The sequence below is a fragment of the Podarcis filfolensis genome (assembly GCF_964270895.1).
Source record: "Podarcis filfolensis genome assembly, chromosome: 1".
NCBI lineage: Eukaryota > Metazoa > Chordata > Lepidosauria > Squamata > Lacertidae > Podarcis > Podarcis filfolensis.
This window is the reverse complement of record NC_139604.1, coordinates 19,893,023-20,032,570: the sequence shown is the minus strand read 5'-3', so window position 1 is coordinate 20,032,570 and position 139,548 is coordinate 19,893,023. Positions and strand designations below refer to the sequence as shown.

The 139,548-nt window shown below is 43.3% G+C and overlaps 3 protein-coding genes across 13 annotated transcripts in view; 1 reads left to right on the top strand and 2 right to left on the bottom strand.

The window, feature by feature from the left end:
* Positions 1-887: 887 nt before the first annotated feature.
* Positions 888-30,673, bottom strand: HAT1 (histone acetyltransferase 1). Its single transcript, XM_083571304.1, has 11 exons — positions 30,488-30,673; positions 23,574-23,645; positions 21,730-21,805; positions 20,620-20,740; positions 12,470-12,649; positions 12,104-12,225; positions 11,496-11,600; positions 10,849-10,955; positions 6,336-6,487; positions 4,773-4,889; positions 888-1,276 (listed from the first exon to the last, which is right to left on the bottom strand). The coding sequence occupies exons 1-11, from the start codon at positions 30,492-30,494 to the stop codon at positions 1,109-1,111; spliced, it is 1,227 nt and encodes a 408-aa protein (XP_083427430.1). The 5' UTR covers positions 30,495-30,673; the 3' UTR covers positions 888-1,108.
* Positions 30,674-38,547: 7,874 nt separating this feature from the next.
* On the top strand, positions 38,548-103,614 carry SLC25A12 (solute carrier family 25 member 12). Of its 4 annotated transcripts, none has more exons than XM_083629114.1 (18): positions 38,548-38,816; positions 41,157-41,210; positions 47,767-47,909; positions 51,661-51,776; positions 58,106-58,245; positions 65,941-66,087; positions 66,402-66,540; positions 67,842-67,935; positions 69,563-69,647; positions 75,068-75,152; positions 76,980-77,138; positions 81,299-81,351; positions 81,975-82,055; positions 96,299-96,439; positions 99,463-99,601; positions 100,879-101,037; positions 101,150-101,240; positions 103,032-103,614. In XM_083629114.1, exons 1-18 carry the CDS (start codon positions 38,805-38,807, stop codon positions 103,222-103,224), a joined length of 2,031 nt encoding a protein of 676 aa, XP_083485240.1. In that variant the 5' UTR covers positions 38,548-38,804; the 3' UTR covers positions 103,225-103,614. The 4 variants fall into 4 exon arrangements, with proteins under 4 accessions (XP_083485240.1, XP_083485242.1, XP_083485241.1 ...); XM_083629116.1 differs by having other exon boundaries at positions 38,616-38,873; XM_083629115.1 differs by lacking the exon at positions 38,548-38,816 and adding an exon at positions 40,784-40,901.
* A 2,353-nt stretch (positions 103,615-105,967) lies between these two features.
* DYNC1I2 (dynein cytoplasmic 1 intermediate chain 2) overlaps positions 105,968-139,548 on the bottom strand; it is a 37,344-nt gene continuing 3,763 nt past the window's right edge. For 2 of the 8 annotated variants that reach the window (XM_083629288.1, XM_083629287.1), the window contains exons 2-17: positions 139,123-139,240; positions 136,665-136,779; positions 132,007-132,151; positions 128,279-128,338; positions 126,571-126,686; positions 116,834-116,923; positions 116,430-116,592; positions 116,239-116,338; positions 115,694-115,819; positions 114,927-115,073; positions 113,854-113,967; positions 112,906-113,039; positions 111,166-111,310; positions 109,072-109,212; positions 107,970-108,095; positions 105,968-106,744 (exon numbers count right to left, since the gene is read on the bottom strand). In XM_083629288.1, the coding sequence (XP_083485414.1) occupies positions 106,631-106,744; positions 107,970-108,095; positions 109,072-109,212; positions 111,166-111,310; positions 112,906-113,039; positions 113,854-113,967; positions 114,927-115,073; positions 115,694-115,819; positions 116,239-116,338; positions 116,430-116,592; positions 116,834-116,923; positions 126,571-126,686; positions 128,279-128,338; positions 132,007-132,151; positions 136,665-136,779; positions 139,123-139,230 (1,944 nt within the window). In that variant the 5' untranslated portion in view covers positions 139,231-139,240 and the 3' untranslated portion in view covers positions 105,968-106,630. Of the gene's footprint in view, positions 106,745-107,969; positions 108,096-109,071; positions 109,213-111,165; positions 111,311-112,905; positions 113,040-113,853; positions 113,968-114,926; positions 115,074-115,693; positions 115,820-116,238; positions 116,339-116,429; positions 116,593-116,833; positions 116,924-126,570; positions 126,687-128,278; positions 130,024-130,285; positions 132,152-136,664; positions 136,780-139,122; positions 139,241-139,548 lie in introns of all 8 variants that reach the window. The other 6 variants (XM_083629289.1, XM_083629290.1, XM_083629292.1 and 3 more) reach the window with 4 other exon arrangements.

The window sequence follows — 139,548 nt, the reverse complement described above, 5'->3', positions numbered from 1 at the left end:
CACAATTTTTGCAGAGATGCCCTTTTGTGGTGTTTTCTTCAAGGAGAAGTCAGCAAGGCAAAGTGTTGTAGCATAATTTCCATCTAGGCCCGAGCATTCCTGCTCCTCATAGAGGGCAGGAGAACTTAATCCTGTGAGCAAGAGAAGAGGACAGCAAAACAAGTCATCATCTTTAAAGGTGTGCCAAACAGATGTGGGGTTTTTTTTAGACCATGCACACACACATACACAATTTACTTTTCTAGTGATTTCTCACGGTTTTCATTGATCTTGTATAAGCCTCTCTGGGAGACTTGTTGGCTGAAAGGCAGGATAAAAATCGTTTAACTAAATGGTCATTCATGGCGTATTGATAGCTGGAGTTGTTGCATTCTTAGTACTATAAAATGACATTTGTAAGTGAAAGATAAAGTCACTACCAGAATAAAGTTATGAACTCTGCTTTGCAATGCTTGTTTATATATAGCAGATACAATACAATGCTAGAGCTCAAAACAGATTTGGGATGTTACAGAAAGGTAGCCGTGTTGGTCTGCCATAGTCAAAACAAAAACGAAGTGTGCATGCACACGAAAGCTCATACCAAGAACTAACTTAGTTGGTCTTTAAGGTGCTACTGGAAAGAAAAATTTTTTTTTAGATTTGGGATGTGTCAGACTTCCCATCTAATTTGGGTTAGGAGGAAAACTTATTTTCATCATTTTGTATCCACAAAAATATATATTCAAGTTATGCTTTATTTCCCCCACCTTTCAACCAAATATCTTTATATTCTTTTTCAGCATGCACTGATGTTTATGCAATTGTACTTTGAGATGGTACTGCTTCACCTTAATTAGTAAGCTTAACATTTCAAGTACGATAGAAAAACTCAGACCACACTGCAATTAGTGCATCTCAATCTACTTTATTTCAGCAAAGTGCCCCAAAATCTAAGTACAGCTTTTTAAAATCTACAACACAAAAATAGAAAATATTGAAAACGCACAGAAAACCAGTCATCTTGGAAGTGATTAGGATGTCACGAGAAATTTTGCAGTGAAGCAGTGATCATGATGTATTTCACAACACAATGTACGGAAATCTGCACGCTTCCTGTAGAGAATCATCAGGCCTGAGCAAGCCGTTCTAGGACCCTTCGATAATCCGAAACAAGCTGCTGGAAGGTTTCTTCTAACTGTTTGTGTTGCAAATTTATGTCTATTTGGTTCAACTGATTGGTCAACTCTTCTGGTCTCAAACATCTTCTCATCTTAGCAATCTCTCTCTGCTTTTTCTACAAAAGAACCATGCAAAAAGAAATTTACCCACACAATAATAATAATAATAATAATTTTTATTTATACCCCGCCCTCCCCAGCCAAGGCCGGGCTCAGGGCGGCTAACAAGCAATAATAAAAACAAGTTGAATGAATACAACTTAAAAACAAGATTAAAATACCACATTAAAATATTGAAACATTAAAATATTAAAATTCAGCCTCATCACAGGAGGAGAAAGGAAAAAGAAAAAAGAAAGAGAGGGAGGGAGGGAGGGAATCAAATTGGCTCCAAGCCAAAGGCCAGGCGGAACAACTCTGTCTTACAGGCCCTGTGGAAAGAAATCAGATCCTGCAGGGCCCTGGTCTCATGAGGCAGAGCGTTCCACCAGGCCAGAGCAGAGTTGAAAAGGCCCTGGCTCTGGTTGAAGCCAATCTAACTTCCTTAGGGCCCGAGACCACTAAGGTGTTGCTATTTATGGACCTTGAGGCTCTCCGTGGGACATACCGGGAGAGGCGGTCCTGTAGGTACAAGGGTCCTAGGCCATGAGCAGCAATTGCTACACGCTGCTCCTTATAAGGCTAAATTGCTATTTAAAAGTAACCAGAAAAACATTCCGGGTTAAACAAGGTCTCAGGAAAAGATCCTTCAGAAAACCCTGTTGTGTTCATATGCTCCTTGAAATTAAGACTTGCCCAGAAATTTCAAATGACTGGTAAACTCCTTCCATTTTTATGTTTTTACTGTACGTTGACTGTATAGGGCAGTGATGGCCAAACTTGGCCCCCCAGATGTTTTTTTGGGACTACAATTCCCATCATCCCTGACCACTGGTCCTGTTAGCTAGGGATGATGGGAGTTGTAGTCCCAAAACAGCTGGAGGGCCAAGTTTGGCCATTACTGGTATAGGGTAAAAGCCCCAGCTTTTCATCTGCAAAAGGTAGAATCAGAAAACAGGCAGATATGAGCACATCCAATTCCTTTGCTTTCAATGGGATTTAATCATGGCTATGGTTTGGTTCAGCTCCTACAAAAGATGTAACACAACTTTTCTGTGTTGAACCAGTGATGCATCAAATCTAGAGATCACAGATCAAAATGGTTAAAGAGCCGAGTGGTAGCACAGGATGCTAACAGATTTCCCCGCCTCTTTTGTCTTTCCCTCTCGGTCTCCTTGAATGTTACATTTCATCGGGTGCTCTTTTCTAGTTTAATTATTTGATCATTTTAAACCACATGCTGTGTCTTTTTTTAAAACGTTGAAGGTACTCTTTACTTACAGAGGCCCTACGTTGTATCCCTGTAATATAAAGGAACATTTGACAACGCGGAATCTCTCTCAAAATATCAGGAGTATAAAATTAGGGCCACACTGACCAGAAAACTGACCAAGCGATGGATGTGAGGCTTTTTAACACAACCTTGTAAATAAGCCTACAAAAGTTACTAGCCTGTTTACCACCTCTGGCAGCCATTTTAGTTTATGTACGGGGCACAAAGCACTCAACCTCTCCTTCACCACCCCACTCATCCACCTGCATGAAATTACTTGGTCTCCCATGGCTACAAGGCTATATTAACCCTTTCCCTTCCTCAAGGTGCTGTCTCATTCATGGAAGATAAAATAGTTCCATATTCTCCCACAAGGGGAGAAAAAGGCGATTTGGAAGGATCTACCGTCATTCATCCACAAACCGAAAAGCTCTTTCAGCTTTTTGGTTTAAAAGAGACAGTTCATATTATGTGGTTATTATGAATGGATTAGTAACTGTTAAGTGAGATTTTTGGGAACAGAAGGTTGGAAATGATTTTTACCTACATGGAAATTAGTATTATTATTATTATTAATAATTTATTATTTCCACCCCACCCGTCTGGCTGGGTTTATATAACTGGCTTATTTCAAAGTGCAATGGTTCTAAGCCATACTGCAAAACATGCAGTATAATCCTCTAGTTTCTGACCGCCCCCACGTAATTAGTTATTGTAGAAATCTATCCAATATTATGACAAACAATGCTTCTCGTTTTCAGTGAAACAACTTGCTCAGAGGACTGATGCTGAGCATTCAAAGATATTCAAAGACAGCCTATTAGTACTGTTTCCTACAAAAAGCCCACTTAACTGTTGCTAGTCAAGATGCAAAATCACTGCAGCTTCCACACATGCAGAGGGGCTTTTCAGCTTTCCCCTTCTAGCAACTCTACTTCTCAAACTCTCCTGAAGACTGGGGTGCCCATTGGAGCTGTAAGGCGTTTTAAGGGACTGCTGCTAGGAAAAGCCAGCCACAAACATCCCATGTGCAGCATCTCAAATGCTTTGTGCATGAGCCTCTAAATACTGGCCACTGACTGATTTTTTGTTTTTTGTTTTGCTTTTGTCTAGTTTATTCCTTTTACTTGGGAAATCTGTTTAGAACTTTTATCCACATACTCTCTGAAAGGGATGCTACCTTTACAGTGGTACCTTGGTGGTCCGCTTGACTCCCGAAACCATTCTAAAACCAAGGCTGTAGGAGCTTCCGATTGGCTGCAGGAACTTCCTGCACTCAATCGGAAGCCGCATCGGATGTTCAGCTTCCGAAAAACGTTTGCAAACCGGAACACTCACTTCCAGGTTTGCGGCGTTTGGGAGCCGATTTGTTTGGGAGCCAAGCTGTTCGACTACCAAGGTACCACTGTATTTAAATGTATTTGGTATATGCTACTGTTACCATTAAAAGGGACGCGGGTGGCGCTGTGGGTTAAACCACAGAGCCTTGGACTTGCCGATCAGAAGGTTGGCGGTTCGAATCCCCACGACGGGGTGAGCTCCCGTTGCTCGGTCCCTGCTCCTGCCAACCTAGCAGTTCGAAAGCACGCTAGTGCAAGTAGATAAATAGGTACCGCTCTGGCGGGAAGGTAAATGGCGTTTCCGTGCGCTGCTCTGGTTCGCCAGAAGCGGTTTAGTCGTGCTGGCCACATGACCCGGAAGCTGTACGCCGGCTCCCACAGCCAATAAAGCGAGATGAGCGCCACAACCCCAGAGTCGGTCACGACTGGACCTAATGGTCAGGGGTCCCTTTACCTTTACTGTTACCATTACATGTCTAATGTTGCAAGAGGCAATAGATCAGAAATCAAACTCAAAGGGCTGCATTTTTCTAATGAGCCCCACCAGTGTACCCACCTATCCTCCTCAATTTTCCTTCAGAAGGTTGGGAGGACCCTTATAACATATTTAGGGAGTGTGCGGGGGGGGGGGGAGAAAACGGGGAAGAACGTCCCATTGTGCAAGCAGAAATACTTGCACTGACAAAACAATTATCTTAGCACTGCGTTTTATTGAGACTATGTAAAGTGCTCTGCGCCTTCGTATCTGTAGTAATATTGTTTGGCTGTCGCTTTAACAAAAGTACTGAGACAAAGCTTTAAAGAGGTGCATTAAAGGAAAGATAATTATGCACGGAAGTTTTGGCATAAACAGTTTACAATGAAAACAACTTTAAAATATCCATGTAAGTTAAAAGCCACCTTGTAAGGGCCCATCAGTCTTCTTTTTACATCCAATCTGTAGCTTCTGGATTGTTCTGCATTACCCATGTCTGTCGCATGCAGCCGGAGAATTTCATACACCCGTCTTGTATGTTGCTTAAAAACAAGGGGAATGGCATATGAATCAAGACCAAGAAATGCCACTATACAAGGTTTAGAGAAACGATTTCAAGGTTGTGTAGCCTATCCTCTATCTTTAAACCCTGACACATGTAACTCCTAATTACTCCTCTGAGTAATATGCTTTAAACTGTATTTTAAAAACATTTATCCATTGTCTCACCTGGAGACCTTCAAATGTTGTAGCTTTGAATCTGACACCCTACTCCTTTCCATTCGTTTATAAACACCCATTCATATAAACTTTGCTGACTTGGAGGAAAGCTATATATCCATCCTTGGTTTCTTCTTTATAAGGATCCGGTTCTTGTAAATGTTTCTCACTGGTCAGAAATTCTAATTACCTCTCAGTTCACACTTGGCTATCAACATCATTCTTTTGTGCTCAACCAAAGAACCAAATAGTATCAAACATGTGGGAAATGCTTGCTTCATTCTTTGGCACATACTGTGATTGTATCTTGCTGTTATTTGTCCATAATATTACCCCAATCCTGTTTTATAACTCCTACTGCTTTTACCAGATTTTTTAAAAAATCAAGTTTAATAATACTTTTTCGTTTCAAGGCGGAAACTGAGTTGTTCCAAAGGCAATCCATGAACACACCAAGGTTTTTATCCAACTAAGTCATTGCACACATGGAATGACTTCTGCAAGGGCAATGGAACTCTCCCTCTATGTGCCCCCTGTACTACCCTCAAATAGTTCTAAGACTTTTATCTCCTAAATTCCCCCAATACAGTACTGAACTTTACCACCAGTAGTGCCTTGTTGCAATGGATCAAATACACTGGGTTCCCTCCAATGCTAGTTCTACTCAGTACAGAACCATTGGAATTAATGGACCTAAGAGTAGGGCTCACAATGGATACAACCCACTGGCTGTACAAAACTTCATTTAGTCAACAGAAGCCAGAGCTCAACGACAGACTGAAGTTTGTTCCTGGCAGTCAAAATATGATGGTGTGACTTATGCAAGCCATGCGATATCTTCTAGAAACGGTGGCTGGGATTCAAAAACCTACCTAAGTCTACTGGTTCTTTGGGAACTCAGGCACTAAAAGGAGATTTGTTTCACTTACAATTGTTCTGAACATTAAGGCACTAGATGTAGGATTGAACATTGAGTACAATGCTGCCCTTTCATGAAGGAGTCCACCAATGAAGAGGTGGGGAGCAGTTTTCAACAGCATTCTCCTCTTGTAGCCTCCCTCCCACCTGCTCTTCTGCAGCAGATTTTTTTGGGGGGTGGGGGCACAGTGGACTGCCAGGGCGAATCAGGAAAAATGCCCTCTCCCATTAATGCAGCCTCTATTAGGTCAAGAACCTGTCTTTGAACAGAAGGACTCATCTTGTTTGTGGAAAGACAATGCCCACAGGGATGATCATCACATCAATACAATATTTTAAGCACTGTGTACCTTATTCACTTTCAGCTTTTGTTGAGCTTCTGTTACCATATCTTGACTGAAGCCCTGCTTGAGCTTCTCTGGAGAAAAGCAAGGTAAATCCTGACACAGTTTGACCAATACAAAATCTCGTAGTTTCACATAATTTTCAGACGGATCTTCAGCTAAAAGAACAAAGGAAAAGTGTTTTGTAATTTGCTTTTCCTGTCCATAAATCTCTGTCATTTTGGCATGGTAATACCACAAATTTTATGTTCTGTTTTTTTAGTATAACTGAATCCTTTGTTTATTAGGGGCTACCCCCACATTTTCTTCAAAAAATTGCTTTGCACACGTAACTACCGTAAAGTTATCACAATTTTCCGAAAGTCCATGGTTTAGCTTTTGTAAAATAGGGGGTTCTCAGTAATTGGCTAATTGGGAACCACTGGGCTAGGGAATTAGAAGAGGGAGCACTGAATGCCCCCAGCTCTAAACAGTGTTTAAGATCTTTGCAAATTTATGTGAACTAGGCTTACCAAATTATCAAGTTTCTGTCATATGAAATAATTAAAGGGTCTAATTCACCAAGTAGCAAATTCATGAAAAGCACATCAGTGGGCTAACTATTTCAATCTCACCTTAAAGCAACTACTATTTTGTAAATCTGACTACCTTGTAAATCCACTCAGCTTGCTGCCCCCTTCGCATAGCCGCCGTATAACTCTGAATGCCATCTCACTTTCATAATTTCCTGTCCCGCTCCTGACTGTCCAACCCAATTTCCCCTTAACAGCAGCAACGCTAAATGGATGAAAAAGAGAAATTCATCTCTCCATACCTTTCAAGCTCCCTGTCGAAAAGAGCATGCACCCTAGCAAATTATTCCACAGGGCAATTTAAAGTCTGCTTCAGAGCAGTTTTACTGGAGAAAAAAGACACACCATGTTCCATGCATTGATGCAGAAGCCTGCTGTCTGCCATCGTATGGCCTACTTTCATTTCTATGCACTGTCAAGGATGAGAAGCTGTAAATACATCTCTGGCTCAAAGATTCAGATAGAATATTCCATTTACGTATGTGCACAATTAAAATAACATTTTGTCCTTCGTCACCAATTGGTACAGTCGTACCTTGTTTTGCAACCGGGATCCGTTCTGGAGCCCCAAGCCGAAAAGGACGCAGGGCAATGCGCCGCATCTGCGCATGCACACAGTACGGTTTGTGCTTCTGCGCATGCACGAAGTGCGATTTAGAGCTTCTGCACATGCACAAGCAGCAAACCCTGAAATAACCTGTTCTGGTACTTCCGGGTTTGCCGCAGACATTGGCCAGAATGGACACTAGACAAGGCGGATGTTTGCGGAGGTATTACTGTACTTTATAATGCTTTTATAGATGATGGGAAGTATGTGGAATTTCTGTGGGGCTTTAATTATAAACAAGACTGAAATTCAAGATTTAGAGGTATATCTAGCATACAGGTACATGCCAAAACAAACTGCATTACTCGGCTCTACGCATGACTGGGGATTTTCTACTCCTGTCAAGAATCCGACTGCAAGGAGTTTTTGAAATCTGGAGGATTCACAAAATCAGTTTGTGGCAAAACATGTTGCTGTTAAAAGAAAATAGTTCTATTCCCACTGAACATAAAAAATGACGTTTCAGTACATAAAGGATCTCTAGGCTGTGGCCAAAGGGTTAATTTAGTATTAACTTAGTAGTGAGGTTTAAAAACAAACATACCGTATTTTTCGGCCCATAGGGCGCACCTAGTTTTTTGGGGGGGGAAATCGAGGAATTTTTTTTTATTTCCCCCCCGAAGCCATCCCCAAGCTAGAAGAGGGAGACGGAGCACTCCGTCTCCCTCTTCTGCCTTCAGGGACAGCCTTCCTAGCCTCCGTGGGGCAGCGGCTTGCCCCGTTGTCCCCCGAGCTTATGGGGCTGGCGATGGGGAGAAGCAAGCTTCTCCCCACCGCCAGGCTCTAAACCAGGTCGGGGAATAGCGGGATGGCGGCGCTCCGCCTCCCCGCTGTCCCCCGAGCTTGTGGGGCTGCCCGATATCTGCCCGAAGTGCGCTCCGGAGCGTGCACCGTGCTTCGGGCTGCTGCCCGCAAGCCTTGTGAGCCCGCGGGAACTCCCGCCGGGCTTGCAAGGCTTGCGGATAGCTTCCTGAAGCCTGGAGAGCGAGAGAGGTTGGTGCGCACCGACGCCTCTCGCTCTCCAGGCTTCAGCAAAAGCCTGCATTCGCCCCATAGGATGCACACACATTTCCCCTTCATTTTTGGAGGGGAAAAAGTGCGTCCTATAGGGGGAAAATATGGTACATACACACACACTGGTAGCATAGTACAGTGGTACCTCGGTTTTCGAACGTAATCCGTCCCGGAAGACCATTCGACTTCTGAAACGTTCAAAAACCGAGGCGCAAAGGGCGGCCTGCAAATTCAATAGAGAAAATTGAAAAGAAAAAAAAAACCAGCAGAAGCCGTTCGACTTCCGAGGTGCATTTGAAAACGGAAGCATTTACTTCCAGGTTTTTGGCATTCGAAAACTGAAACGTTCGACTTCTGAGACGTTCGAAAACCAAGGTACCACTGTGCTGAAGTCTTCCTTTCTCCACTAGCTCAGGCTGTATTTACACAAAATACATTTCTGATGGTGTAATAAGAAAATTAGCTAGCGGATACATTCAAGAAAACGCCTGAAACACCTCTGAATGGAACTATACCTCATATGGCCGTGACTCAAACAACTGCATAACTAGTTCCAGAAGCCCCACAGGCTTTCAAAGTGCACCAACTTTCAAAAGCAGTTTGTGATAGGGCATGTGGGTGATATACAAGGTCATGTTTATATTTTAAAATGCAAAATTCCTACTGTGCGGCTAAAGTAGCTGGCTCATCCCCCCACCCCACCCCCAGTATATTCAAATCCAAGCAAAAATGGACTGGTAAATATAATTCCTGAGAAGTTCAACGAAGGGTTATATCCAAGGCATCCTAACAAAGCAGAACAGGGCTTTTTTTTCCCCCTCCCCCTTCCTATTAGTTTACTGATAGTTGAAGGAGCTGCCAAAGAAACATGGAATACAACAGAGAAGCTGCAGCAATAGAGGAGAATCAGGAAAAAAACCAACCACCACCCCATGGGGGGGGGGGAGGAGGAGGAATCTTACTGCAAGCAGAAGTCACCTATCCAAACAAATGAATTTTCTTTGCAGGGATATTCTTAACAGCCCACAATGAACTGTCATAGGATAAACATCCAGAAGCTACCCTCTTTTCTTTAGTCAGTTATTGAGTCACTTTCTTTAACAGATCTCAGGGCAATATAGAGCAAAAGATAAATAAAATATATCAAAAATTAACAACTTTGTGTGTGTGTAATTAAAATAGGGATGCGGGTGGCGCTGTGGGTTAAACCACAGGGCCTAGGACTTGCCGATCAGAAGGTCGACGGTTCAAATCCCTGTGACGTTGTCCCTGCTCCTGCCAACCTAGCAGTTCGAAAGTGCAAGTAGATAAATAGGTACCACTCCGGCGGGAAGGTAAACGGCGTTTCCGTGCGCTGCTCTGGTTCGCCAGAAGCGGCTTAGTCATGCTGGCTACATGACCCGGAAGCTGTACGCCGGCTCCCTCGGCCAATAAAGCGAGATGAGCGCCGCAACCCCAGAGTCGGTCACGACTGGACCTCATGGTCAGGGGTCCCTTTACCTTTAATTAAAATACAAATCTGCACATTGCTGTTTGGGGTGAAATGATACCATATCAAACTGGAAAGATCTGGATACAAAGAAGTGTTTTTAGCCAAGGTCTAAACCTCAACGAGGAAGACAAATGTAGCTGCAGGAGAGATCATTTCAAAAATAAGAGGCCCCACTACAGAGAAGGCCCTTCTGTGCATTCCCAGTTGCATCAAGAAACAGAATCTTGTGCCATGTATTGTGGCATCTTGCAAAGTAGACTAGTCCATGGAAGCTTATGCTGTGATACCACAGCATAGGATGCCACAGGGCAGTTTCTGTTCCACATTGCCTCAAAAGTTCATTCCAATATCCTTTTCTTTAATTTTCTCCTTCTCCAAGTTCATATTCTTTTGACGTTTGTACATTTGCTCTCTGGGGTCCTAAGAATGGAGTGTACCGTTGTAGTGATTAGTAAACCAATGTCTCTCACTGATTTAGTGTTTTGCCTGAAGGAAGAAAGCTCTGCAAGGAGTTCCAGAAGCCTAAATCTCTTGTCAAGTCAGCTGCGTACTTTGCAATAAAAATGGCTAATTAACTGGTAATCCTTTCATGCTAGGGAATGGATTTCCATGGTGCACTGTTCCCAGGAAGGAAAGGATTTGAAGAATTACATTATACACAGTTCTTTCTGTGAGGAAGGGTAGCATTAACCTTGACCTCTGCTTAAGTTAATCTTTGAAAGATCATTTAATTTTGACAGATGAATTCAGAAAGTTATGGCACCGACTGTCAGGGAAGCAGTGTTCAGCATTTCATATAAATTAATTCTTATCTCCAGCAAAAGACTCACGTACCTGTTATATCAAGCACTGCAGGGGATGACATATAGTACCTATGAACTGTTTCTAAAAGCTGAGCCCCGTGACCTTCTCCTTGGAATGGAGGCAATATCAGCATTTGGCTACACATAGAACAAGAAAAAAAAATACTTAGCAAAAAAATAAGAACTACAGTCATACCTTGGTTTTTGAACAGAATGCTTTCAACCCGTTTGAAAACCAAGGTGCAGCTTCCGATTGGCTGCAGGAACGTCCTGCAGCCAATTGGAAACGACAAAAGCTGCACCAGACGTTCAGCTTCCGAAAATCGTTCAAAAACTGAAAAAACCACTTCCGGGTTTTGATCACTGAGATAGATAGTATACTCAGCCCCCAGAAAATTTATTTACATATTTATTCACAGTGAATTGCAATCTTTCTATACATAAGGCTTTACATACAAAAACCTTATAGACTCCGAACATAATTGCACTAAGAGTTTTGAGATTCCACCCCATTTCAGATGAAGACAATGAAATAAATAAATGCAAAGCCAGGCGAGAGTTTTAAAATTTCTTTTTTAAAAGCCCACAAAATTAACACAATTATAAACAAGTATTGGGAACTTCAACAGTACTCTCTTCTGAAATAAAAGGCAAGGCACGTGCTATGCTGCCAATTACCTTACACGTGGCCGGGTTTTGTCTGGGTACACATAGTAATTATAGACTGTCATATAGCCTACGGTCGCAAAGAGTGTAGCTCCATCCTTATTATACTTCTCAAATCTGCAGATAAAACAGAAAGCCAAGCAGGTCAATTACAGTCGCGCTCCCATGCAGTGTCCATTTTCTTTTCCATTCTCTGACTGAATTTCCAGTGTCAGCAAGCTACTCTGTGAGGGCCCAATGGGTACACCTGCTATGTTCTGAATGTACAATTCACTTAATTGGTGTGCAGCAACTTGGATAAATCAGACCTCTTTACAGCACTTCAGCGCACTTGCCTATTATAAAGATGAATAGGTGGCAAGTAAAAGAAAACACAGGCAAAGCTCATTTTACTGTTTAAGCCCTACATTCAGGGCTCCAACAGACAACAGTATTTAATTTGGCTCTATTCTCAAGGTCTCGCAAAGCATAATGGACACAAACTCCAGCCTGATAAACAATAGTTTTCTCTTTCCTGGGAAAAATATCATTATACTGTCCCCAATAATTGGCCAGCCACAATTAAAATGCAGCCTTTGTGGAGGTAATAAGGTCCACTGTTGCTTTAGAACTGTACTTACACTAGAAAGTAGTTCCATCTTTCATCATCCACGTCAATAAAGCTAGCTGTTTCAATAAACCACATCAAGAAGGTCTGAAGCCTTTCATGATACTCTCGAAAGCCTGGGCATGTGATGTCAGCCTAGGGAAAAAGCCAGGAGAAGTCAGGTGAAACTCTTCACCAAAGGGAAGAGAGCACATCACAGAGCCTTATAAAGTACCTCTGTGGGAAACTGTTTTATTAGCACACTGAAAGTGATCTTGGAGAAATAGCAACGTTTTACATATCACAAGCAATTATTTGAGGGTCACTTAAAAGTTGCCATGAAAGCTCTATCGGAAGGCTCTATTCTCCCCACCACCACCACCAAACACACACTTTTTACCTTGTATATTTGATACTTTACGTCTTCGCCAGCTTCTTCGTTATGCACGGAATATGTATGTAACAATGTCCCAAACGGCTTGAAATTGACCTCTTTTTCCAGCAGAGATACAAAGTCATCTGTACTTGTGCTAAAGCCTGGTGGAACAATTTCTCTAATTTTACTTTCCACATCATCTGCCTGAAAACAAGAGGTGGGGAGAGAGAGAGAGATGCACTGAGAATAAGGAATTGACTATTTCTAGAATTCACATAGGGTGGCGTGCTTATGCCCTGTGATTGTTGAAGCGCTATTTAAAGCACCCAATGTGGTTTCCTAAAATTTTGCACAGGTCTTTGTCCCAGACACAACAAAATGGTACACATGGGACCTTGCCACTAGGTGCCCCCTTGTGGCCCTTAGTTTACAAAGCTCAGAGCATTCATACACATCCCCTAGTCCAGGGGTCTGCAACCCGCGGCTCCGGAGCCGCATGTGGCTCTTTTACACCTTTGCCGCGGCTCCGGGGCGGATACTAGCGAGGGGAGGAGGCGCATTGTGCGCCCCGACACTCCCCACTGTGGCGGGCGCTGTACTGGCTGTGACGTCGCATGGGGGCGGTGCGTGCGTTAGTCACGCACCATCCCAATGTCACCTTCCCGCCCGCCCGCTACATTGTAAGGGGCATGTACGCTGGTCACTGCATTGAAAGGGGGCATGTACACTGGTCACTGTTTTGAAGGGGAGTGAAGAACACACACACACAAAAAGGTAACTTGTTAATTTAACGTTTATTTCTATGAGGAGGAGTAATTCTGAGGGGTCAAACAAAGAAATAATAAAAAAAGTGACAAAAACGTGATTTTTATAATGACGAGTTTTGCGGCTCCCAGTTTTTTTTTCTTCGGAAACGGGTCCAAGTGGCTCTTTTTGTCTTAAAGGTTGCAGGCCCCTGCCCTAGTCCGTTATCACATTGTTCAAATCTACTCTTTCAAGGGATCCACCAGTAATATGTTATACTGCAGCATTTCCGGTTTAAGCTGTGCTCAGGGAAACTGCCTGTCCCTTACTGGAGGCAAAAAACCAGCCTGATCCCTCAGACCGTTTCTCATGGGCACAAGGGTGGACACAGATACACAATAATGTTGTGGCCTGCTCTTCAGTCGCCTTCCTTTTGAGGTAAGGCAGGGCAGGAGGTTAAAACATACAAGGTCAAGCAGGATCTTGAATGTTATCAGCACTGGAATAAAAAGTGTGCATGTTAAGTAAACTTAATTGCTGAGTCGGGAAGACAACATTCCTGATGAGTCATTGTGCTTTGGGTAATATACTCATGGTAAGATACTTCAGTTTAATAGCAGGTTAAACTGAAGCATCTTACTTCAGAAAACAGCTTTTCCACGAACACAAGATTCAGATTCTGCCTTTCTTTTAAAAAACAACAACCTGGAGCACTGGCATTTCATTACAGTAATAAAGAAGCTGGTAACCTTTTACCATAAGGGTCTAAGAAAAGGGAAATTTTAAGACAGTGTACCACTCCCCACCCCAGTAATGGTCAATACCACTAGCTCATTAAACTTTAGATAAGCTAAAAGGAAGAAAAAACGGAGAATCTAGTTTAGATTCTTGACTCTCAAGAGTTTCTTCCTTCTTGCCTGCTGCTAAGTCCTGACTAGGGACCTCAGTGCACTTATTAAATGCAGTCAGTGCAACTTTGGTCTGCTGATATGCCAGTTGGGCAGGCCCACTGTATCTGCTTCTTGCAGACGTCTACCATTCAATATGGAATTCTTAAGTGAACAGTCTTTGATCACTCTTTCGGAGTAACACGTGTGCAATACAATCCCACACCCTCAAGGTTGCTCAAAAGCAACCCAAACAAATTAGAGTATTTAAGAAACTAACTGGCAGCAACAGGACAAACTCTTTTCCAGCCTGAATTCTGGTTTACACATACAAGGAAAAAGCCCAAACACTCAAGTGTCAAGAAAATACAGACTTGGGAGCACGGTGGCAAGCCAATATAATTTATGCGCTAAAGACTCAAGGGGGGGGGGAAGGAACTTCTTTTGCCCAAAGAATTTTTTTAATGCAATTTAACCAAAAGGGTGGGGAGGTTTTACAAGCAAAACTGAATTAAGATTAGCCTTGTTAAACAGCCAAATTGAATGTTACAGACTATCAGCTGAGCAGACATCATAATCCCTTTCAGGCCCCCAAAAGACCACTTGATTGAATACATTTACTACTTCTCCTTAACCATGAATATTTGATGAAGTTTCACAATAACGTATTGCCGCTTCTCACCAGGCAATAAAACTTAATGAATTGGTCTCAACTTAACAAAACCCTAACCCCCTCAATGCAACCCCTAAAAGCCTGACATTACATTCAACAAAATGAGCTTACATTCTATTCAAACCCGGCTCCCAACAATGAGTCCAGGTTTTTACTTAATGGAGTTTGCCGTGAGTTCAGCTGTAATGTTTGTATTGTATCTATTTCCATAAGGGCTGACACAAGAACACTTTGTGTTAACTTACTAAGCAGCTCTTTCACACCGTTTACATGCATGATAAGTATTAATTCTGAACCAAGACCATTGCTACTTAGCATTCAAAACAGGGAAATTAAGACGCTTAGGACAAAATACACTACAAAAGGCTAATACAACACACTACTAATTCCTGTTCTTTCAACTGGAGTCCCCCTAAGTAGAAGCAATGCACCTGCAAATGAATAATACTTTACTATCAGCTATATCGGGGGGATGTAGAATATGGGCAGAGTTCAGTCTACACACACTCCATTATTAATGCTTTGGTGCCACCAACTTTCATATTTAATCAGCCTTATCTTCCTAAAGAGCCATTATGTGCGGCATGTATGGTAGCTCTACGACACTTGATTTTGTCATGTGCTACTGATTAGACACCTTCAAATAAAAATTAAGAACATTTTCCTATATTAAATTTATTTAGTAAAAGTGCAGCAAGAGCGTGCCTGCGGCTAAATTAGGAATACCAAATGAGTTTCTAAAGAGTACTTTTTTAAAAAACAAACTATTCAGGAGTGCTAGAACGGCAAATTTTTAAATGTACGTTTTAACAGGGAAGAGAGGTGGATGAAAGTCATAGCTAATTCCCATTCCCCCATATAGAACCCCTTTGTTACTATTTCTCAATATTTTACAAATATAACACACTACATACTATGCTATGTATCATATCATGCACCTAATGTAAAGAAACACCTTTTGGGTAGATTTTACCTAGTCTGAAGTACTGCTAAGGACTTCTTATTGTGTTCTACTCCCTATTGCATGGGTTGGGTACCTGTGACATTCAGGATGTTATTTTATTTATTGGTTCAATTGATATCCCACCCTTCCTCAGTTTGTTTGATCCCAGACAGGTTGCCACCCAGCAGTAAAGCTGCTCATATCAACCCAGTCAGCGTGACCAACTGTAGGTGACGATGGAGTTACAGTTCAGCAAAATCTTGATGGCCACAGGTTCCCTATTCCCGATCTACTGAAAGGCAGTTTGTTCCATGCAGGGATATAAAATCTTTTGCAACAGTTAGAAGCAAGAGTACGCAAAGCGAAAGTTGGCCGGGAGATGGATATCCGAGTATTCAAGAGAAAAGAGGGTTCCCGTTCTTCCTGGCACATTCTAGTATGTTATTCTCCCACAAAACATCTCAGCCTTCCTTTTAGACAATAAACAGTGGTGAAGAAGTGCCAATTATGATAAAGGTTCAAGTTCACCTAGAAGTTACAGCCTCTGATTTACAAGGCCTTCCTTCAAATGACCACAGAAGTGGAGCATAAGCGCTCTGCATAACCTCACAGCTATATATGTAAAGGTAAAGGGACCCCTGACCATTAGGTTCAGTCGTGGCCGACTCTGGGGTTGCGGCACTCGTCTCGCTTTATTGGCTGAGGGAGCCGCCGTACAGCTTCTGGGTCATGTGGCCAGCATGACTAAGCCGGTTCTGGCGAACCAGAGCAGCGCACGGAAATGCCGTTTACCTTCCCGCTGGAGTGGTACCTATTTATCTACTTGCACTTTGACGTGCTTTCGAACTGCTAGGTTGGCAGGAGCAGGGACCGAGCAACGGGAGCTCACCCCGTCGCAGGGATTTGAACTGCCGACCTTCTGATCAGCAAGTGCTAGGCTCTGTGGTTTAACCCACAGTGCCACCCGTGTGTGTGTGTGTGTGTGTGTGTGTGTGTGTGTATATATATATATATATATATATATATATATATATATATATATTCCCAAGTTGAGCTGCATCCAAAGCAGAGGTTCTGAAGAGGCACCTGAGGCAGCCTTTACTCAAATTTGGCCCTGCTTCTTGGAAAGGCATTTGGAGGAGGGGGGAGTGTGAATATACAGTAAGAAAGAAGGGGCCAAGAAGACTAAAATAGAGAGTGAGAAAAAAAACATGTAGATAAGGGGAGAAAGAGAATAGAAAGAAAAAGAGTATACAAAAAAGGCTGCATTAAAAACAACAAAAATGTGTTAAAGAACAATTAAAGATGGTAAAGTGGTGGTGGTGGGAGAAAGATGATAGTCCACACCACATTTCTTTACATTTGGCTTTTCCCTCTAATATGTATAAGTTTCAGATTTCTAAGATTGTGGACTGGCTAGATTTAAAAACAAGAAATGCAGCACTAAATACACACGCAGCTATACGGCCTGCTCCTATTGGAAAGGAAGAACAGTGGTCAAGATTAGGGTTATTCTGCAATGCATACGGCCTTGGTAAACAACTGTGTGGCGTTATAACGTCTATCTAAGAAAATCTTAAATCAGAGATGTGCTGTATTACTGAACCTGCTGATATTAACACATTCAGGCCGTAACCACGAGTGTGGAACATGGGGTCTTCCAGATGCTCTAGGGACTCCCAATTCCCACCACTCCAGATCACTGGACTACATCTGGAGGATCACAGGTTCTCCATCACTGCTAAAGACACTAATTTGGTAGGAAGTCCTATTGAACTCAGTGGGATTTATGCTTGGAATAGGCATCGTTAAGAAAAACAACCAGTTTGGGTATACCCCCGAAAAGAAGCTGTAAGGAAAAAAACCGTAAGCCTCAAAAATATCTAGGGCTGACATTTTTTATGCAGTAAACGTCTTTACCAATCTCTTGCTGAACGGTTCTTTGATTTTGAAACAGGATGGAAGTCTGACGAGGGAAATGTATTGCTAAACCTGGTGAATACCCTTGTTTGTGTTTATTAATGTGGTGTGCAAGGCAGCTAGCTCCTAACACCTGCCCCTTAATGTGGCTTTGCTGCCCCTTCCCCCAATACACGTCCTCAATACATGTGCCTTAATATTCCACAATTGTGTTTAATTCAGTGAGGCCAAATGCAGAAGATGGGGAGGGGTAATCTGTATCAGATACATCATAGAATGTAAGAAGGCCCCTTTCCCCACGACATTCCACTTGACATGTGCAAGTATTCATTCTGCCGAACAAGAAGCCTTACATTCAGGCAGACACTTGAGATGATTTAGGGATCTAAAACTTACTTTAGAATTAGGACATTTAGCGTAACTAGAATGGTAAATGCGGGACATGGCTGCACAGAAGGAATTTCACCAAATAATTTAAACACAAATAAAAAATATACCAAATTTTGCACTCATACAACTTCTATGTCTATGCCCCATGAAAACAGCCAACTTCTTGATGGAGACCAGGGTGGCAGATGTTACTTCTCTTTGTACAGTTTTGTGAAGAACTACACAATGCTTCAGATGTATATACTGAAGAGGTGCCTTTGCAAAGCAATTCCAGAAAGTATACATTAGGGATGAATGAATTAGTCGCTTTCTAATCAGTGTCAGTTTCACATTTTTTTTACCTGTTAATGATCACATTAATTAGTAACTTTTCCCAAAATAAAAATAAAAATTCAAAACTCATGTTAATGCTCAGTTTGAATTTGCGAGTTTTCATGCTTCTCCAAATATTGCCATGAAGTTCTCATCAGTTTAAATGCATTTAAACTGATGAGAATTTCACTGCAACATTTGGAGAAGCGTGAAATCTAGCAAATTCAAACTGAGAATTAGTCCACAATGTGTTGAGCAGGTCACCTTATGTAGGAATTCACAACAGTGATGTTATTTGAGCACCCCCGCTATACATTTAGTTAAGACCAGCTTTGAGTAACCAATCACAGAAATGCTAGTCCAGAAATCCAATCTCTGAAAAAGAGTTTAAAAAAAACACAATGGAGGATCAAAAAGTCTGGGTTAAAAGTCAAGCTGAAAGCTAGTTGAGAGATGGTGTAGTGCAAGGGTTGCCAAACCTTTTTGAGCCTGTGGCCACACTTAAAAACCAGAGAAGTTGCTGTGAGCACCACACACTGAAATCCAGGCTATTGGTTACAACAGAATGCTTGCTTCAGACCATATTTCAGTGGGAGGAGGAGGCTGATGGAAAGCAGCCTTTTGTGTGCTGCTTTCCATCAGACCCTCCCTCCACGCAGATGCAGGTAGCGCTGTGGGTTAAACCACAGAGCCTAGGACTTGCCGATCAGAAGGTCAGCGGTTCGAATCCCTGCGACAGGTTGAGCTCCCGTTGCCCGGTCCCTGCTCCTGCCAACCTAGCAGTTCGAAAGCACGTCAAGTGCAAGTAGATAAATAGGTACCGCTCCGGCGGGAAGGTAAACGGCGTTTCCGTGCGCTGCTCTGGTTCGCCAGAAGCGGCTTAGTCATGCTGGCCACATGACCCAGAAGGTGTACGTCGGCTCCTTCGGCCAATAAAGCGCCGCAACCCCAGAGTCGGTCACAACTGGACCTAATGGTCCCTTTACCTTTATCTTTCCATTAGACCCAGACCCTCCCTCCAGCCTGCAATATGAGGGCTAATGATACCAACTTAACTTACAGAGTTGTTACAACCATTTCACTCATAAATAATGAGATTCTGTATGAAGGGATGTAATGATACTGGTGCCGCAGATAATTAGTCACAACAACTGTGATTTTCAGGGAGTACATTTCTCTGTGATTTTGAGGAGGTACATTTCTCTGAAACAGCCATCTGCTTTAGCTAGAATCAATGGGTGACCAACTCCTTTGTGGCAATTTATGAATTGCGGCCTCTGGTGAGCTTGTCTTTAAAATATAAAAATAAAAACTCTGCAGCATATATGCAAATTAAGACTCCTTCAGTTTTAAATGAGTAAACAACGCTTCTGTGCTGCACGAGGCTTATGTTTTTTAACAGTTGTTGCTCCTAATTAATGCACCACTCACACTGATAAATTTCTGTACAGATCACATCTTAAGGAGAAACAAACCTGTTTTTATACGGTGCTATTGTTTTCCCTCAGTGTGTACCAAACTGGATTTTCAATGCTACTCTTAAAAGCGGCAAAAATATACCCGAACTGCAAATTTATTCCAAATGTTTTTATATATGTTTTAAGGAACTAGTGTTCATTCCAAGTACTTTAAAGATGTTTAGTCACTTGGGTGCTGCTATATCGCTCTTCCTGAAATTTATTTAGGCCTTACACCAGGCATAGGCAAACTCGGCCCTCCAGATGTTTTGGGACTACAACTCCCATCATCCCTAGCTAACAGGACCAGTGGTCAGGGATGATGGGTGTTGTAGTCCCAAAACATCTGGAGGGCCGAGTTTGCCTATGCCTGCTTTACACAGAACACAGAAGTGACGTAGTGTTCCAGTCCACAACCTGGAGTGCTTATGAACACAAGGAGACAGACAGAGTGGATGAATTTGTATGATGAGCTTTAAACAATGCAGAAAAGGCTTTGGCCAAGAAGCAGATCTTAAGAGCAGCAATTTGAAGGAAGAGAAGTTTTCCTTTTGGATAAGAAAACTACCGTTGGTTCTGTGAGAAAGGATTGCCATTTAACAAAGTTGGATACTGCTTTGAGTGTTGTTGAAATGGAAAAATACAATAGAATTATGTAAAAAAGGGGGGATCTGAATGATCAAAACCACCATCTGTATAATTTCCACTGATTTAAGTGATAAGTGCAATGGTGCAGGATTTTGGGAACAAGCGTGAGGTCGTAAAAAGCTTGAGAAGAGTAAAATGAAGGGTTCAGCTACAATGGCAAACTTATTTATCTAAGGTGACATCTGAACGTTTGACTTTACCTCCACACAGTCAAAGTTCTCATTAACTTTGGATGTATAATCAATGCGAAACAGTGTTGACAAGTTACCAGCAATGTAGTACAAAAGAATCTTCAGTCCCTTGTAACCAAAGGCAACCTCACTGCAGAAGAAAGAAAAATTAGGTTATAGCTGAATGCTAATCAACTCCACTAAGAAAATTAACTTCTCCTATACAGATAGATGTCATTACTGTTAAAAATTTTGAAGGATTTACCACTTTTAAAAACAGAGCCTTCAGTGTTGCCTTTAAAAATTCCTTCAATTCACCCAAACATACCGCTAGTCATTTCTCTAAATGTGTCTCATGAAACAAATTAGCCCAATTTACAAGTTTGTCAGTGATAGGTACAGCAGGTATTTCACCTTACACATGTATGGCTACATTTACAGTGGACGCTCGGGTTGCAAACGTGATCCATGTGGGAAGGACGTTTGCAACCCGCAGCACTCGCAACCCGCAGCGCCATGTGATTTGGTGCTTCTGGGCATCGTGCGATTTAGCACTTCTGCACATGCGCAAGTGCCAAAACCCAGAAGTAACCTGTTCTGGTACTTCCGGGTTCGGCACAGTGCGCAACCCAAAATCACGCAACCTGAGGTGTCTGTAACCCAAGATATGACTGGATATACTTTGTAGCATTGGCAGAGTTTGTGTTATTTTTGTCAGTGTCAGCTAAGGTTGGGTGATATATTGATATATCGTCCAAAACTGGTTTGAAGTCCACATTGTGTTATCAGTTTCATAATTTTTGACCTGGCAATATATCGTGAATCATTGTTTTTGTGTATGTGCTATGCAGAAATCATTATACGGCAAAAAACCATGAAGCCAGCCAATGCCTCTACATAGCTCCATCCTTATTTCAGACATCGTGATATATCAGTATATCATGATGTGTAGCGGGTGAAATATCATGATGTTGAAAACCATATATCGCCCAGCCCTAGCGGGTAGGGCTTGCAACCTTGCAACTACAGAAAATTATAGAGCCATACAAAAATGCTCACTAGAACAGCTGCACTAGTACAAATATGTAATATTAATATCAACTTATTAACTTATTTCTGACACTTTCTTGCATCACTTACTCATCCCCAAAAACTTGGTGGCTGAACTCTGGATGAAATGTTGTATTGTCATCTTCCAAATCCTCCTGAAAACGGACTGATGAGAAAAAGGACTGATTATAAGCTTTGCCAACATGTTTTACTTAATTCACAGAAGTCCAGATCAGTTACTACTTCCTTGCCTTTTTCTGCTTCGAAGGCCTGCCAGAGTCAGGCTTTCCTCAGTTATAATATTTCATAGTTTTACTTTCTAAACATTAAATATAAATATTATCCCATTACAAAAACTATCTTATGTTAATTTAGCTGGTGGACAGAAGTGCGGATTCTCTTCTTCAGAACTTGGCGGGGGGGGGGGGGAGCTGTTTTTCCAGAATTCCCTAGAGAAGGTGAATGCATGCTTCCTTAACCCTTATTTCTTGATTTGTCATTAAATTTTAGGGCTGCTTCACAGAACGTGTCCAAAGGTGGCCTAGTAATATTTTTTAAAATAAGAATAAAAAACTAAATATTCTCTACACTTTCAGTTTAAGTCCATCAGTGAAAGTCAAAATGCAGACAAAAATCAATTCAATGCGTAGCTAACAGCCTTAAGGTGTGGTAAGGTAAAGGTAAAGGGACCCCTGACCATTAGGTCCAGTCGTGACCGACTCTGGGGTTGCGCGCTCATCTCGCTCTATAGGCCGAGGGAGCCGGCATTCGTCCGCAGACAGCTTCCGGGTCATGTGGCCAGCATGACTAAGCCGCTTCTGGCAAACCAGAGCAGCACACGGAAACGCCGTTTACCTTCCCGCCGGAGCGATACCTATTGATCTACTTGCACTTTGATGTGCTTTTGAACTGCTAGGTGGGCAGGAGCAGGGACCGAGCAACGGGAGCTCACCCCGTCGCGGGGATTCGAACCGCCAACCTTCTGATTGGCAAGTCCTAGGCTCTGTGGTTTAACCCACAGCACCACCCGCGTCCCTTAACGTGTGGTACTCTTTGTCAATTCCTAGATGTAGGAGACTGGTGTTAGCAAATTGCCGCACAATAGTTGTTGTTTCCCCAATATAAACAATTTGACTGTAACCTGCAGGTTGCAATTTGGTGACAATTACGTTACAGTGGTGCCTCGCAAGACGAAAAGAATCCGTTCCGCGAGTCTCTTCGTCTTGCGGTTTTTTCGTCTTGCGAAGCAAGCCCATTAGCGGCTTAGCGCTATTAGCGGCTTAGCTGTTAAGCGGCTTAGCGGCTTGGGAAAAAGGGGGGGAGGAAAAAAAACCCGCAGGAACTCGCAAGACATTTTCGTCTTGCGAAGCAAGCCCATAGGAAATTCGTTTTGTGAAGCACCTCCAAAACGGAAAACCCTTTCGTCTAGCGAGTTTTCCGTCTTGCGAGGCACCACTGTATTGGTTTATGCTGTCCTCCACTCTGCAAGCAGCACACACTTAACATTTAACAGATGAGGAGCGGGAAAAGTACTTGCCCTAAGACCAGCTAATTCAAAGTTGAACAGGTATTTAAAGCTGGGTCTAACACACTATTTGATGAACCCCACCTGCCTCTACCTTTCACAAGTTCAGCGCTGATAGTAATGGTAATTACATGGTAATTTCAATCAGACAACTTTCAGACATATTCACTACATGGCTAGTTGTGAGGATGGAAAGTGTGCACTATGAACTGCCATCAATGTTGTTTCTGTTCACTCCTTTCTGCAATAGTAATTAGGCAGTGATGCACCCATACACAGGAACAGAAGAGAGTGAACAAACTAAGTTCTCTGGTGCTCTGCTAACTCTAACACTCCAAAATGGAGGCTCAAAGCAACACCTAAAACATTGCCAAGCTTAAGTATCAAAGCTATAATTTCAAAACCTTACCTAATTTTAGGTGAATTGCTTCATTTGTATTACACTTATACTCGGCCAATTTCTTTTCCATAGCAGAAAGCCCTAGGAAAACACACTTAAATAAGTTCTCACCGCAATTCAAACAATTTTCAAATAACGTTATCATTTTGGCTTATCCAACATAAAACTGTACAGAAATAAACGGGAATTAGGTAGTGCTTTGAAGCATGAGTTGTTGTGTTAATACAAAACAAGGAAACCTGTAAGCCTGAGATGCTATATAAGAGGCCCACAAGATCCTGCTGTAGGTTCTCAGTACTTTTAGAATTCAGGCAAATAGTTACTTGCCTGATGCAAGTAAAAATTATTCCCAGGCGATCAAGCAAAGGTGCTTTACACATTGGCTCTCAATGTAAGCATGCATGGGGTATGTGGGCTAGTATCATAGAATTGTAGAGTTGAAAGGGACGAGGGCCATTTGGTTCACCCCCTGCAATCCAGGAATCTCACTGTCCAAAGTGGAGCTCGACCCATGACCCTGAGATTAAGAGTCTCATGCTCTATTGATTGAGCTAGGCTAATACTTTAAGCATATTGCCCTTTGCCAGAGGGCAATGCCACACTTGCCATGCCGCCATGCAGAACCGTGGAATGCTGCTTATTTGCAAGACAAAAATGTGACCTCTTTCATCCTGTGCCTCAGACAGCAAGATTTCGTTCACATCTCCTAGCCCTGCCATGACAGCCATTAACACGCAAGATCTTGCATGTTTGAGATTTATATTGGTTCAGACAAAACAGTCACAGATCTCCTGCACAACCCTGCAGTGTTATTTTTCTCCCACACCGGAAGAGGGCATTTTCAGTGGCAAATAAAACGCTACTGCCAAATGGGGCTTCAAAATAAATAAATAAATAAATCTAGCTGTCTGGGTTTTGTTTTTTTCCCCCAATGGTTTTGCTAAAATTATTTCATTAACGCCACAGAAAAAAATAAGAGGAATTATAAATATGGTTTAAGTCAGAACTTGGCTGAGGAACACATAATAAAAATGTTTGTTACATTTAGCACTACTACAGTGTTAAGTAAGGGGCCAATAATAATGGAACCACATACAGCCTCTAACAGTGCATTACAACAGACAGAGAAATCATAAAGTGGTCCTCCAAGACCCTCAGGAATTGTCAAGTGGTCTCCAGGGAGGAAATGCTTTGTCATGAGTTAAAGGAGTGTGTGCCTACCATTTTTGGTCTATAAATGAGCCAGGTGGACTGTCAAGGCACCGGTACATAAGATACCACTACGTGAAATGAAGTTCCAGAAAGGGAATTATAAAATTAGCCATGATACCAATTCCAGGCAAAATATTTTTTATTATTGTGTGTTATTGTCCATGACAACATTTGGTACATATAAAAATATGATCAGTGACCACACCGCAGAGCTCGGAAGTTGAAGTTCAGTCCACTGATCTGTTAACCTCTGCATGCTGCTTAGGGTTACATTTTCAGTTCATGGTAAACACCAAGGGTTGGCAAGGCTTGCCGGGCCGGCACAGCACGATGCCAGAAATTGCATCTGCACAGGTCTGCGGTGCCGGAAATCGCTTCTGTGCATGCCCAGACACCAAAAATCACACCTGCGCAGAAGCAATTTTTGGCATCTGGGCAAGCGCAGAAACAATTTCCGGTGCCACGAACATGCGCAGACGTGATTTCTGGAGTCTGGGCATGCGCAGAATCAATATCCTGAGCCGCGGAAGAGAGTCCCCACGCCATGCTGGTTTAGCGCAGCACAGGGGGACTCACCAAATGGGCGGCTAGTTTCCGGGGCGGTTCGTGGGCTGCTTAAATGGCCTCTGTGGGCCGCAGGTTGGGGACCCCTGGTAAACACCATTTTGTTGTTTTTACACTTGCACTGACATGTTGCACATCCTTTCTTCTATCTACAAAAAAACTTATCTGTAGGATACAGAGATGCATCAACTGTAGTCAGCACATGTTTCAGTTCTCCATTTTCAAGTGTCCATCCCAAGTCTTCAAGACCTGGATTGACAGCAATCTGTATATGCTGTATCACCATGCTCTGACAGCAAACTCTTTTCAGTTATTTCAGTAATGTTCCACTAACTTCTTGTTGCTTGGTAGTGTGGAGGAAGTTTAATATGCTTGGGAGTCAGCTTCTTATCTCCACTCAAAATTTTGAGCAATACTTATAATTCTGCTCAGCTGACCAGCAGGTTCACTGTTGTCACCACTCTCCAAGATTTCTTCTGCTCCAAGCAAAATTCATAAATGCAGCAGCTAGACTGGTGACTGGGAGTGGCCGCCGAGACTGTATAACGCTGGTCCTGAAAGACGTACATTGGCTCTCAGTATGTTTCCAAACACAATTCAAAGTATTGGTGCTGACCTTTAAAGCCCTAAATGGTCTTGGCCCTTGAACCAGACAGAGGGCCTTCTTGGTAGTGGCACCCACCCTGTGGAACGCCCTCCCATCAGATGTCAAGGAAATATCTGACTTTTAGAAGACATCTGAAGGCAGCCCTGTATCAGGAAACTGTTAATGTCTGATGTTTTACAATTTTTTATATGGGTGGGGAATAATAGTAATAATAATAATAATAATAATAATATTACATAAACAGGCTATTAGTTACAATATTAAAGCAGTGACATAATCAATACCAAGCATTTTGAAGACCAGAATGAACCCTGACATCGTTATGAATCTTCAGTGTAGGGTATACTAGAGGAAGACGCCAAGCATCTGTGAGTTTGCGTACAGGCATTCGAGCAAGATCATAAAGTTTAAGGTAGTCATCTAGAGTTTTGGCTGTGGATAACTCTCTTAGCTGGAACAATAAGGTATGAAGTTGTATCAAAATCGTCTCTTCCATTTGCCACATATATTACTGTGTCCCCAAGTAGCAACCATGTTTTTTAAAGAAGGTTAATTTATCACTTATGTTACTGGCAGGGATAGCCAAAGATGAGCATTCTTCTATCGATACCGTACATGCCATTCCCATACATTATTTAGCTTGGAGCTTTCCAAACTGTGTGTTGCGACACTTTCGTGTGTTGACTGCAGTGCGTGAACACTCCCCATGCTCCTCCTGGAACTGGAAAGCAGTTAGTATAACATCTGGATGCTTCTTTTAACTAACTGATTTTTCCCTTGTGTTTGTAGTCAGAGTAGGAAGTATCATAACACACCACACATTTGTTTTCACCTGTTCATAACAATTAAACTTTTGAATTATATATCAATGCACATTCTCTTCAAACTTGATTCTCTGGAATCTTGCACCTTTGCAAGTCCTTGCTCAATTACATGTCTCACACAATCATGTATCAATTCTTGACAAAATCTGCAGATCTTTGCACTGCAGGTATCTCCTCAAAGAACTGACAGGATCAATTGCTATTTACATGCAGAGCAATGTAAAAAGAGGTTGACTGAGGCCTTGTAAGTATGACCAGTGAAGCCAAGGATAGAAAGTGAACAGGGATCTGGGATGCAGATCAAACGGCCCAGACAAACACTAGAATAAATGAACAATGTTCTTAATATCTGCCTTTTCCCAACACCCTCTCCTCCCTCCTAACAACCATTGCCTAGCATCTGTTACCATGACACCCTCTCTAATGTTCCATCTTCCTGACCACTGTGACCTGGGGACTATATACCACATGAGCCCCTTTCTCAAGTCCTCTTTCCCAAATTCCACCTCCTTGGGCAAAAAAATTGCAGCCAACCTATGGCCTGTAGACCAGCACTTCTTTAACTTTCTGTGTCCTCCTACCTAGCATGCTCCCCAAGAACATAAAAGATAGGACACATGCTGTTCTTATAAGTTAGAGGATGGCAGTTGCTTGCTTTCCATTGAGGGCAACAGTCCCATCTCTCCCCAACTCATTTTACCAAAAATGGCATTCACACTCTCATTTAACTTAGGACACAGCAATTTATTACATTACACAAATTCAACATGGAGATAAAACACCCTCAACTTCCAAGCTTTGAATTTTAAGAATCTGTAAAGTGGTGGCATGTAAAAATTGTCATAATTATGAACAGATGTTAAAAAAATAAACTTCACAATAAACCTTGTGAAGATGGTTAGGGGGGAAAATAAACTTGATAAGTTTGATAAGATGGTACACAGTAAACAAAAACATGAAAATTGTTTGACCACCTTGCAAGATGGCAGTCAAGCTAATAAAAATCTTTTTCTGGCAACCTAGATTTTAAAATTTAGCATATTACTGTTTCAGAAAAACACTCATATGCTCTTAACCCCCACCCTTAAAAAAAAAAAAAAGCCTGCATCCTTAATTTTAGGGAAGTGGTCTAGTTTACTGTGTGGAGACACCTTCAAATAATTAACACACTAAGGGCGTGTTAAGTGCTTTCAAAATCTGGATACACCAGCAGATCAAAAGTTAGCGCAATAGCAGCCCAACATTTCAACAAATGTACCATGTCCAACATGTCAGAGCACCATTCCAATACAACTGCAATTACATATTGCAGTACACACATTTCTTCCCAACCTCCACCCATATGACCTGATGTGGTTTTGACACTAGCCTAATGAGCTAGAGAGAAGCCAGAACAGTATAGGAATCTAATATGCCATAGCCAGGCCTAGGGGACAAACTAAGTCCAGGATCTTCATGACTGCATGCATGCCCCAGGTTGGTTAGCTATGTTTTTGGGATATTCCTCATTCCCTCAGGATTAATCTGTTGGGAGGCTGCTGCTGGCAGTCCGCAAAGACAAACATAGGCAGCGTCAGAAACAAAAGTGTTCTGGATTAACTAATTCAGAAGAAATAGTGCTTTGCTTCAATTTTCATGATACCTCAGATTAGAATTCCCAATCCTAATTTACATAGAAGTAAGCCGCAACGGGTTTAATGGGGTTATTCATAAGTACACGTAGAAATTTCTTTTAGTACATCAGATCAGTACAGCTACTGTTCTGAAAAGCAAGTAAAAGGAATTCCTTTATAACTTTCAGTGTGTCATATACATACACACTAAGGAAAAACCAACCAATTTATTCTCAGGCAGCTAGGGTGGGGGACTTATTTTAGCGAAGTAACCAGGAAAAGTGTTTATTTTTTAAAACAACAACACTGCCCCCTCCAATTGTTCTGAAACTATAAATGAGGGAAAGACTTCAAAAACAAGGAGGAAATGAACAGGAAGGAAGGAACTCAGGTGGGATGGAAGAAAGGGGCAGCTTCAGAAAGTGATGGAGGGCACCTAAACTGAAGGTTGCCCACCTGCACTGCAATTTAGAGTATTTCACTGTAAAATATATACTTAATTTATAAACAGACTAATCTTATACATGTCTATTCAAAAGCAAGTCCCATCAACTTCAATGGGACTCACTTCCAAGTAAACTAAGCAGCCAAACATGATACATGTTTACTTAAAAGTAAATCCTGCTGAGGGTAACTCAACCAACCGGTCCATCTGGGCAAGGATTGCAGCTTGCCAGATGGAACAATCTTCCCTCTCTTCCCCTATGCGCTGTTTGGGGGGTGGGTGTTCTCCAGATTCACCCCAAGCCAATTTCAGGGGGGGGCTGGGGGGAAAGCTCCATTGGGTAAGCAGAAGTCTTGTGTGAGGCTTCCACTGGGCTTCACCTAATTCACAGGTTAGGTGAATCCCATTCACTGTGTTCAAATGGGCTTACTATTAAGTATGCAAAGGATGTCCATCTCAGTAATTTCAGATGATCATGGCAGCCCCAGAAATATTATGTTCTGTGGGGGATACATAGTGTTAGTCATACTAGATAAGTGGACTTAACTAACCTAAGTCCACCAATTTAACCGACCTATTCAGAGTATGATTTAGTTGCATATTAACCTATGCACTTAACGCAATAATAATATTTTTGAGCTAGTCACAGATAAAATGGCATACCAAGGACATTGGTGGTTCAGTGGTAGAATTCTGGCCTGCCATGCAGGAGGCCCAGGTTCGATTCCTGGCCAATGCAACTTGCCTTTAATGCCTACCTCTGGGATAGCTCAGTCAGTAAAGCATGAGACTCTTAATCTTAGGGTCGTGGGTTCAAGTCCATGGTGGGCAAAAGATTCCTGCATTGCAGGGGGTTGAACTCGTGGTCTTTTTCCAACCCTACAATTCTATGATTCTACCCTAAGGCTCCAAAAATCAAGCAGTATATAGAAAGCCTCTGTCTTTAAACCAGCATGGGTACAACCACTTTGCCGATTCAGAAAGGAAAAATAAGACGTGCCCAAAGTTAGAATAAAACTGCTAGCTGCACAAGTAAGGGGTCGGGGGGCTGCAGCACTTCAGAACAGAAGCAATCTCATAGCAAGGCATGGGGCTGCGCATCTCTGCCCTTCAAATATTTTATTTTTTTCCAAGGGGGAGGAAGGGGCGCTTAATTCTGGCACAGCGGCAGGGGACCCGTTTTAGGAACGGGTCCAGACCCACCTGTCGAAACGCAAGCGAACAGCAGGGCCCATGCTTCGCCCTTTACTTTCCTGGCAGGCCGTCAGTGCCTGACAGGGTGGGGATGGGGGGCTGCTCTGCCCCCCACCCCACGTCACACCCCATGGCAGTTCCCCCCACCCACCTACCCTATAGGTCCTATAAGTTCCCCGCCCACCAATGGCAACGGGTCCCGAGCGAACTTCGAGGCGGCCGCGAATTTCAGGGCCGGGTTCGGAGGCAGCCCCAAGGCGGAGGCGTTTTTCCCAGTCAGAGGGGGAGAAACCAGCCCACCCGGGTAACCGGCAGCCGTTTTCCCGCGCAGCAGAGACCGCAGCTTCCCGGGACTGCTTGGACGGGACGGGGCGGGGGCCACTTCCAGCTCACGCCTTGCCTCAGGGAGGCCTAACCCAAGCAGCCGGCCAGCCTGTCTTTCTCTCCCGCCATGACCCGCTTACCCGCCATTTCCGAAGCGGCGGCGGCGGCAGCGGCGGCCTCGGGCGCCAAGCGAAGCCCTCCGAGCCAGCCCAACTGAGCGAATCAAGCCGCGCGCCCACACGCCGGAAACGGCGTCGCGAAGGAGGGACGCACACGCACGCACTTCCGTTCTCTCTAGGCTCCAGGCTGGAGAGGAGAGACGCGGGCAAAACGTTAGGAGCGCCGGCGCATGCGCGGCGTTCTGGGAAGCGCCCTTCCTCCACGGTCGGGCGCTGACCTTCGCGCAGAACTCCGTTCCCAAGGGCTTATTTGCATAGCTCCGCCCAGCTCCCTTCCAACGCTCCGCCCTCTCGGGCTGAACGCCGGGTTCGCTGGCCTATGCAAGATAGAGAGCGGTCTTCAAAAATGCGATGGGCTTTGGAAATAGCTGCTCTTCTTCACACCAGTAGGGATGGGAGAAATTCGCTTTAGTTCGCATTTAAACCGAATTTATCAAATGTATCTGCAAACCCATGTTCAGCAACAACAAAATGAATCCGTTGACATCCGTCTGTCATAGGAGACCATGGACCAGAACCTGCAAGGGAAACTTTCTTTATTCTTAATACCGCTCTTTTGTGCGAATGCATGTCTGTGCAAAAGAGATGTTTTAATTGAAAAAAAATAGAAATACCGTAAATGTGCCTTCAGCAGCTGCTTGTGGGAAAAGGCAGACTGCAAGCCTTTCCTTTGGGCTGATGGAAACAAAATGGAAATAAGGGGCACAGAGGGAGACAGCACCCTGCCAAACATCACCACAGGCAGAGGATTTCTTCAGCCAGAACTCACAGAAACTCCATTCCATCACCTCTCAGGTGGGCACCATTGCCAAGGTGTTTTGTGATGATTTCCGGCACATCTTTTCCTAGAAAAATAGCACTGACCACAGGTATATATACAAACAAACTCCATCACCCACAAACAGGAAATATCCCAATCAAACAGGTCTCCTCATAGGAGCAGCGTGAGTGGGGTCTCGGCGCACCACATAGGAAACCCCAGGCATAGTAATAGGGGCAATCTCATCCTTTATTTCCACCCTGTGGCTCCAGTCCAAATCATCTGTCAGGAGGGCTGTTCCCAGGATGCAGGCCTGGCCAGGACGGCTGAGGCAGCTACTTCACAGGTGGGCTGGCCTTGCTTTCTTATATCCGGTTCTGTTGCTGTGAGGGATAATCGAAGATCACCTCTGTTATGTTAAGGCGATTCTACATTAGGCTGAGTCACCCTTTCATGCACCTGAATACCTCCTTTCACAATAATACTTACACGAAGAAACAGCACCCCACACATTAACACTGCTGCAGCCACACACCTTGCCCGTGACAAACAAGATTCGGACAGTTTGGTGCACACAGTGACAGAGTGCAGAAGTGGAAGGGAGAAGGAAGCAGAAGTGACATTGCCGCAGAGTGTATGTGGCTCTCCATCCACTGGGAAGCGCGGTAATTTCTCTGTTCACTCTACTTCTCTGTTTTCTGTTTTCTTTTCTCGGTCACTTCTCTGTTTTCTTCACTTTTCATTTCCCTCTGTGGCCCCCTAGTCTTGTGTGACGTGGACCCCCATTTATGCAATTTTCACATGTGGCCCCCTAGCAATATACGGGGGGGGGGGAGAGAATATGGCCCCCGGGTGGGGAAAACTACTATAAAGCACTTTGCATACAGTGGTACCTCGGGATGCGAACGGGATCCGTTCCGGAGCCCCGTTCACATCCTGAACAGAACGTAAGACACAACTGCGCATGCGCGGGTTGTGTTTTGCTGCTTCTGCACATGCGCGTGACGTCATTTTGACCGTCTGCGCATGCACGAGCGGCAAAACCCACTCCGTTACTTCTGGGTCGCCGTGGAGCGCAACCTGAAAATACATATCCTGAAGCTTATTTATCCCGAGGTATGATTGTATTATGTTGCCAGAAGGGCGCTGTCCAACATACAAGGAGGCTGGAGGTTTGCAGAATTATAAAAGTCTCTCAACCTACTGCAAACCCCCAGGTTACAAACTGTAAGAAAAAAGAGGTCACAAACGGACTGGAATTCTCCATCGATAGAGATTTGCGGTTCCCTATAGCAATTATACCCCTCTATATTCAAAAACAGCACATTAGGCCAAAGCAAATCAGATTCAGAAGATCTCATATTTTTCTGCTTGTCTAGTTTGCCTATTTTGGCTCTTTAAAGAGTTAATCACATGTCTGGAAGCAGTTTGATAAAGCTGAAGTTAGTGTTTAATGTGTATGCTAAACAGTCAAAGCTATTTTAAACATCAGCTCCATTCAGAACTACCAATCTAGTGTAATAACACACTTGATACTACAGGATAATATCCCAATCACAGGTAACAGAATTAAATAACAAGTAACAAATGAGGGAAATAATGAATGCTGAATATTTCAGTAACAAAACTGTTAACATGGAATGCATAGCTTTTAAAAGCGAAAAATGAGCTGGGGACGATAACGGTGTAAATCAAGAAACACACAGTTTCCAAGTGGTTGGTTGTTTTGGGGGGGTTTTTTTGTAACTAATGTTTTTATTATTTAAATTTTGTTAGTGTATAAAATCTCCCCTAACGTGACTAAAATCTAGAATGTGATGTTAATTGTGCATACAGGACAGTCCTAAACATCACCAAGCTTGCTATCCAGTCAGCAACAAAAATAAGATAAAGACCATGGGGCATTTGCCTTGCCCCAGATGCCACACAAAACCCAAGACCCAGTCACACCCAGACTGTCTGAAGAGTCCAAAAACTAGACCTGTGGGATAGGACAAGGTTCATAGGCAGGCAGGCAGGTAGTCACAGGCTCAGACTCTGGATTTTATAGGTACCAACTCCTAGGGTCTGTGGGGGCTTTGGCACCCACAATAAAATATTTGAGGGGGCCGGGCCCACACAAAATTGATGGGCATTCCCATTCAAACAGTGAGTGTACATTGCATCATGTGATTGATTATGTGGGGCTGGGCTTAACTGTGCTCCCACAACATTTTATTCAAGTTGGCACCCCTGCTATATGTGGCAGCCCACTAGAAAAGGCTGTGCCTACATCAGGGGCATCTCCAGATGGTGTTTGATTAGTTTAGCCTCAGTCAGCATGGCTAGCGCAGAGGAGCGATGGGAGTTGTAGTACACATCATCTGGGGTGCACCGTGTTGGCTACCCCTCCCTGACCTACAGCGTGAGGCCACTCACTTGGCCCTCACATTAGCCATGTTGTTTTGCATCGCCTAGTCCTCTGCCATCCTATCTACACACGCAACCCCGCCATCATTAACTTGACTGTCTGGGGTCTGCTTTTCATACCCGCCTCTATGCCTGACTTCCTGGTTCATCACAGCAACAGGTGACTGCTACTTTAGTTATGCATAGCCAGGCTGTGGTCCTACATTGCAAAAGGAACCATGCGTGTTCAACCACAAACAGCAGCGGTGGGCCTTATTTTTTATTCATTTACTCAATCTATATTATAGCCCACCCATCCTCCCAAAGGAGCTCTGGGTGGCATTCGGGTGAGATCTTTCTACACAGAGCATTCGTGAACCTTTGTTTCCCTTGTGTGGAGACCCTGCTACCGTTTGCTGAGGGAGAGAGGAAGGAAGGTCTAGTTAGCCAATCCAGAGTTAGGCAATGCACTTTGTGTTGTTTAATGCAGCAGGGCGGAGACATGGAGGAGGAGGGTGGGTTATTGGTTTGTTTTTGTTCTTATGTTTTTTATGGGTTTTTTAATCTTGTGTTTTAATGTTGTTGTCAGATGCTGTTGTGGTTGCTCGAGAGTAACCAGGCAAGACTCCAACCTGCCTTTTACAGGCTTTATTCTTGGTGCAAACTATTTACAGCGAAGAGCGTCGTAAGTTCATGTCCGGCTCAGTCGCTAGCAGAATCCGGGAGTGGTCGGTTTTTGTACCTCCCCCAGCATATAAGTTGAGTCACCCCCAGCCTTTTCCGCTACTCCCTGCGCCGAAGACTACTGCGCAGAATGGGCGCTGGCAGAGGCGTGCTTCCTGCCTCTCCGGCTTGCTCAGGCTCAGTGTTAAGGCTCTCCCTAGCATGGTCTGGCCCTTGTACTTCTTCTCAACTGGAGGTGGGGCTTTCCTCCTCTTCGGAAGAGGAATTGCTTTACAAGATTTTCGGAGGCTCCCTATAACATCGCTGCCCTTCCATCTCTCGCCTCTGAGCTGATGGCAGTTTCCTGACAGGTGTGAACCACCCTGAGATGTACGGTTGAAAGGCAGCATACAAATAATAATAATAATAAAATAATAATAATAATAATAATAATAATAATAATAATACACAGTCATCTTACTTGAAAGAGAAGATTCTCCCCTCTTTTGTGTTCCTGTCTGGGGTGCATTCCCCCCATAGAGACCAACTCCTAGGGGCCAATGTCCCTTCAGCCCCCCCAATAAAATATTTGAGGGGGCTTGGTGCCCCCACAGTTGATGAGCATTGCCATTCAAACGGCATGCATGTTCCACGTCTTGTGATCGATTATGCTGGGTGGGACTTACTGCCCCACCCAATATTTTATTCAAGTTGGCACCCCTGATTCCCCAGCTGGAAGAATTAAAGATCAGGATGTTGTTGGGCCCTCTGTGAATGTAGCCTTGAGGCAGATTCTAAATAAGAGAAGTACCAGCAATCAGCTCTTCCAATATTTTTTCAGAGGCCACACACTTTGTGCAATGTGCCTTTAACCTTAGTGCCCCCTTGCACTGTTCTAAGTGTGCACAATGTAAGACAGTGGTACCTTGGTTCTCAAATGGCTTGGTTCCCAAACGCCGAAAACCCGGAAATAAGTGTTCCGGTTTTTGAACGTTTTTCGGAAGCTGAACAGGGTATAAATAGTAAATAATAATAATAATAATAATAATAATAATAATAATAATAATAATTTTCCTACAGCATGTTGCAGCTGTGTGGGTGAAGCAAGAGGGGATGTCAGCATTTCCTCCCAGCGCCATCACTCTACTGAAAAGAATTCCTTCTATATCTATGGATTGATACTGTATTTCTCTCAAATTTCTTAATTTATCGGCTCAGCTTTGAGTGAAGTCATCCTTACATAGAGCCAGCAAATAAAAATAACATTGAAAGCATGCCTTTGATTAAAGCCAAAGGAATCTCTTCCCCACCCCCCACCCCCGTTAGGTCACCAGAGACTGAAGACCTGGAAGTCGCAAAGGATGGCTGCTCTTGTTTTTTACAGTTCAGAAGTTTCCATTCATCACCTACTTACCCTACCCAGTGATCTAGCAAAATTAATGAGCTGTGATAACAAAGGAGCTTTTCTACTGCAGAGAACTTGAGCTTTTGCCAGACACACACAAAAGACTTTAGTAACCGGAGCATTTGTGACTGAAAAAACCAAGGTGTTTGTAGGAAATATTAGACTATGATTCACAAACTGCTTAAGCAATTTGGGTGGCTGGGATCCCAAACATATGAACAAAGGAGCTGCCTTACGACTCATACTATTGGTCCATTATCTAGCCCAGGCATAGGCAAACTCCGGCCCTCCAGATGTTTGGGATTACAATTCCCATCCCAATTTCCCTTTTGGGGCTTTTGCTTCACTGTCCCAGAATTGCAATCCTCAGACCATTTCATAGTCAAGAAAAGCCAAAGGGACAGAGGATTAAAAGAGGACATGTCCTTTGCCTGATACAATTTTTTGACCAATGTTCCAGATCTGGGTCATCTGTATTTATATGTACATGAATAGCTAGGATCAATAACAGCTGCAAAAACAAACAGGAACAAGGGATGATAGCTGCACAACAGATACATTTCTCCATGTGTTTCAGCTATATCCTGTGTTCATACTTGGTTGGAGAATAGGGAATTATTACTTATTTCTGAGTTAAATTATTATTATTATTTATTGAATTTATATACCACCCTATACCCGGAGGTCTCAATGAACAAGCAATAGCCCATTGGCTCAAAGGCCATGTTTGTGTGTGTATATATGCATATGTATCCAGCTTTGGGCTCATTTGACAAAGGGCAAGATATAAGTATAAATAAATAATAAATCCTCCCTTCCTCCTTCCTTGGACATTGGATGGCCATCTGTCATGGATGCTTTATTTTATTTTTTTTCATATTTTTCTTATTGATTTTCCAAAAAAAATTAAACAGACAAACAAACATAAATCTTAAATGTACTTAATCCAAAATTAGTAACATGTTAAGTGACTTCCTCGAATCCCCCTGGCTGAATTTCAGTGTATATCATTATCCAAAACCAATTTTCTCATAAAATTAACTTAATCACTTAACATCTTTCTTTCTTTCTATTTTAACATTAAACATATTAATCTCTAACATTACATATTTAAATCCTAAGCCTATCTGGTATTTGAAAGTTTTTCCAATTAAATTATCTTAACATATTTAGCTAAATAGTCTTTAAATTATGTCTATTCCTCCTGGTATTCCTCCTCCTTCTGGTCACGGACTCTTCCAGTCAGGTCGGCTAGCTCCAAAAAGTCCATCATCTTCATCTGCCATTCCTCCACTGTTGGGACTTCTTGTGTTTTCCAGTTCTTAGCTAACAAAATTCTTGCTGCAGTCGTGGCATACAAAAACAGTCTAACATCTTTCTTGGGCAATTCCAAACCTGTTATCCCAAGAAGAAAGGTCTCTGGTTTCTTAATAAATGTATATCTCAACATTTTTTTCATGTCATGGATGCTTTAGCTGAGAATTTTGCATTGCAGGGAATTGGACTAGATGACACTTGGGATCCATTTCAACTCTACAGTTCTATTATAAAGAGATTTCAAGAGGTGGGACTTGTTTTCCAAGGGAAAATGTAGTGGCAACTTGGAAGGGTGAGCAAAAATGCACCACTCCACTTTTCTTGGGGAGGGGCGTGTGGAGACACCACCAGCCACCCCGATTTCAATCCAAACTAAAAACATCCAGCCACACCTGTAGCCAAACTGATGGCACAGCCTGCACATGTTTGTCCCTGGCTCCTCCGTGGGGTTTTGGACTTGTGCTTGTTGGCATTATTGAGAGTTAAACACACATACACAGGAGAAGTCCCAAGTCTTTATCCAGCCCCTCACCCTGGTCTCCCAGCAGCCACCCTAGGATGGGAACATGATATGATAACATTTTGGAGGATAAACCTGATAACATTTGGAATGAGTTTATACAAAACGTAGTAGGCTATTAACATTTACATAAGCACCAGGACAATAACACTATACCAATTTATACAAGAACATATGGAAATATCGTATATTGCTTTTTGGGGGTATGTTTTCGTTTTCATATGTATCTTTGTTGTTGTTGTTGTTGTTGTTTGTTTATTGAGTTTATATACGACGCTGTACCCTGAGGTCTCAGGGCGGAAAGATCACAACATATATAACCAGAATAAAAACAACCCAATAACACCCCCCCCAGAAAAGAGCCACATTTTAAAAGGGTATATAGGATTTTATTGTTTTTCTCTCACTTTTCCTTCTCCCTCCCCCATCACTTTATTTCTCTTTAACTGAAACCACCTTAATAAAATACAAATATTAAAAACAGGATGGGAACAGGGAATAAAATATGAATAAAATATTTTGGGGGGAGTATTTGTTTTTTTGGGGGGCAGCCCAGGTATAAGCCCCGTCCCGCATAATCAATCATCTGATGCGCTGCACTGCGCACTATTTGAATGACAATGCCCATCAACTTGGGGGGGGGCTGGTTCAAATCTCTCTCTCTCTTTTTGGGGCGAAGCGGCGGCAGAAGACTCCTCGGCCCCTAGGAATGGGCTCCTGTGGATGGGAAGTCCCGAGAGAAGGACAGCGCTCTCTCGCCCCGCTTGCGATTCCTAGCCTCCTGCCTCCAACAGGGACCGGCAGCACGGAGCTTCCTCCCCACGGCAGCTACTACTGCTAAGGCTTCCCTTGGCGGGCTGGTGGGGAAGAGACAGAAAAGCAAAGGAAAAAATAACAATTTCGGGGCTGGTCTCTCTCTCTCTCTCTCTCCCACCCCGCCGCTGCCCAGCTCCCTCCGCCTTTGCTCTTCTATGGCGCGGCTGCGCTCGTCAGAATGCGGCGCTTAGCCTTCCGCGCCTTCCAGAACGGCGCAGGCCGCGGCGGCGGCAGCGGCGGCCCTGGCAACGGGGTCACGGCGGGACAAGCTCCCGAGCTCGGCCGGGGATCCTCATTAACATAGGCCCCGGCTGAGGCCGCCGTGCGCCGGGCGGGGTGTCTCTCCCGGAGACTCCTCCTCCTCCTGCCCTCCTCCTTTTCCACCACCATCCACTTCCCCGAGCTCAGCATGGCGGTCAAGGTGACTCTCCTCCTCTCGGCTTCCTGCAAATAAGCGCGGCGGCGGCAGCAGCAGCCGGTTTGCGCGGGCGGCTGCGCGGGGGAGAGGGGTCGGGGCGCGCGCGGGTGGATGGATGTGGGGGGCCCGGCCCCCTTCCGCCTCGAGGCCACAGTGGCGGCAAGGGCGGGGAAGGGGGGTCCCCCCCAAATGTTGGCAAGGGCGGCGTGAGGGCGGCTGAAAGGCGCCCCTAGCGACAAGGGAGGGAGCCCCAGGAGGGCATAGAATAGATAGATGGATCATGGATCTATCTATCTATCTATCTATCTATCTATCTATCTATATCTATCCATCTATCTAATTGCCAAGGGTGTCTCAAAAATCCCGATTAACAGCCGGTTTCCCATTGCCCTATCTGGGCTCAATCTTGCCACTGGTGGATTCATCTTTCCCCCCTCAGTTCGCATGTGTGAAATGGGCTTCTGAGTAACTGGGAGCAGTGGGATGTTTGTTACCTCCGACTGGTCAAAAAGTGGGTGGGGTGAGGTGCTTGGCAGGGTAGGTAGCCATGAGGGGAAAGGTGGGGGGTCATAGTCCCTCTTGTTTGCCTGGTCCACGGTTCTGCGAAGCGTCTCCACCTGCAAAAGCCCTGTTCTCCCTATCTCAACCAAGCTATGTAGGATTTTAGGCGAGATCCCTGCATTGCAAGGGGTTGGACTAGAGGATCCTCAGGGTCCCCCTTTTCCAACTCTGCAGTTCTGTGACTCTGTGGTCAAGCCCATTAGTGCAGCTGATCAAAGCAGGGCAAGTTAGGGATGCTTTTGTGCCCCCATCCCTTTAAATCCCCCCCAATGATTTGCACCCTAAATTCACTCACTCGGTTCGAATGAATCTGGGCTTGTTTTCTCTCTTTGGGAGCTCAGCATGGAGTTCACACCAGGGAGTGCTAAATTAGGCTGTAATCCAAATCAGGCCTAAGGCTTCAATGGGCCTTACCTCCAAGTAAGTGGGGTTAGGATTGCAGCCTATGCTGTTCCCATAATATTCTTCACCGATCTGTGTATACACTTCTATCTGGTCTGCATCCAGGGCACTCCCCCCAGCACTGGTTTGGGAAGTAATGTACACACAACGGTAGCCGCAATCCATATCTGTCCGGTTGTTTCTTATGAAATACTGCATTTTGATGCATTCTTCCCCCCCCCCCGGCTGCCAAACCAGTTTTGCTCTGAATTGAGAAAAAGAATAACCAGGCTGCATTTTAAGCTGGGAATATGTACACAGCCGTGGGCTATTAGTGCATGGATAAAGGAGGTCTTCAATCATCCATGCAGTGTTCGGGTTGTGCTTATTTTGGAATGATTAACTGCAGAGTGTGCAGATGAACTCTGAGGTATGTGTTAAAAAATAAAAACAAGGCTTTGCCCTCGCTAAGCAACTTAGGCCTGAGGATAGCGGAGGCCTTGTAAGGCCTGTGATATCCTTGAAGACAGGGAAGGAAGGAAGCCTTTTCCCTCCACCGATGTAAAATAGAGCTTGTTATGTCACACTTCCTGGGACACGAGGCTGCATAGGCAAGTAAATGCTTTGCATTCCATCTTTCTGTAGGTGTGGGAGGTAAGGTGGAGCCCTCTCCTTGTCTAGCACTTATGCAGTTTCTTAGAAAGGCCTGTCTTTTTGAGGTATAGCCATACAGCAGTTAAGCAGTGTTAAAAGGAGGAGAGTGACATGAGGAAAGGGACTGTTAATTGGGCTAGATAAGGTCATAGGTGTGCCTGCTCCACCCAAGGTTTGCTGGAGGTCAGTCTGGGGATCAGAGGTCCTATGTAGGTTTTAAGAGTGTTGTAATTCATCTCCAAGAACACACCACATGCAAAGTAATACATGATATTCTATTGCACATGCTAAATTGCAATGGCTACCGGATCTTGTTCCGGGGGTGGGGGAGGTTAGTTTATTTGCAGAGGGCTACTTGCGCTTTCTGGCATGCACAATATACCTTCACTCTTGTTGTGACTTCTTTGTAGGAGAGCAAAACTGTTTTCTGATTGGAACACTTCTGTTTTATCTTCTTAGCTTCATTATCTGTTGTTTTAGTTTTCTTCTTGAGTTAGTAGGCTCTGTTTCTCTTTCCCTGGCAGTTCCTCCCGAGTTTGACAGCTGTCATGAGGCTTGCAATTGTTTTACTGTTCAGCAACATAAACATGTGTCTGAATGTCTGGCACTCGCTCTATCATTTAGATAAGAGACTTGATATTTATTACTCTTTATCTGCATAGATTGCAGTTCAGGTTTCCCTCTTTGGTAGATGAGTAACCCGACAAGCGGAGCATTAACCTTCCCCCTTCCTTCTTGGTTTTGTAGGTTCAAACAACCCGGAGAGCAGATCCTAATGAGCTTCGCAACATATTTTTGAAGGTAAGCGACTGTTTTTTGATGTCAGAGTTCTATATTTTTAGCTTTAGTCATTTCCCATGCTTTCTTGGTATGCTGGAAAATGGTGCATGCATTTCTGCAAAGGGCTCTCTCATTCTTTGCTATGCTCAGCGTGATCCTGGAAGTGACATGTCAGTGGCATTGGGATCAGGACCGCTTGGGAGCAGCCAATGAGGCCATCAGCCTGACTTTCCTGTTCACACGCTAGGCAGATGGAGTGACCACAGGGTGTTTCTGTAGATCTGGTGTGGGAGGGGAATCAGTGGTCCTCAGCTTAATTTCTTGGCCAAATTTCAGAAACCCTCCTCAGGTGATCAGTTCAATCCTCTGGGAAGAGTGTTCTGTCTCCCCCAACAGCCTGTTTAGGAGAGGGGAAGGGAGAAATAATGGGGACCCCCCACACACACACTTCTGGCTCTGGCCCTGCCCAGCATCAGCCCACAGAGATTACCCCCCTCCCAGAGGGAATGTGGCCTTGAACAGAAAAAAGCAACACTCCCCTATCCCCAGATCTAAGAGGCTTCAGAGGAATATAGACATTCTCGCTGCCTGAGATTTGCACAGCTTAAATTGCTCTGGGGTCTATATTTTTATTAACTCCGGAGGGTTGCAGAGCTACATAGGAAAGCATTTTTAAGATAGCGTGTCCTTTTACATGCAGTATTTCCCATTTTATCTCTGCACCCCATAGCATATTCTTAATGGCACTGCCCGCTGGCCTCTTAAGTGAGATGGGCGCACGACCCTAGAGTCGGACATGACTGGCCCGTACGGGCAGGGGTACCTTTACCTTTAATATGTAGATATGTATTTCATCGCTCTTCTGTATTGGTGTAAAGTAAATAACATGTAGTGACTTAAATGGAGAGATGTCTTCTGGAACTCAGGTTGTTCCTGCTTTCAGAACTGGGATGCCGGGAAGAAAAGGAGGCAACTTTTGATGATTTTTCTCGTTAAGCCCCCTGTACTCCTCCAAAATTTGCTCCAGAATGTGTTGGGGGGGGTCCAGAAGGTGGTAGACAGCAGTGGTGGGCTGCGGTGGGAAGCGCAACCAGCCAGAATTGCCTCCCCCCCTTCTGTCTGCTGAAGTGAAAACTTTTCTACTTCCATTTGGAGATGAGCAAATCTTCAATTGAGGCAGTAGGTGTCAAAACGAGAATATAAGGCTATGTATGCACCATAAATCCAATGCATTTAAAGAATCATGGGAACTGTAGTTTGCTAAGGGTGCTGGGAATTGTGGCTCTTAGAGGAGTAAACACTAATTCCTGGGCCTTTTTTTGTGAGAAGTCATGTGCTTTAAATGTATGACTGTGCACTGCCAAAGGTTCAAATGATACTAATTTAGTTCCTTATTTCTGAAAGATCAGAACATTAGCAATGTGTTTTAATACAGCTAAAATTATGCACTTCTAAACCGATTTATTGCAGTGTGCACATGCTTACCTCTTCCGTTGAAATCACGGGGAGTTAGGATTTGTTTTTTTTTTCATTTTGGCTGGGCCGTGCTTTTAATTGTGCCTATGTGTTTATCGACTTATTCATGACTCGGTGTGATGTGCAGGTTTGAATTTCTCAGTAGCGCAGTTGGGAGCGACCTTGTTTGTAATTCCTTGCAACTCGATCCATTGCGTCAAAATACAAAGCGCCTTGTGCTGAAACCACAGCAGGTTTCACGGGTCAGTTCTCTCTTGCTCTTTTGATTATGCAATGCCCTGATCCCTAAAGGGTGTGCATTCCGGCCTAAATTTGGCTACCCTTGGAAATGGAGGCAAGTGAAGGTGAAGATCATTAAGTGAAACACAGTTCATATGAACATTTCCAGAGGGGTAGCTGTCTTGGTCTGCCACAGCAACATCAGCAAAGAACTTTGTGACCCATTAAAGTGTAATAAGTTTCATTAGGGCAGAAACAGTCCACTTCATCAGACGCATGAAGTATAATCCTCAGATGCAGATATATATACATCTGAAACGGGGGGCGGGGAGTTTAAAGCAGTCAGGAACAGACTTTGATGAATTTGTTGCTGCTGTTTGCTTTATTTATATGCTATTGTGTTTGATATTATAGTGATGGCAGTGTTTTTTTTTTTTTAATGCTATTGTGATTATTATGAGTCGCTTTGAGCTCAACATTTGTTGCTGGAAAAGCAGAATACAAATATCAAATCAAACGAGAGCTCATGTGCTCACTTTTTTTGCCTCGAATGTAATATTTATGTCAATTTCTCCGTATATCCATGATGTGTCTTATGAAGTGCAATTTATTATGCCTAATACCTGTCGAGTTGGATCAAAAGTTGAAGTGAAGTGGGATGCATGCCTTGGTGATTGGGATTCCTGAAGTGAGGTCAGAAACATTTGAAAGGAAATCGGTACTTTTCATGTGATGATTAAATATTATGTTTTGTTCAGCCTTTGGAATTTGTGTGTTAAAGTAAATGGCAGGATTGAGGAATTGTTATGAAAAGCTGCATATAGGCACAATACAAAGCTGATCTGAATAAGGATAAAATAAATGGAAAATATCATTTTTTAAACAAGCAAACAAACAAACAAACAAACCAACCCTGTCTTTATTCTCTCTCTCTCTCTCTCTCACACACACACCTATTGCTCTGTGATTTATAGTTGTCTTCTTCTTGTGACAAAGGCAACATCTAGATCCCTTAGTCTAATAATACACATTTGAGAGCTTTCTTAAGCAGCCCGTTTAGAAAGTTCAGGCTTCCCTCGCACCATAACAATTCAAAGCAACCTTTCCCAAGCTGGTGCCTTCCCATCAGCCTCAGCATGCATGTTGACTGGGGCTGATGGGAATTGTATTCCAAAACATCTGGAGAGCACCAGTTTTGGGAAGGCTGCTTTAAAGCGATATCAAAAGTGCCTCCTCCTTAGAGTGTTGACTCCGGGTGTCCTCTCCCTTCTTGGGGCTGTGGCAAGTGCCCGGTGTCTGAAACCTATGGTTACCCTATGCCAGGCATAGGCAAACTCGGCCCTCCATATGTTTTTTGGGACTACAACTCCCATGATCCCTAGCTAACGGGATCAGTGGTCAGGGATGATGGGAACTGTAGTACCAAAACATCTGGAGGGCTGAGTTTGCCTATGCCTGCCCTATGCTCTAAAGAGTCAGGGCGGTTTGCCAGTCTGTTGCTGCCTGTGAGGTTTGCCACCCTGTGTACCTCTGTATCCAGCATACACACATTGCCGAATCTTTTCCTCCCCTCAAGTCTGTCATTTTTAAAATTTTACTTTTATTTCTATTTCGTTTTTCATTCGAATGAATCCCAAAGCGGCTCACAAACAATAAATAATAAGAACATGATAGAACTCCCCCCCCCCCCCGATAAGCCATGCTTTTCTTGGCGCCTCAACCATTTGTGCCGTTAAGTGTCTTAATATTTCATCTGCATGGGAACCCTGACTTCGGTTACATCTATAAATAAGTAGATGAATAAATGCCCACCATGCGTTGCTAAAGTACAACTTGCAATTCACTTCAGTAGAAGCTGCACAACAGGGGAGGTTGTTACTTCAGAGACTACCCTGGTTTGGTGACTGTAAAAGTCCTAAAATACTAAATAGTTTCAGGGAAAGAAAGAGGAGAGGAATCGAATGTTAAAAATGTAAACTCCCCCTCCCTGATTTTTTTTTTTTTTGGTAGGATTTCTGGAAGCTGATTTTTAACATTTTAAATAGTTGCAGAGTTATTGTTGGGTTTTTTATGGTTAATTTTCTTGTTTTGATTTGGCCCCCAAACCCTTTTAGTTAGAAGTCAGTCCTATTGCATTAAAGGAAATTTCAGAAACCAATTTGAGTCTTGTTCACATAAGAATCTTCTTATTTTTGTTGTTGTGATGTTGGACAACCTAAGATAAGATATAAAATGCTATTTAATTGTCAGATTGTATAATAAAACATATTTCATATATGAAAACTATATTTCAGGCTGTAAGCCTTCATTAGATAAATAATTTTCTAGTATGAATCTTACACTATGAATCTTATTTCTTAGGAAGATTTACAAGGCCTCCTCTTTCCTCTTTGTGATTGCGCTCTGAAAACATCTCTTCAGAAGGATTGTTACGATCAATTTCACTAACTTATATTTGTACAGTTTTATGGAGATTTAATTTTTTTTGGTTTGCTATATTTGTCTTGTTTTTTGACTTGTGAGCTGCTTTGGAGCAATTATGCACACAAATTAATTTTGAAAGCAGAATACAAACGAGTATATAAAAAAGCACCAAATAAACAATTATTACCTTATAAAACAATTGATTTTTTAGTCGGTGTGCTAATAAGATGATTAAAAGCTGGCTGACGCAAATCTGTACCAAATATGCTGCACACGAATGGCTTAATTATTTTCTCAGGCTCCAGCAATTTGTATGGTTTCCAACACCATTCTAAATCTTATGACCTTTTCTCAGAGTGTTTTCATTAGTTAGCAGTGCAGAATTTTACCTGTGGAAAATAGAGAATTGTTTTACTTTTCAGCTCAATTTCCAGCTAGAACTCAATGACACTTGAATTCAACAACACTTACTTCATGTCTTACCAATGGCTAGAGTAGTCTGTCCCTCTTTGGTGGGAGATAGTTCAGCTTATGTACACCAGGAAAGTGTTACTGAAAAGCCCTGACACAAATAAACAAATTAGTCAGCTGAAATCCTTTTTTTAAGAACGCAAAGAGAGCCCTCCTGGATCAGACCAAGGGCCCGAGCCTTCTGTTCTCGGAATGGCCAACCCAATGTCTCAAACAGAGCTTAAATGCAACAGCACACTTGCCACTTGTAATAACCAGCAACTAGTACAGAGTCAGGGACACGGGTGGCGCTGTGGGTTAAACCACAGAGCCTAGGACTTGCCGATCAGAAGGTCGCGGTTCGAATCCCCGCGACGGGGTGAGCTCCCTTTGCTCAGTCCCTGCTCCTGCCAACCTAGCAGTTCGAAAGCACGTCAAAGTGCAAGTAGATAAATAGGTACCGCTCCGGCGGGAAGGTAAACGGCGTTTCTGTGTGCTGCTCTGGTTTGCCAGAAGCGGCTTAGTCATGCTGGCCACATGACCTGGAAGTTGTACGCCGGCTCCCTCGGCCAATAAATTGAGATGAGCGTCTCAATCCCAGAGTCAGTCACGACTGGACCTAATGGTCAGGTATCCCTTTACCTTTACCTAGTACAGAGCCATGTCTTGACCAGTTGCCCATAGTACACTGCTGAGGTCTAATGCACTTGTTTGGCAAAGCAATTCCACAGAGTGGACTCCACAGTAGAGAATAGCCCTAATCCTAGTTGACACCAGCCTCTCCTAACAAAGTCTGACCTGGAGCAGGGCCTTGGATGATGGTTGGAGCATACAGGGAGGAATGTATGGAAGAAGGTACCCAGGTTTCAAGCTGTTAAGGACTTTAACACCACTGCTACTGAAAGGGAACTTCCGTGAAACTCAGCTTGTGAGTGGAAGTACAGTCATACCTCGGGTTAAATATGCTTCAGGTGGAGCGTTTTCAGGGTATGCTCTGCAGCGACCTGGAAGTAACGGAACGTGATACTTCTGGGTTTCGCCGCTCGCGCATGCGCAGGCGCTCAAAATGTTGTCACGCGCATGCGCGGAAGCGGTGAATTGCGACCCGCAGACGTGGGTTGCGTTGGCGTCAGGATGCGAACGCGGCTCCAGAATGGATGCCATTCGCATCCAGAGGTACCACTGTACTTTGCACATGCACAAAAGCTTCTTTAGATGCCATCATTTTTTATTAGTTATTGTACAGTGGTACCTCGGGTTACATCCGCTTCAGGTTACATCCGCTTCAGGTTACACACTCCGTTAACCCAGAAATAGTGCTTCAGGTTAAGAACTTTGCTTCAGGATAAGAACAGAAATCGGGCTCCGGCAGCACAGCGGCAACAGGAGGCCCCATTAGCTAAAGTGGTGCTTCAGGTTAAGAACAGTTTCAGGTTAAGAATGGACATCCAGAATGAATTAAGTACTTAACCCAAGGTACCACTGTAGTCTGTAGTAATAATAATAATTTATACATACATACATGCTTTCATACATACCTCGCTCATCTGGCTGGGTTTCCCCAGCCACTCTGGATGGCTCCCAACAAATATTAAAAACACAATAAAACATCAAACATTAAAAACCTCCCTAAACAGGGCTGCCTTCAGATGTCTTCTGAAAGTCAGGTAGTTGTTTATTTCCTTGACATCTGATGGGAGGGCCTTCCACAGGGTGGGCGCCACTACCGAGAAGGCCCTCTGCCTGGTTCCCTGCAACCTCACTTCTCGCAGAGAGGAAACCGCCAGAAGGCCCTCGGGCTGGATCTCAGTGTCCGGGCTGAACGATGGGGGTGGAGACGCTCCTTCAGGTATACAGGGCTGAGGCCGTTTAGGGCTTTTAAAGGTCAGCACCAATACTTTGAATTGTGCTCGGAAACGTACCGGGAGACGTATTGGGCTATTGCCTACTCTGAAACAAAGACTAACAATTTAGACAATCGCTATGTCCTTTTTTGTCTTTGCTGTAGTATGCCACTGTCGAACAAGATGGAGAGCATTACATGACGCCAGGTGACTTCGTGCAGAGATACCTGGGACTGTATACAGACCCCCATTTCAATCCTCAAACGGTGCAGCTGTTAGCAGGAGTGGCAGATCAGACAAAGGATGGGTGAGGAACCAACCATTACATTCCTAACAATTGACTGGAAATTATGTTGTTTAGGCTACAATCCGAAGGTGAGAACTGCACGCAGGCATAGCTTTCTCTTGGAAGTTTCGGGCTACAGTGCCTCCCAGGGCCGAAGAGGCTACCATCTTTTTGGTTTTACAAGCCAATCAACTCTTCTGCTGCCAGAACTACAGTAGCAAAAATGACCGAGACAGTAGCATGCACAGCCTGGATAGCTCCGCTGGTTATCAGCGTGGTGCTGATAACACCACGGTTGCAGGTTCGCTCCCCGTATGGGACAGCTGCGTATTCCTGTATTGCAGAGGGTTGGACTAGAGGATCCTCAGGGTCCCTTCCAACTCTACAATTCTATGATCTCTGGCGTGGTTTTGATCCGTGGACATGAAGCACCACCTTTGGATTGTTTCCATACGTTTCAAGTGATTGATTTTAACATGTCAGGTTTCCCCCCAAGCTTGCTATGAGGAGACCAGGAGGAAAGATATAGGGAAGAACACTTTGTGGCAGTCTTTTAGATATTGGGCAGGATTCACCTAAGCAGTCTCATCAGCGGAAGCCCTTCACAATGGGGCTCCCCCCCCAAATTGACTCTGGGGAGGTCAGGATAACCCCAAGAACAGCCCAGGTTCCATCTGTCAAACTGCATTGCTTGCACAGATGGAATGACGGAAAGAGCATAGAGTTGTATAGAATAGAGCATAGAGATGCCATAGAATGCAGGGATTGACCCTGAAGCCTGACTCACAAACAAGGAAATGATGCAGTCAGTTCACTTGCTCATTTACAACTGCTCTGGAGAAGTTCTGTTTCCCTTTTTATATCAGGTTCCTAGTCGGAGACTTTGATTCTGGGGTCCTCCGAATCCAGGCTTAGGAAAGGGAGGAAATGTCACGTGACCTTTGTAGCAGGAGGTCTCTCTAACTCCCACACATCAAACGAAGGAGGGCTCCTCCAAAACGTGATCTATTAGGGAGAGAGACACTAATCGCTATATGCGGCAAGAAACGATTTGCCTAATCAAGAGAAGGTCATGCTGTACAGCGCTTTTAAAACATTACTTATGGACAATATTCTTTGTTGCTTAAATTGCTTTCACAGAATGTCCACTCTTCTCAAACGTAGCCTTTTAACCCACTTGGTTTCAGAGCAGCCTTGCCCTGTCTCCCCTTCTCTGGTCTCTTTCTGTGGGTCTCCAAATTTATTTTAGCAGGGAAGTGCCAATGTTGTTGGACAATAGCCAACAAGTAAACATACATGGGAGCAGAGGCCACTGGGGCCATCAGAGAGCAGTGATAGAGAGACAATTAAAGGTTGCTGTTAAAACAAAAAAAGCAATATTCTCCCCACCCTCTATTTTTTTCTTTTTCTTTTTGCTAAATGTCCGATTTTCATTTATGTGAAATTAAAAGCCCTTTATATTCTTTAGGGTTATTTTGTGTGCACATATGACCCCTGATGTTATTCTGAATGCTGTTATTTCCCTTACTGCTCTGGTTTAGTATCTGCTATTTTTTATTATTATTTGTGGCAAGCCCTGTGCAGCTCTGCCAAAGTGTGCATATGCTGAATGTCCTTTGTCTTACAATGGATGCAAAACCGTGACCTTTCTCCTCATCTGCTTTCGCCCCTGAAGCCATGGCTTTTCGAAGTGTGAAGTGACCATTTCAAAAGAGGCACCAACTCAAGGTTGGGCAATGTGGTACCCTCCAGATGTTGTTGGACTACAGTTCCTATCACCCTTGTCCCTTGGACTCTGCTGTCTGGGACTGATGGGAGTTGTATGCAGCAACATCTGTGGAGGCACTACGTGTTGGAATACTGCTGGGAAGACCGGGGCGTCAGGCAGGCCCCCAGCTGGCTCCGGACGATCACCGGCGGCCAGTCTTCCTTGGAACAGCATCAAACAGCGACACGAGTCTCAGATACATTTAGAGACCTTTGCACGCTCTGTTAGCAGAGTGTGTAAATCACCTCTCTGCAAAAGAGGCGGACAGAGGCAGATGTGCAAGCATATCTACAGCATTTATTGAGCATAGTTCAGGAACAAAGGAAAAAACATGTCTGCATCCCTTCGTGTCCGGCAAAACAGCAGTAACACAAAAGCTACAGACAACGGAAGTTCCCAGCAGACAGTGCTGGGAGTAAACAGGCATGTGATACACAACAGTCATGCCTGACCCTTTTAAGGTGGAATGGAACTATATCCTAACACTACATTGGCTACCCCTGCTGTCACGATTGCTGTAAGAGGTGCAAGAACCTTGTTTCCCCGCCTTTGATTTTGACCGTGGTTTGCTTTGCAGTGGAAGCCATGTGAGATGGGGCAACAAGGATCTTAATGTATCCTCAATGTGAGGATAATGTCGGAATCAACTCAGTGTGTGATTTAAAATGCTGTAGTTTAGAATTTATACCCAGGCTTCCATTGCCTATTGTTGCGTGTCTTTTGATTAGTGGTTGTCATTGACCTGTTCATAACATAGACAGCTGTTTATGTTACTTTCCAAAATGCAACATTTCCTATAAAGAAGAGCTGACAGCATCAATCCTGTGCTAATTTAGTATGATCAGATGCACAGCTTTCCTTCATCCTTGACTAAATTAGTGAAAATCTACGTTCCTTTCTTATACTTAATTTCTTCCTGTTGGATTTAATCATAGGAGTATTTTAAATGTAATTCAAAATGACTCAGAAAAGTTTCTCTTAGTTTTGTTAATGGCAGACCATTGAGTCATCTTAACCATTCATTCAATCAATCAATCAAACAAATCCACCAACTTTATTTGCATAGAGAAAGTGCATCATATACATGGATCAGAAAACAGCACAGAGAACGAAACATAGTAGGAGATACATTAGGATAAAACTTTCCAGACAAAAATGGCTCTTAGGATCTATGGCAGAGGTCGGCAACGTTTTTTGAGGCCGGTTTTGCGGAGGTGAGGATCGTAAAGGTGATGTAAATATGGAGTGTCCTGGCCAAAATGAGGGTGGAATTCCCAACCCCAATGGGGAACAGTTGCACTGCTAAGGGTTTGGAATTCAGTCTCTAGGATTCTGCACTTGATTGTCTGGAATGATTCCAATTATGGTGGGAGCATAAGCAGCAACTCAAGTGATAGGTCACAGGTTCTGATTTTGCTCTCAATGCAAGTTAACCATTTAGAGTGGTGGGATTCCGCCAGCATGTGGAGAGTTAAAGAAGATGGATTGGTCATGAAATGTAGACAGAGCCAGAATTTTATAGTTGTGAGCCACGCTTTGGTTTCCAGCAGCCCTTGTCCAGTTTCCAGACACATGGCTGCATATGGCACACACTTTGGCAGCCCCAGGATTTTGCCCAGAAATTTGGATTGGCTGTGTTCCAATGACTGGTTATCTGCACCTTAACCATTCTAAACAAAATAAAAAAATTCCTTCCAGTAGCACCTTAGAGACCAGTGAAGTTTGTTATTGGTATGAGCTTTCGTGTGCATGCACACATCTTCAGATACGAACTTAACCATTCTAGATCCAGATGGTAGATCTGATACTGCTTATGGGTCCAGAACGCTCTCCAAGAAGCAATAGGATGGCAGAGCTGTTCTTAATTGTGGTTTAATTTTTTACTTTCAGTGTTGTAAAGCTCAACAGTGTTGGAATTTTCACTAGATCTTATTTTGCTGGTCTCTTTTTCCTCTCTCCACCTACCCCCCCAATCTGAAATTTCTGGTTTCTTCTGATTTGTAGGTTGATCTCCTATCAAGAGTTTTTGGCGTTTGAATCCGTCCTATGCACACCAGATTCAATGTTCATCGTTGCTTTTCAGTTGTTCGACAAGAGTGGCAATGGCGAAGTGACCTTTGGTAAGAGCGCTAAAGATATTTCCTAAAGCAGTGCGGGAAGGTAGGGACGATAGTTCTGGTGTGTGTCCCAGAAATCTACCCCCAAATAAATACGTACTTTGAGATTCTAGTAACTAACTCTTACCTTCTTTTTTCTTTATTTTCTTCAAAGATCTAGCTGCCGCACACCATAGAAACCTTATGCAACCACACAATGTGATTACTGTGGCTCATTGCATAATCGGTGGCTGAACATTCCTAAAATAGTTGCTGCAAAATTTGTTTTGTTCCAGCCACTCCTAGCTAGATTTCTTTGTGAGATAGACTTGATGCTGGCTGAGTGTTCACCTCAACACATTTTCAACCCATGAGCTGTAATGGCACTTTTTCTTGCGTTGTTGTTTAGTCGTGTCCTACTCTTCGTGACCTCATGGACCAGAGCACGCCGGGCACTCCTGTCTTCCACTGCCTCCCGCAGTTTGGTCAAACTCAAGCTGGTAGCTTCGAGAACACTATCCAGCCATCTTGTCCTCTGCTGTCCCCTTCTCCTTGTGCCCTCCATCTTTCCCAACATCAGGGTCTTTTCCAGGGAGTCTTCTCTTCTCATGAGGTGGCCAAAGTATTGGAGCCTCAGCTTCACGATCTGTCCTTCCAGTGAGCACTCAGGGTTGATTTCCTTCAGAATGGATCGGTTTGATCTTCTTGCAGTCCATGGGATTCTCAAGAGTCTCCTCCAGCACCATAATTCAAAAGCATCAATTCTTCGGCGATCAGCCTTCTTGATGGTCCAGCTCTCACTTCCATACATCACTACTGTGAAAACCATAGCTTTAACTATATGGGCCTTGGTCAGCAAGGTGATGTCTCTGCTTTTTAAGATGCTGTCTAGGTTTGTCATTGCTTTTCTCCCAAGCAGGTGTCTTTTAATTCCGTGACTGCTGTCACCATCTGCAGTGATCATGGAGCCCAAGAAACTAAAATCTCTCACTGCCTCCATTCCCCCCCTTCTATTTGCCAGGAGGGGATGACTTTTTGTTGTAGCCTATAGCTAATTTGGAAATAATACTGAACTGAATTGAGTCCTGCAGGGCAGGGGCACCATTTCTTCTCCACTGTTCATATCCATTGCCTGCGCCCCGCCCTGCCCTGCCCCTCCCCAGGTGTTGCTTCGATCCAACCAATCAGGGAGCACCTAGCAAGTATAGGTGACTTTTATGAGGACCAATGTAGCTGAGTGACGAGTGAGAGGCATGTTTTCTTGGACTCCGGTGATCCTGACCAGTCTGGATTGCTTTGCTTTTCCATTAAGCAGGCAAAGCACTTGCAGGCTAATTAGGGGCGGGGTGGGGCTCAGCTGCACATCATCTCATTGTTGATTACCTCCTTTAACCTGTCAGTTCGCAAGCACTTTGCCGGTTTAAAGGAGGCAATCTGCAGTACGATCCCTCCCTCCCTCAATCAATTTGCAAGCATTTTGCCCAAAGAGGAGGGTGAGGAATTGCAGTGTGTATATCGCCTCCTTTTATCTTCCAAAGAGCTTCCAGATTGACAGCTTAAAGGAGGCGCGCGGCACAATACTCTGCCGTAGCCAAGACCTGCAGGGCCATGTGCCAAGCCCCTCTTGCATTGTGTACCTGGCTCCACCGCTGACAGCGCCCAGGAACTGTGTCACCTGGAGGTGTCAGTGAGCTCACCTGAAAGCAGTGAGCACTGGTGGTGGGGAGGAGACGTAGGGTGGCTGAGTGGGGTGGGAATGGCGCTGAGTGGAAAGGTGTAGGAAAGAGGGGAGCAGCCGGTCTGCCGGAAGATGGAAGGCTCCCTTCCAGGGCTGACCGACCTCGTGCCAGTGGAAACAAGCCAATCTCCCAGGCAGGCAAAGGAGATGACTAGATAAGATTCTCTGATGCGAGAGTCATCATGCATTGATCTCAGTAGGGTGCTGTTCCTCTCTCCGTTTCCCTTTGGTGTACACAACCGTCAGAGCATTATGGGGAATGGGGAGGAAGTATGTCTGGCCTTCCAGCTCCTCTTGTCTGCCCTCCGTAAGTTGCTCTTGCCCTGGAGACGCAAGGAAATCCCTTTATACTTAATGGTTCCTCACCCCCTTTCAATTAAGTAAAAAAAATAACAACTTTAATGAAAACAAATACATTATCCTTTGGCTTTGATAAAGATAAAGAGATGGGGGATAAATTCAATTCAGTTCACATTTGCAGGTGAACCTATTTAAATCGCACTTCCCTTTTTTAAAAAATATTTAATTGGTTTTTCATATTAAAGTTCTACAATCACATACAACATAAAAACAAGATTCCAAAGAATCTCCTGGACTTCCCTCCTCCCCTTTGTGAGTCCTATTGTTAATCATTTCCTCCTGCATCTTTTTATGATTATCCAAATCTTTTACCTCTCCATTGTGTCCAAAATTCACCATTAAACTTCAAGTGTTATTCCAATCCTACTAGCTGTTTACAATGGTTTTTAAGATATTATTTTCCCCATTCCTTATTAAAATTTTGGTCTTCCTGATTCTGATTCTTCTGGTCATTTTAGCCATTTCAGCATAATCCATCAACTTAATCTGCCATTCTTCTCTGGTAGGGACTTTATCTTCTTTCCATCTAGAGATCAATTAAGTTTTTTGAAGAGAAGATTCACCCTAATAATTTGCCTGGTTCACTTTGTAGTGGTTTTCCTGAAGTTACTGGTATTTACATGGGTTTTGGATTTCTCTTGCATATCACCTGGCATTGAATTGCCTGCATTGTAACTGCCTAAAGCTTCAACTATGGATAAGAAACTATATCTCGTTATTTGGAATTGCCATAGTGGAATTGTCCTTATTCTTTTTTGGGAATGGACATTGATGTAAAGAAGGAAAGGAAAGTATAAACATATTTTTTTAAATATTCCTAAAATAGTTGGGCGTTCTCTAAAATCCATTTTGAAAATGTTCTTTATTTGTACTGCTCTTGGTGTACTCAGATGTAAGTCCCATAGAGTTTAGTGGAGCTTACTCCCATGTAAAGGAGTGCAGGATTGCAGCCTTAATACCGTGGGGTATCTTGTAGCAGATACATTGTCCCATTTTGCAAGCCAGTTACAAATAAATTGTTATTGTTGTGACTGGGATATGGTACTTAATTGTAACATAAATGCTATATATAGCATGTTGGTAAAGGCACCCTGTTGTGATATATATAATTTTGACTTTAAATTAAAGGTTTGCATCTTTCTTAGCAATAAGTTTCTGCTTGATAGGAGCTGTAGCTTATCTCTCCACTCTTCTGCTCTGTAGGGATTTGGTTACTTAATGTATATTAATAGCAATCAAATAATGTAATTTTTCTTCTTGCACAATATGGGTAATTAAATTAAGGAATTGGAATTTTAAAGCCAGGCCTTTCAAAATCTATGATTAGAGGGCTGGCAGGGTCGAGAAGGTCATTGCAACAATTCCCTCCTTCAGTTAACATCAGCTCCCCACAGACTTAAATTATCTATTATTTGCCCTTTGAATGCAAAGTTTAAAAGGATAAAAAATGGAGAGATATCGTTTTAAAACTAATGTACAAATAATTCACAGGTATTCTGTGGAAAGTGAAAATGCTATGCTGTCTGCCCTATGCAGTTTTGACAGATGTCTAGTGGAGTTTTTGAGATATTTCGCTAGAGAGAATACATTCAGGGGTTCAGCCTCTTTCTAACCCCCTCCACACGAGAGGAGAGGAACATCTAATTCAAACGGCACTGTATTCATCTGAATGCGTAATATCTCTAATTCCCAAAGGGAAATGTCATCGGTCAGTGGGAGAGCATCTGTTTTGAATGCAGAAGGTCCCAGGTTCAGTCCCTGGCGTCCCCGGGTAGGGCTGGAAGAGAGACTTCCTGCCTGAAATCCTGGCAGTGGGAGCCAGTGTGGTGTAGTGGTTAAGAGCGGTAGACTCGTAATCTGGTGAACCGGGTTCGCGGCTCCGCTCCTCCGCATGCAGCTGCTGGGTGACCTTGGGCTAGTCACACTTCTCTGAAGTCTCTCAGCCTCACTCACCTCACAGAGTGTTTGTTGTGGGGGAGGAAGGGAAAGGAGAATGTTAGCTGCTTCGAGACTCCTTCGGGTAGTGATAAACCGGGATATCAAATCCAAACTCTTCTTCTTCTTCTTGGATACACCATGGCCTTATACCTGAGGTAATATGTGGTTGCCAATGCATAACTGGGAACCTTCAAGTGCGCTCCTGATTGCACATTGGCAAGGGAAAGCAGGCTTTGGCCTCTACCACCCATCAGCCAATAGGGGCCAGAGCTGAAGCCTCCTGAATTGGTTGTGCATGGTGCTTTGACGTCCCAACTTTGGGACGTCAAAGCACCAATCACCTGACATCATTGTGAGAGGGCTGGAAGAGAGATTTCCTGCCTGAAATCTTGAAGAGCCGCTGCTGTCAGTCAGCTTGGACAATACTGAGCTAAATGGACCCATGGTCTGAGTCAGTATAAGGCATCTTCCCAGGTTCTCTATATCCAGAAGAGAGAGATGTGATGCGTCTTGGTTCAGGTATTATCTGGTCAGGACACGAAGAGATAAACAAAATACGTGCTTCCAAAACACTTAGCAAGTTTGAGATTTCTTGCTGGTAATTTAGAGTGCAATCCCACTCAACAGGGAATAAACCCCATTGAATTCATTCGGTCACAGAGCTTAGGGAAGTTTTAAATCTTTGTTGGAAGCCGCCCAGCGTGGCTGGGGAAACCCAGCCAGATGGGTGGGGTACAAATAAATTATTATTATTATTATTATTATTATTATTATTATTATTCTGAACTGTGTGTCGCGACATATTCATGTTGCGCGAATGTTCCCCACAATCCTCCCGGGGCTGGAAAGGGGTTTGCTAGCAAAAGGGACGCGGGTGGCACTGGGGTCTAAACCACTGAGCCTCCTGGGCTTACCGATTGGAAAGTCAGCGGTTCAAATTGCCGCGACGGGGTGAGCTCCTGTTGCTCTGTCCCAGCTCCTGCCAACCTAGCAGTTCAAAAGCACACCAGTGCAAGTAGATAAATAGGTACCAGTGCGGCGGGAAAGTAAACGGCGTTTCCGTGTACTCTGCTTTCCGTCACGGTGTCCTGTTGCGCCAGATGCGGTTAGTCATGCTGGCCACATGACCCGGAAAGCTGACTGTGGACAAACGGCGGCTCCCTCGGCCTGAAAGCGAGATGAGCGCCGCAACCCCATAGTCGCCTTTGACTGGACTTAACCATCCAGGGGTCCTTTTTTGCTAGCAAAAGTGAATTACTGTGTCGCAAAATGATGCCTGTCTAAAAAGTGTGTCGCCAACGTGAAAAGTTTGGAAAGCTCTGAGTTAGGACTTCCTTCTGAGTAGGCATGATAAGGATGCACTGGAAATGTCTGAACATGCTGAAAGCATCGAAAACGTTGACATGTTTTCTTTAAGTGTTCAGTATGAGTCTTTTCATGTCGGGCGATTTTATGTATGAGCGAACTAGCCCCACCCCCTTGACACTGAAATGCACATTGGCCACACACCCGTTAAACACATTATTGGCATTGGTCCAAAGGGGGTCCTATGCACGTATAGATGTGTGCCCTTGGAACTCCCTCCATGGGGATGCAACAGAAATGAACTGTGAATTGGCAATGAGCATGACCACCAAATGCTTCACCTTCCAGAGATGTGGGGTATAGAACTCCCATCTGCGATACCTTCACACATTCATTCTGAATGACTGAAAAGGGCTCCTCCCTGGTTAAGATATTCTCTGCCAGAGTCACAGTTGGGGCAATGATCTGAAATAGTTAACATATTTTCTGTAATGATAATGACCCTATTCTTATACCTGTCTTTAATAGTTGCATTCACACAAGTCTCAATCAAGTCTCAATCACGCCGTGCATAGTCTGTGAAATATTATGGTGTATTTTGAGTACAGGTATTCATTGCCTTTCAATGAGGTCTTAATTTGACACGCAGAATCAAGGAACACAGCATTGATTTTATATCAGCATGCAAAGCACCAGGTATTTCTAATAAAGGAAATAAATTGCTTCTTAATTAAAACTGAATAAGGCAAAATCATGGATCTTGAAGATCTACATAGTATTAATACACAAGTAGTATTAAAATCTATTCTATACAAAGTGTGTTTTCACTCTAGAAAGATAAACAGCTCTCTAACTTGAAGTTGTAAAAAAAAAGTGTTTCCCTGTTTGATTGGCTCTTCTGGAAGTATGGTTTTCATTTTCTGTTCGAAGAATTTTAAGTAGGGTTTATCTTTCTCTCTCTCTTTTTCTAATTAATTTCCTTTCTCCCCTTTTCCCCTCTTTGTTTTCAAAGAAAATGTAAAAGAAATATTTGGGCAGACCGTTATTCACCATCACATCCCTTTCAATTGGGACTGCGAGTTCATTCGATTGCACTTTGGCCATAACAGGAAGAAACACCTGACATACTCGGAATTTACTCAGTTTTTGCAGGTCAGTTGCTTATTTATTTATTTATTTATTTACGGCTATTAGCCCATAAAATATGTACAAACATAAAAACACAGAGACATAAAAACAGATATATCCAACAACAGAAGGTGAACACCACGATGCAAGGGTGGGTCATTGAGCAGAGCCAAGTGACAGCTTGGGGCCAGGAGAGCTCCAAGGGACGGATCACAGAAACGGAAAACTGAAGACGAACTCCGACATGCACTCTCATCATAACAGTCCGATTAGTTTTGATGTTGTTGTTGTTTTTTGGTGGTTTTTGAGTGTGAGATAACCGCATTCAGAAATCTCGCCACCTGCAGAGTTACAGAAGGATCTGTATCCTGCAAAAGCAGTGCGGCGTGTGACTCAACAGGCCTGCCAACCAAACGCAGTAAAGCAGGACCCAGGAATTTAGCCCTGGCTATGCTATGTAGGGGACAGTTGAACATTATATGTGAAAGAGATTCAACAGTTTCCCCGTCACACACGCATAGCGGAGACACCAAACCCTTGGAAAATCTGTGGTTCAGCAGGTTCGATGAAAAGACATTGAACCTTGCACGAATAAATGCAAGTCGGTGTGGTACTGATGAAAGAGCTTGTCAGAGCTTGTAGGGCAGCAGCTGAAGAAGGAACAAAAAGGGTTTTCTTGTGTGAGTTTCTTGTGGCTGATTAGCTGCTTTCTCTGTGCAAAGGTCAGAGGGGGCAGGGCTTCTGTTGAGGTAGGTGATTAGCTGTGGGAGGAGCTTGTCAGAGCTTGTAGGGCAGCAGCTGAAGAAGGAACAAAAAGGGTTTTCTTGTGTGAGTTTCTTGTGGCTGATTAGCTGCTTTCTCTGTGCAAAGGTCAGAGGGGGCAGGGCTTCTGTTGAGGTAGGTGATTAGCTGTGGGAGGAGCTTGTCAGAGCTTGTAGGGCAGCAGCTGAAGAAGGAACAAAAAGGGTTTTCTTGTGTGAGTTTCTTGTGGCTGATTAGCTGCTTTCTCTGTGCAAAGGTCAGAGGGGGCAGGGCTTCTGTTGAGGTAGGTGATTAGCTGTGGGAGGAGCTTGTCAGAGCTTGTAGGGCAGCAGCTGAAGAAGGAACAAAAAGGGTTTTCTTGTGTGAGTTTCTTGTGGCTGATTAGCTGCTTTCTCTGTGCAAAGGTCAGAGGGGGCAGGGCTTCTGTTGAGGTAGGTGATTAGCTGTGGGAGGAGCTTGTCAGAGCTTGTAGGGCAGCGGCGCGCGCAGTTTGATCCATCTTTTAGATTTAGGGGAGCTAGTCTCAAACGTTTGTTGGGGGAGATATAGGTTTATTTGGGGGGATTTATTTGTCCTGTCTTCACGCTTTTTTTGATGGAGGACCGCTGTAGTCACCCCCAACGACACCTTACCAAGATGGAGGGTGAGGGAACAGCTGCAGTCGCCTGTGGTTCCTGCGCAATGTTTGCCATCTTGCCAAAGGTTGCAGGCAGCTTTACCTGCAGCAATTGCATGTTGATTGCCCTCTTAAAAGACAAAGTCCAGCAACTGGAGGAACGTGTAGCTACGCTCCAAAGAATTAGAGAGCTGGAGCTCTTCTTGGAAGCAACAGAGCACACCGTCTCCACCAAGAAGGAGACAGGGGACTCCCCTGAGAAGGAGGCTAGTTCACCAACACAGGAGCCAGATATATGGAGAAACGTGACTCAAAGAAGTAGGAGGCCCAGGGTTCGCTCTGATTGTTTAGAAATACGCAATCGCTTTGAGGTCCTTTCCCCTAGCATGGAAGACGAAGAGCAGACTCCATTTGAGGATCTCTCCCTCATTACAGTCGATCAGGTATATGAAGACGAGCAGCAAAGGCAGTCCTCAGGGAATGTGCAGGCGACCTTGGAACAGACAGCTCACGGAAGAACCCCGACCAGACCTAAGAGGAGGCGTGTAGTGGTGATAGGGGATTCCCTACTGAGGGGAACAGAAGCAGTGATCTGTGGGCCTGACAAGATGTCTCGGGAAGTGTGCTGTCTCCCCGGGGCTAAGATCCAAGATGTAACTGAACGACTGCAAGGAATCATAAAACCCACTGACAAATACCCCTTCCTCTTGGTTCATGTGGGAACCAATGACACTGCAAGCAATAGCCTCCAGAAGATCAAAAGAGATTACGAGGCTCTGGGCAGGAAATTGAAGCAATTAAATGCACAAATTGTCATCTCATCTGTCCTCCCAGTTGAACGACGTGGCCCAGGGAGAGAGGGAAAAATAGTGGAAGTGAACAACTGGCTTCGCAAATGGTGTAAACAGGAGCGGTTTGGATTCTTAGATCACGGAATGCAGTTTCTTGAAGATGGACTTCTGGCAAGCGATGGGCTGCACCTCACAACGGTTGGGAGGAATGTTTTTGCAAAAAATCTCAGAAACCTCATCAGGAGGGCTTTAAACTGACTAATGTGGGGGAGGGAGACAGTGCTCCTGAAGGTAGGAGTCTATCAATTGATGAAGATGATCATCCAAATGTCATAGACCAAATGGAGCAAACAGCACGCAGACCTAGTGGTGGGAGGAAAAAATCCTTAAATAAGAGACACGGGGGAATGATTAATGGACTTCAATGTCTGTACACTAATGCACAAAGTATGGGAAATAAACAAGATGAGCTTGAGCTCTTGGTACAGCAAACTAAGTATGACATAATAGGAATCACTGAAACCTGGTGGGATAAGTCCCACGATTGGAATGTAATAATGGAGGGATACAATCTATTTCAGAGAAACAGACCAGACAAGAAAGGAGGAGGAGTGGCGTTATATGTCAGGGATGTGTATACCTGTGAAGAGATCCAAGATTTAGAACCTCAAAGCCAAAGTGAGAGCATTTGGGTCAAAATTAAGGGAGAGAAGAATAACAGTGACCTCATTGTGGGAGTTTACTATAGATCCCCAAGACAAACGGAGGACATAGATGATGCCTTCCTGGAACAGATGGCCAAGCATGCAAAAGGAAGGGAGATAGTAGTAATGGGGGACTTCAATTACCCGGATATTTGTTGGATGACAAACTCAGCCAAGAGCATAAGGTCAAACAGATTCCTCACTGGCCTTGCAGACAACTTCATTGTCCAGAAAGTGGGAGAAGCAACAAGAGGAACAGCCATTTTAGATCTGGTCCTAACCAATGTTGATGACCTGGTTAGTGGGGTAGAAGTGGAAGGATCATTAGGCGCGAGTGATCATGCTCTTCTGAAGTTTACTATACAGCGGAAAGGAGCAGCCAAGCATACTAGGACTCAATTTCTCGACTTTAAGAAAGCCGACTTCATAAAACTTAGGGAAGTGCTTGGTGAGATCCCATGGACAGTAATACTAAAAGGAAAGGGAGTTCATGATGGCTGGGAGTTTGTTAGGAGGGAGATAGTAAAAGCACAACTTCAGGCAATACCAATGAGACGGAAACATGGAAGGTGCCTAAAGAAGCCAGGGTGGCTATCTAAAGAACTTTTAACTGAGTTAAGATTAAAAAAGGATGTGTACAAAAAATGGAAAAGGGGGGATACCACCAAAGAGGAATTCAAACAAATAGCCAGCACGTGTAGACACAAAGTCAGAAAAGCTAAAGCACAGAATGAACTCAGGCTTGCTAGAGAGGTTAAAAGCAACAAAAAAGGCTTTTATGGGTATGTTCGTAGCAAAAGGAAGAACAAAGAAACAGTGGGGTCACTCAGAGGAGAAGATGGTGAAATGCAAACAGGGGACACAGAAAGGGCTGAACTCCTCAATGCCTTCTTTGCCTCAGTCTTCTCCGATAAAGAAAACAATGCCCGACCTGAAGAATTTGGAGCAAATGATTCAGCAGAGGAAACACAGCCCAGAATAACTAAGGAGATAGTACAAGAATACTTGGCTAGTCTAGATGTATTCAAGTCTCCAGGGCCAGATGAACTGCATCCAAGAGTATTAAAAGAACTGGCAGATGTGATTTCAGAACCACTGGCAGTCATCTTTGAGAATTCCTGGAGAACAGGCGAAGTCCCGGCAGACTGGAGGAGGGCAAATGTTGTCCCTATTTTCAAAAAGGGGAAAAGAGAGGACCCAAATAATTACCGCCCAGTCAGTCTGACATCAATACCAGGGAAGATTCTGGAGCAGATCATTAAGCAAACAGTCTGTGAGCACCTAGAAAGGAATGCTGTGATCACCAATAGTCAGCATGGATTTCTGAAAAATAAGTCATGTCAGACTAACCTGATCTCGTTTTTTGACAGAATTACAAGCCTGGTAGATGAAGGGAACGCAGTGGATGTAGCCTACCTTGATTTCAGCAAGGCATTTGACAAGGTGCCCCATGATATTCTTGTAAAGAAGCTGGTAAAATGCGGTCTTGACTATGCTACCACTCAGTGGATTTGTAACTGGCTGACTGACCGAACCCAAAGGGTGCTCATCAATGGTTCCTCTTCATCCTGGAGAAGAGTGACTAGTGGGGTGCCACAGGGTTCTGTCTTGGGCCCGGTCTTATTCAACATCTTTATCAACGACTTGGATGATGGACTCAAGGGCATCCTGATCAAATTTGCAGATGACACCAAACTGGGAGGGGTGGCTAACACCCCAGAGGACAGGATCACACTTCAAAACGACCTTGACAGATTAGAGAACTGGGCCAAAACAAACAAGATGAATTTTAACAGGGAGAAATGTAAAGTATTGCACTTGGGCAAAAAAAATGAGAGGCACAAATACAAGATGGGTGACACCTGGCTTGAGAGCACTACATGTGAAAAGGATCTAGGAGTCTTGGTTGACCACAAACTTGACATGAGCCAACAGTGTGACGCGGCAGCTAAAAAAGCCAATGCAATTCTGGGCTGCATCAATAGGAGTATAGCATCTAGATCAAGGGAAGTAATAGTGCCACTGTATTCTGCTCTGGTCAGACCTCACCTGGAGTACTGTGTCCAGTTCTGGGCACCACAGTTCAAGAAGGACATTGACAAACTGGAACGTGTCCAGAGGAGGGCAACCAAAATGGTCAAAGGCCTGGAAACGATGCCTTATGAGGAACGGCTAAGGGAGCTGGGCATGTTTAGCCTGGAGAAGAGGAGGTTAAGGGGTGATATGATAGCCATGTTCAAATATATAAAAGGATGTCACATAGAGGAGGGAGAAAGGTTGTTTTCTGCTGCTCCAGAGAAGCGGACACGGAGCAATGGATCCAAACTACAAGAAAGAAGATTCCACCTAAACATTAGGAAGAACTTCCTGACAGTAAGAGCTGTTCGACAGTGGAACTTGCTGCCAAGGAGTGTGGTGGAGTCTCCTTCTTTGGAGGTCTTTAAGCAGAGGCTTGACAACCATATGTCAGGAGTGCTCTGATGGTGTTTCCTGCTTGGCAGGGGGTTGGACTCGATGGCCCTTGTGGTCTCTTCCAACTCTATGATTCTATGATTCTATGATTCTATGATTCTAAGAGATGACATGTATGATGGAAGGCCAAGTGGTGGGGTTATTCCGTGATACCTGGGGGAACAGACACCCCCACCCCTGGCGAGGTGGTCAGTTGCTTAGTTTCCTGTACTGTAATGATGGGTTCCTTCTCCTTGTGCTCAACAAATGTTTGCAAAGTAGAGATACAGCCAAGCTTTATGCTCACAAAGGATCCAATATTTTAAACCTTCATAGAAGCTAAAAGCTTTTATCTTGGCCAATAAACTATGAATGACTCTCTCCCCCCCCCCGCTCCAGATATATGTTTCTCGCAGATGAAGATTGTGGGTTGTGAAACAGCCACGGTGGAAGATGAAAGTCAAAATGCATTTGCCATTTTCCATCGCATTAAGTGGACTTTCAGCCGTTGAACTTGGGATTGCTTTCCATATTGTATCCAATTTGTGTTGGACCAAGTTGCTTTTGGAAAACAGTTTGAGACTGTTAGATCTGAAAAAAGTTATTTTAAAAATATTTTTCCATTGACTTGTAGGCTTTATTTGTCCTTTATTTCTTTGTTCGCAAAGGGATATTGCATTAAAGAGTTGGTTAGATTTGATTTGTGTGCATCATCAGGCCACCCTTTTGTGAGTAAAAAGTATGTTGTTCTCTTGTGCTGCTTTTGTTTATTCTCTTGATCTTTTGCTGCCCTTACTCTAACCTTAAAGGACTTGCTAATCAAAATGCAGTTGTGGCTACCTTCACAGTTTCTATCCCTTTAAACAAAATGTGCTGCTGTGGTTATAACAACTTGGTCCACCTCACAATATCACGATAAGAATAAAGTAGTTTTCTGACACCCTGATCCTAAATGATTTTCAGTGGTTTGCCCAACATGATATGAAAAAAGGAACATGGTGGCATCCAGATTGCTGATGTTCTTGTGAGGACTGATTTTCACAAAGTTGCTTTGCCATGTGCATATTCAGTTGGTCCAAGAACACAAGCCAGCATGAAATAAAGGGGGGGGGGAACCCCACTAAGTAATTTAGCAAACCATCTCCTAGCATTGGATACAACTCAGAAAAATATTGGGTTGTACTGCTGCTATGTTTGGATTGCTTTCTCACTCTGTAAAACAGCCCCTGGATAAAATTCTTTGCCAAACATGTTGAGTTCTAAAACTGGTGTAAATTATGAAAGTTTGTATCTCCAGGATCATTTGTTCAGCAATCCGTTGACCTCAGAGAGGGGTGTGTATGTCACAACCATAAACTTCTGCTAGATATGTGCTGTTTACTGGCTTCTGATACTTCACTAAACACTGCCACAGCCATCCTAAAAATTAGAACCTTGTATTGAACATTTAAAAAGGTAAGCTTGCAAGTCTTATCTGTGAGAGTCCAGTTTTGAGTCAATCAGTTGTATCTAATGAAGTTATCTGATTAGCACAAGGACTTCTGTCTGCTCAGTAGGACTTCCTGTCCTTGTACGCCCCCTGAGCTCCTCTATCTGTTCTGGGGGTTCCACCAGCCCTCCAGTGCAGAACTGGAGGGATACAAGAAATGTAGAGAGAGTCCTGTTGCTCAGGCGGATATCCTTGAGCTATCAGTTGACTCCGTTGGAGACAATCCAGTTGGTATTAATTGTTATCATTCATTGGTTGTATGCCTTGTATCTTATTTCCACCTGATGAAGACTATTACGAAACATTAGTATCATTCCGGAGACACTGTCCTTTTGAGGCTTTTGAGATGTCTTCCATTGAAACTTTTGAGAGACTATTGAGAGACTTTACTTTAGAAACTTTTGAGACGTCTTCTGTTAAAACTTTGGAAAGACTATTGTGAGACTGTCCTTAGGCATCTGTTTTGGAACACACGGCTTGATGGTCCTCGCTACCTCTTTGTTATATTGTACATATGAACTTTGATTGGCTTATTCCTATAATTTAAATGATATCATTATTCTATTATATATTCTCTACTAACTATTAGCCTACGTGTTGTGTTTGTATTCTTGTGATTGGATGTGTTGTGATTGTTGTGATTGGATATCCAAGGTAATGGATAGCCTTGTGTGCCATACGCAGTGATGGTCATGTCAGTATGGATTGATAACTCACTATGGACTGGGCTGTCTTAAGGCTACTTGCAGCGACAGCTTTTCCAAAAGTGCGGGACAGAGCACTGATCTGTAATGACTTCTGCTGGTCTTTATTTCATCCAGGGTCAATGTGTAGATTCTGGCCATCAGTATGATGGGTATTTAGAACAAAGCTCTCAGTATCTCATTTCTTATCATATTATTTCAGGAGCTGCAGTCAGAACATGCCCGGCAAGCGTTTGCACTGAAAGACAAGAACAAAACAGGCACGATTACCGGCCTGGATTTTGGCAGCATCATGGCTACAATTCGTCCACACATGCTCACTCCTTTTGTGGAGGAGAACTTGGTTTCAGTAAGTATCAGGAAGCAAGGGACACAGGGAATGAGGACTGAGATTCAGGTTCTCAAAAACTGCAGATTTGGGATCATCCGTTGCCCAGGCAAGATTTTGTGACCTCCATAAGGATTTTCTTGGTGGGGCTTACTAGAAAGAAGGCAATAACATAAATGAGCAGGTAGAAGAAATAAGAAATCTGCCAGCAATTGGTGGAGATCTAGCTATAGCTAGTGAAATCTTCTTCTCTTACTCTCCCCCTGCAGTCCCCTGTGTGCAGGTTTTCCAGGAACTGAAACATACAAATATATATATATATTTTTCCCACCCAGGCTGCAGGTGGATCCATTTCTCACCAAGTCAGCTTCTCGTATTTCAACGCTTTCAATGCCTTGCTGAACAACATGGAGCTTGTTCGAAAGATATACAGCCTCATTGCAGGTGCTAGAAAAGATGTCGAGGTTACAAAAGGTAAAGCATTGTATGCCATAAACTCTTGAGATTACTGAAGCTGGAGCAATATTTGGCCCCTGTTACTCATTGATAGAGCATCTAGGTTTGCCTGCTGAAGTTCTGTATTCAGTCCACAGTTAGGAGGACCAGGTAGTTGGCGATGGGAAACACCTCCACCTGAGACCTGGGGGAGTCCTGGCCAGTCAGTCTGACCGGATGTAAAGCAACTGATCAAGTATCTATGACACATATCACCTAGGTGAGCAAGCTTCCCCATGCATGGAGCCCATGTAATATCCCTCATCCCTTGAAATGAATGGGCTGAAGAGCTCCATTACTACATCAGAACTTCAGCAGCTGCAAAAGATAGTTGACTTAAGGCAGGCATAGGTAAACTCGGCCCTCCAGATGTTTTGGGACTACAACTCCCATGATCCCTAGCTAACAGGACCAGTGGTCAGGGATGATGGGAATTGTAGTCCCAAAACATCTGGAGAGCCGAGTTTGCCTATACCTGACTTAAGGCAACAGTCCATGCTCTGTCAAGGTCAATTGTTCATTTGCAAACTTATACCCTGCCTCTTAACTACGAGAGCCCCCAAGGCAGCAGCTTACACTACAAAATATGCATTAAATTAAATGATAATAATACATAGAATTTTAGAGCTAAAAACTAGTGTCACAGTAAACTATTTTGGGGTTGTGAGAGTTCAAAGGGGGGGAAGAAAGGATGGAAGGTACCAGTGTTAGAAATAAAGAAAGGATGTTCATGTATGTAATTACAGCAGCGAGAATTATTGTGGCAAGGAATTGGAAAAGTGAAATACTACCAACAATAACAGATTGGCAAATACTCATGATAGCATGATCTGTAAAAGGTCCACATAGGCTGCCTGCTTTTTCTGTATTCTAGTAACTGGAAATATAATTAGATAAGGACTCCTCTTGGACATGTAGCCCCTTAAACTTAATTTGAGTTGGTATTCAGTTCTTTCTTTTTCAATGGCTGGGTCTGGTCTTGGATATTTTAGAGCAGAGCTCTAGAAGAGAGTGCCTCTGACCATATGCAGTGTACTTTTCTCTCCCTACTGAAGAGCTGCAGTCCACCTGTGATTAGGAGAAGTATGTCCAGGGCAAAATTATGCGATTGGATCTCAAAAATCTAACAAATTTTAGAGCAAACTGTGTTCATTTCACATTGGTCTTTGGACCTTGCTCCCTTAACGTTAAGCCAAACTGTAGATTGTGTATTTAAAAGTTCCAATAAATTATGCATAATTAGTTTGTGTTTTTTGTTTTAACCCGTTGCTTTAAAACAGAGGAGTTCTCTCAGTCTGCAATCAAATTTGGACAAGTTACACCTTTGGAGATCGATATCCTTTTTCAGCTCTCCGATTTGTATAATGCCTCAGGGTAATCTTAACTTTTTTGTAATATTAATGTTTCTAGAGTGTTGTCATTAGATGGAGGTTGTTGTTGTGTGTGGGTTTTTTTAATTGTCAACTGTGGGATTGAAATTCTGTGCACACGGTGTGGTCTTGAGATGCTGTGTGTGTGCCACTCAGCATATATGCAGTGTGACATGGGGTTAGGGCAACATATGCCCATATCTGTGCACTCATACACCTGGTTACCGCAGTTCCCTCCCTTGCTTTTGAGGGTAAAAGTTTCCAGTGTATGTTCAGTCCATAGCTGTCAACCTTCCCTTTTTTGTCGGGAAATTCCCTTATTCCAGCGCCGTTTCCCACTGCTTCCCGCTGCTATCACAGATTGTTAGATATCCTGTAGACTGTCCCCGGGACAGGTGAGGCTGCTGATCCCTTATTTTTGAGGCTGCTGATCCCTTATTTTCAAATCTGAAAGTTGACAGCTATGGTTCAGTCTTTTATTACTTTATGCACATGGAGGACTGCACATGGGTTCAGGTTCCTACTCAGCCATCATGAAGCTCACTGGGTAACACTGGGTCAGTCTTACTCATCTCACACGGTTGTTGTGAGGATAAAATGAAGGGCGGAACCAAGGGTGCTGCCATGAGCTCCTTGGAAGAAAGTCTGGATATAAATGCAGCCAAATCAAATGAAATATGCTTTGTGGATGTGTAATTTCAGATTGCAAGCGGGAGATTACATTTTTGAGGGCAGTGGTACCTTGGTTCTCGAACTTAATCCGTTCCGGGAGTCCGTTCGACTCCCGAAACCGTTCGAAAACCAAGGCACAGCTTCTGATTGGCTGCAGGAGCTTCCTGCACTCAAGCAGAAGCTGCGCCGGATGTTTGGCTTCCAAAAATGTTCACAAACTGGAACACTTACTTCCAGTTTTGTGGCGTTCAGGAGCTGATTTGTTCGGCAACTAAGCAGTTCAGGAACCAAGCTTCCACTGCAGTACCTCTTTGCAAATATAAAAACTGGTATATTGCAGAGAACATTGATTGTAGAATCTTTCCCTGTGATGTGCTAGTTTTCTGTGTACAGGGATGAGTATTTGATGGGAGAGTTTGGACAATAATAGCTCAGGTTAATAAATCAAGATATGAACGAGCCTTTTGCTCATGCAAGGAGACTCTTTGCATGAACTTAAATGATGATGATGATGATGATGATGGTTTTGTATACCCCACCCATCTGTTTGGGTTCCCCCAGCCACTCTAGGCGGCTTCCATACAATAGTCCTTCAGATATTAAAAGCTTCCCTAAAGAGGGCTGCCTTCAGATATCTCCTAAAAGTCTGGTAGTTGTTTTTTCCTTTGACATCTGGTGGGAGGGTGTTCCACAGGGTGGGCGCCACTACCGAGAAGGCCCTCTGCCTGGTTCCCTGTAACTTAAACCAGGAAGCCTCAAACAACCATAGTTTCTTGTTTCATCAGAACTGGAGAAACTATGTTTTTGGAATAAGCCAGGGCATTAAGTCAACTTCAAACCATGATTTAATATCCTGGCAGGGTCCAAAGCTCTACAGGGTGAGTCTGAAATGTGCCTGATGGGTTTGGGCTTGATGCTACGTTTAACAGGGATTTCTTTTCCCTGGTCTTGAATTGCAGACGCTTGACGCTGGCAGACATTGAGAGAATAGCTCCCTTGGCTGAAGGAGCGTTGCCTTACAACTTGGCAGAACTTCAGAGGCAGGTAGGTACCTTCAAGAAAATATGGAATCCAGCCAATCCCAGTAAACGTGTAGCAGTTATGGCTTTAAGCTAGGGCTTTTGAGATTATAATTTTGAAATCTTTCCCATGACATCCATATTTATATTTGCTCAGTCCATGGACACATGAGCGCACTGCAGTTTTGGGGAAAGTTTTCCACCCTTCTGAAAATGGCCCTTGTCAAACCATCAAAATGATTTTTTAAAAACTGTTCCGTGAAATAGAAGGTGCTTGGCCTGAGAGGTGGTGATATAAGCAGGACTCCCTTTGGTCTGTGTGTGTCCCATCCTTTTCAGCAGTTCTTGCAACACCTCTTCCACAAAACATTTGTTTTGTTTTTTTAAAAATTGGGCTGAAAAAAGGCAGTTTGAAGGAAACAGACACAACCTTCTTGTGATGTGGGGACCTCTAAGCTGCAGCACAGCATTCCCAAAGCAGTTGCTCATTATCATAACAAAATAGCTGGCTGTTGCTCTGGCCTTTCAGAATATTGTTGCCTTCAGACGCTTACATTTGTGTTTAAGGTTTGTGAAACTATGTTAAAAATGAATACTTTGTTGAAAAAGAAAGAAATACACCCAAAACAAATCCTTTTAAAAAGTACAAATCTGGATGCTTGCACAAGCTGCCATGTATTGAATTGTTTCTGTAGGAAAAGCACAGTCTAGTCAGATTATTTTATGAGGCCTTGTATGTGGATTTCGCTGTTTGCAAATCACTGCATTATCTGGATTGTTTTGTGTTAAAGCTCATTTTCGAAATTAACTTGTCTCTGATATTTCGGCATATTTCCTTCTCTTGCCTGATAATGCCACTTTGTCTTTGTTGATTTTTTATTTTTTATTTTACAATCACCACATGAAAGATTTCTTGGACTAATTATCCCTCGTGGAGATTGACCAGGACCGTTTGGCTAGACTAATTTATTGAATTTTGCTTATGTGGTTTGATTGTTTTTAGCCCTTGTCTCCATAGCAACAGGATTTTTATTTTTTATTTTTTTTAATTAACTCAAACTTTGGGCTGCTGGAAAAACGCTGCTTTAAAGTAGCCCTGCTTAAAATGAATGGAAATTCTCTGGAAAAGAAGGGGTTGCATATTTTGCAGCCTTAATGAATTGTCACCTGCTAAGCGGTACAGGCCTTCCAGGAATCTTTTGTGTTTTGGGAACAATCAAAGATTTAACATTACTTGGGCCGGACTCAGTCTTTGGATGATCAAATTGTATCAGCTAAAAAAAGACTTCTACAGACTACATTTCGGTTTGAACCTCAGTGAAGGTTCAAGGAAAGAAGCATCCTTGGTAGAATTAAGCATTGTCCTCCTCCTCCTCCTCCCTTCTCTCTGCACTTCTCCATCCTTCTTTTCGTAACAGAAGTGGTGTCACTGTCCTTCTCCTTCCCCCACTCTTACTCCTCTTCTTGCTGCCACATTAGCGGTGGCAAATTCTAACGAAGAGCCCCCAGCACCGTGGGTAGATGTGATGGTTAGAATGGTGTATTGAACGTAATTTGTTTTGTAAAGCTTTAAAGGTAAAAGGGAAAGGGACCCCCTGAACGTTAGGTCCAGTCGCAGCCGACTCTGGGGTTGCGGCGCTCATCTCGCTTTGTTGGCCAAGGGAGCCGGCGTACAGCTTCCGGGTCAAGTGGCCAGCATGACAAAGCCGCTTCTGGCAAACCAGAGCAGCGCACGGAAACGCCGTTTACCTTCCCGCCAGAGTGGTACCTATTTATCTACTTGCACTTTGACGTTCTTTTAAACTGCTAGGTTGGCAGGAGCAGGGACCGAGCAACGGGAGCTCGCCCCGTCGTTGGGATTCGAACTGCCAGCCTTCTGATCGGCAAGTCCTAGGCTCTGTGGTTTAACCCACAGCGCCCCCCGCCTCCCTTTGTAAAGCTTTACAAAGTTCTAAAAGTCTTTCCAGCCACTGTGGCCATGCCACTGGCCCTCTCCTTTAAAAAAAACAACAAAAAACTTATTTATACTTGTTATGCCTACTCGCATGGTTGCTCGAGAGCGAACAGGAAAGATCCTCACTGGTCTTTTCAAAGGCTTTATTATCGGTGCAAAAACACTTACAGTGCAGAACGTCTCAATTCCATGTCTTGCTCAGTCACTAGCAGAATCTGAGAGTGGGCGGTCTCTTGACCCCCATCCGACGCCTCCCCTCTCTGCGCGTAAACCTACTGCGCAGGGAGGGCGTGGGTAAAGGGGGACTTGCCTCCCCCCCGCTTTGCTCATGCACGGTGTCTTGGCTCTCTCTTGCATCCTCTGAGCCCTGCATCTCTTCCCCACTAGAGGCGGGGCTTCCCTCCTCCGCGGAGGAAGTGCTGCTTCTCACAATCTTTGGAAGCTCCCTGTAACCCTCTCGCCTCTGAGCTGATGGCAGTTCCCTGACAATACTTTTCAGATATATACATTTCCTTAATTTTACAGTCCTTTTTGACATTTTAAAACTAGACTTCCTTCCCCCTCTTTCTGCAGTTCTTTAAATTTATTTTTAATATCTTCTGCATATCCAAATTAACTTAACTTACTCGTTTATTTATCTTCTTTAAATATATGCTCTTATGTAGCTGCAGGTTATTACAGTGCTACCTTGGTTCTCGAACTTAATCCATTCCAGAAGTCCGTTCGACTCCCGGAACAGTTCAAAAACCAAGGCGCGGCTTCCAATTGGCTGCAGGAGCTTCCGGCACTTAAGCGGAAGCCGCATTGGACGTTCGGCTTCCGGAAAATGTTCGCAAACCGGAACACTTATTTCTGGGTTCGAGAACCAAGGTACCACCGTACAATAATCTTGCCATTGTTTTTATCTGTTTAAAATTTGTCAGTATTCAATAAACCATTTCCCTTCTTTTATAAAAAGTTTGTTATCTTGCTTTCTTACTCTTCCGGTAAGTTTCACCATTTCTGCATATTCCATAAGTTTTTTATATCCAGTCTTCCTTCGCTGGGACTTCTTCTTCTTTCCAATTTGGGGCAAGTGACATTCTTGCCGCTGTAGTCTCGTACGTGAATAAATTTCTGTACAATTTAGGTAGTTCTATCCCTATAATTCCCAATCCGCTGACCTTTTTCCCGGCCACCTCTCCCAGAGTGCCTTTCTTAGAAGTGAGATGACAGTGGAGAGCCTCATCCAGTGTGAGTGTAGTGGAGAGCCAGTGTGGTGTAGTGATTAAGAGCGGTAGACTCGTAATCTGGTGAACCGGGTTCGCGTCTCCGCTCCTCCACATGCAGCTGCTGGGTGACCTTGGGCCAGTCACACTTCTCTGAAGTCTCTCAGCCCCACTCACCTCACAGAGTGTTTGTTGTGGGGGAGGAAGGGAAAGGAGAATGTTAGCCGCTTTGAGACTCCTTCGGGTAGTGATAAACCGGGATATCAAATCCAAACTCCTCTTCTTCTTCTTCTTCTTCTTCTTCTTCTTCTTCATCCGGTGGCCAGTAAGGAGGCGAGGCAGCACTGGTTCACTCTCTCCCCCAGTCTCATTCCAGGCAGGGCTGGTGATGTTCCCAGCCTGAAACACGAGATATACACTGCCAGTCACAGTAAGCAAATACTGAGCTAGATGGATGAGTGGTCTGACTCTGTATAAGGTCCTATGTTCCTAAGGGGAGAAGGAGGCAATGTCTAGTGTTGGGACCTCTTTGCCCTGCATTGCCATGTCAGCACAGCAGTGCATGAGAACAGGTCATTAGACTAATGAAGAGGGCGATCTGTGCAAGGGGAATTTGGCTGCAGAGAGCAATCTTAGATAATGGAAGTCGTAACTTTTAAAAATATTTTTATTAACATACCCTTTCCGCCTAGTTGGCAAAGATAAAAGAAGGGGACGCTGCCAGTCTTTCAATCATACTTGTGGCTGATATTCTCACGGAAAGATTTTCTTTTGTCTAGCTGCTAAATATCTGTGTACAGTGGCTTCACGGAGTGATGCCAGTGACAGTAATTTTCTATTTATAAATATTCATGCTCTGAAAGCCATAGCATTAATTATACTAATTTGCATATCCTATGTGAATCCAGGCGCGTGGCGGGGTATAGTAAGTGCCTTCATAAATAGGCTTAAAGTTATATTTTCATTAGAAGGGAGGAGAAGACAGGCTCAGGGTGACATATGCTTAGGACTCACCTCAGTCCACAGTTTTGCTAGGATTTCATGAGGATTGCAAGGAAATGAAGAAACACAGTCTGAGTTCACACGTAATGGTAAACTATGGTTTAGCAATATGAGGACGGTTGGCAGTGAGCCAGGAACTCCCTCCTAATCCTCCTTTGGCCTGGTAGGGAGGAAGAACTTAGAGGCATTCAATTCCCTTTTCATCTAATTTCGGCTTGTTGTCACGTCTGAACCTGAATGATGGTTAATCTTTCCACCAACCATAGATTAACCACAGTTTAGTGTTTAGTAAGAGGGACATGGGTGGTGCTGTGGGTTAAACCACAGAGCCTAGGACTTGCTGATCAGAAGGTCAGCGGTTCGAATCCCCGCGACGGGGTGAGCACCCGTTGCTCGGTCCCAGCTCCTGCCAACCTAGCAGTTCGAAAGCACGTCAAAGTGCAAGTAGATAAATAGGTACCACTCCGGCGGGAAGGTAAATGGCGTTTCTGTGTGCTGCTCTGGTTCACCAGAAGCGGCTTAGTCATGCTGGCCACATGACCCAGAAGCTGTACGCCGGCTCCCTCAGCCAATAAAGCGAGATGAGCGCCACAACCCCAGAGTCGACCACAACTGGACCTAATGGTCAGGGGTCCCTTTACCTTTACTAGTGTTTGGGCAAAATGCTAAACAGTGGTTTTTCTAAAACAGAAGCTTCTGGTCTAAAGACTGTTTCAGAGGCGGAGGGGAGCAAACTTGAGTTTTGCTACAACTCAAGCATGGTTTAGTAGCTGGTGAAGCATAAATGAAAAACAGTCCATGGAGTATAGGAAGAACTTCAGCTGGAAATGCTTCAGCAGGCCTGCAGCTTTTAATTTATCCGTATTTGATTTAACCATAAAACCCAATAGTGCCTTGGTTCCCGCGTTCCATGACCACAGACTTTAAATCGCGTTGCATGCAAAAGGGCATTTGAGTGCTGAGCATTACCTAGCAGTATATCTTGTAAACGTGGGAACGAGAGAAAGTCATTGTTGCCCGTGTGCATCTTCACAAATTAGTTTTTCAGTTACGCTGTCTCTGGGATGTGAGAGAGAGAGAAGTTCAATCCTTAGAAGTAAACCCCGGTTAATGTGTTTAAGAGAGCTGCCTGATAATTTTTATTCTTACTTAAAGCTCAGTGAACAGTTGCTTTCAGTTCTCATAACAGGGTTTTGGGTTTTTTTGCCCAATTTCATGTCTTATTCTCTGTTCCTCCCTCCCTCCCCCCCCCCTCCACCGACCCCCGTTCTTCACTCACAGCAATCTTACGGTGATCTGGGCAGACCTGTCTGGCTCCAGGCAGCTGAGTCGGCTTACAGGTTCACTCTGGGCTCAATTGCTGGAGGTGAGTGACATGTCTCTGTGTGCTGTTTTCAAGCTGGGATTGCTGTAATATTATCTAGCCGGGCTGGTTGCAGATCAGCTAAGTTGGAGTTCATTGTCCCTCCCACCCCCAGGGTAGGAATGGTGGAGCTCTGAAGAGAGCTCTTTATTGTTACAAACCCCAGAAAAAACCCCAAGCCTATGATCAGAAGTCCTGACAGAACATGACCTTGGCACTACAGGCTCCAGACAGTCTTTGGAGCAAAACTTGCAGAACGACAGACTTCTCAAATATAGCCTCGGACTCCCCTCTTAATTATAGTTGATGGGATTGATACCAAACTCAGAAAGGGAAACGAAGGCCGGGGACAAATACAGTGTCTTTAATAAAGAGGCTGAAGACATCACATTGTTCCTGCTCCCTTGTTTCACTTTTGGTATATAATTTGGTTGAGACTTACCGTATTTTTTCATGTATAAGACTAGGTTTTTTTGTTTTTTTTTAACCAAAAAATTAGGTTTAAAATTGGGGCTCGTCTTATACACGGGTAGTGCTGAGGGGGTGTTTTCTTAATTTGGAGTCCCCCAAAATGGAGTCTTATAGCGACTTATACACGGAAAAATACGGTATATATAGACATTAGTCATCTTTGAACTACTGATTTATGATAATATTACAAAACAATATTATGAAACGGGGCATAGCAAGAGGCCATGAAACACACCTATGTGTGCTCCAGGTGCTCCAGCTGATAGTCGTATTCTGTTTACTGTAGATTTTCATACCCACCTGAGCAGTTGCCATTTTAAGCTGAATTGTACTCCTTCCGCTGCAGAGAACAGCAACTGTTTGGGACTAGGGTGAAAGGGGAATGCAGGATGCTGCGATGAAGCGTATCTCCAGCTTAATGAGCCTCTGTAACGAGAAGATTTTTGTTGTTGTTTGGAAGGCCTGCATCCATCAGTCTCCTAATCGTTTGAGACACCCTGACAGCTAGGCCCCATTTTTCCATATTGGCTTCTCTTCAGCAAGGAAAAGCAGGGCTTCCCTCTGCCCAGAGAACTTTCCTGCAAAATGCAAACATTTCCAGAGAATTATCTCCCCATCCCCAGGGCTGTTCAGCAGTGAGGTTGGAAGGAATGCTTTGCGATCTGAGCTTCATTTTTAGGTAAAGGCTTGAGTGGTTAAGCCGGTTTTTCCGCATCAGAATTCAGCCCTGGAAAATGTGAAGTATGAATGGAGAACATATGCAGATTACTAGGCAATCCTAATTACCCCACGCTCCCACCCAGGACTGTGGGTAAGAGTTCCATGGGCATAAGCAGAGTGTCCTTCACAGGGGTGCCAACTTGAATAAAATATGGAGGGGAGCAGGCAAGCCCTGTCCCGCATAATCACATGACGCGGTGCACATACACCATTTGAATGGCAATGCCCATCAATTTGGGGCAGGTGCCCCCTCAAATATTTTATTGGGGGGGCACAGACGCCTTTGCCCTTAGGAGTTGGCTTCTATGGTCCTTCATATTTTTCCTGTCCTAAGTGCTACATTTCACTCTGTTCTCCTTTATGTCTCTGGGCTCTTGTAACACCATTCATATATCTCATAATTATTTATTAATTTATTTAGAAGATTTATAAACCGCTTGCTTAAAAAAACAAAACACCTCTCCAAGCAGTGTACAAATAAAATTAGAGAGTGAACACAGCTAAAATCCACACTCCAGATAAAAGCAATCAAAACAAACCTAAAAACAAGAGCAGAAGCACTTATTCCACGCTAGCATGTTTTGTTTGGGCACAGTGAGAAACTGGAATATAAAACTTTTGTTGTCTTTTGGTTTGCAGCCGTAGGAGCTACCGCCGTCTACCCTATTGATCTGGTGAAGACGCGCATGCAGAACCAGCGCACAACTGGCTCCGTGGTGGGAGAGCTGATGTACAAAAACAGCTTTGATTGTTTCAAGAAAGTTCTGCGTTACGAAGGCGCTTTTGGCCTTTACAGAGGTGAGCAGATGAAACGCGTCAGTCCAATACACCTGCGGTTGACTTTTCAATGGCTTTTGTGCAGGCGCCTAAACAGCGCAAGGAAACCCTTGAGGGATAGGGAGCTGTGTTTGTGTGTGTTGGGTACTTCTTGGCTTATAAAACCGCAAAACTCTCAAACTGTGTACCTTGAAGGTGCTGTATAGATTAATATCTGTTAGGTGCTTTTCTGTGCTTTCGTGTGCACACACATCTTAAGTTACTTATTTTATTTATTACATACATTTATATGCCGCCTTCTCCTGCAAGAAGCTCAACGTGGTGTGTGTGTTGTTCCCCTCCTCTCCATTCTCTCCTCACAATAACCCTGTGAGGTCAGTTAAGATAAGAGGCAATGACTGGCCCAAGGTTGCCCGACAAATCTTATTTCCTAGGACTTCGACATCCTGGAACCAAACTCCAGAACCAAGTCTTACCTACAGTCTGAGCCTCCACGATGGTTCATTGCAGAATCTGTTACTCTGTTCATACTTTAAAGCTCAGGCAGAAAAATTACACGGGTTTGACATTCAGCAAAGTGACTCTGTGCCTATGCAGTCAGGACAGAAGACGGTCCTGATTCCTTTTCCTCTGCACAGATGATAGCGCCGCATGTGTATTTCGCCATGCAGTTTTTGTGCATGTAAAGGGTGAATCTGCTCTAAGACTGCATGAAGTACAGTGTGTGTGTCTATGTGTGCCTGTGTAAGTCAAGAGGACGAGAATGCGTAAGAAGAGCCCTGTGTTGGATCGGATCACAGGTCCATCTCGTCCTGGGTTTCCTAAACTTGGGTCTCCGGCTGTTTTTGGATTACAGTTCCCATCATCCCTGATCACTGGCCCTGCTAGCTAGGGAAGATGGGAGTTATAGTCCAAAAACAACTGGGAGACCCACGTTTGGGAAGGTAAAAGGGAGGGAAACCCTGATCCAGTCCCCTGTCCTTGTTTTCTGCAGTTGCACCAACCAATTGCTGATGGGAAGTCCACCAGCAAGACATGAGAGGGTTCTCTCTCTCTCGCTGATCTTCCCCAGCAACTGGTATTCCGAGGCATGCTGCTGCCTCTGATCCTGAAGATTGTATGTAGGCATCATGACTCGTAGCCGTTGATCCTGTATATGTGTGTTTGTGCGCGCACACATGCGCTGTATTTAGCTGTGTATTAATGGCGGTGGGAGGAGTGCCTCCAGGTGTTACTGTCTATTAGTTCCTTTAGCGGTAGGCACTACTGTGCTAAATATCCTTTTAATAGGGGATCAGAGACTCAGGCTGGGAGATCGGCATTTTTTTTTCTTGTTGTCAACCGCCCTTTGTGTGTTTAATAACTACCTTTCCCCCAGCATAATAAGTCTGTTAAGCCTCAGACAAAAAGGACTGCGTTGAAAGAAACTAAGCCACGGCATACATTAGCTGCTGATCTGCGTCCGTGCGTGTGTAGGTACCACACGCACATTTGATTTGGGCTTCTTAGGAGAAGGGAGTTGCATGTGGAAGGTAAACCCCACATGGCTTTTAAGCAGCGAGAGCTACTGCAGAGAATGGCATTCTGTTGCCACTGCTGACGCAAGGGTGTGAACAACCCGCAGTTCTTCCTGCTAGCGGGGAAACGGCCTCATTGCACAGAATCGGCCTGCTCTTCCGGCTGTCGGCTCGCAGACCGCTCGGCCGATTAACTTCATTTCCCTTGAAACGGCAGTGGGGTGAATCAGCACTTTATTACAGTTCTGTCAGCTTTTGCGAAAGTTGGGCCAGGGCAACGGTAGGGAGACAGGTAACACATGCGCCTGCTGTCTAGGTTGGAAAGGGACTGGATTAAAAGTGGCAAGATGCTTCGTCTAAAGCCAAGCGAGCGAAGGCTGCCCTCTGCTGATCTGTTTTCTTAAACAGGTCTGCTGCTGGAAAAGTACCCGCCAGTTATTGCAGGGCAGGAAAGGAGCTCATAGGTCGTCAAACCTGTTCCCATCACTCACCTTTTCTGGGCAGAGAGTCCGGTGTCACAGGAACGGAAAAAAAATAAACATTCAAGCACATGACACTTAAAATGTCCCATCCCCATTTCATTTTATTAAAACAAATCCATTAAATAAAATACACTAGGCGGCACTTAATTCATGTTTTTGCTGTTTCACATTGACTTCCAGTGTACCCTATGGCCTGGCCACCCCAAAATTCCTGGTTCTCAACCTGCGACTATGTTATACCCAAAGAAACTTCGCTTGACAAACAATCTATCTTTAAACAGGTGCAAGTATGTATGTGTTTTGGTGCTGATAGCCTCACATTGCACTTAACTGGGGGGGGGGGGAATCCAGCGACTTCATCTTCTTTTGTAACTTAACACTAACTTTTCCTCCTAGTGCTTAAAACCTCTGTCTCTCCATTTTAACGATGTAAGTAACAAAGTAGACAGTTGCATTGGTCTTAGAAGTTATTTTCTTTTAGGTAGTGAAAAGAGAGCGTTGTGTGTAGATGTAGATAGTGTCGGCCTGGATATTGAGAACTGCACATAGGAGGAAACTCATGGGAGGGGATTTTTTCTGCTTTCTCCTAGCCCCTTCACATCCCATAAACATTCCCCAGAGCGCCAGAATGGTATGGGACTGGAGGAAAGTGTGTTGCATTAGAAAAGAGGAAGTTACTGAAAATGAAGTGGAAGCGTCTTACATGCCTGGAGCTCAGTCCAACTTTGGGTGATTTCTAATAATAATAATAATAATAATAATAATAATAATAATAATAATAATAATATTTTTTATTTATACCCCACCCTCCCCAGCCAAGGCAGGGCTCAGGGCGGCTAACAAGCAATAATAAAAACAAGTTGAATGAATACAACTTAAAAACAAGATTAGAATACAACATTAAAATATTGAAACAGCAAAACATTAAAATGTTAAAATGCAGCCTCATCACAGGAGGAGAAAGAAAAGGAAAGAGGGGGAGGGGATCAGGCTGATTCCAAGCCAAAGGCCAGGCGGAACAACTCTGTCTTACAAGCCCTGCGGAAAGAAATCAGATCCTGCAGGGCCCTGGTCTCATGAGACAGAGCATTCCACCAGGCCGGAGCCAGTGTTGAAAAGGCCCTGGCTCTGGTTGAAGCCAATCTAACTTCCTTAGGTTCCGGGACCACTAGGGTGTTGCTATTTATGGACCTTGAGGCTCTCTGTGGGGCATACCGGGAGAGGCGGCCCCATAGGTACGAGGGTCCTAGGCCGTGAAGGGCTTTAAAGGTCAAAACCAGCACCTTAAATCTGACCCTGTGCTCCACCGGGAGCCAGTGCAGCTGGAAAAGCACTGTTTGAATATGCTCCCATGGCAGAGACCCTGTTAGGAGCCTCACTGCAGCATTCTGCACCCACTGGAGTTTCTGGGACAGCTTCAAGGGCAGCCCCGCGTAGAGCGAATTACAGTAGTCAAGCCTGGAGGTGACCGTCGCATGGATCTCCAACCCATGCCATTCAGGGACTTCAGAGTGAAGAATGGGGAAAGGGGTGGGTGGGAATAGAACTTTCTTCAAGTTCCCTTTCACTTGCACTTCTCTGGATCCAAGCCACTGTCTTTCTCTTATGAATTAGGTTAACTATAGGAAATGGTATTGCCTGACTGTGTATATAATGACGCTTGACTGGAGTGTCTACGGAGCTCGCTAGACGTCCTGGCATTTCAATTTTGTTTCCAAGCAGCAGTTTAAATAAGAAGTAAAAAGCGGCAGGACTTGATTGGGAATGAATGAAACCACCTAGTGACTGATTGCCGATTGATCAAATCGACAAGGAGCAGCATCTTGCGGTTAAAAGAAAGGCACACTGCGTGCTCTGAGCATCCCGCAAGAGGCGTTTGGGAATAACTCAGCAGCAATAAAGCTGATTTCAGTTCATAGCAGGCAGCTGATATCGGGCAATAGACTTAGGAAAATGCAGCGCCAGCAAGCCCTGAAAGAAGTCTTGAAATGCTCAGTTGCAAAACGGCGCAATGGGCACATAGCGGAACAGCCAGCTCCATATGTAGAAACATCATTGATGTCAAAGGAAAACCTCTATGGGGAAATGGACGTGTTAGGCTATTTAAGGGCAAAGCACCCTAGACGTCGTGCCAGCAAACTTGAGCATGTCTAATTGTGATACATTTGCTCCATTTGTCTAGGGTTGCTTCCGCAGCTCATTGGTGTCGCTCCAGAAAAAGCCATTAAGCTTACAGTGAGTATATTTATTTTAAAATAATTTTCTTTAGAGGGTTTTCGATCCAGTTTTTGGAGGAGACGCTCCTCAAAAGCAGCTCCCAACATACATACAAATCCAAATCCAAATGCAGTATTAAAAACGTGAACATAAAGATATTTTAAAGTGAGGATAACTCGACACTTTTGCACTGCTTTCTTCTTTTTGGGGGGAGAAGTATTTATTTTTGTAGAACACTCAAAACGTTTCTCACGTGATATCTCTGCTCCGGGAACTGCCACACTCTGGCCTCTTGTTTTTAGATCTCCTTTTTTTAAAAAAATCTTTATTGAAAGTTCAAAAAGTGCATAATTATATGTGCACTAAACATGGTGAGACGTAAATAAAAGAGAGAAAAAGAGAAACAGAACCTGTGTAGAAGAGAAAATAAAGGGAGGAGGTGAGGAGAACCCAAAACCCATTTACTTTACAAGGTTGTTACTGTACTTCACCAGATCTTAACCTATTACAGAATTTGTCAGAATGGATTCCAGATATCAAATCCAAATATCCAAATATTGTTTTTTAGATCTCCTGAATAAAACTGTAGACGAGGAAGGTGGAATTGGGGCCTGCTGGTATTAATTATGTCTTTCTGTTAGGTCAATGACTTCGTCAGAGACAAATTCACGCAGAGAGACGGTTCCATTCCACTGTATGCAGAGATCCTTGCGGGAGGCTGCGTAAGTATCCCTACCATGGGAAGGAGACACCTTTCCCACTTTGTGCCCATATTAAAATGACTGCCGACACATAACAATTTTATCGCTGTGTCATGGGAAGAGCTGCCGCAATTTTGGTGCTGTTTGTCCCTTTCTGTTGACACCTTTTCCACTGCTGGCTGCTACGTGGAGCAGGTTACAGCAAAGCAGGGCATCTCTTTACATTACTACCATCAGCACAGACCTGTTGTTAGAAATGTCAGGTTGTTTTCACCCACAGAACAGCTCTGATTGTCAACACTGGCTGGAGAAAATGACCGTGAGAAAGCCACGGCTGTATATATATATAGAGAGAGAGAGAGAGAGAGATGTAGAGCTCTCTCGTTTTTTTGGCAGAAGAGTTCCTTTTGTCTGAAAGGTGGAGAGGAGCTGGATTTATCTCCTGCAGAGCAAATCCGTTGTCTGCTTGCAACAGGGTTTATCTGGCTCCAGTTGTTGTTGTTGTTTTTAATCAAGAGGACATTTATGTAAGTAACAATGTACCGTATTTTTTGCTCTATAAGACGCACTTCCCCCTCCTAAAAAGTAAGGGGAAATGTGTGTGTGTCTTATGGAGCGAATGCAGGCGGGAGGCTCTGCTCAGCGCTCCCTTTAAAGAGCCGCGTGGAGCGTGTGTGCGGCTGCCCTTCTCCCTCCTTGGGGAAAAGCCCCCAAGAGCTGCACACACACTCCACGTGCTCTTTAAAGGGAGTGCGGCTCTTGGGGGAGCCTTCATCCCACTGCCCAGGAGAGGCTGTGCGCGGTTATCCCATAAGCCAGGACAGCAAGAGGGATCGCTGCGCAGCGATCCCGCTTGCTGTCCTGGCTTCTGGCTTAGCGCGTGGCTATTGCGGGAGGTGGGGGAAGAGACAGAGCACGCGGCTCTGTCCCTTCCTCCACTTCCCGCAAAAGCCCCCAAGAGCCGTGCTCTCTTTAAAGAGCCGCGTGGAGCGTGTGTGTGGTGCTTGGGGGCTTTTCCCCGAGGAAAAGTCAGTGATGGGCTGCCCCTCTCCCTCCTCAGGGAAAAGCCCGCAAGCACCACACACATGCTCCACGCGGCTCGTGAAAGGGACTGCTGAGCAGAGCCTGGGATGCATACAGGCTCTGCTCAGCGCTCCCTTTAAAGAATATTTTTTTCCTTGCATTCCACCTCTAAAAACTAGGTGTGTCTTATGGTCAGGTGCGTCTTATGGAGCGAAAAATACGGTGAATGCAGGGCCAAAAGTGAAACACTTCTGAGCTCCATCGATTTCCATGGGGGAGAGTTAAGCAGGTGCCTAATTCTGTCCCAGTGAAATCAGTGGGAGTTCTAAGTGTTGTACATTGTATATAGGAAGCTGCCTTGTGCCGAGTCAGTCCATCAAGTCCATTGTCGTCTACACTGACTGGCAGCAGCTGTCCAAGGCTTCAGACACGGGTCTCTCGCAGCCCTACCTGCAGAAGCAAGGGATTGAGCCTGAGACCTTTTGGGTGCAAAGCGAATGCTCCACCACTGACTGAGCTGCTGTCCTTCTCAGAACAATATATCACTGACATTTTCCAGGACGCATTGATTCCATTGCAGCTTGATTCTTATTGAAATGCAAGGAGTTTCACTCTAACACATTCCTTACTGAAGGGCAGCTGCTCTTTCTGCTCACCTCAGTTCTACTGTACCCTTTAGGAACCAGAAATGTACCCTTCCCCCAAGAGTGTGGAGAGTAACTGATGCAAAGGCTGGAGGCAGGTACCGTATTTTTCGCTCCATTGGACGCATCGGACCATAGGACGCACCGGACCATAGGAGGGGGAGAACAGGGGGAAAATTTTTTTCTTGTTCTCCCCCTCTAAAACAAGGTGCGTTCAAGGTACATTCACCAGAGCTTGTGGGGCTGGCGGTGGGGGGAAGCGCTGCTTTCCCCCACCGCCAGCCTCAAAGATCCCTGAAGCCTTTGGAGCGCAGCGCCCCGCTGCCCTGCAGAGGCTTTGCGCGCAGCCGTCCCCAAGCTAGAGCAGCGAGACGGAGCCCTCCATCTCGCTGTTCTGGCTTGGGAACAGCCTTGCTAGCTTCTGCAGGACAGCGGTGAAGACACCCCGCTGCCCTGGGGAGGCTGTGCGCGCAGCCATCCCCAAGCTAGAACAGCGAGACGGAGCACTCCGCAGTGCTCCGTCTTCCTGTTCTGGCTTTGGGCTTAGCGGCGCAGCCTGCATTCGCTCTATAGGACGCACACACATTTCCCCTTAATTTTTGGAGGGGAAAATGTGCGTCCTATAGAACGAAAAATACGGTAATCTGTTTCTCAGAAAACCGACAGCCGTTTGAATGAATGTTGGCTGCTTTTGGTGAGCACACGTAGCCCAATTTCACCATGGGTTAATTGTTCAAATACACGCTCAGCCTTGGCTTGCTGTTCTTAAAGCGTTTGGGGAAGGTCCCTGTTGAATTCTCAAACCCGGACCCTGCAAAGGTATTGCATTTTTATTGTTTACTATTTATTTGTATATCGCCCTTCGTACGTAAAAGTCAGGATGGTTCGCCATATCATAGTGCTTTCAGTACCTTTTTAAAGAGTTGAGTCGAAAAGCATCTGTCTTCCTATGTAGCTTCTGTCCTCATTTTGGTGAAGCAGTAGACGCGGTTGTGCTTAATGTTATTATCCATTCTAAGCCGACAAAGGTCCGTATAGTTAAAGCTATGGTTTTCCCAGTAGTGATGTATGGAAGTGAGAGCTGGACCATAAAGAAGGCTGATCGCCGAAGAATTGATGCTTTTGAATTATGGTGCTGGAGGAGACTCTTGAGAGTCCCATGGACTGCAAGAAGATCAAACCTCTCAATTCTTAAGGAAATCAGCCCTGAGTGCTCACTGGAAGGACAGCTCGTGAAGCTGAGGTTCTAATACTTTGGCCACCTCATGAGAAGAGAAGACTCCCTGGAAAAGACCCTGATGTTGGGAAAGATGGAGGGCACAAGGAGAAGGGGACGACAGAGGACGAGATGGTTGGACAGTGTTCTCGAAGCTACCAGCATGAGTTTGACCAAACTGTGGGAGGCAGTGGAAGACAGGAGTGCCTGGCGTGCTCTGGTCCATGGGGTCACGAAGAGTCGGACATGACTAAACAACAACAGCAACAACATCTAAAAGGCCACACCTGAACCATATATGTAGAGCACTATTACGTCACTTTAAGCAACCCTGCTTCTCCCCAATGAATCCTGGGCACCATGGTTTGAGAAGGGTGCTGAGAGTTACAGGCGTACCTTGGTTTTCGAACAGCTTAGTTTTGGCTCCCGAATGCCACAAACCCAGAAGTGACTGTTCCAGTTTGCGAACTATTTTTGGAAGCCGAACGTCCGACGGGGCTTCTGATTGGCTGCAGGAGCTTCCTGCAGCCAATCAGAAGCCGCTCTTTGGTTTCCAAACGTTTTGGAAGTTGAACAGACTTCTGGAACGGATCCAAGGTATGACCGTATTCCCATCACAGAGCTGAGTGGTTTGAACACCAGTCCCTCTTCCCAGGGAACTCTGGGAACTGTACCTCTGTGAGAGGAATAGGGCTCTCCTAACAACTACGCGGTGGCGTAGCGGGTGGCGCTGTGGGTTAAACCACAGAGCGTAGGACTTGCTGATCAGAAGGTCGGCAGTTCAAATCCCCGCAACGGGGTGAGCTCCCATTGCTTGGTCCCTGCTCCTGCCAACCTAGCAGTTCAAAAGCATGTCAAAGTGCAAGTAGATAAATAGGTACCACTCCGGCGGGAAGGTAAACGGCGTTTCCGTGTGCTGCTCTGGTTTGCCAGAAGCGGCTTAGTCATGCTGGCCACATGACCTGGAAGCTGTACGCCGGCTCCCTCGGCCAATAAAGTGAGATGAGCGCCCCAACCCCAGAGTCAGCCACGACTGGACCTAATGGTCAGGGGTCCCTTTACCTTTACCTTTAACAACTTTCAACACCCTTAACAAACTGCAGCGCCCAGGATTCTTCCAAAGTGCTGTAATAATGCTTTAGATGTATGGTGCAGCTGTGGTCAAAGAGGCCGGAGCCCTCCCCGGGTTTGGATCTGGGAACTCTTAATACCTTCCAGTTGAACAAGCTGGATGGAAATCTCTTCAGCTTGTCACCAAAACCATGGGCAATGAGGCTGTTGACCTCTGCAAACTCTGAATTCAAAGAGGCAGCCCTGGAGTGATGCTGTTCTTACTTCTCCTTGATTAGAAATGGCAGCCCTGTAGATACCCCAGCCTTCGCTTGTCAGCGTACAAACCCACGTTTGGGAAAGGCAACAACTGAGCGAGTTATAGCTGTACCCCAGAGAGAACCTAATCTCGCTTTTGAAGGTCCATTAGAAGCAGCTACAGTTATATAGAAGAGACCCCTCAACCCCGCAAATAAATGTAATTCAAAGGCCTGACACATCTGCTGACTTCTCTCCCCCCCCCTTCCCGCCGTCAGCCCCCCACATCAGCTATAAACTGCTGGGGGCTGCTGTGGTTTCATAAGGAAGCCCACACAGCCTAACGGCAGCATAATTTTTATGAAAATGTATGCACATTTTAAATTAGACTTGAGTTCCTTTAAAAAAAAATTGCTTGAGGATGTTTTCAGGTATGCATTCATTAGGCTATTTCCCCCCCTGCTGAGACATGTGTTCAGTAAGGAATCTTAGCGATTTCTGTTTCGGTAATGAACTTTGATTATTAGGGTTACTAACTTAATATCGTTTTGTACCAAAACATGTTTCTAGCATGGGCAAGTCTTCATTAAGCGCTACCTCTGTCCCTTTTTGCTCAAGGCATTTTAAACAGAAGTGTAGTCCGTCGTTCACACCGAGAACATTGGAACATCAAAAGCTGAGCTCATCATTGCCTACTCCGGCTGGCAGATCATCTCAGAAAGATGTATTTCCCAGCCGTATGTGGAGATGTTGGGGTTTGAACCCAGGAACTTTGCTTTCCCACTAAGCTCCCCTTGGGTAGCAGACAAGGAATCCTAAGGGTTTTCTGGCTATGAATGGCACATCCTCTGCCCCAAATACTAAAAGAACAGCGCTACTTGCACAAATGTCTCTGAACAGAAGACATTTGCAGAAGACCGATGCAGAAAGGCAAATGTTTGAGCGCTTCCCCAGTAAAGCTGTTTTTTTAAAAAAATAAAATATATATTTAAAAGAAAGTCTTCTCTTCTTGGTCCTAGGGCATATTAGGGCTTCTTATAGGTAATAACTAGCACCCTAAATAACTAGCACCCTAAAGCAGAGACATCACCTTGCCAACAAAGGTCCGTATAGTTAAAGCTATGGTTTTCCCAGTAGTGATGTATGGAAGTGAGAGCTGGATCATCAAGAAGGCTGATCGCCAAAGAATTGATGCTTTTGAATTATGGTGCTGGAGGAGACTCTTGAGAGTCCCATGGACTGCAAGAAGATCAAACCTATCCGTTCTGAAGGAAATCAACCCTGAGTGCTCACTGGAAGGACAGATCCTGAAGCAGAGGCTCCAATACTTTGGCCACCTCATGAGAAGAGAAGACTCCCTGGAGAAGACCCTGATGTTGGGAAAGATGGAGGGCACAAGGAGAAGGGGACGACAGAGGACGAGATGGTTGGATAGTGTTTTCAAAGCTACCAGCATGAGTTTGACCAAACTGTGGGAGGCAGTGGAAGACAGGAGTGCCTGGCGTGCTCTGGTCCATGGGGTCATGAAGAGTTGGACACGACTAAACAACAACAAAGCACCCTAAATTGCACTCTGAAACAGCTGGCACAATAAAAGGGGCCACATGATCCCAGCACCTTGCCCCAGTCGAGATTTTAGCGCCTGCATTCCTCATGTATCGAAGCTCCTAAATGCTTTTCAAAGGCAGCCTCACGTTGTGTGTGATTCTAGTGCAGCTGAACGGTAAGTGATGCATGTAGGACCGTGGCCAGGTTTGACCCCACCAGGAGTGGGCAGCCCCATCGGAACTGGGGGGGAATCGCAATAGAGGTGCTGTAGGGATAGAAAGGGAGGGATTCCTTTTATTGGAGCAGGGCTGTTGGTTTCTGTAGACGGTGTCTTCGAAGTGGCCATATTTCCAGAAGGGGCAGGATGATGTAGCTGACCGACGTCGGCTGTACAGAAGTGGAATCACCTAGCTATCTCCCCTGTGTGCTTCTGTTTTTAAGAAACAGGAAGAAAGGGAGGCAGGGACTTTATTACTTTTACAGCATCATTCCATATACAGTGGTACCTCGGGTTTAGTACTTAATTTGTTCCCGAGGTCCGTTCTTAACCTGAAACTGTTCTTAACCTGAGATATCACTTAAGCTAATGGGGCCTCCTGCTGCCGCTGCATGATTTCTGTTCTCATCCTGAAGCAAAGTTCTTAACCCAAGGTACTATTTCTGGGTTAGTGGAGTCTGTAACCTGAAGCGTCTGTAACCTGAAGCATCTGTAACCTGAAGCGTCTGTAACCCGAGGTACCATTGTACTTGTCAGGCTGCAAGGACAAGGCTGCAGGGCACACAGTTGACCGTGCATCCTTTTTTGAAAGAAGCCCCATTGAGAGGATGGAGTGATGTGCGGGGGGGGGGGGAATTCCCCAAGATCCCTAAAAGCAGAGGGCGCTTAATGCGCACTTGCCTGAGAGTTAGCACAAATTTCTGGAGCTTAGCTGGGAGAAGGGAGTGTGAGCACCTAGAAGTCGTCTCCTAAGAGCAATCTACGTCAAAGGACAATGTTTTCGGTGTGGGGAAAAGTTTTGGTCTGGGACGCTGTCTGTTTCCAGCAAGAGGAAGCGGGTGTTGGGGGCAGGGCTGAGGCGCCTCCCCCCCCCTCCCCCTTTGTGTCTTGTGCCTCACGGGTGGAATTGGAAAGGGCAAGAGGTCTCCTCTTCCAGGGTCACTTGTGCATTTCCTTCCGCCTCTGGCATGTCAAAAGGTGTTTGCTGTGGGATCTCAGACTGCATCTCTTCTCTCATAACCTTTGCTGTCAGCTTGAGTTTTTTTGTATTTGTTCCTCATGGAGACTTTATTTTACATGACGTTAAGGTTAAGCAAGGGAGCTTGAATTGTTCCTACTCCTGATCTGTATGAATAACCTCCATTCAGGATTGAATTTGTCATGTTGCTGCACCAAAAGGTGTCTGTCATAATTTAGGAACCGTTTTCTGCGTGTGCGAATAGCTGGGCTTGTATTGGGCTTATTATTTGGACACTGTATTTGAATGGGGCCGTTGTTTATAGCACAGCCATGCCAATGCGCTCTCAGAATGTCTGCATAGATTCTTTTTTCCAGGGTGTTCCGCCCCCTCCCTGCTGAGGGTTTGGAACCAAGTTTCCTTGGTCTCCCCTCCTTAATAAATTTCAGTTTCTAAAGCAGTGATAACACCCATGCTTCTACCATAGCCATTACTACAGTGGGGCATCTGTTGGGTGCCATTATTATGCTACATGCTGCACAGAGCCTGAGTCAAGTCATGTTTGTCCACAGGGACAGGGATGCGGGTGGCGCTGTGGTCTAAACCACTGAACCTCTTGGGCTCGCCGGTCGGCGGTTCGAATCCCCGCAACGGGGTGAGCGCCTGTTGCTCTGTCCCTGCTCCTGCCCACCTAGCAGTTCGAAAGCACACCAGTGCAAGTAGATAAATAGGTACCACTGCAGCGGGAAGGTAAACGGCATTTCCATTCGCTCTGGCTTCCGTCACAGTGTCCCGTTGCACCAGAAGCGGTTTAGTCATGCTGGCCACATGACCTGGAAAGCTTTCTCTGGACAAACTCCAGCTCCCTTGGCCTGAAAGCGAGATGAGTGCCGCAACCCCATAGTTGCCTTTGACTGGACTTAACCGTCCAGGGGTCCTTTACCTTTACCTTGTCCAGAGGGGTTCCAGTTCCACCTTAACAAAATACCTTCACTGATCATCACTTAATATAAGGAATGGAACTCTGGAACAAATTATTCCACAGTTCAGCCACTGATCCAGGATGGAAAGTTTTGGGCTTCCAGGTTAATCCAGTCAAGTCATTGCACAATGAGAATGGCTTACTCTCATGCAATGGAACTTCCCCTCCCTCTCCGCCCCCCCCCCGCACTTACCTAAATCTGCTCCTGAGTGTAGGGAGACACCCCCCCAGCAGATTAAGGGGCAGTGCAGGGGGGGGGCAGAACGAAAAAATCCATTTACACAGGAAGAAGTGTTTCTGCTAATGCAAGGGCTTTATTTGTTTCTTTAGAAAATCCATAAACATTTCGCTGAAAAATAAATTCCCCCAAGCTTCCATATGCAACATGACAAAAACATGCAAGCCAGTTAAAAACAAGTATGCATAAAGCCATCTTTTTTTTAAAAAAAAGATATTAAACATCTTTTTTAAAGTTCAAAAATTACATAATTAAATGTGCACTAAACATAGTGAGACGTAAATAAAAGAGATAAAAGGAGAAACAGAACCTGTGTTTAACCTATTATAGTATTTGTAAGAATGGATTCCAAGTATCGTTGAATTTGTCCATGGCACGTCTTTGTTTATATGCAAGATGTTCATATGTTGCGAGTTTGTATAAATCTTCAATCATAGAAGGGAGCCGCATTTTTATTTTTCCAATTCACCAGTATCAAAGGTGCGTGAAACCATCTTTAAAAACCAAGGTAAAATCAGTGAAGCTTTTAAAATAAGTGTAACTAACTTCTGTGTCTGGATAAGCTTGCTGAAATTAAAACCTTTTCATCCAGCATGTAAAAATAAATAAATAAATAGAGACGCCACACCTGCCTACCGTCAAGTGGCAGGGAGTTCCAGAGCACAGATGCTGCCACACTGAAGGAATGACTCGTCGCAGATGCGGAACGGGCATTGTGTAGCACTTGTAAAAGTGTGAGTTCCACAGACCAAAGTGAACAAGGGGACACATCTAAGGCAATCCTTGAAGTAAATTGGTCTATAGCAGCAAAGCAGATAAGCCTATGCCAACTTTGAACTTGGCCTGGTAACATGACATTGGTCAGTGCAGCCCTCTGTGTGCTGCAGTTCTTGCGGCCGGATCCTTGCACTCAAGTACTTGGAGATGTGTGCATCTTCAGTCCACGGGACTTAAGTGTTATCACCTCTTGGAATAGGTAGGAGAATGAGCCCAAGTCCTTGTAGTCCCTCAAGCAGCTGACGGTTGCTGTCAGAGAGGGCAGTCTTGCCAACTTTTGGGGTATGTATTTTGGGACACACAGAATAGTTTTGTGTGCAGGACTCGTGGCCGCATACTTAGTCATGTGCACAGGCAGGAAAGACGTGCACACATTTTCGGAGGTGCTTTGAAAGTTCACTGTGAGGGACTCGGCGGTGGGGCAATTGGCTGAAGTCGGAATTTGCAATATTTTCTGTGCGTTTCCCCTCTGACCTCACACATGACAGCCTAGGACTGCGGCCTCATCACAGAGCCTTAGACAAGATTGTGCATTTTAATTAAAAGAAATAAGCTACATTGTGCTTCTCAGGCCATCAACACGGTTCTGAAGCCCAAAAAAACTGAAGCTACTGATACAGGTTCCATCAGTCAAAGCTGCATTTTCTGAAATCCTGTCCCTTTAAAGAGCTTGCTGCTGTTTGTGTACATGCAAAACACCATTTCAACCGCTTTCCACGAAAGGAACTGGGGAAGTTAATTGGGCCGTGATTGGCTTCTCCCTCCCTCTCCTTCGAAAATAAAAATGTTTATGAATTGATCTATTTGACTTTTTTTACAGGGTTATTTTGCCAGCCCTGCAGGAACTCTAATTTCTAAAAGACTAAAAATAAAAACAAAACAACGCCTTGCAAAACAGAATTTCCTGTATATACAGGCACCACAGTAAACTCCGGTGAACCAATCTCAAATGACTAGTCTGGCCAAATTCAATTTCTATTCCTTTTTTAAAGTGTGTGTGTGTGATTTCTACAAGAAATATCTTTAATGACTCAATGAACAAATCTACACCTTTCAAGTCAGTTTTGCCTTGTTTTTTCTAATGGGAGGGGAAGAGAAAATATTTTGCAAAATGCTTATGCTATCAGTGTGTGTCATCAGTTACACAGCTCAAACAAACTGCTGGCTACAATGCCCACAACTAGGGCTGGGCGAGATATTGTCCAAAACCAAAGTTATGATATTGGTTTCGAAATTTTTGACCTAGCGATATATTGCAAATCGTGATGGGTGGGTGGGTGCTTGGCCTGAAAGCGAGATGAGCGCCACACCCCATAGTCACCTTTGGCTGGACTTAACCATCCAGGGGTCCTTTAGCTTTTACCTTTTTAGGCACTGAAACTACCTTGGTTGCCCTTAGGATGACCTATGCCAAGGGAGAGATAGCAGGGGTATATGACACTGCCGATAGCCACACGGGGCCATTTTGTGGAGAGATCATGGTTGTGGAGGAAAGGGCTTTAAATTTCTTTTGTGGTGCTGTGCTGGTGAAAATCTCTCCCCCCCCCCAATTTCCCAGAGCCTATTATTATAATTTTAAAACAAAGTGTCGCAGCCAGCATCACATCCAGGTTTAATTTTGGTAGAGGCAGACAAGCCCTTCCGAGTAGGCGGATCGGTCCAGCCGTCTGTCCCACGATGACCCCTGCACTTTTTCCAGAAGTGAAGGGTGGTTAGACCTATAGCGGGCCGAGGGAAAGTCTAAACATGTCACTTCCCAGTACGTTTACATGCTTCTGGAGCGAAACTGTCACGTTGAATCGCCCTGTGAAATTTTGAAATGCCGCTTGGTGAATGTCTGAGGTTAAAACGCACAACTTGGGAGAGAGCAGTTCATGCAGCAAACCTCCTGTGAGGGACGGGGCTTACGCTCTTGCTAATGAAATATAAAACAACTTGACAGCTGTTAAATTTGTGTCACACCCAGGCTGGGGAAACTGGTAATATCAATCTGTTTCTGTCTGTATCTTCCCCCGCACCTTTTTTTTTTTCAATATATAATTTTTACTGTAACAGATGTGGTAATGGAGGTGTGCCCATTATTCACTCTGAAACAATGAATTTCCAGTTTAAATGGTAAAAAGCTCTCCTAGTCAAGCCTAAGAGCTCTGGCAATTATTTACAGTAGCAAAAGCCAATTTTCATTCAGCTCACCTTTTGCCATCACTCAAAATCATTAAACACTGACAAGCACAACAGCAATTAATGCTCCCTTCCAACAGTGATGGTGCCTATTTTTATTTCTTAGTCACTTTGCTCGCAGAAATGACCCAAAGCGACTTACAATGCAGTAGAAACGCTGAAACAGCCAACTCTCCCATTAAAAACCTAAAGCGCACATTTATACGAATCAAAGCCTGCTGTTCTGTTGCCACCCTGCAGACCTCTTGCGGAGCACAGAAGGGCCTCAGGTGATGATTGCAGAGTTTGGACGGTTGGTTCTTGTTGGGAGAGGCTGGCGGCGAAGTATCGGGGGCAAAACCTGCCCTTTGAACGGAGCCTGGAAACTATTCAGTAGCCAGTGCGATCGTGCCAGAATTGGAGCTATACATTTGGGCTGCCCTGCATGGTTGACAGTCCAACTGCTGGACTCTGCAGCAGCTGCACTTTCCGAACTCGCTTCAAGGCCAGCCCCACATATTGCAGTGATCCAGCCTAGAGGTTGCCAGAACATAGGCAAGAGAAGTTAGGCTTTCCCTGTCCAGAGAAGGTCCCAGTGGGGCCACCGGTCAACGCTGACGGAAGGCGCAGTGATAGCCGGGCCTTTTCACTCTTGTCTTTTATTCCGCCGTAGTCTTTTGTTCCACGTTAGTGGAGGAAGTCCATCAATGAGCAAGAGTCCAGGGGCTGAGTGGAGGGTCGCCCTTGATGTCATTGATAGTCTGCCCCTCCTTCCTGAAGAGTGGAATAAATTTAATGATTATTTAGTTAAATTTGTTAAGTTAAACTAACTGGAAATAGCTTGCAGATACTTAATAGGCTTAGGATTTTATTTATGTTAAGTGATGAATTAATATGTTTAATTCTATAAGGTGAAGATTTAAGGATGTTAATGTTTAAGTTAAATTTCATAAAAATTGGGATTTGGAAAACTGTTAAAAGGACATGCAATGAAATTCAACCAAGGCGAAGCGAGGAAGTCACTTAACAAAGTTAATAATTGTAATTTTTAATAAGGTTATGATTTATGTTTGTTTTGTTTGTTTGTCTTGTGTGTTTGTTTGTTTGTTTGTTTATAATATTGTGAAAACCAATAATTTTTTTGGCAATGATAATCTGCCCCTCCATTCAGCAGCCGTGTACTTGCACAGTGCTGGTTGCCATAGCCTCACCACCTCCTGGTGAAATGCTCTTCTTTCCTTTATCTGTCATTTTGCCATGGCTGTTGGTGGTTTTGGCTAGTGAACTAGACTTCTGCTGCTGCCGTGACATCAGCAGCAGCTAGCCAGTCACGTGCCTCTGGTTGTCTGCGCTTTCAGAATGCGCTTTCCTGTGTTAGGCTGCGTGCAAAATTGCAAACCCCACTAAAACTGGGTGAGCTGCTCTCCGGCTTTCCACCTACTGACTGAAAAACCTGCTTATTTGTTCCATACCAAGAAGAAGGAAAGCACGGCATAATAGACATTTGTTTATTATTGCAATTTCAACTAAAGCATGGTGGGCTGCCCTAAAACATTGGCTCAGGATTTCAGCGTTTCATCTAGGGAAGGGTTTGTACCAACACCTGACCAATGAGGAGTTTGTCAGCAAATGGCAGAAAACCATGGCTTGAAAAGCCACCTCTATTGGTCTGTCACCCCCCCCAACTGTATTACCTGGCTTATGAAGGCGCCCAAAAGGTTTTAAAGCAAAGATTATGGGACAATGCACACAGTGACTTGCGATCTCGATCACACACAGTCTGTAGTCCGCTGGCAGTAGGAGTACAATATGGGCATGTCTCTAAGTTAACATCTTACATTAAAAACCTGACAGTACCAAATTATAGAAGGCTTTTCACCAAAGCCAGAGTAAATGTCTTTCCTTCTGCAGTGTTGGATGGCAGGTTGAGAGGAGGTCCCTACCAGGACAGACTTTGCTCGTGTGCTCAAGACGCCGATTCCATAAAACATATTTTGCTGCGCTGTGCAAAATATGAGCAAGCCAGGGCTGAACTGATATTACCCTTGCTGGTACCTTTCCCGGGAAAATCAGAGGCTTACTATGTCAGGTTCCTATTGGAAGACCGGACAAATGCTAGAACATTAGCAGAGGCAAAGTTTTTATCGGTGGTTGCAAGAACCAATGATCCCAATCTTTTGAACAAAATGCTTGTTTAACCTGGAGGTAGGCTATATGAATTGTGCATTGCTTTGTAACGATTTGTTGAGTGTCTGGACTGTAATAAAGATTGATTTGATTTGATATTATTGTTGTTGTCACTGTTAATTTTTACTCGTTGCTTCCCTTGCACGCAGGGGCGGAGGAAGGGTGTGTGTGGTGGGGGCAGGCCGCCCTGGGTATCACCACTGAGGGGGGGTGACAAAATGCTGGGCGGCACTCACCGTGGGGCCTGCAGCGCGCCCGAGCCACATGTCTCTCCTGGTGGTGACGCGGTGGTTTGGGTCCCCACAGGCTCCACACAGCCCCAAATGGTCCGCCCACTGCCTCCCCCTCAGTTGTAGGGCGGCTGAGCGGGAGGAGACAGGCAGACTCCTCTGAGGCCCCACGGAGCGTCCTGTCCCGGCTCGCCCCGCCCCACAGGTGGCTGGCCCCGCCCCCCGGTCGCAGGGCATGTGCGCCACCCAAGGCGCCCGATCAGCTTGCTCCGCCGCTGCTTGCATGTGACACAATGTACAAACACCATAGAAACGCATTTATACAAATTAAAAAGGCAGGTCAGTGTATTCAACTGTCTGTACATTCTGTGATGGTTGACAAAGATTTTATACTGCTTTTCAGCTTATTCAAGTTACAGGATTGGCTTAGGGGCTGGGGAATATTTGTCTTCTGAACTAAAACACACCATACAGAACCCGCTAGGCAGAGGACCATCGGAAGAAAAGCAGGCGGCTGAGAGTGGATGTCAGTGGTCCCCCCCCCGGCTTGTGATGCCCCCCTTTTGAATGCCTTCTCAATATTCATCAACTGCAAAAACTGTAGCAGCTCTGATCCCTAGAATATCAGCTAGCGAAGCGAACCTTAAGTTGCCTAAAGCCGTTGCCCGATACTCAATGTGGATGCGAGTTCTTAAGTGTTGGAAAGATCACGTGTGGATTTTGGGGTTCTTTGGGGGGGAAATCTCTTAACATTGTGTTGTGTTCTGCTTTCGCAGGCAGGAGGGTCTCAGGTCATCTTCACGAATCCCCTGGAGATTGTCAAGATTCGGCTGCAGGTGGCAGGAGAAATCACCACAGGGCCGAAAGTTAGAGCCCTCACCGTTCTAAAGGACTTGGGGCTTTTCGGTCTTTACAAGGTGTATATTTTCTCTCTTTCTACATTCCACTCGATCAGATTTGTGTGTGTGTGTGTGTGTGTAAATCTTTTCAAATTTGAAAACAATCTCTGCCTGCAGGGTAGCCCCATGGTTGAAAATAGAGAGAAACCCACATTTATATTAGTGGCAGTGGGATGTACAAAAACACTCCCTCGCTTTCTTCCACGGGCTTTTATCCCGAGCCGTAGGGAGTCATGGCTCTGGGGACCCGCTGGCTTCTGGCACAGATCGTTTCAGTGGGAAGAGGTGGTGGGGTGTGTTGTAGAGGGAGAAAAAGTTTCCTCGCCTTTCCCTTTTGTGTTTATTATGGCAGCCCACATAGCCTTAGCATTTATTTCGTGTCTCCGCTATCTCTATTGTTACATTCACAGCGGGCTGCTCTCTTTGTCTTAATCACACGGCGGCGGCGAAACAGTAGTGTAGTTTAGCAGAATTCAGATCTTTAAGAAGTTAAGTGATGGGATTTGTCAATAATGAATTCGTTTTGTGAAAGGAGGGGGGAGGAATAAAACCCACAACCAACCCAGCGAGGCCCATACCGTTCAGTACTTTTAGCAGAATGCCAGTAAACAGATCCTTTCCCTGCAGGTCTACTTACTTCCATCATTACAGATCAGAGGTAATGGAGCGGAAGCTATTAGTTTTCTTAAACTCGGAAGACTATTTCTTCCGACACCCTTCATGACGGCAAGAGACTAATACGTAAATTCGGCAGATGCAGGCAGCTGGGCTCCCGAGAAACAGTGTTAACGCGTTTCTTTGTGCACAGAATTTGGGTCTGGAGTGGCAGCTTCCGTCCAGAAGTTAGGACTTCAGGAACTGCATAGCTATAGCATTTTCCTAAAGGTGTTTAGGAGCAAGATTTCACTGCAGTTGGGTGGCTGGTATTGTTCCTTGTCACCCTTTCCTTGTAAACAACACATGAGTCTTAAAAGAGGGTGTGAGTGGGTTGCTAAAAATGAATCCCAGATTAATTTGAATTGAGCGAATGGATTTAGGAGGCAGATTATAAATCATTTGGGGATTTAAAGGAGGTGGGGGGCACAAAGACAATGTGCATGGCTTTGATTCCACTGCTACAAGCTGTGCTAATGGACTTGACCATTAGAATCATAGAATTGTACTGTTGGAAGGGACCACGAGGGTCATCTAGTCCAACCCCCCTGCACTGCAGGAATCTTTTGCCCCATGTGAGACTCGAACCCATGACCCTGAAATTAAGAGTCTCGTGATCTACCGATTTTGCTGTTGGCGCTGAGCCTGTTCCAGGGGTGGCAGTAGAGAAGTTGCTACATACTGATGATAGGAGGTATCAATTGGATCATCACAAGTAGACTCTCCTGCCCATAGAATTCAGAAGGACAGTGGCCATAAACGAATCCCAGAGATGCCTTCTTCCACTTCACACACTGCCACACAACAAAGCATTCTGGCTTTCGACCAAAGTGGTGGTTCTCCTTTTTCATTCTGACGGCTGTGGGTGATTGGTACTTAAAAGTCTTTGAGCATCTCCAATAGATCTTGCAGCCAAGGACTCATACGGTCTGAGCGTTGGGTCTTTTCTTGCTGTTGACCCTGAAGGTTCTCATCCACGTTCAGCTTTCTCCGCTTGCCCCCATTGTAAAGAGCCCGGCACCCTCAGTTGTAATATTTGTTCACGGAGCCACAACAGCATTTTCTCAGCCAGGACGTTCCTTTTCAGACATGGCAGGTGGAGTGGGAGGGAACGCAAGAATGTCTTTCATTCATTGCATTTCCCCTGCCCTCACTTTCACGAACCCAGGTTGGGTCACCCAAGAAAATAAATATATTGAGATATACAAAAATGCAGCCAGTACTTAAAATGTTGTAAACTTTTGGTTTAATAATAATGATAATGATGATGATAATAATAATAATAATAATTTATTTATATTTATTATTTATTATTTATACTCCGCCCACCTGGCTGGGTTTCCCCAGCCACTCTAGGTGGCTTCCAACCAAATATTAAAAACAATACAGCATCAGACATTAAAAACTTCCCTAAACAGGACCACCTTCAGTTGTCGTTTAGAGAGAGAGAGAGTTTTGGATTTGATATCCCGCCTTTCACTCCCCTACAGGAGTCTCAAAGCGGCTAACATTCTCCTTTCCCTTCCTCCCCCACAACAAACACTCTGTGAGGTGAGAGGGGCTGAGAGACTTCAGAGAAGTGTGACTGGCCCAAGGTCACCCAGCAGCTGCATGTGGAGGAGCAGAGACTCGAACCCGGTTCCCCAGATTACAAGACTACTGTTCTTAACCACTACACCACACTGGCTCTCTTAAAAGTAAAATAGTTGTTTATTGCCTTGACATCTGCTGGGAGGGCATTCCACAAGGCAGGCGCCACTACCAAGAAGGCCCTTTGCCTGGTTCCCTGTTAACCACACTTCTCACAGTGAGGGAACCACCAGAAGGCCCTCGGCGCTGGACCTCAGTGTCCGGGCTGGACGATGGGGGTGGAGACGCTCCTTCAGCTATACAGGACCGAGGCCGTTTAGGGCTTTAAAGGTCAGCACTGACACTCTGAATTGTGCTCAGAAACGTACTGGGACATCCTTGGCGAAGCGCCCGTGATTTGGCATCAAATACACCCCCAGCAATACTGCAGCGAAAGCACTCGACTCAGGAGCAATCGCCAGTAAAAGCCTAGCAAAAGAAGCACATTTTAAAATTGGCATTGGAACATAGGCAATTGAGCGCCAATTGAATCTCAGGAGGGAAGGAATTCCCCAGCCAGGGTGCCACCACCAAAAAGGCCGGATCCCAGGGCATAGCATAATGTACCTATACTATAGACAGAATCACAAGGCGGCTTCAAACTGGTGTTGCCCACATCTCAGGGCTGAGGCTGGGAAGTCGTTCAGATCCCCTCTTTGCGCCTGGATAGTCCCCGAGCCTTGTGTGTAGAGGCAGTTTGAATTTATCCTGTGTGTCTATAACTTGTTTGCACTTTCCCCCCCTTATTCACGTGACAGGGTGCCAAAGCATGTTTCCTCCGAGATATTCCCTTTTCTGCAATCTATTTTCCTGTGTACGCTCATTGTAAACTGATGCTTGCAGATGAAAATGGCCACGTGGGAGGATTTAATCTGCTTGCAGCTGGTGCTATCGCAGGTAACATTTTACGGCGTGATTTGCAGGCAGCTCTCCTTCTCTTACATACCTCCCCCCCCCCCCCCACTTGCCAAACCTGTCCCCTTTCCTAGCAATCGTTAATATTCATCGGAGCCAAGGATAGGAAGCTAATACACTATTGTATCTAGCTTAATCTAAATTTGATCACTTTTATCCTTGGTGGGAGGTAGTGTAATTTTGACGAGAGCTAATTACATTTGCATAATGTGGATAAACAGCTTAATGCAGCTCAGCAACTTGTAGTCAAATTTGTACTGTTGGCCTCGATAGGGGAGTTGCGATTGTTTCAAAGCTCTCAATGTGGGAGGCTTGGCGTTTAAAACCTCAAGGAAACATAGAGAGGCGAGTTTTTAAAAATTATCTTGTCTGGTTTTCCTTCATTTGGGAAGGAGCTGACATCATATCTAGAACAAGAGTGTGTTTTAGGAGGTTGAAATTCAAAATTATTCTTTTGGAAGAGCCAAAATTCACTTCATCTGCAACTTGTTTGAAGGAGAAGCCATTAAAATAGTTCACATAAGCATTTATTTGAAGCAGAAAGCAATTTTATGGCGCAGTCCTTCTTTCCTGGATCCTGGATCCTTTCTTTGCTGGATCTGTCAGGCCTGTTGCCATTCAGACAGGCATAATACATGGTGTCCGATCATTGCCGATTATGTGACTTTGTGTATGGGTTATTTACCAGCTTCACACTTTATGCCAGAGTACATTTCGCCACATGGGTATTTGAAGCCCTAAACAGTTCCACCCCCATCGTTGAGCCTGGACACTGAGGTCCAGCTCCAAGGGCCTTTTGGCGGTTCCCTCCCTGCGAGAAGTGAGGTTACAGGGAACCAGGCAGAGGGCCTTCTCGGTAGTGGCGCCCACCCTGTGGAACACCCTCCCATCAGATGCCAAGGAAATAAACAACTATCTGACTTTGAGAAGATCTGAAGGCAACCATGTATCGGGAAGTTTTTTATGTTTGATGTTTTACTGCGTTTCATTTTTTTTACTTGTTGAAAGACGCCCAGAGCGGCTGGGGCAACCCAGTCAGATGGGCGGCATGTAAATAATAAACTATTATTATAATTATATTGAATGTACTCTGGCATAAAGCGTTAAGCTGCACACGAGGAAAGGAGAAGCTGCTGTTGGCTTTTGGTTTTTTTACAAATGTGACTTCAACTGTTATTGGTATTCATATTCTTTGGTGTTAGAAATGTTTCTGCCCGTCTCTGTTTGCGTTAAACTAAACACTCATTTCTCCTGAAAAGGTGTGCCTGCTGCTTCCTTGGTGACCCCTGCTGATGTCATCAAGACGAGACTGCAAGTGGCGGCTCGCGCTGGTCAAACGACGTACAATGGAGTTGTTGACTGCTTTGGAAAGATACTTCGAGAAGAAGGCCCCGCAGCTTTCTGGAAAGGAGCCGCAGGTAAGGAAAAGAGGCGGGGTGTGTGGGTACGTTTAAGAAGACTAGAGAGTCCCAAGGCTCGCAACCATTTAAATACCTGCTCAATAAAGATTGTGCTTATTCTGTTCAACAGCACGAGTGTTCAGATCTTCACCCCAGTTTGGCGTCACTCTAGTGACCTATGAACTTTTGCAGCGCTGGCTCTATGTTGATTTTGGAGGCATGTAAGTACAGTTTACCATCCTCTAAACCAGGCTTCCTCAACCTCGGCCCTCCAGATGTTTTTGGCCAACAACTCCCATGATCCCTAGCTAGCAGGACCAGTGGTCAGGGATGATGGGAATTGTAGTCTCAAAACATCTGGAGGGCCGAAGTTGAGGAAGCCTGCTCTAAACCAAGCGCAGGGAACCTGTGGCCCTTGATACAATGTTCAACTTGCAACTTTCATCAGCCTCAGCCAGCATGGGCAAGGATGATGGAAGATGGGGTCCAACAACATCTGGAGAACCACATCCCTTCTTGGTTGGTGAAAAATGGACTGGTACATTTAGATTAAATTGTGTTTTCTAATTATAAACAGGAGAGTACAGCAACCTAGAATATACTCCGGTTTTCATTACTGGTCTTAGTGTAAGGTTGAGGCACTAACAGGCAGGTGATGCGCTACAAGAAATACAGGGAATCTGTGGCCATCCATATGTTGTTATTGTTGGACTCCAACTCAGCCCCAGGCAGCATAGTCAATGATCAGGGTTGGTGGAGAAGTGTCTGCACCATCCAGCAGTTCCTCAGCTTTTCTCCCTTCAAGCTTAGAATTTCTGCATTTTTAAACTAAGAGTCCACTGGGACACGGGTGGCGCTGTGGGTTAAGCCACAGAGCCTAGGACTTGCCGATCAGAAGGTCGGCGGTTCGAATCCCCATGACGGGGTGAGCTCCTGTTGCTCAGTCCCTGCTCCTGCCAACCTAGCAGTTCAAAAGCACGTCAGAGTGCAAGTAGATAAATAGGTACCGCTCCGGCGGGAAGGTAAATGGCGTTTCCGTGCGCTGCTCTGGTTCACCAGAAGCGGCTTAGTCATGCTGGCCACATGACCTGGAAGCTGTATGCCGGCTCCCTCGGCCAGTAAAGCGAGATGAGCGCCGCAACCCCAGAGTCGGCCACGACTGGACCTAATGGTCAGGGGTCCCTTTACCTTTAAACTAAGAGTCAGAATCCAAGTCAAAGCTTATGGCCAATTTACTGCCCTTGGCTGGTGGCATTCAAGGTATATACGATGAATCCTAGAAGAACCCTGTGGTGTCGGCTGTTAAAAAGATTCAGGCCTTGGTTGATGTAAGCCACCATGCAAAAAGGTGTTTCACAGAGAGAGCAAAAGCCCAGTGAACAACACCTGATCCAGTCCTAGCTATTTCAGATCTGCATATGCATTCCCTAATTGAGTGATCTGTTAGATCAGCTCTGAGTACCTGGTCTAGATTCATGCCCAGCCATACTCAACACTGTTAAAAACTGACAAAAAGATGCGTGGATGGGCCGAGATCTTGAGTGTAACGCTTCAGGTATGGGCAGGGAACCTGTATGGGCTGGTGGTCCAAATCTTTATTCGCCTGTGGGCTAACTTTGACAGGTGGATGGAGTCATCTGTCATGGATTCTTTGGCTGAGATTCCTGCATTGCAGGGGGTTGGACTAGATAACCCTTGGTGCCCCTTTCCAGCTCTACGATTCTGTGTCAGGTGACTGGTGTGCGGGTGGTTTCACCTGTCGAATTTGATTTGCAATAGTGTGGTTGCTTCAGCAGCACGTTCCCCACAGGGAACATGTTAGCAAAGCAGTACCCAGAGCAGAACTGAAACACCCCCTCCACAGTGGTTATGGGGAAATTGCCTTACAGGCCATATTGGACTCCCAGGTAGGTCAGGATTTGCCCCGCAGGTTTCCCACCCCTGCCTTAAAGAAATAGCGTTATGATGATGAAACCTGAACTCTGCTAATTTTCTCTTTGCCTCCTTACCAGCAAACCCTCCGGCTCAGAACCTACACCCAAGTCTCGAATCTCCGGCCTTCCTCCTGCCAATCCCGACCACATAGGTGGATATCGACTTGCAACAGCTACCTTTGCTGGGATAGAGAACAAATTTGGCCTCTCTCTTCCAAAGTTTAAATCAGGTGCCGTTTCAGCACAGCCCAAAGCAGCCGCTCCCTCCTGAGCCAGATTAAAAAGTAGTGCCATGGACAGAGAGCTACATCCGTGGCTCTGCTCCTCCAGTCAGCTGCATGATGCTCTAGCTGAATGGAGCACTGACATCGAATCACTCCTTTCTATCCAAAACACAGCTAATCATTTGCACACGGGAGACCGATTCAAGCTTTAAGTTCTATGCATAGAATAAGTAACTAGGGCTTGGCTTAGCACAGCTTGCACTCCATGTTACTGTACATATTGTACAACTTTGTACAGAGACATTATCATGGCATTGAAATGCAACTGCATTTGTAGAAACAGGTGTTGCGGTTCTAAATAGTTTGAAATGTACAGAATGTTTTGGAAAGTGTTTTATTAAAAATCATGTGACAATAAAATTTATTAAAACCAAGAATGACAGAGTTCTTTTTGTGTTCTAAGCTAAATTACTTCGTAGGAAGCAAACGGATTAACCTTGCTATAGCCTGCAAGGCAGCAAGAGGTGAAGAAATGCAAAAAGATGAAAATGTTTGCTGGTAAGAAATGGTGCAAACTCCCTCATCCAGCAACTGGTATTCAGCACACAGGCAGAGCATAGCCATCATGGCTAGGAGCTAGGATAGTCCTCTCCTCCATGAATTTGCCTAATCCTCTTTTAAAACCATTTAATTTGGTGGCCATCACTGCCTCGTGGGAGTAAGTTCCACAGTTTTAACTACTGTCATGGCCACCTTTTCTCCAAGAAGTCCCAACTGCTACACCCTTTCTGCATAGGGGAATCATTCCATCCCCTCAAACATGTCGCTTGCCCTTTTCTGAACCTTTTCCTAACTGTACCAGAGCCGTACACATTACTCTAATGCATTTGCACCAGAATGCCTTATAACAACGTTATGATATGAGCAGTTTTTCTCCCCAGTCTCTTTCCTAGCATGGGATTTGCCTTTCACAGCCGCTGCACACTGAGTCGATGGCTTCATCCAGCTATCGGCTATAACCCCCAAGGTCTCTTTCTGGCCCAACCCCACCAGTTCAGACTCCATGTGACCTTAAGATTTTTTTGCCCCAGCACACACTGCTTTCCACCAGTTTACACTGAATTGCATTTGCCATTTTACCAACCATTCACTCAGTTTGGAGAGGCCATTTGCAGCTCTTCACACACCCTTTTTTGTTTTAATGACCCTGAACAATTAAGCACCATCAGCAAAACTGGCCCCTGTGATGTTAACATATGAGAGTGCTGGAGGTGAAATAGTTAAACAGGTTACCCAATCGGGACCCAGGGGGGTGGAGTCAGAGGGACTATAAAAGCAGGTCTGGGAGGGGCGAAGGGAGGAGTTCGTTGGGAGTTGGGTGGTTGGTTGGAGTGGGAGTGAATTGGGATAGAGTCTGTGGGTAGGTCGAGTTAGTGTAGTGAAATAAGCTGAGTCAGGAACAGTTAGGGGCTAGGAAGACAAGTAAATATCTGAGAGGTGGTTTAGTGAGTGAGAGCAGGTAGCGGAAGTTATAGGTCTGGATAGGCACCCCATGATTGTAATTGACTGATACCGTTTATGAAACCACACGCTTGTTAAACTGCATTAAATAAACAGAACTTTATGTTCCAATTTAACCCTGACTGGACTCAGTATTGTACCAGGTAGGGCCTGGGTGGTGGCAGCGAGAAATAAAGTGGTGGCACAGGGATCAACAGACGGTGAAACGTCCGGGGATCCTGTGTGATCGCCACAGCCCCTTCACTGCTCACCCCTACCTCTAGATCATTTATGTATAAGTTTTAAAAGCACAGGTCCCGATACCAATCCTTGGGGAACGCTACTTTCTGTATCTCTCTGTTCAAGATTAGTAAACTGTCAATTTACTAATATTATCTACTTCCTGCTACTTAACCAACTCTTCATCCACAAAAGGACCTCTCCTTTTATGACATGACTGCTAAGCTCAGTCAGGAAGTACCTTGTCAAAAGCTTTTTAAAAGTCCAAGTACACTGTCAATCAGATCCCCTCCACCCATGCTTGTTGACAGTCAAAGCACTCTCAACAGGTTAGAGAGACAGGATTTGTCCTAGCAGAAGTCATGCTGGCTCTGCTGAAGCAAAGCTTGTTCTTCTATAAAATAGGAGAAAAAGTAGTGATCATTATTCTCCAATAATCATACAGCCTTTAATGTAATGTCACAATAGAAAGATCACCCCTTTGGTAGAATAACCAAGAATTTAATATTAGAATTGGTAATTGGATTTTCTGAGTGGTATTCATCAGTAGAAACAGCATGCTTTTTTACCTATGGCAGTAAAAAGCCAACTAAAAATAATAATCCAGAATCCTTAAAAAATAGCTTCAAGCCTATAGGCAGATATTTCAGAAACAATTAAAAATGTATATCTTATTATTGCATAGCAGAGAAACTGATGTGCAAAAAATAAATCAAATAATGTGGAAATTTACACTGATCTTATTTGATGGTAAGACAATACCACACCTACTACATAGAGAAAAAATGGACAAGTTGCTTTTGAAAGTATGAATTGCCTCGTGTGCACATTCTTTTTGCTTTAGTTTAAAGAACTGTTACATGAGCAATATCAAGTAAACTGAAGAATTACAAAATAAATCCCAAATCCATTTTTATTATAGGCACAATATATTTTTTTAAAAAGAAATGGAGTTTGTAAGTTAATTATTTTCCTGCAGCCCCTCACCCCTGCCCCTGCATAAACCTCTGAAAATGCCAACTCTTGAAAAACAAGTCTTTAAACAGATGCTTGTGAGAAAAGAGGCCATGTAATGTTTATTTATAAAGAATTCTTACTCTACTGCAGAAATGTAACAAACAAAAAAATCCAAAGTACTTAGCAGGTATTTTAGAAAGTTTCCATTACAAAAAAGGGTTTACAGATTTTTTTAGTCATATACATGACCTACCACTGTAGTCTGGAGCCTATTATATAATAATTAGGATAAAGGTTACTGTGAACAGATGCATGCACAAATCTAAGCCATTAAGAGTACTATAGCCATAACACTTTCCCACTGCCCCAGAGATTGATGTCCACAGCATAGCCTGTCAGTTTGACTGGGGAAAGCTCTTGTTCAGAAACTTACAGAACTTAAATTGCTCTGAAATAGTTATATGCCATTGAAAGTTGAACTTTAAATATTCAACGTGGTTAGTGTTTCAGTAGAACATACACCTTGCCAAGTCAGGGTAAATAATAAATTATATCTATCAGATTAAGGGTGGTGATTCAGGGATTAAAAAGCAACTTTGCAAGATCAATTTCACTGATCTTTATACACTTGTCGACTCCACAGTTTACTCCACATTTTAAATTTCAAGTTCAGCCGCATACTTAACAGATGCTACTATTCTGAAGCCCTCTATAACCAATCCCCAAATTCACAGCGAGACCCCCCACTTCAACAACCTAGGAAGGGATTCGGGTCGCTGCCTCCTCTTCTGCATCAGCTCTGTTGGCATTAATTTCTGCTAAAGTTCGACCAAAACGTGTCCATTCATCATTTCGGGGAACCGCAATTTGCTGTGGAGAAATAGTTACATGGGAACATCAGTGGACGTATGAAAATTAAACTCATCAGCTTGAATCCAAAGGATTGTGAGCAGGAGAAATGCCCTTGTTCAAGCACTAGACTTTTCATAGTGCAGCACCTGAATGCAACAGGGGTTCTATTAAAGTGTGAGAAACATGGTGAAAAAGGAAAATATAGGCTGTAGCTTATTAACTGCAGCGGGCTGTAGAATGGTCTTAAGAAATTGTACAAATGAAGGAATTACTCTGGAGTTGGGGTCACACTTCTAATGCAACACTCTTCTGCTAGGTCAGAAATAACCTGTGTAGCAGCACTAAGAACTATCTGCTAGTATCAGGGTTGGAGAACTGGATCCGACCACTGGGCCAAATCTTTACACCCCCCACTTCTTGCAGGCCAATTTGACAAGGCCACCCACCAATCACCTGTTACAGTGGCATCAAGTGGCCTTTTGCCTTCATGTTTGAAATCAAACCATGCGGGTAAATGCACAACTGCAAAAACTCTCTGCAAAGCCCAAACATCAGCTGACGGCAGATCTTGTGAGAAGCTTTAAAAGGGCTTCGCAAAACCCATCAATCATCCAATAATTGGGTCTTTTAATGCCCTTTGCAAAGGGCAGCGCTTGCAAATGCCTTCTGGCTGAGCAGGGTCTTTGCCTGCCCTACACTTGATATCAGATGTAGGGGGGGGTGTGGCATGGCCAAAATAGCCTTGGGGCTCCAATGGGAAAGCCTGCAGGTTGTCCACACCTGTGCTAGTGGAAGGGCATCCTTGGATTCAAGCCATTGTGCTACCCTGATTCACAAGAGCACCAGCTTGTCCAATCCTTTGGCCTACTGATTATTGCCATCTGGCCCTCCATCAAACAACTGCCTAACCCCAAAGGGAAGTACAGATGAGCAGCCCTCCCTGGCAATAGGGACTGGCGAAAGACCATTGGGGTGAGGGGCTGAAGTCCCCCCACCCCATAACAAAACTAGACACACCCGGAATTCTTACTACTACATAAAACTACATCCATTTAAATAAAAAATATTTGAATTGCTGAAATCTTAACGCTGTATCTTTGTATGCGGAAACTTAAATACACACTGTCATCTGCAGTGAAAGAACTATGGCCACCTGACCCAAATAAGTGCCTTTTATTATTGGACTGAGGTAAAATAATGTAAGACATCATTTTTACTTTGGAAGCACTTGAAAGTTACCTACCTCTCCCACATCGTAAATTATTATTTGTCCTTCTGAATCTCCGACAGCAATCTCACGTCCTGAATTTGTCCATCGCACGCGGTTTAGGGCAGGATTACCTTCCACAGTAATGCTTGCTGTTGGCACCTATACCAGTTTTAAAAACATACCATGTTTCAACTGGACTTATAGTATCTTCCAAACTTTCTTAACCTTCAACGCAAATATTAAGATGGCAATACAGACACTGAAGTGTGCCGGCTGTTCCTTATGCCGCAGGAACAAAATACTGTATGAAGGAACACATTATACCTTTCAAAAGTTTAAAATTTACGTGATTCAGATGTGAACATTCAGAAGAGGAATGTTGGTAATGATAGGAAATAGAGCTCCAAGCCTTTAAAGATGACAGCTCCAACTTACTGTGTCCCTCCTCCTTTGGATAAAACCTTGTCTATGTGTGTTGAATGTGAAGTATATGGGCAAAAATTACTTTAGTACAGCCATTAATCACCTATACATCAGTTAAGTGTGGTGGGTTCCCCGCACAAAAGTAATATTAAAGCAGTACTTAAAGCACTCCGTGGCAGCATCATGTTTGGGTTTTGTACTGTGCCCAACACAGTGTTGGTGCTACATTATTATGCTGTTGTAAGAGCACTAACAAATCATTGGGTAGATTCATGAAGCTGTAGTGAGAGGTTTTTCAACCGTCTTATGGTGTCATGATGAGCGATGCACAAAGAACCTGTCTTCACTCAGGAGATAAGATACCTGGGAGTACAATAAATGCAAGAAGCTGATTTTAGCCAACGTCCCAGTAAGTACAAATAAGAGATGGCACATCAATTTAAGTGCATTCCTTTTCTTGTTATTTACAGTGATCTCTGACCTCACAGAATATGGGCCCACTGTACTCCCAAGTGTAGTGGCCAAGGGAAAGGAATCTGCATACACTGGGCAGGATTCTCCTAACCAGTCTTGTAAATAGGATGGGAAGGCAAAATAACTTTAAAATGTATGTACAAAAAGTTGGGCTGCAGTTACTAAAAGATCACAAGTTTGTTTTAAGGCTGGTAAACTTATTTTCAGCTTTGGAATACCCAATATAATCTGATCCTACCTCAGTATCGTTGTTGAGATTCCATAGGTCAAGCCTTCCCATTCCATCCACACAGGCAAAGAGGGCAGGGTGGGTGGGTGACCACATCACATCGTAAACATAGTCTGAGTTGTCTTCAAATGAGTACAGAGGCTTGTTGTTCTGAAGGAAAAGAAAAACACACAAATTGATGTATTTCACGATTCAGAAAACAAAAGCTAGCAAGGTAAATAAGACCAAGTACCGTATTTTTCCATGTCTAAGACTAGGTTCCCCCCCCCTAAAAAATAATGTCCAAAATTTGAGGGCGTCTTATACACGGGGGCCATCTCCCCCCATTTTCTTAAATTGGAGTCCCCAAAAATAGGGGGCGTCTTATACATGGGGGCATCTTATAGGTGGAAAAATACGGTATATAAACATCTCTCATCCACATTGTCGGCAACTAAAGTAGCAGTGTGATTAATTTTGAACAAAGCAAGGAAAAGGTTCGCCAGAGAACCTTTTCCCACAAAAAATAATAAATCTTGTGGCCAAGTAAAATGAAAACAACCTCAGTTTTACCTCTGCAAATACTGCCGTCAGGTAGAAAGAACGTAGTCTAACATAGGACTTTAAACCCTTCAGTTTTATTTTATTTGGTGATACCATTTGACATAAAGCAGACTGGATCCATTTCTAAGCAACCTCAGATTTCTGTGAAGCTAGCATCTATCAGTGTTACAAAGATTGTAATTCTCAAATGTTAAGGTCTAACTGCAACTTACTGCTGATAATATGAACAGTGTGCTTCTGAAACTGCAATGTAATATAATTTAGTATTTTCTTGCTTTGCACATTTTCATCTTTGCTTAATTTTTTATATATATATATATATATATATATATATATATATATATATATATATATATATATTGTCAGGGAATCAGGAGCAGGAGCAATGGGGAGAGAGGAATTGGAGAGCGAAGGGGAAGAATCCGAGGGCAGCGTAGGGGAGTATGACAGTGGCCCGAGAGATTCCATGAGCTTCTCCAGCGAATCAGAAGATTCCCAGAAGGGGGCGCCGATGGTCAGGGCAAGGGGGGTCCCAGGGGGGACGCACCAGAAACAAGGAGCCAGAGGGGAACCCCAAAACAGCAGTGGAGGATCGGGACCAGTTTCCCCACCAGAGCGTAGTGGGGGGGAGGAGTCACATGTATCAGGGCCAGCGTCTCCTCCAGAGAGGGAGTCAGGGCTGACCACGCCTCCATCGGAGAGTGGAGGAACGGAAAGGAGGTCAGTTGCAGCTAGCCCCCCTGAAGGGGGAAGCAGCGACAGCAGCAGTGAAACGGTCAGGAGGAAAGCTGCTGGCTGGGCGCACGCGCCAAGTTCAAATGTGCAGGCGCGCGGGACAGCAGGAGACCCGAATGGGGAGCCAGCTCCTAAAGCCCGCAGGAGGGAGGGAGAGGGCTCAGGGGAATCAGCGTCAGAGGAGGCTAGAAAGGGCGAGACCCCGGCGGGCAGGCGGACCCAGAGGAGGAAAGAGCAGCGGAAAAGGTGGAGCAAGGCTAGAATCTTAAATTGGTGTCAAGGGGGAGGAGACTCAGACGGAGCATCAGCGGTCTAACGGTTGAGACGTAGAGCTGCGCGCTGCGGCTTTGGAAGTGAAACTGAACTTCAATAAAGACTTTTGTACTTGACAACGAAGCAGCGTTGGTCCTTTGTGAGCTGGGACCTAGGGTAGCCCTGACATATATATATAAATATAAATATTTATATATATATATATGCGCACAGTATTTGATGATGAGAAATATGACATGCCAAAGTTCAGCAGAGCCATGGAGAACCTCAGCAAGAGGTTGTAGGAGATGGTGGGAAGATCCATGTTCATATGAATTACCTCAGCACAATATGAACAAGGTATTTTTTTTTAAAGGATGAATGAATTTATGTCTAAATGCATTACAGGAGAGATACTGAAAACAGATATTCCTATCACCATTGTCAACAGAACTAATGCGGTCCCACATTACTGTTTACATGATGGTTGCCTATATAGGCCAACAGATGGGACTGTGGCTTACATTGTTTCCTCAATAAATTGAGACAATTAGACGTCTCAAGTTCAGATACCTTAGTAGTCCAAAGCTTTACAGTCCAGTCAAAAGAAGAAGTGACAAAAAGATGGGAAAAGTCTACAGGTCCAACCGCTGCATGGCAATTGATCCCTGTGATAGGTCCTTGGTGCCCTTCAAACATCTCGCTGATTCCAGCTTTGCTGTTGCAAGAGACACACACACACACAGGAATGAATTTTCTTACGAACAAGAACAACAAAATCGTAAATAATTTGAGATACATTTTTTAAATAATAGGGTAGGAACTTAATAAACATATGCTTACCCAATAGATGTTTGCCCCTTCAAAATCAATACACTGGAATCTCAGTTTTTGAGCGTCTCGAAAGTCAAACGTTTTGGCTTTCGAACTCCAAAAACCTGGAAGTAACTGCTTTGCTTTTTGAACGATTTTCGGAAGCCGAACGTGCCACGAGGCTTCCATTTTGTGTTTCCCTATTGTATCAAGGCTTCCGCTTTCAGTTTTCAAACATTTCAGAAGTTGAACGGTCTTCCGGAACAGATTACGTTCGAAAACCGAGGTTCCACTGTACACTACTAATAGTCATAAGAACACAGGAAGAGCACAAGAGCATTCTCCCTTCCTGTGGCTTCCACCAACTGGCCTTCAGAAGGATACTGCCTTCAATTGTGAAGGCAGCGCACAGCCATCATGCTCAGTAGTCACTGACAGCCTTCTCCATGAATATGTCTAATTCTCTTTTAAAGCCATTCGAGTTGGTGGCCATCAACTGCCCTCTGCAAGAGAGAGTTCTATAGTTTAACTACGCACTGTGTGAAGAAGCACTTTCTTTTAACTGCCCCGAATCTTCCAACATTCAGCTTCACTGAATGCCCACATGGTCTAATCTACTTGTCTACTTGTCTATCTACTTTCTCTGTGCCCTGCAAAATTTCAAAAACTTCTTTCATGTCACCTCTGACTTGCCTTTTCTCAAAATAAAAAAAACCCCAAAGGCTGCAATTTTTCCTCGTAGTGGCGTTGCAGAAGTGCCCCTGAATATAGCTACATACCTCAGAATTTTAAAATCACGTATTAAATAAACCTTGGGGAAATATGCCTCCTCAAGATGCAAAACAGTGCTTAAGAAGTGCTATGCCATCTGATTAATTCTCTCACAGAAAGTAAATATTTGGGCCACAAAAATGAAGACGTTGCCGTGCACAAAACTTTCAGAAATATGCACATGTTCCTGGGTCAATTTTCAGTTTGAAACCAGGGCATTCCCAATAGTATCAATATTGATTAAATGGAAGAACCACCAATTTTGGTTAGCTTTAACCCAAAGTGCTATAAAGGAAGGGCTGGTGTGTGTCTGAGCTGAGACTGGGGCCTCAATTTCATTTAAGAAAGCAATTGATAAGATACAGCCAGACAATTTCAAAACAGATTGAACAGCAGGAGACATGCTACCCAATTTAAGATTGGTGCGTGATACTACTGTACAATTATCTGCAGAAGTGAGGGTCTGGGATGTTGTGCCATGATTCAAATGACCAGAATGATGGCTAAACTTCATCTCCCATTACATAATTCTAAAGCCATTTTATCCAGAATAAGGGAAATATTTATGCCAATAAGAGGCTTTCTGGAACGTGAAAGAATACCCTGCATTGTTTATACACAGTTGCCCATATAACAGTTTGAGGAACTACCTCAAACCTGCTTTATCTTACAGAACATAATAAGAAGGGCCGTCCTCCTTTAAAAACAGGGGTCCCAGTTTCTATTCACCTGCCATGGCGACATGCTGTGTACACAGAGCCTTCCTCACTTCCAACGACAAAGTTGTTGACATCACCAACAGGGAAAGACATACAAGTGACAGCTACAGCCTTGGATTGCTTGTGAACTAGCTCCATGCTATCCTGGGGAGAAAAATATCACATACAAATCTTTCCGGTTTGCTGAGAACTTTCTGCCAAGAATCAAGGAAGATTTCTGATACTAGTTTCCAAAGAAACATTTTTTGAATCTTGCTGCATTCTTATTCTCACGTTTAAAGCATGTGATGCAATAAAAATGCACGAACTGCATAAAAACAGGGCATGGCCCTGTTTTCTCAGAACGTCCTGGAGGACCTAAGATCTACACTTAGAATCATAGAGTTGGAAGGGATCCTGAGGGTCATCTAGTCCAACCCCTGCAAATTGCAGGAATCCTGCCCACAGCCGTCTTTGGCTTAACATGTGAATTATATAAATTGTGCCCTTTCCACATGGCTTCCTATGCTATAAATTTATATCCCACTTTTCCAAGGAGTCCAGTGCGGCATGCATGGATCTGATCCTCATAACTGACCTGCAAGATACCATGAAATTATCGTTTGCAATTGAGAAGTCAAGCATTTGACTCCGCAAAACAGGCCGGAGGGGTGTCGCGAGGCACGCGAGGAAAAGCAAACCAAATTAAAAAACAAAGTGCAAACTACAAAATATATAGACAGAGCCAACCAAAATGTTTTGTTCGCCAAGCAAGACTAAGGTAATTGCTAACAGGAGAAAAAGTCCCTTGGTGACACTGTCATGGTGCAGTAAAAACAGAGCTGAACGTGCACCTTCCGAACGGGAAAAGCCAATCCCATCAAAATGCTAATGTTCTAAAATTATTTTCTGCACATGCACAGAACTCTGGTGTGAGACTGCACACGGATCACATAGAAGCAGCGTTTGATTGTTTTACCTGTGGCTGTGAAAGCATATCCAGACTCCACGAGCAGATTTTTCCATCAGTCGAGATGCTGATAAGGTTATGGGCATTCTGAGTCCCCACCACATTCACACAATACACAGGATGCTAAAGCAGAAGTGGGCGACGTAGATTAGCGATGTTTCGTCAGGGTAATTTACAGACAACTTAGCGCAAGTGCAAAATTTAGCTTTTAAAATGACATTTAAGTTGAGAAGATAGGCAAGATTATCTGGGTACCTAGCTCACTGTTTTCCACAGATGCTCCCCAACAGGGGTTTGAGTTTTGTGTGCAAGGTGCCTAGCCCTTCTGTAGCATTACAAATTTAGCTGAAAGCACAAACGGTGCTGTCAAGAGTTTATTTCTCAACTATGCCATTTATTGGGGCAGTGGGGCGGAGGGAAGAGTGGCAAACAAAAGCTGTGATGAAGAAGGGACTGAGCATAGGTTAAAATGCAACTAAAGGAGATGGGGGGCATTGAAAGGAGTTGCTACAAGTCCTTAAAAAGTATTATATACTTTATCAATGGTCACAAAGCACAGAGCATAGCTAAGTGAGCTCCTTGGTCAGACAGGCTGTGTTGAAAGCATAATTAGTAACTTCTATAGCTCGATGTTTTCCTAGTAGAACTAATATGCCTCTGAATATGGATGTGGGTACGAATGGACAGTTACAGATACAACGTCATGTCTAATACTGATAAATGCAGAGAGCACTTGGAAGCTGGAGAAAGGACACGTGGATAAGTGGGAATACTTTCGGGCTGAGCAATATTAAGTGGTGGATTGCCTCTGGGGGAGAAAGGGTAGCTGAATTTGTATCTGATTATCTGAAGAATTTAATAAAAAAAAGCACATGAAGACCTAACTTAAAAAAAAAGGTTTCTAATATAAGAGCCTTATGTAGAATATTTTTTAACATAGAATGCTGCAAAAAACGAATGCCTATTGTTTGCAGCCTTCAAAACATAGTAACAGATTATCACTCCTCATCCTACATTAATGGGTTAATTTGAGAATAAGGAAGTAATTGGGGGGGGGGGATATGTGATATTCCACTCCCTACCGTGTGAGCAGCAGCTGAAAGGGGAGTTCTCTGAACTGGTGTTCGCTTATTGCTGCGATTATCCCATAGCACAATTTGTCCTGAGTATGTGCCACCAACCACCAAATTTGGATGAAATTTTGCAAAGGTAGCCGACATCACAGCTGACTGTAAGGGCAAAAGAAAAAAGAAAAGTAAATGCTTTTTCTATATTTCAATTGTTACTGAAACCTTTAGAATGATGTTACAATATCACATTACATTTCAGCAATGGTTTGTGAAGTTTCAGAATTGTGAGATTTTGAAAAACACAATAGCAAACTAGACTAGTACATTTTTAACCTTCCGCCAACCCATTTTATAAGTGGATCTCAGTTTTTCCGCCTGAAAACATGTGTTTTAACTTATCCTGCTTTAAATCCTCAGGCTACGAACATTTTTATTCAGAGGTCTCGGGTCTCGTCGCACATTTTAAGACCACAGTTCTTAAAACATCTCCTTGCATTTGACACACAAAAGAAGCTTCCTTTTATGCAATCAGAATAAGAAATACAGAACTGCAACACACTTAAATAATCCAAATGGTGTTATAAAGGCTGCTTGCTATAGACGAACCTTTAAAAAGGATTAATGGATTCCTCAGATGTTGACATGTATTTGCAAACACAAGCGGCTTAAAGTTCATGCCTGCCCAATGAAATCATTATGCTGACAAGTAGAAGGCGGCTCATGTCCACATTCATTAACATAAAATTCTTAGTCTGGCAAGGCAGGAACTCACATCATACCTGGCAATGAAAGACATACTCTGGAGTTGTTTTTTTGTATTTCATGTTCCACACAAGGGCCACCCCATCAGGTTCATGAGGAGCATCTTCATTGTTGTTGTAAGAGGCTACCAGCAACTCTGGATACTGGATTCAAAAAGTAATTGAGAACAAAAGGGAAGGTTGTTGCTTACAGAGGTAAGATCAGACAACTTAAATTATCGTATGATTTAAAATTAAGCTACTAAGGTCAACCTTGTTAATTAGGCAGCTACAGCTAGAATAGCAATTTCAAAATTAAACCAACAATTCAGAACCAGTAGAAACAGAAGAGTTGTCTTCTGTTTTGATATATGCAGACTGCTCAGTTTTGCAGCTCACACACTTCTATGTTATGCCTTAGCAATGCCTTCTGCACATTATTCTTTCCTTCCTTTCTTTCTGCGCAATGAATTAAGCAACTGTGCATTAAATAAATACGATAACACTGTAACTGCAGGTAAATGAGAATAATGCCTGCTAAAGGGTTTCTAGAAGAAAAGTTTTTAATGAAGTGTTATTGTTACCTGAGATGACCAGTCCAAACAACTAACAACACGATGCTTTGACCAACGCTCATCAAAAAACTGTCTGTTTAGGGACAGTTTAGCACCTGCCTGAATTTCTCTGCAAGAACAATTGAAGAGGGCAGACTTAGGATCACTTTCAGTAAGATTAAAACAAACCTAGCAACACATTTGTAAGATTCCCATATTACCCTTCTTTCTCTTCCAGGTCTCGCCCACTGTAGTCAAAGAAAATGTTAATTTGCTCAGAAAGAGCTCTTTCCACAATTCTTGTTGATTGGTCGAAGAAGCTCAAAAATTCTTCAGAATGCAAAATTTGTTGCTTTTCCTCTTCTGTCAGTTCATGAGGGGCAACTGGGGGAAACAGATTTGGAGCTTTATTTTTAGATGGCAGACTACAAATGAAATCATTCTAATCTTTAAAATAAGAGTGTATGTTCAGATATTAAAAACAATTATTTAAGTTCTGTACATTAAAAAAAATCTTCACACACTGTATTTATATTATTATATAAACCTTCTTTATAATTCTGCACCTGTTAAAGAGAGACACAAAGTTGAGCAATAGTTTAAATGTGTTATGATAAATTTGTACCTTCCTCCTCCTCCTCTTTTTTCAATGTTTTTTCTTCTTCAGGCTCAACTGGTGGTTTTTGTACCACGGCATCATCTTCATCTTCTTCATCTGAAAAGAGCAAGGTTGTCAACATTCTGACCACTGTGCAATGCTATGTCAGGCAAAACAGTTTTGTGTATATATTATATATTCTACCTAAAGCAGCTTTTTTGCTAGAATGCAATAGTTTAATTCGGGAATTGCACTTATTAAAGGAGATGACAGTAAGCTGGACATACCACAATTTTCACAACAAATTCACAAAATGTAAGCCTATGCAATCTACAGTAAAACCTCCCAGAAACTATTCAGAGATTTCAATTTTGAATTCCTAACCTCTACCCAGCATTTGTCATTCAAGACAGCATATGCAACCACAGTTTTATGTAACGTGCTGACATATTAATGCTGCTGAATAAAGAAATCAAGTGTCTTAAATAGCCCACAGAGTCGCTGCTTCCTTGTGATATGGAACCATCAGTGTCTAATGGTTTTTTCATACAGGAAAGATGGCTTACATTAGTTTTCAGGATGCTAGTCGGAGAAGCAAATTTTCCTAAAGATAATAGCACAGACAGATTACATTTTATTTTCTGTCATTCCAAATGCAAGCCTCATTATCCTTATCATGTTTGCCAATGAGAATTTAAAAAGCAAAATGTGTTGTTCCTTAATTGCAACAAATAACGTGCTGCTGATGTTCTGGAATACTGAGAAGACTGCTTTTTACTTTCTTTCTTTTTTGCATTACTAGTTCGCCTTTGAATTAGAACACCCTAAAACACAACTTTTAAAATTGCAAGTGTTACAGCATATACATTGCAACTGCCTTTTCCTTCTCTGTTTCCAGGGGTAAGTTTCTCAAAAGACTTTTTTCTTTTTCTTTTTGGGTTAAACAACTATGTCATCTGTCTGCAAGAGAAAGGCAGCAGGAGCCTGCAGCACGCCTCGTCACAAGTAATGAGGCAGGATTCAACAGGGACGTGTTTGTTGCAGCCATCCCTGTGACCCATGTTCAAAGTCACCTATGGGGGATAAAAAAAAACGAAGACTGGTCAAGAGATGGGAACCAGCTGCCAAGCTCTGGTCCCAGCAGCCAGGCCAGCTGACTAGACAGCAGCAACCAGATGGTACTGCTGGGATTGTCTCTCCCTGCTCTGAGGTGGCAATGGGATGGCACAGCATTTTTCTGCCTGACTGCTTCCAATCATGTTTTTTCTCCAATGGCAAGCCTGTGCAATTACTAGCTCTCCAGGAGGTCTACAGACAAGCCTTTACCCTGCAAACAAAAATACAGCTTGTAGGGCCTACCAGCTGCCAAACCACACACATAGTGATAGGCTGAAGCAAGATCTAGGAGAGGAAAAAAACCTTCCCAACTCCCTAGTTTAGGCAATAAAAATATATCCATACCTGAAGGAACAAATGCTTTAAATGACACTATATAACACACAATAATACAAACTCCAACTTAATCAAAATGATAATGACGTATGCCAATCCCACATTATATGAAATTGAGCGATTTTTACGTTCTGACAAGTTTACAGAACTAGGATAAATGGCATGAATGATTTCAATATATGCTCATACTTCTGAACCAAATGGTGAAGGTTAAAATCTTTCCTTTCAAGGGCCTCAATCAGCCACAAAGGAAAACAGTAATCACTGTCTTTTCAGCCAGCCCAACCGCATTTGTCAGCCCTTTCTCCGTCAATGCAGCCAGAGCAATCAACCTGCCAAACATTCAGAATGGAAAAACAATCTGAAAATACAGGGTATAATGCACCTGCCAGTGAAAATGGCCATTTCAAGAAAAGCTAGTGATCTCAGTGACCCTGCTGAGGAGGCGGTGGTGCAAAGGGGAAAGAACGCGTAAAAGAATTCTTAGTGATCTCCACTCTCTTGCACATTGACATTTCCTTACAAAGCATGCCAATTACAGCTTTTGTGCTACTTAAAAAAAATGAAAGCTTTTCTGGGCAAAATAATCACACAGAGAAACAGAAAGACACTGCTCCTTTTAAGATGAATTTGTACATACAATGGACTATTAATCAGAAAACTGGATAACTGAGCGATTCTATGCCGTGTGCCTCAAACAAGATTTCTCCCCAAGCACTGGTGTAGGGAAAATTGATAAATGCTTAATTTTCATTTAATAGATGAAGCACTGCAAATAGCAAATTACAAGACAATGATTGGATTAAATAATTTGGTTGAATTAAGCATGGATTTTTTCCTTTGCATGCAGACTTGCTGCGGCAAACAATGCCACTGAGACTACAAAGCATGCATTCCCCTCACCCTTTCTAAGTTGTTTCAAGCTTTAATGCCATAAAACTAAAATTAAACTCCAGCCTCCCAGCTTTGTCATAGCACTCTGATTCCTAAGTACCATTTTCAGTGACAGAAGTCAAATCCTTGTTAAATGCAAATGGTCAGCCCTTTAGTGCCTAAGTGACCTCATCCTTTACAAATATTACAGAGAAGAGATCTTGTCGCTAGTTGCCCCTCCCTTTTCACATTTTCAGCGTAGATGGCACATATTATGCAAACAAGATCCAAACTCATTCTCACGTAATACTCCACATTTGCTGTCAGTCTCTAGGAATTACTATTGCTGCATTCCAGCGCTAGATATGTTATAACAGCAATTACTTAAATATACATTAGATGCACTGGAGCAGTTTCTCATCTCCAGTTAAGACACCGTATTTTTAGATGTACGTATGTGCCACCATATAGATGACAGGGAACTTTCACCCTATTATGGTCACATTAGATTACTTAATAGCATACTGGCAGTGGAATCAAACCAACCACAGTGTAGCCAGAAGACAGTTTTCCCTTAACCTAGTTTTTATTAACACTCATATCAAACAAAATAGAAACAGAAATATTACTTCACTTCAATCTGCTATCTACATACAACTCATTCCGTAATTCCACCATTGCAGCGTAGAAGTATTGATTTCAATTATTCCTTCTGCTGGTCTACAAGCTTTAGCTGACTTTAGCATCTAGTAACAAATTTCTGGTTGCCATGAATGCCCTCCCCAACTTGGGGATAAAACTCTCCCTGGTGTTGTACTAAGCCTCAGGCACTTGGAAGCAGTAACCACTGTTTTCCAAGTGCCTCTGAAGCTCAACATGATGTCAGAGATGACCCCTCTGTCCATTTTTCACCACGGTGAAAGATATCCTTGTGAGTGGTACAATGGGGATCACATTTTAAACTCCTCACTGCCTCTCCTTTGCGCCCTATAATCAGTTAACTTGCCAAATTGAGTTGTCTTCTCCTGTACAGCACTGCGAAAATGCAGACCAGGGATGAAGAACCTGTGGTCCTCCAGATGTGATGGACTACAACTCCCATCACCCCTGCCATTAGCCAAATCATAGAATTTAGAGTCTAACAACAGGTCCCTCATACTTGATACACCTGAGCATAGCTCAGTTGGTGGAGCAGGAACTTCTTAATCTCAGGGGTGGGAGCCCCATGTTGGGCAAAATATTCCTCCACTGAAGGGATTAGACTAGATGACCCTCGTGGTCCCTTCCAGCTCTACAGTTCTATGATTCCATGAATTCATCCAAATTCTTTCCCCTTTGATGAAAAGTCTAGTTCACACCCCAGGTTTCTCTTGCCTTGACTACTGCAACCTTGTCCTCTCTGGCTTTCCATTATTCCGCTTCAGCCGTCTCAACTCTATCCAGGAGTCTACTGCCAAAGTAATTCACCTCTTCCATTACCTCCTCAAATTCCCACATCAGCTTCCTGCCATCTTCTGCATCCAACACAAATTACTTACTTTCAAAGCAAACAGGCCCGCCAACAAAATAGTAAAGGGCAAAATGCAAGCAATGATAAAACAGCCACACATATCCTGTAATTCTCTGACTCCTGTGAGTTGGGTCACTATTATTTTCCATTTGGGCTGATGGCAAAATGAGTCTGACAGCATACTTCAAGGATCACCTGCTCTTGCATGAACCTGCTCCATATCCCTCTGATATCTGAAGTTAGGTAGGTAGCAATGGGAGAGGAGGCCTTTTCAACTGGGGAACCTTTCCAAGGCAGGCTCGGGTGCTGTCTTTACAACCTTTTCTGCACCTGCTGAAAAGTTATTTGCCAAAGAATTCTATGTTGTCTGCCCTTCTTTTCCACTGGACTTTTAACTCCTACAACTTGTGATTGTTATTTTCTTATATTTACTGCATTTTATGTCCAATGCTGTATTCCACTTTGCAAGCTAAGACTGAAGAGTGGCTAATAAATGTTTTAGAAAGTAGTAATAAACAATGTTTTTAAACAAAAAACAGGCAATCCATAGTCTTCTGTTGATCTGCCCGCATCTTACAAAACACCCCTGCCTACTGCCTTTGCTTCTCCATCTCTGCCATGCATGGTCATCCAAATGTCACTGGTCCTTTAAACAAGCTTGCCTTCTCTCTTGGTACTCTTTCTGTCTATAACATCTGTGTAACAGCACACATCCCCCTTCATTCAACCTTTGCCTCAAAATACAACTCTTTGGTGAAGGTTTTTGATCAACCTTTAGCTTTAAATTGCTGCTAAAACTAAGCTTAAATACGTGTACATGAGCACATGTCCTCCCACCCTCATTCTTACTTACATCTCCTCCCCTGTTGTTGAATTTTAGATTGTAGGCACCTCAGGTATAAGAACTGCTTTTCTGTTTGTTACTCCATAAAGCAGTGAACACACTGATGGCAAAAATAAAACCACCATATTGTGAACAGGTTATGCAAACAGACCCAAAGCTGTACAACCAAACTATTTCTTCACACTAACATACATTCCCCCAAAAGCATATTATCTGGGAAGGCAATCTCGTAATGACCAAGACTTGCCACCCCTCTTTAACATCCAGTGTATTAGCAGCTGCAAATACAGTAGTACAGTATGACAGCCCAGTTTGCACGACACATTAAGCAAGGGGTAGCTAAAGTTGTGCCCTCCAAAAGTTGTGGACTATAACTCCCATTAGCCCTTGCCAGCATGACAAATAGTCAGGCACCTTGGGAATTGCAGTCCAAAATACCTGGATGTTACCATGTTGGCTATTCCACATTCTTTTCTGGTTGGCATCCGTCTATCTCAAGAGACAATGGAGTGCGCTTCTGGGGGTGAAGTCAAACTGCTGGAGAATCACAGTGCCTGTTGTGGCTACAGAGACCAGTAACTTGTAACTGCTGCATCCTGCGTTATTTTTGCTGTGTTAGCAGCACCGTAGTCACCTTCTGGGGTGCAAGCCTGGACAGCGTAAATTGAAGTCCTAGGCTGCCCAGAAAACAAGACCTCTCGGCATCACTGATGTGGTCCAAAGGAAAGCAGAGCAGTATGTTGGCACCAGCTTGGCTGCAGGAGTTGCCGGAAGGTGGCATACAAGATGCCAGCGGTAAACAATCATTTAAAAGGGGTGGCTATCCTGGGTGCTGCCCCACATGCTGCTGGGCTACAACTCCACAATACCTGACCATTAGTCAAGCTGTCCGGAGCCAATAAGGAGTTTTAGTCCACAACATCTGAAGGGCCACAGGCTAGCTAGTGCAGGCTGCTCAGAAGCTCTTAATGCACCAGAGTCTAGAATGTCATGTTATCTGAACCTGGGCTCATTCTTCTTCCAAGCAAACCATGAACACCCAATTTCAGAAGAAATGGATGCCAGACTTTGACTTGTTTCATTTAGAGACACAAGAGGTGGGGTGGGGAACTTCTGAGGAGGGCGCACTAGGATGTTGCTCATTTATATGAATCAACAGTCATTTTAAACTATGGTTTAATGTGACATGCAAACTAGGTCAATGTATGAATTAAAGTATGACTGCACTAAATAGAGTAGACCATTCTTCATCTACTAGATGACAAGGGCAGCTGTACTCATTCTGGATTTTGTTCAAGTCGAATTCTCAAGAAGAGGAGTTCCTATTTCCAGCCTCACTTCTTTTGTTATTTTAGCCTATTTATTATTCCCTATCTAAGATTATTTCATATTCTTTTAAACCTTTCACTAAAAACTTTTAATAGCCACATAAGAACATAACAATGAGAAGTGGAGCTGTATGTCAAATCATTTTATTGATGAATATTCATTACACTATGCTAAGTGGTTAATTCTGTGTTTTTCCCTTGACAGAGGATCTAAGGTTATAAGGCAAGCATTAAATATGTGTAAAAGTAGTAGTTACTTCTTAAAATGCCAAATCCCTTGTCAATGAATGGTAAATTCAAGTTTAATGAACCAGTGAATTCTTACTTTGCGTTAACATCAAAATTGTGATGTATTTTGGCGAGATGGAAAGAAAAGCAGGGCTGTAAATTAGACAGCACCCAGCAATAACACTCAAGAGTGAAGTTCCAGTTGCCTGTGTAATCTGTTGCTGCAGAGTAGGTTAATCAAAGTTAAATCATCTGTGAAATGGGTGGCTTTTGTTAAGCTGAAGGTGTCTTCAGATCACATTTGCCATCTGTATTTCATTTTATATTTTAGGCAGGTACGAAGTCAAAAATATCTCTTAAAAACAGTTCCACTTGGGAAGTGTTGTGCTGTTCAGACATTATTTTTATTACACAAGCATCTGGGAACCCACATATTGAATTCTTATAGCTAAGACATACAAAGTTTGACAATATCAAAACATGATTTTATTTTTTAAATCAGAAATAGCAATGGGGAACCTGCAGCCTTCCAGACAGTGATACAGAGACAGAGAGCGCATTATGGAATCCTGCAATGAAACAAACTCTATCCATTTCTGGCTCTGGTCCCTGCTACCAGATTAAGCAGCCCTTAACAGAAAAACATTCTCTGCCGCAGTGTCTCAGTGATGGTGAGAAAAGTTGTTGAATCTGAACTGTATTGCTTAATATGGATGTAAAGAGCAGCACAATTTGCCTTATTTTCTTTCTTCTCTCATTATTTTAGAAGTTCTGAACATCAAAGTACTGACAGTGACACCCATCAGTAACACTGTAAGGAAACAACTACAGGTTTTCAATCAACAGTATCTGACTCTTACTGATATTAATGAATAACTGGCAGGCCATCTGAAGTCACTCTGTATTCCCCAAAGATAAACATCAACACCCAAATCTCTAGTGACTATCGTAACCTGGACATGTATCCCTTATGTACTTTTCAGTTCAAAGCAAACAGCAGAAAGATGGATTGGGAGCAGATCAACGTTATACTATACTGTATATTGAGCTCACTTGACTATTCTACAACTGAACTTGGCACTGGCAATTAAGAGAAACAAGTATCTGCGCCACCTTTTATTCTCTCATTGCTTTGGAATTGTTTGCTCATATTCTGGGATTACTGAATCCTATTTCAAAAGCACATAGCTGGAAGAAGATACGCAAGTTTCGGTTAACACACAGTATTCTATCCAGAAATGTTATTTTACTGTGGGAGCACTCTAAGAAGAATTAGATGGACAGGCTGTGGTTAAGAACATAAGTATTGTCATACTGGGCTAGACCAATAGCCCATCTGCCCAACATTCTGTCTCCAACGGTGTCTAGAAATGGATGCTTGAGGATGTGTATAGAATAGAGCAATTATGGAGTGATTTCTCTCCAGTTGTTCATTTCTGGCATCCAACAGTCACAGACATACGAACGAACACTGAGCATGAGATGATCACTAATGAACCTATCCTCCATGACTTTTCTAATCATTTTCAGATTCCAGAAAGAGATGGATCTTTACTTTTGTACCCAATTCTACAAGTTCCCACGCACTAGGCACGATGCACATCTTAATGCACCAATGCTGCTTCCTAGGTTTTCTATGGAAGATAAAGAGAGATAGTACCATGTCCCATCTGTAACCTCTAAGGGTGGACATTTGCACAATTTGTTTGTTTTTGCATGAAATTACAGCATGGCCAAGGTTCAATTTCATTTGTAATTCTGACTGAAAACTACTTCAGCCAAACTCAACTTCATGAAAAAGAAAACGAACCATCACTCCTGGTATTCATATACTCAAGTCAGATCTGCTCACATGAGACAAGCAGAAGAAAACTATCATCATGGAATTAAACTGCACCCAATTAAGCAGATGTCTCAATGATGGAGAAAGCACATGACCTTATACCTCTAAATGAAAACTCTAGCTACAGAACCAAATGAAGTCAAAACTATAGAAGTATCTTCATTAATCAACATTTTCTACAGATGCAGTTTGAGCTAGCCTGTCTTCTTTTAAAGCTGAAATCCTAAGTATGTTTCCTTTCATTAAAACTCACTTTGTAAATTCTTTGAACTAAAAGACAGGGCATCAAAGACTGTGGATATACAGCAGAAACTTTTATTCCTTGAATTATATAGCCAAACAGACTAGCAAATACACTTTTCTGTTCCTCCGTTCCTCATGTTGTCACAGCCATACAAGGCTTGAGCCAAAGTCATGTGTATGCACAGGCAAGGACCATATGAACTTAAAGAGTTTTGATACTTTCTAGTTTTTGCTGCAGCATTTCCCATTGCCAAAGAAGAAACGCACTGTTCAATTTAGCATTTGGCTTGTCCATTAGGCTCCCAGAGGCACTGTAACAGCATTAGAAAATGAGATATGAAAGCTAGGAGCTAAATGGCACCTTAAACCTAGGTTATTGGCGAAACAACAGAACGTCTAGGTGTGCTTTTTTATAACAATACAAAGCTGAAAAGGAATGATCTGCAGCTAAAATATTATGTTCATTTTTCACATGGTCTAGTCCTTCCCATGCTCACCCCCAAATATTATTAAGAGGGTCTCTTCTCCAGAGAGTAGCTGGAAGTGGTGAGGCAGAAAAAAGTCCTCCTTTTAATCTGAAATCTTAGACACAGTATTGCGCCCACAGCTCAGAAACTGCTTGCGCTAATGAAATTCCCTGTCAAAAAATGCGCCTAGAACAATGGGAGTTTCGAACACTGCATTGTAACAAGAGCTTCAGAAAAGTCACAGTGCCTGGCTCTCACTGTTATATGTAATTGCCTTCTTTGCATTCGTTATCATAATTAGTTCCACTGTTTACACCTTATGTAAAAGAAACAGAAAGTATTATTCATCTTTGAAGGATATATTTTAATTGATAAAAGAGAACGTCGTTAAAATAAGTAGGACCGGATCCAGATGTGTCCTCCACAATTGGAAGGGCTCATTCTGCTCATAGGAAACCAGGATCCAGTGGAGACTCCTTGCTGGAGGAAGATGGTGGATCAGTGATTTTCACCAAGTGCTCTTTCCTATTACAGCCCCTCGCACTGTTCTTGAAAGATTCTCCTCCTTCAACTCTCTGGATCAGGTTTTCACAGCCCTAACTTCAGAACTTCAAATGGCTCGATCACCTAACAACATTGTGACACCAGGTGATTTACAAGTGAGCAGCCCTGCACACCTGTCAATTCTGGCCCATGAGAATAAATTTTGATTAGGATTTAGTCCATGGAGCCAAAAAAAGTCCCAAATCTGGATGCAACTTGTAGAGTTAAGGAACAGACCATCTAACGAATAAGCCAGTATTCTATCAAACCCCAAAGTCACATGCAAAAATAGTAATTTCTTGTCCTGCAAACATTTCTATTCCTGCATTTTCACAAAATAAGTTTTGGAATTTTCCCCTGTGGCATAACCCATCTCACCCTCTTCATGTGGGGTTTTTAAAACAAAGGAATAGGAAGAGTAAGTCATATTCACCTTCTTTTGGCTGAGTCATAACTGGTGTTTGGGTCTCCTTTGTGTATGTGACCATTTCTCGAGGAGGAAAGTCAACTTGTGTAATTTTGGACATTGCAAGTTTAATAGGTCCACGTCTAAAAAAAAATGATGGAGAAAGTTATAATGCAACTACAATTCATGCAACTTACATCGAATAAATTTGTGGAAAGTCAGACAATCCATCATCTCTATATAACAAGTATTAAATTTAACGATTGCTGAATTATACATCTTTTTCTTTTAAAATAAAAAGCCAGCACAGAAGGGGAAACAAAGGAAAGTAAATAAAATGTCAAGAAACTGATTTGTTTGTTATGCTGCTTTTTCAGATGGCAGAAACGCTAGCCCATATAACTGGTATGCACTGAGTTTTAAACAAATTTCCGCCATAAACAACAGTTGGAACCTCCTCAGATTCCCGTGCTGCAGTCCACTCCATTCAGTAGTGTACTCCAGCCCCCATGAGAAGCTTTTTAGGGATGGGAAAGCCACATTCTGCCCACTTCATTTGAACAGCATGCCTCTGGACCAAGCCAATGTAAAATGTGTGAATTCTGTGCCAACGCAACACAACTGCAATTTAACTTGCAGAAAACTGTGTTACCATCTTGATATAATATAATGCAGTTAAGAAAACAATATGTTGCAATACCTCAGCAATCACCAATTGGCAAAATTCCCAGGGAACTATTTGACCGAGATCAGGAGTGGCTAACCTTTTTTGGCTAAGGGTCATATTCACCCTTGACCAACCTTCCAGGGGCTGCATGCCAGTGGTGTGTATGGCCAAGAGAGTACAGTCACCCCACACTTGCAAGCACCTCTCACATGCAAACCAGCACACAGTCCCTCCTTCTCATCTGATCTGTGCAGACTAGTTGAGGAAGGTTACTGCTCCTTCCCAGGTCATCAAATGACCAATCTGATTGTGTGGAGGGAATAATTTGCATCCCTCCTCAAGGAGCTCTCTATCCAAGGTCCAGCTCTGAGTCTACTTTAAAACTTACTTTCACTGCCAAAAATTTTGGAGCACTTGATCCAGCCTATGGGCTAGCCACCCCTGATCTAGATATATGTACATTAACGCCTATGTTTTCACTCAATGAGTAAGGCAAACCCCCAAAATTACTGGCCCTCTTCCCTGTTTTATAAAAATACAACATATTTTCCCCCCAAAGTGCCCAAAGCAAGCCACATACATTATCTCAATAATCCTGTAAGACCAGTATTATTGCTTTATCAAAGGTATGTAGACTTAGACAAAGCATTCATGACTAACGACTTGACATGGATGTCATAAAGTCATTTAAAAATAGTAATTACGAGAATATTTAGTATATTAGTAAATTAAAAGTCTTTAGAAAATTAGTTGCATTAAGATGCTGAATATAAATTCAGAGGTTGCAATCCAGAAATGTACATGCGCCAGATCAAATTTGTTCAGTCATATAAAGAACAGCTCTCCCCAAACACAAAACCTTTTTCCGGTTTAACATACTGTTTGTGGAAGCTGATGATCAATAAACTGCACATCATACATCACTTTCACTTAATGATCTGGATGCAACCTTAAACACATAGCTAAAATTGTTTTACATATTATATTTTAAGACGTGAAATAATTTGGCTTATATAAAAGACAATCATTACAACAAAGATGGAAGATAAAAAAAAATCTCTGCTATACCCCAGATCGGAATCAGAGTGAAGCTGTAGAACTGATGGATCAGTATCCCAATGCAGCGTCCTGACAACACAGGTTGAAGAACAACCATGCAGCATTAGCAAAAAAGGCCAGAGATTAGTGAAGCAAATACATTCTATTAAATGTTAAAAGCTATTGGAAGCTACAATAATATCATGGCTTCAGATATTTTAAAAGTGCCAGAAATATCAGTTAGTGGAAATTGAGTGGACATTCAGAGCAACTACAATACATGCATCATACCAATTAAAATAGAAACATACAGTTCAGAACAATTAGTAGAGCGACAGCATTCAGTTGATCAATCCGTAAGACTGATTAAAACCTTTTTACTCGGCTAAAACTGAGGTTTTAAAAAGTGTAATTGTTTTTAATTTAAATATAAGATTTTAATGCAACACCTGTGGAAGGAAGGTATTTCCTTAGAAGACACGCCCCCTTATTTACCACACGGAAGAAATGGCTTTTCTTAGATAGATGTGAATGTGTTGCATCAGGTCCTAACAAAGAGCAGGGTTCTTTACCCTCAGATCTTTTATACGCATGCAAATGTATGCAAATTTAAAAGTTATACAATTAATCACCTAACACTTCTTTAAATAGGTGACAGCCCCTGTATTTAGAGATGCATTCAGTCAAGGATAAGCTTTGACTTATCTTAAGAGTTTATTAACACTATACAGCTACATAGATTTAGTGGTGTCACCCGAGATCCAGTTTGTTAACATACTGTGATCTTGCCCGAAGCATTAAATATGTTCAGGAAATTGTCATATTGGTAAAGGAAATGAGTCAACACATAAACCTTTGGGTGCAGGAAAAAGCGCTTTTCCACTGGGATATACTGCTGCTAGTGTTTCCAAGATGTGACATTGCTATAATTATGGGTTAAGCACTGCCTTGGGCTTATGTCATTTAATTTAAAGCCAACTCAAGACAGTCAATGTTGCAGCATTCAGCAAGTTAAGCAGTGCAGTCCTAACTATGTTTACTCAGAAGTAAGTCTGCTGAATTTGAGATTTACTTTCTTGTAAGTAGGTTTAAGACAACAACCATTTAGGAAATATTTCAAGTTGCAACTATATAGTATATAGAGCAACATACCAAGCATTAGCTTTAACCTACATAAATAAAATTGTATACATTTTAGTCTTGTGGCCTACTAGAATGCTAGAAAATGCTAGAATGCTAGAAAAGCAAAGCAAATATAAATAAACACACATATCAGACGTTCTAATGACTAACCACATTCAAAATTCTGAATAAAGAAGTTTGTCTTTTGATAAGTAATTAAGTTGCTTTCATGAAACTCGAAAATCATTTCAGATAGATTTTGCATTAAAATAACTGGTCTACTGTTCACTATAAATTCATTACTCCAATTATTTATTAAATTTAATTCATACCCCTCTTTTCTACAACAGGATGCACCAAAGCAGCACACAAAAATAAAATCACCAGCAATCCAACAAAATATTAATAATGTAGAAGTGCAACAAAAGAATAACAAGTTTACAAAATAGCAGAGCGCTAGCATTAAAAATTCACCTGAATGAATAGATCTTCAAAACTTGCCTAAAGCAGACAAAAGGGAACCTAATGGTTTTCCCAGGGAGGAAATTCTAGTTTTGGTACCATAGCCAAAAAGGCCCTGCTGCTGGAAGGATGGAGAACAGGGCATCTGAAGGCAATCTTAGGACTCAGGCAGCTTTGTATGGAAGAACATACTGTATTTTTTGCTCTATAAGACTCACTTTTTCCCTCCTAAAAAGTAAGGGGAAATGTGTGTGCGTCTTATGGAGCGAATGCAGGCTGCGCAGCTATCCCAGAAGCCAGAACAGCAAGAGGGATTGCTGCTTTCACTGCGCAGCGATCCCTCTTGCTGTTCTGGCTTCTGAGATTCAGAATATTTTTTTCCTTTTTTTCCTCCTTCAAAAACTAGGTGCGTCTTGTGGTCTGGTGCGTCTTATAGAGCGAAAAATACGGTACATCTGGAGATAACTCTTAACCCCCTAGGACCAGGCTAACTCCAGTGGTCCAACCAACACATACATACATATAGGTATAGGTACAAGATTTCTTCCACTTGCACAACCACTGGATAACTCACAGAACAGAACATCCCCTTCCTCTCCTGGCCCCTGCACCCCTCCTGCATCTGCTCTGAAGGATTTCTCAACTCTCCAGAGCAGTGCAGGGGGCTCCAGGGGTGAGGAGAGAAAGTGGAATTCACACTGTGTGAATGAAACTGTGTTCCACCCATCCACAGACACAGTTGGCTAGAACCCTTAATCAACATCATTTATTGGGTGAAGCCCATGATGGAAGACTTGGTATTCATATAATTCTCATGGCAGGGAAGTCACAGAAGCACAGCTGCTCTTTTATGCCCCACCAAATGTAATACGAGAATCCCCAAACTACACAGGAGAAGCCACCAGATGGGCTTCTCCTGTATGATCCAGAAATTCTCATGCAATCCTTCTGGCACATGAAGGACTGGTGCTACTGTGGCTCCCTCATTGCCAGATGATTGTGGAATTTACAAAGTATACGTTCTGTCCCCTAGGTGCTTAACCTAAAGATACACTTCCTTATTTTCCAATAGAAAGTGGAACTCTACCCTATTTTGAGGGCTCAGGTCAGATATACCATCATTTTTCTTTTTTTCAAAACAAAGTAAGTTTCTTAAATGGCAGAAATGAAGCCCACAGTCACAACTGAACTACTACACTACAAGTGATTTCCATCTGCACATGACTGCACCCAACCACATGTTGATGGTAAACTAAGGCTATCTATGACCATATGAATTAATACAGAATGACACAGTTTCTCTTACTGGTGACCCACCAGGAGGCAATATCTAGTAGTGAAATGATACTTCCGTTTCAACTTAAGACTGTATGTTCCATGTACATGGATACAGTCAAGAAAGCCAATCCTAAATTCTCACAATACTGATTTTTAGGAAGAGACTGGGCTCTTCAGGGAGATAATTTACACCCTAATGTAGGCCAGTTTAACCTGACTCATGGCACTGATGATCTTGACATCTGCTCAAAATACCAAATGCTCAGCGCATAAGCATGTCTGTACGTGTGTGCACCCCCCACCAGTGATGATATAGCAATCCCAGGGTAAAATGAATAACTATCAGAACATTCCTGAGAGATATATTTGAGCATACAGAGTAATAAGTTGAATTTAAAAACAAGAAGCAAGAAACAATGAACTGGGGTGCAGCATTGGATAAACACTGACTAAGTGAACTATGTGATTTATTAAAGTATTTTAGAATAAAAATATGGTACAATCCCTCCCTTCTTAGTATATGAAAATTGCTCATTACTTAGAACCAGAAGCTGGCACACTGCCCACTTCCTCATCTAACCCTTCCTCTGTAACCAAATATTTCATCCAAGAGTTTTGGTAAACTTTAAAGTACGTTCTTCAGTAGAGACCTGGGCTAGAAAGAGAAGGCTAGATGGGGAAACAGAAAATCTCATCAGCCTCTCATTCTGTTTAATGAACAAGGCATGCTGAGGAGAGGGTTCTGCTGGGTCCTATGACGTGTTTGGAGAGATTGTGCCATACTTTTAAAGCAGAAAATTATTTTTTCAGTAACGTTAACACTTTTCAATTTTAATACTGTACTGCACTTTTGAGATCCCAACATATTTAATCCGAAAACCTTTAAGAAAACATACCTAGAACCAACAGCACCATCACCAGAATCTTGGCTTCCAGCCTCACTTGGTGTGCTCACAGATTTCGAAGATGGAGACATAGGAGGAGGGACTAAATAGTGAAACAGACAGGTATCCGCTGTTACTAGTCGCAGAGGTTGCACAGCTTAGGATGTTTCCAAATTAATTTAACATGGAAGCATTAAAAAAGTGATGGTAAACAAAAAATAAAATAAAATGGATGAAAATGAATAATAGAAAAAAGGGGAAAAGACAATGTTAACATATCATGCTGGAGACTCATGCAGTTTTTAGCATTTAATGCATTTTGGGGTTATGTAGCAAGTATACTTTATACAAAATGCTGGGAAAATAAGGATTCTACAATTTAATACTTTCCTAAAAAACTGTTATTCAGAAACTGAAATATGTTATTAAAATTTACACAATGAATTTGGGGTTGTTATATCTTATAATACCAATTATTATTGGAGTGGGGGTGAGGAGTCATAAAACAAGCTCTTCTCCAAAACACAGTGTTTTAAACTTGTAATTATTTACTGAAAACAGTTTGTTCTATTCAGCTAAACCTCGATTTCTTAACATTATATTTTTTAAAAGCCTCACCTCAAAGGAAGTTTGTTTACAACATTTTGTGATACAAATTTAGTGCAACTGGAATGGTAAATGAGAAGCAGCAGCATGCAACCTAAAACATGTGCCTATCAATTAATTATACTTGTGCAACATCCAATAAAGATGTACAAGTTTTAAAGTCTCTACATTGGTTTTTATCCAGATCTGCATTTTTCAGAGCCAAATATCCCCACAATAAGTAATTTTGTTTTCACTGAGGATAAATGGGAGTATGTATTGAGCTGGATTCAGAGTTTCCATGAGAAGAATTCAGCTTACAGGATGCTTCTGCTGGAGGAAGGAGAGGGAATTTTCAGATTCGTTCTTTGTTTTGTTGACCCCAGAAAAGCTACTCTGGAGGATTTGGGGACCCTCCAAAATAGAAAGGGAAGGTGGCATTGACAAATAAAGTTTTCCCCCCATCTCCCATAACCCACATGGTAAATCTCAGGCAGTTCTGATTGGGAAAGGGAAACTCAAAAGCCAGTCAATCAATAAACATTATGCTGATGCAGCTGAACTGATATACCGAATTCTTATTTGAATTATACAAAGGAATTAAAAGTGTTCCAATTGCAGATATAATTGCTGATTATAAGAAATATTTTCAGAAAGGGGAAGGACAGAATGTCTTATCCTACAGCACTATATTAAAAATCATATGCCTTGCTATTTGCCACCACTCAGTGTCTTCAAAATATGAAAATATAAGCTTTGGAAATGGAAAAGTATTTTTAATAAAACACATTAATCCTTCTATAGGACTAGTAAAATCAAAACATTGTTTTTTTAATGAACTGCTATTTTCATGTTATTTTAAAAGAATATGCACTAACACTTAGTCCTGGAGACAGACACAACCCATTATTTGATTATTCTAAGAGGGGCATGCTGAATCAAGTTCTTTGTTATGTTTTTAACTAGTTGCTACTGCCATCTATTGGTTGTTAAACAGTATGATGGTTTAGAACAGAGCTTTCCAAACTGTATGTTGCGACAGTGTGTGTAGGTGTGTCGCGCAAAAGCTCCCCACACTCCTTCCAGGGCAGCTGGAAAGTGGTTAGTTTAACCTCCTGTTTGCTAGTAAAACTGAATTACTGTGTCATGAAATGATGCATGTCTAAAAAGTGTGTCATCAACACGAAAGGTTTCGAAAGCTCTGGTTTAGAACCTTCAAATATTGTAGGTGCCTTTTTCTATTAGAGGAAACTATAGTATTTCCTCCAATAAAGTAGTTTACATGTAATATTGATTAGGAAGCAAATAGCTTCCAATTCAGTGAGACCTGAGCCAGAGTAGAGAGTGGCAGAATAGATTTTAAACCACTGCAGACAACAGATCGGAAACATGGAGTTGTGCCCAAAAATGTTATCACATTCACACAACGACTTCCACTTGTACAACAAAAATTCTCTTCCAACTCCTCTCCCCACATGCACCTCACGCTCCCAAGTCTGCTCCAGAAAGTTGGACCCCTAAAGCCGATTATTTTGTGGAGGGAGTCTTCTACTGCACAAGTGAAATTCCTTGCATGAACAGAACAACTTGGGCACAACCCATGAATTTTAAATGCTCCTCTATGCAAGAATTTCCCTGCTGTTCAGACCACTCCACAGTGTGGGTGCTTTCCATCTGCATGTCTTTCCCTTTAATGATCGGGAAGTATTTTTAAAATGTGATCACTCACCTATAGTCTGAAGTGGTTTAATCTGTTCTACCTCCTCAGAAGTCTATTACTATTTACCTCATAAATACAATTAGAACTGGTCTGTTAATGAAGCAAAACTGAACATACTCTACTTAAGCTGAATTAGTAGCCGATTAATAAAATAAATAAATAAATAAATAATAAAATTAGCTCATCGTTTTTTGAACAAGGAGAGTTTGCCAATTCAAACATTAAATCAAAATGATCAAAGCATAACAAAACTGGTGACTAAGCCCAACTGAACAAAATAGGACTTACTCCTGTGCATAAAATAGTATGGTCAGTTACGATCCAGTGCCAAACATTATAATCTTCACAGGAGCACCAAAGATTAAGGCCCTTCCTGCACCACCAGCCCTGAAATTTTGGAAGCAGTTTCCAACAAAAGGGCCAATGAAGTTATATTTGATAAAAGTATGGCTACCAAGTTCTCCTAGTGTCTTTTCCTTTTCAAAATATTCCCATCAAGCAGTGTTAAAGGCTATTAGGTATTTGGAAATACATTAGCTTGAAAAGTAGACATAAATAAAAGGAGGCTGCCTCAGTTATACTACTGCACTAAAAATGTTTATGTCGCAGCCAGATTGCCCTCACATCCAAGGAGTCAAGGAATCAGATCCAAGGAATGACATTGTCAAGGAGGATAGCGCCGAGGTCCTCAATAAATTTGCTGCAGACTTCGCTATGGAAGCCACTTCTAAAGCCGATGTTCATGTGGAACCCCACAAGAAGCAGCTCCACGGCACACTGGCCTATCACTTCCAAGCCAGCCCCTTGCCGATGCTTGAGAAGTTAGCTCAGAGCATAGATGTCAAGCTGGGCTGCGACTGGGTGGCTGCAATATTCTCCTGGGATCTTAGATTTGCCAGTCATGAGACCTTCCAGGTGATCTATCCATACACCCCGCAGAACGATGATGAGCTGGAGCTTGTCCCAAGGGACTTCATGTCTCCTGTGGAGCAGGTCACCACCAGCACAGGCTGGATTTATGGCACTTCGCTTGTGACAGGGTGCTATGGACTGCTGCCCAAGAATTACATCACCAAAGCAGATAAGTGTGGCACGTGGGTGTTCCATGGGTCATATGCCATTCTGAATGGCAATTCATCCCCCTCCCTCCTGATGTTCACTGACGGAGTGATGGATCGAAGACTTCAGGAGGATCAAGGACCAGGGGATACTGGGCCCCTCACAATCTTCTGCCAGAGTATGCAGCCCTTAAGGATCACCAACCCATCTGGGCCACAGAAGAGGCGCCTTTTCGTTTGCCGACAAGGCAAAAGGATGGATGTTGTGTTTGGGAAATACTGGCTCTTAGTGTTTGATGCCGAAGGAAGGTATATGCTGAGAAAATGTTTATTTTGTACTGGTTAGGAAGCTGCCCTATTCCAAGAGAAGAACTGAAAAAGTAACAAGTCTATGCAGGGTAGGCTTTTTATCTAATCTCTTGTAATGTTGCAATGCCCCCTTGTGGCAGAGTTATCGTCTCCTTTTTATATGCCTACAGATAGCTTAAAAGGAACCATTAAAAGTTTTAGCAACTTAAAAGGAAAATTACTAGAAGTACTTTGAAAATACTCTCCTTTAAGCATTATGGCATCTGTAATATTAACTACAAATATATGTTCGGTTTAGGAAGATATTCCTGTTTCTACTTGCTAAATCCTCAGATAGTTTAAGACATCCTGCTTGAACACTTTTTTAAAGGGTACTTTAAGAAATAACAGAAACGTTGGCTTGAATCTTGAATTCCCACAAGCAGAACTCCACTCATGGGATACTCCCATAAGAGGAAGGAAAGAGGCAATTTCCTCCAATTTCACCCAGCAGAACTGTTCTGCCAGGCCAGGAGACCCTCCGGAACATCATGGGAAGTGTCATGGGAGGGTACTGGGCAAAGGGAGAAATGGACAAAAAAAAGCCACCGCCACCATTCTTCCCTCTCTGGGGAACCCTGCACCCAATCCATACATTACATTTTTTATATTTTAGAAATATAGTGTGAATAAATTAAACAAATCCAGCTTTGGATGCCTTCATATTACTTTCATATCTCTGATACTTTAGCATTTAGTTTTGTAGGACAATTTTAAAGCTCTGGGATTATGCTCCAAATATTGTAACAATAAATGATCAAATTATACTTATCTGTGTATGGCCATATTTAAAATCAGATATAAGCAATAAGTTACGAGAAGCATCACAAGAAAAGCTGTGGCAATAATGAACATACAACAGATACATGCATATGTGAGTAACAACTTTCATGCTAATACAAGTACCACTAAGGTGGTGGTGAGAGATATTCATGATAAATTTTCTTTATAACTCTTACCCATAGGAGCATCTGGTGTTAAACCCATGCTCTGAAGCAAGGCTTCAGCTTCCCGTCTCTTCTTTTCAAGGTCAGACTCATCTTGCACAGGAAGAGCTTCTTTCTTCTGATCAGTCTATATATATATATTTTAAAATAACAAGTTATGTGACAGTGCATTCTTTCACATACCACTTGTTTTATGTGCAAGGAAAAGGTTTTAAAAGAAAAATTACTTCATTTCATAGAAATGGGATACAGGTAATATTAATTGCATCTATATTTCACTGATAGTCAGTGAGGAAGAATTGTGCCAGCTCTAGCCATTTCTTGGTCACAACACAGAGCAAGGCAAATGTGGATAGGGGTAGGAACTTAAGCTTATTACTGTAGCAAGTTCCCGAAGACCAACAAATGGCCTAAGGGTCTACCCTAAAATCAGTCAATGGCAGGAGGATATAGCTCAATGAAAATATCAACCAAGTCTGTGGCAGGTGTGAAAAAATATGATTTCCATGTTAATGAGTAAATATAAAACTGCCAATATTTTTAAAAAATCCACCCCCACTCTGTGATTTCTGGACGTTGTTTGTTTCTTTTTTAATGCCAAATCTACAAGAAAAAGCTCATCTAAATGGTCTCAATCCTAATCGCCAGCTATGGCATTTAACATTAGTGAATACTTTAAAGATATTGATGTTAGCCTTTGCATTCCAGAGATTTATGCAAATTCAAAGATCTGTGATATTATATATTTATCAAAAAGCGAGTTGTATCAAACAGAACCATTAGAAAACGGCCAGCTACTTTTCTGTAACCATAGTCTTGCATTGTACTGAGAAAAAATTTAGCTTCTAATTGACATATCTGGATTGTTCAATCACATAGTGCTCTGAGATATCTGACAACTGTACAGTTCAACTACACAGAAGTTACATTCAAGATTGTTGGTTCATCAAAGCTTAACTTCAGCAGGTCTTAAATGCTTTGCTGAAATAGAGCCAAGATTCATACCAGCTGCTTGTCAAAAACCTACACATCATCTCTGCCAATTGTGCACTTAAGGCAGTGTTTGTACCAACTTCCAATTTCCCAGTATATGAAGACTGCAAAGTAACTGGCTAAAGATCAAGAAAGTACTAAAATGGCACTGCATTCTTATTTTTATTTAATACATATATAAGGCATCTTTTCTCCAAGGGCCTCAAACTGGCATATGTCACTCTCCTTCCTTTTTAAAAAACCCTGTGAGGCAAGTTCAGCTGAGAGATAATAAATGGCTCAACGTCAGCCAGGTGAAATGTATAGCTGTTCAGGAGTTTAAATCTTAGTCTTCTCGGTTCTAATCCAAAATTCTAACCATAACACACTAATTTTATTTACAACTTTTTGCTAAACATAAAAAAGTAAACTTAAGATTAAACCAGAATGATTTAAGGCGATTTTAGATACTGTCCTCGTCTTTGGGTCTTAACAAAATATTTCCACTTTGAACTGTTTTCCTGTGCTTGTACACCAAAATTCCAAAAATAGTACAACACTGATTAGAATGGTTTAAATATGGATTTTTTAATTCCAAAAATAGTACAACACTGATTAGAATGGTTTAAATATGGATTTTTAAAATTTTTCCAGTATTGCCAAATCATTACCATAGGGTCCAATTACACCGTACATACCCAATATTGGCATGCCAGAGGAATACAAAAAATAAGAGTATCATAGAATTGTAGAGTTGGCAGGGACTGCAAGGATCATCTACTCTAATGCAAGAATCTTTTACCCAACATGGGCCTCAAACCCACAACCCTGATATTAAGTGTCTCAGGCTCTACCAACTGAGCCATCCCAGAGAAGAATGCTGGACAGTTTTTTCTTTCTTTTTACGATCTTAATACTTCAGAATGCATATGCCCTTGCACAAGCATACCACAGCATTAAAATGCCTCAAAGAATAAATGAACTGCCTTTGGTAATGCCGCTAGAGAAAAACCTTCCCTTACAGGAAGATGAGCCATGCCAGGTAGTGTTCTCATAACCTGATGGCTACTAAACTAAGCTGCTACTGGAGCAGTCTATGAACAGGACAGAAGTAAGACTATGCTTGGAGTACAAAGCCAAGCTTCATGATGACAGTACAGATGCAGATAGCTTCTACCTCACCCAACGTGCCACATAGCTGTCATCTTTCATCCACTACATAGTCATCAGATAACATACATTTTAATGAATATCCAGTTAAAAGAATGAAGCTATTTTCAATGATTTTTTTAGCATGTAACACACATGCTTGGATCACACAAATGCTAAACCACAATTTAGCATTATATGTATGTGCTTCTGTGAGCTTAAACAAAACCTTGGCCTCCTCACATGTAGGGAGGAGTGAAGCAGGTGAATAAAGCTCCTTTGTTTATTTATCTCAATATATTAAGCTGGGATACAATCATCTCACAGATGTAATTTGAAAAGTTCTTACTTCCTTTTTCTTTCGCTCTTCCTCTTTTCTCTTCTTCTCCTCTCTGATTTGGGCCAAGCGTTGTTTTTTACGCTCCAGCTCAGCCTTCAGCTCACTTTTATCAGACATGATTAGAATCCTGTCAACAAAATAAAGATTACATGAAGAATTTTATATATATAAATGAAAGGCCCTTATGCAAATCTATCATAAATAAATTCCCTAGAATAAATGTATGCTCATATGAAAAACCTTAACCTCTCTTGGAAGACATATATTATGTACCAAAAGTAGACTCAATTTTTGCATTCCAAAGACTAGAACAGGGGATGGGAAACCTATGGCCCTCAATACATTGCTGGACTCAAATTTCAGAAATCCTCAGCTAGCATTGCCAATGGTCAGAGATGGTGGGAAGGTTAGCCACCCCTGGTCTAAGCTTTCTGC

Coding starts and splice junctions, on each gene's coding strand:
- HAT1 (XM_083571304.1), bottom strand. Junction 12,650..20,619: donor AGAACTTTGACTGTGTGGAG/GTAAAGTCAAAC, acceptor TCTTGTTTTCAG/GCAGATGATGTGGAAAGTAA. Junction 4,890..6,335: donor AAAAGCTGAAAGTGAATAAG/GTACACAGTGCT, acceptor CTTGTTTTTAAG/CAACATACAAGACGGGTGTA.
- SLC25A12 (XM_083629114.1), top strand. Junction 99,602..100,878: donor TGCAGCTGGTGCTATCGCAG/GTAACATTTTAC, acceptor TCTCCTGAAAAG/GTGTGCCTGCTGCTTCCTTG. Junction 101,241..103,031: donor TATGTTGATTTTGGAGGCAT/GTAAGTACAGTT, acceptor CCTCCTTACCAG/CAAACCCTCCGGCTCAGAAC.